The sequence below is a fragment of the Lipophrys pholis genome (assembly GCF_963383615.2).
Source record: "Lipophrys pholis genome assembly, chromosome: 19".
NCBI classification, from domain to species: domain Eukaryota; kingdom Metazoa; phylum Chordata; class Actinopteri; order Blenniiformes; family Blenniidae; genus Lipophrys; species Lipophrys pholis.
The window spans coordinates 26199402-26316901 of record NC_137647.1 but is presented as its reverse complement, the minus strand read 5'-3'; the positions used below and the strand labels follow the sequence as shown (position 1 = coordinate 26316901).

The following is a 117500-nucleotide window of genomic DNA, read 5'->3' as shown; positions in this document are numbered from 1 at the left end:
GGAGCAGGTCTGTGAAGAAGTTGGAGTTCATTGGTGGATTAGACCCCGACACAGTTCGACCTGCTGAGAGCAGCTCGGTAAAGTTCCAGCTTCAATGAGGCTTTGACGAAACATCATCAACACACAAATGATGCCTCTTTCCCGTCGGTGTGAGGGAGGCAATATTCTACAAGCTCATTGTTGTCAAAAGTAGTTATCTTTGGAGCAACAGAAACAACATTGTTCTCTATGAGCATCTGGCTGTGTGACCAGAGTGCAGGGACCGTCTACAAAGTACAAACCTCTGCAAGAGCAAAGACAAATACCACAAAAATACCTATTAACCTGACTGGTATTCACTGCAGTGTCACCAAAATCACTGCAGCCTTCACTTGATCAAACAACAACACTTGGTTTGATAGTGACATGTGGTTTGTAGTATCGGTCTTCACTGTTGTAGCGGTTTTGCAATTTGCAGACGGTCCTTGCTCAGTTGTGTGGGCTGATGGGAAATTATTCCTGTTAATGCTGTAAATCTAGGCCTTGCCTACTGTTGTCTAACGTTTATAATTCCATATGGAAATGTATCATACATTATGTGTATGTCATGTTGTGTCTGTGTGAGAGAAGGAGTTTATTTGTCAGCCCAATTATAAAGACAAGGCTCTCTGTAGTACCATCGTCCTTTTGGTGGCTCTCGGTCTCTGACTGCTTGGACACCGATGGTCTACTGTCACTCACTAGGATGAGAGCTGAGTCCAAACACCGAAATCCGCTTGTAGAGCCTCTATTTCTCATTTTCGTGTGTGTGTGTGTGTGTGTGTGTGTGTGTGTGTGTGTGTGTGTGTGTGTGTGTGTGTGTGTGTGTGTGTGTGTGTGTGTGTGTGTGTGTGTGTGTGTGTGTGTGTGTGTGTGTGTGTGTGTGTGTGTGAAGGGTCAACTGTTACACAAACCTGCTGCAGGTAAGTAGCACAAGCCTACATGTTCTTCATTTTACACTTACAGTGCCATACATGTCCAACCATTCATTCAACGTGGATTAAATTGATAATCATGAAAAGAGTCTGCTTATGAAGTTGGCTTGTTGTTTTCAGAAAAGATGGATGATGTGACGATCTAAGCGACTTTTACAGGGAGAAAAGTCTGAGTGCTGGGTCACAGAGGGTCTGGTGACTGTGGTGAATGAATCTGTTCTTATCCGAACAGGTCCTCAAAAGAACCACCTGTGATCTGGTGAGCAGGTAAAAGAAGAAGAATCCTGATCTTATGAGGAGCGACAGAAGCAAAAAGCTGGAGGACAGAGCGAAGGCAGAAAGATCCAGGATGCACAAAGCAGCTTGTGTTTGTGGGACTTCAGAGCTGCTGACTGGTCAGATCCTGAGCTGACCTCAGCTGCAACTGAGGGCATGTGAAAGTTACAGCAGGAGAAGAAAGGTGCCTGCTCTACTGAATTATTATTCAGTTTCAGACAATGTTAACCTCATTTAAATTCAGTGTGTTTATAAACCACATACAACACTCTTGTCTTTTTTAGATTGAGAGAGGCCCTCAGTGATGATAATGTTTTTACTTGAAACAGCCAGTGAACAGAGACACTGATTAACTCTTTTATTAACACACTTGTAAACCAATACAAGCAGAAGCTTCATTAATCCTTTTTGCAAAGTTCATGTGTTTTTAGATCTGATTTACTTGAAATGACAGTTAGTCTGAGTTTAGGGAAAACAAAAGGAATATCAGGTATATTTTCAAACAACACATCAATCCATCTTTCAAAGCATTTTAGAATATTTTGAAAGAAACCTCAAAAAAAGAATTGCAAAATAAATTATGTGCTTTGTTAAGGTCTTGAATTTTCAGTCATTAATAAATATGATCATATCTAAACATTTATAAACTTTAACAAACCTAGTCACATTTGATCACTTCTGAACACGTGTCTGTTTGAATTTAAAAGGAACTATAATAGAGAAAGTTGAACCTGCAGCTTCAGGAAATTAGAAAAGATGTGACAGAGTGAAGAATCAGAGACTCGTCGCTTGTGGTCTTCATCTCACTAGGTTATCGTTAACCAGGTGTTATCTTGTTCAAAACTAGGTTATCATTAACCAGGTGTTCAATACATGTAACCGACCGGTAACTTAAACAGCACTGTTATCTTGTTGTTCCAAACTGGGTTAACTGTAACCAGGTGTTATCTTGTTGTTCCAAACTGGGTTAACTGTAACCAGGTGTTATCTTGTTGTTCCAAACTGGGTTAACTGTAACCAGGTGTTATCTTGTTGTTCCAAACTGGGTTAACTGTAACCAGGTGTTATCTTGTTGTTCCAAACTGGGTTAACTGTAACCAGGTGTTATCTTGTTGTTCCAAACTGGGTTAACTGTAACCAGGTGTTATCTTGTTGTTCCAAACTGGGTTAACTGTAACCAGGTGTTATCTTGTTGTTCCAAACTAGGTTAACTGTAACCAGGTGTTATCTTGTTGTTCCAAACTGGGTTAACTGTAACCAGGTGTTATCTTGTTGTTCCAAACTGGGTTAACTGTAACCAGGTGTTATCTTGTTGTTCCAAACTGGGTTAACTGTAACCAGGTGTTATCTTGTGTTTCCAAACTGGGTTAACTGTAACCAGGTGTTATCTTGTTGTTCCAAACTGGGTTAACTGTAACCAGGTGTTATCTTGTTGTTCCAAACTAGGTTAACTGTAACCAGGTGTTATCTTGTTGTTCCAAACTGGGTTAACTGTAACCAGGTGTTATCTTGTTGTTCCAAACTGGGTTAACTGTAACCAGGTGTTATCTTGTTGTTCCAAACTGGGTTAACTGTAACCAGGTGTTATCTTGTTGTTCCAAACTGGGTTAACTGTAACCAGGTGTTATCTTGTTGTTCCAAACTGGGTTAACTGTAACCAGGTGTTATCTTGTGTTTCCAAACTGGGTTAACTGTAACCAGGTGTTATCTTGTTGTTCCAAACTAGGTTAACTGTAACCAGGTGTTATCTTGTTGTTCCAAACTGGGTTAACTGTAACCAGGTGTTATCTTGTTGTTCCAAACTAGGTTAACTGTAACCAGGTGTTATCTTGTTGTTCCAAACTGGGTTAACTGTAACCAGGTGTTATCTTGACGTTAAAGTTAACCTCCACTAACTGTTTACCAGTGGTTAACTCTCACCATGGCGTTCACTGGCAGCGCTGCGTTCATGATACCAGTTGAACAAAGGAAGGACAGGGTGGAGCGAGGACTGAACTTTGATAGAGTCGATACTGGAATGAAGAGTTGCTCCTCTATGGAGCCCCGGAGTGGACATAGGAAAGAAATATATATATATATATATATATATATATATATATATATATATATATATATATATATATATAACGTGTGGAAATGAGATAATAAGTAGTAATCTCAAATGAATAACTGGAGACAGAGAGTTACTATCTCCTTCCCTCGTTTTATATTTTTCACCAATGTCGCCTCCATCCCCTCATATTTGCTGCTCTGGAGCTTTAAGAGCCTCGTTTCCACGGAGCTCATTAGATCTTGGTGTTTTCTAACTAAACATGTGAAGTCCAGACGAGTTAAACTCACCTTGGTCCAGAAAGAGAAGATCTCTCAGCCAGTTCTTAAATGAGCACCACCAAAGAACCGGTTCTTTTTCCACCGTTAGCGGAGCCAGTAGAGCTACGTCACTGCGTCACTCCAAAACGTGAAACGTCACTGATTTCAACAATGTGGCGCTGACAGCCTCATCCAGGAACCAGGAGACGGACTGTACCAGTGGTTTAGTCCGGGTCGCTTCATCTAGTCTGACCAGAACCTCTGATGAACCAAAGAGCCAGAAGACATTACGTCTCTTCGTCTCTCTATTGGTGTTTTTTCGCGTCCGTCTTGTTTTAGTCCAGAGCTCCAGAGTGGACATAGAGGGACAAATAAATAACGCATGTATGAGTTTGGCTCTTATTTTCCACCATTCCAACATTCCATAGTGACTTTCTGCTCCTTTCACTTTATTTCTGGACGTGTCTGAATCAAAAGCTTCAACATGGAGGAATGGAGGTGTAGAATGATAGAACTGCTCTACAGCCGTTTCCATGGTAACCTAGGTAACCACTCTGATTAAAGTTCTCTTTCACATGAAGACATTAAAAAGCTCTTTTTAGCTCTAAAAACTCCAAGTTTCATTTTCAGTAGTTTGTAGTTTGTTTAGTAGTTCCTGAGGAACCAGAAGTCTGGCTTCATTAGAAAGAAGTTCTGTAGAGCGTCTCATAGCGGAGCGCCCCCTGCTGCCTCATGAGGACCTCTCCCTTCGTCAATCCAGAGATTAAATGATCTGGTTCCCTCGCTTTATTCATTTGAGGTAACGACTTTTTATCTGGTTCCCTCGTGTTCTTATTATTATTTTCTCTCTGGCCACTCAGTCCACTCTCTAGATGGTTCTCTCTAGATGGATCTCTCTAGATGGTTCTCTCTAGATGGTTCTCTCTCTAGATGGTTCTCTCTCTAGATGGTTCTCTCTAGGTGGTTCTCTCTAGATGGTTCTCTCTAGATGGTTCTCTCTCTAGATGGTTCTCTCTAGGTGGTTCTCTCTAGATGGTTCTCTCTCTAGATGGTTCTCTCTAGATGGTTCTCTCTAGATGGTTCTCTCTCTAGATGGTTCTCTCTAGATGGTTCTCTCTAGATGTTCTCTCTCTAGATGGTTCTCTCTAGATGGTTCTCTCTCTAGATGGTTCTCTCTAGGTGGTTCTCTCTAGATGGTTCTCTCTCTAGATGGTTCTCTCTAGATGGTTCTCTCTCTAGATGGTTCTCTCTAGATGGTTCTCTCGCTAGATGGTTCTCTCTAGGTGGTTCTCTCTAGATGGTTCTCTCTAGATGTTCTCTCTCTAGATGGTTCTCTCTGGATGGTTCTCTCTCTAGGTGGTTCTCTCTAGATGGTTCTCTCTCTAGATGGTTCTCTCGAGGTGGTTCTCTCTAGATGGTTCTCTAGATGGTTCTCTCTAGGTGGTTCTCTCTGGATGGTTCTCTAGATGGTTCTCTCTAGATGGTTCTCTCTCTAGATGGTTCTCTCTAGATGGTTCTCTCTGGATGGTTCTCTCTCTAGGTGGTTCTCTCTAGATGGTTCTCTCTAGATGGTTCTCTCTAGGTGGTTCTCTCTAGATGGTTCTCTAGATGGTTCTCTCTAGATGGTTCTCTCTAGATGGTTCTCTCTGGATGGTTCTCTCTCTAGGTGGTTCTCTCTAGATGGTTCTCTCTCTAGATGGTTCTCTCTAGGTGGTTCTCTCTAGGTGGTTCTCTCTAGATGGTTCTCTCTAGATGGTTCTCTCTCTAGATGGTTCTCTCTAGGTGGTTCTCTCTAGGTGGTTCTCTCTGGATGGTTCCCTCCAAATGGTTCTCTCTCTAGATGGTTCTCTCTAGGTGGTTCTCTCTAGATGGTTCTCTCTGGATGGTTCTCTCTCTAGATGGTTCTCTCTAAATGGTTCTCTTTAGATGGTTCTCTCTGGATGGTTCTCTCTGGATGGTTCTCTCTAGATGGTTCTCTCTAGACGGTTCTCTCTAGGTGGTTCTCTCTAGATGGTTCTCTCTCTGGATGGTTCTCTCTAAATGGTTCTCTTTAGATGGTTCTCTCTGGATGGTTCCCTCCAAATGGTTCCCTCTCTAGATGGTTCTCTCTAGGTGGTTCTCTCTAGATGGTTCTCTCTGGATGGTTCTCTCTCTAGATGGTTCTCTCTAGATGGTTCTCTAGATGGTTCTCTCTCTAGATGGTTCTCTCTAGATGGTTCTCTCTAGGTGGTTCTCTCTAGATGGTTCTCTAGATGGTTCTCTCTGGATGGTTCTCTCTCTAGATGGTTCTCTCTCTAGATGGTTCTCTCTAGATGGATCTCTCTGGATGGTTCTCTCTGGATGGTTCTCTCTCTAGATGGTTCTCTCTAGGTGGTTCTCTCTAGATGGTTCTCTCTAGATGGTTCTCTCTAGGTGGTTCTCTCTAGATGGTTCTCTCTAGATGGTTCTCTCTGGTCAAATTAAAAAAGAAGAGGCACCATGAAGCCTCTGATCATCCAGCTCAGTTCTCATCTTCTACTTTAACATCCTGGTAGCAGCGTAGTTTGTCATGTTTTATGGTAGTTTAATAGAGCAGATAAAAACACTGAGTACCTCCACCACTACGTTTAAGACTAAACACAGAAGCATGGAGGCTTGAAAGTGGGCGGAGCCTTGGGTGGAGCCTTGGGTGGAGCCTTGGGTGGAGCCTTGGGCGGAGCCTTGGGCGGAGCGGCGTCAGGGACGCTAACCACTGTTGTTAACCTCACAGTTAACTTTGACAGCACCGTTAACTAACGGGATGACTAACCATGTTTTAAACAACACATATTTAACGGTCGGTTAGCTAACGGCGGGTTAAGGATTTAACCGGCGGTTAGGGCTTAACCAGTGGTTAAAGTAACCCAGTTTAGATCAACGGGTAGAAACACCAGAACAAATCAGGACTGACTTTAAGCCAATCACTGAGCCTGGGGCGATTTAAAAGTGGCTCCAAGTCTCACATGAAATGACACTGATTGGTTTAATTCTATGTCAGTCTCTCTGGTGTTAATCAGTAATTGGTCAGATCATTACTAAACCCCGCCTCCTCTGGGCGGTTCTCACATCGCCCCAAGCTGCTCACACAGACTACTAGAGAGAGAGAACTCAAGAAGTATATGTGGTCCGTGTCAATGAAAATATTTTTGTAAACATAGAGGGGGAAATATCCGTTTTTGTAAAAATGTGGCCCAAGAGGGAGCAGCCTGGTGGAACCTGTTAATGATCAGGAACAGCTCATGTCCATCTCTGACGGAGGACTCATCTTCATTAACTTACCAAAACTAAAACAGTTTAAGAACTTTTCAAAGAAAAAGTCTCCATGATATGAAAGCAAAAGGTTCAGATCAAGCCGACAAGCCACCATTTTCTCCATGACTTATCATGAGCTGGTCAAAGTCTATGTCAAAACATTTGCTATTAATATGGGCAATGGGCAACAGTACATCAAAGTGTCAAAAAAGTGGAAATTCCTGAAACCACAAGGTGGCGATGACTGAGATTAGTGATCAAGGCGGGACTGGGATGACGGTTCAGGCAGATTGCAGCATATAGATCTGAGTTACACATCACTTCATGTTTCATGAGGAACCATCAGATATTCAGCAAGCCACCATGACAAGCGCCTTTTGACTTTTGAAAAACATTTTAATAATTTGTCATCAGTAATAGCTGTTGTGTATATTGGCCACATTTGAGGTCTGTCGAAGCTCCCCCTGTGAGTAAATAACTCCTTGCAAATGGACAGTTCATGTCAAATGGTGGACTTCCTGTTGGGGTTAGAGTATAGGAATCAGTGACATTTTTGTGCAACCTGCCATGCTGCGTATGCCAATCAAATTGTATAGATGTAGATGAAAAGTGCTGCCCATAGTTGATGTTTAAAATGTGTAAAATTGTAGGGGGTGCTACAGAGCCATTTTGCCAGACACATACAAATCTATACTTGTTCACCACTCCTAACGTGTGCACAGCTCATGCTGTAAGGGTCTGTGGCTGTCTGTCTTTGTGTTCGTCAAGTCCGCGTCTCACACTCTGTCTTCACTTCCTGTTTTATTGTGTAATCCTCAGTCTGTCTGCTTCTCTGTCACTTGTTCTTCCTGTGTTCGTCTCCTCTGTGTGTGCTTGTGTAACCAGTCTGATTTGTCTCACCTGTGACGTCCCTCTCCTCATGTATTTAAACCTGCTCCTTCATGTCTCATGTCTTGCTTCATGACCCCAGCGCTTGCCTTGTGTTCTTCTTCTTCTTCGTGTTTTGGCTTTTTCTGTGTACCGACCTCTGCCTGAACAGGTTTACCATCGGCGTTCACAAAGGGACTCCATCCCTTTGTGAACGCCGATGGTAAACCTGTGTGCCTTGATTATTCAATAAAACCTGCAAACGCCAGTCTTCTGTTCGAGTCTGCTTCTGGGTTCTCCTTGGACCCTGACACACGCATGGTGGAACATGTTTAGGCCGTCAAAAATGCAGCAGTTCCATTGGAGAAAAAAATAAATCGAATAGTTCCTTGCATTCCAACAGGGTTCTCACACCACTTGGTGCTCAGACCCTATTGTTTACACATTTTTAAATGGCTTAAAAGCACTCAAATTATGATTTAGATATCAAGAGCTAATAAATTGGATGGTTTTGACACTGAATTTAAAAGTAACAGCTCATGACTTGTTTCCATGTTCTGTGGTCGTCTGTCTCCTCGATCTTCCAGCAGGTGTCCTCAGATCCTCACTTTCATTCTGCTCACCTGCTCTATAACCTGCACATCCCCACTGGGACCACAACCTGTGTCCTCTCCTCCAACATGATAACCTGTATTCTGCTCTAATGATCTTATTAAGATGAATCAGAGGGAAGAGTTCTGCAGTTCTTGTGGCCACACTGGATCCACAGCGGTCTTACTCTGTGAGGAATCAGACTTTGGTTTGATATTTTACCTCCAGTAGAAAATGTCTGTTTTGTAAATCATGAATCAACTTGTTTCAAACTTAATAAGCTGACTGTCTTTGTGCTGAGTCAGAGGACATTGCAGGAGTCAAGTTAATGTAAGTTTAAGTCAATAAATAAGCACAGCCTGTATTTTGAAAGTTCAAGTTTATAAAATAACGAAGTTGTTCAAATGTGAGCTCATTTGTATTTTTTGATTTATATTTTATTTATTCCATTCATTTAAAAAAAGAAAGAAAAAATCTATTTAATATTAACACAAAAGTTTACAAACTTCTGAATGAAAAGGAGCAGAAGGAAGAATAATCTTATATAATGTCCTTTTGTACCAATAATCAGCACACAACAGCATGAGAAAACAACAAACAACAAAATGCTCATGATGCTTGAGAAGCGAGCGCCGCCACTCATTCATGTCACATTTGTCTTTCATGAGAAACAAAATTAAACAAACCAGAAAACAACTCTAAAGAACAAGCAAAAGGGTCGACGTCAACAACAACAACTCATCTCATCTCTCGTCTCAAAAGTTTGTATAAAAACATTTCTGAACTGTCTCAGTCATTAAAGAGACAGGTTGTGTCAGAGTTGGTCTGGTTTTAACTGCAGGAGCTGACAGACCTGAGACACATTTATCCAATCAGGTGCAGCACGTACAGTAACTCCGAGCCATGCTACATGCTACATGCTACATGCTACATGCTACAGCGCTTTGGGGCTCACACAGTAGCGAGGCTACACGCTGAACGTGTCTTAAATATGAGCGATCCACTCATTACGGAGCTGGAGCGAGTGTTCCTGCCACGCCCCGCCCCGTCCTGTACTGTTGTGGACTGGCGGTTGGGCCACCCTGGGCCCGGTGGCCTGCAGGCGACTCGCCCAGCAGGAGGTTTCAGATGCAGTGTGTTTGTCTACAAGAAAGAAACCTGAAGTTTGAAGCAGAGGAGGAGGAAGATTTGGCATTGACACATGCTATAGGTGAGCCAATGAAGAAGAGGCGACGGAGGTGGCGCTTATTTTGGTTTGCGAGTCGGCGGAATGCGGAAGTAAACAAGACTAATCGGACCAATCACACAAGAGTTTGCAGAACAAACTCCACCCTGGACGAGGGGCACAGCTGGGTGGAGTTTCTTCTGGCAGACGGAGCTGAGTGAAGAAAGGACTTCATTTGTTTGCTCAGACTCCCGAGTCTCAGAAGATTCTTTGTCCTTCTTCTGAAGTATGAATTGGTCTTTACTGTACCAAAGCTCTTTGATCAGGAGAACCTAACTTTGAACCTCCTGTAACAAGAGTTCACAAACTCTGGATTAAATACTTTGTTTTCAATACTTTTTATATCAGAGTCCTGTGGAAGCTTCTTCCTTTTCAAGTTAACATGCAGGAGTAATCCAAGGCAATATGATCTTATTCTGGACATTAAATCGATGAGAAATGATGGAAACCTGATGGATTATTATTATTATTATTATTATGGATTATTCTTAATATTAGATTAAAGTTAGTTGGGAGGGCCCAGGCAGGAGTCACACTGGGGCCCCTAACTAACCATGAATCTAGAAAAGCCACTGATCAGGTGTATCTGCTTACTTAGTTTACAATGAGTTTTACGTTCCCATGACTGTAATTGCTGGTGCTGTGGCGCCCTCCTGTGGACAGCTTCATACCAACGAAAGAAACTTCACCCTTAATCTCTGCCAAAGGTGGAGATCTCACTATTATGGAGGACAATGAACAGACAGCACCAGGGGACTGGTTAGGAAAACAAGCTTACTCATGGAGTCATCATTAGAAATGACTGGTCAGTCAAGAAAAACCTTTCATGTGAACACAGCAACCTTGTTCTGAAGATACGGATGTACTGTCATGATGATCTGGGACGGAATCGTTAGTTTGTTTGTTTTCTTTATTGACCCAAGGACACTTTTCAAGAAGTTTTGATTGTGTGAAAATGTCCCGACGAGTGTCTACTGTTTGTCATACCACCCCAACAGGATGAGTCAATAAAATATCGCCAGTAATGAATATTATACAGGCAGAAATGATTCCCGCTCAATTAATTACCGGCTTCGAGGAGTTGTTTTGGTGACTCCTGGTGAAGGAGGACAGGGGATATTCAAGAAGGCAATATAACCATGGTGACAGTTACAAACTAGGAAAAGAGGCTAGAAAACACAGCCGTCATTACAAAATAGCAAAATCTATCAAGAAATCTGTCAAGATGTTTGAGGCACGCTTGATTTAGAACACCAGTGATCTTTTAGGAGATATTCTGGATAATCATCTATCTGATCCATATGAGATGAGAGCAGATTTAACGTGAGAATCTCAGCTGCAGACACTCTTCCTTCAGTGTGGAGTGATCAGGTGAAGACTGATTGTACAAGAGAAGTGATGTGTGTCTGTTGACACTTTACACAGACGGTGACCAGGCCTGACTCCGAGAGGCTTAACACTGCAGACACACACAGCAGCAGTTTCCTGTCAGGATGGCTTTGCTGGGGTTTGGAGAGCTTTGGCCTACACACACACACACACACACACACACACACACACACACACACACACACACACACACACACACACACACACACACACACACACACACACACACACACACTTCATGGGGTCTTTCCTGTTACTGAACTTGATTATAACATTTGTCCTGAAACCGGCTTAACTCTTCAATTTGTGCTCATGAGATCCGATTTACATGGGGAGCTAGTTGTTGCGTGTCTGTCGGTTGCAGGAGAATGACTCTCTTTGTAGGGCAGGGGTCTCCAATCCAGGTTTTTGGGGGCTCCTGTATAGATTCTAAATCTTTAATAAACTTGTTTCAGAAGCACACATCAGGTTTGAATCTTCATTTAAGCATACCTCTACAAATCCTACATTTTTGTCTTTTTTGTATTAAATGTTTTATTTGCAGGAATTCAGTGTTAGTTTTTGTCAAAAATGTGAACTTGAAGCCAACTTTAACCACCCAAAGTGGATTAATCATTTAAAGCTTTGTCACTTTCTCATCCAGTCACACCTTATTTGCCACTGACCCACAAAGCAGCAGCACGCCTGACCTCTGGGAGTGGCTACAAAGGTTTGTAGCCAGATGATCCATGGAAGTAGAGGACAGCCCAGCCTGCCGGCCTCATAACACAGCACTCATGTGTGGCACCACCCCTGCTAACAATGTCTTTAAAGCTCCGTGGCTGTCATACCTGTCATTCCAGCAGTGGCCCAGCCTCCTGTAAAGGAGCCACGGTGACAGCCCGGCACACCTCAGAGAGTCACACCTCACAGCGGAATGTGAACCATGAGCCAAACAATGCTGCGGATGCATTCTGTTGGCCATAACTGCACAAAACTATCTGTATAGTATCACTGCTGCACCATCACGTGTCCACATTTTCTGCACGTCACTCACTGGGCAAAATCTCCAGTTACTGCAGAGCAATCTGAACAGGCATTTCACACCTGCAACAAAGCTGCACACAGGTGAAACCAAGCCAACAGCATGACTCACTTCCAGAGGGACAGACAATGTGAGCGTTGTCCAGCACCTGGAATCGGTCCAGGCTTTAACCTCACAGAAAGCAAAAGAAGCCAGGGATTCTTATGTCCTGATACAGCAGGGACAACAGGTCAAATCCTGACAGTCCAGGGCCTCATCTCAGTGTGCTGTACTGGCACAATGATAGCACATAACATCTCAATGATAACAACTCCCAATTTCACTTTTACTGCAAAAAAAGGACATTTAAAGGAAAGGCAAGGCAAGGCAAATTTATTTATAGAGCACCATTCAAACACAAGGCAACTCACAGTGCTTTACAAAGAAATTAAAGAAATACAGAAAAACTTTACAAAGACATAAGAAATATATCAAGAAAAGAAATAAATTAAATCTTTAAAAGAAATTAAAGATAAAACTGCATAAAAGCTTTAAAAACAGCATAAAAAGTAGAATAAATAAGGTAAGCGATTTATTAAGATAAATTTGATAAAGAAAGTAAAATCTATTGTTTATTTGAAAGCCTGTGCAAATAAGAAGGTTTTAAGTCCTGATTTAAATGAAGTGAGTGTGTCAGCAGTCTTCAGGTGTTCAGGAAGTTTGTTCCACAGGTGAGGAGGTAGGAACTAAAAGCTGCTTCACCTTAAAAAGAATTTCACAAAAGTTCAATAAGTCGAATTATTGCCCCAAAATAGTGTTATGACTGCAATAGATCCAGGTGCCAAATACAGTAAAATATCCCCAAAGCCATCTGAGCTATGAATGCCTTTAGAAACGAACTACTGACACAAAACTGGACAGACGTGTAAGAAGACGACCACTTTGACGAAGCTCATGAGACATTTTTTTTAAATATTTGTATCATTTGATGAAAAAAACAAAACAACAACTGTCAAATAAAAATGTGTGTCTGTGTGTATGTCACATGAACAGACACACATTTCATAGTGGCAGAATAGTACATTCAGGCCAGCAGAGATTAATTAATCTCAACTGTTCCTGTTGATACTTTTTAATTTGAGCTATATTCATTCAAAATGTCAGTCCATGCATTCATTTTTTGGTTTTGTGGTTGAATCATGATGTTTTGTTTCACTTATGGGGAACTTCATAATAACTTAATCATTTCCTTTATAAAGGTCTATAAAAGTTTCTTTTTCTTTTCTCCATTCCACATCAGGTCAAACTCCAGTTCCACACACACACTGCTAAAGCTTAGGTAGGAGCATTCCACCCCAGGTCTCCAGGACACCCTCACTGAGTAGTCCTTGATCACATTCCGTTTGGTCCAGACCGGAGTTCTCTTCAGGGATAAACCGTTTCCTTTGGGCGACGTGAACACGCCCACAAACTCTGAACCGAAGCTGACAAGCTCTCTGGTTCCCTTCAAATGCTCGGTCTCGGTTCCTTTACAAACTATCTTTCTAGTGGGCGGGGTGAGAGGACTAGGGGAGAGGACTGGGGGAGAGGACTGGGGGAGAGGACTGGGGGAGAGGACTGGGGAAGAGGACTGAGGGAGAGGACTGGGGGAGAGGACTGGGGAAGAGGACTGGGGAGAGGACTGGGGAAGAGGACTGAGGGAGAGGACTGGGGGAGAAGACTGGGGGAGAGGACTGGGGGAGAAGACTGGGGAAGAGGACTGGGGAGAGGACTGGGGAGAGGACTGGGGAGAGGACTGGGGAGAGGACTGGGGGAGAAGACTGGGGAAGAGGACTGAGGGAGAGGACTGGGGAAGAGGACTGGGGGAGAGGACTAGGGGAGAGGACTGGGGAAGAGGACTGGGGAGAGGACTGGGGAAGAGGACTGGGGAGAGGACTGGGGAAGAGGACTGAGGGAGAGGACTAGGGGAGAGGACTGGGGAAGAGGACTGGGGAGAGGACTGGGGAAGAGGACTAGGGAGAGGACTGGGGGAGAGGACTAGGGGAGAGGACTGGGGAAGAGGACTGGGGAGAGGACTGGGGAGAGGACTGGGGGAGAAGACTGGGGAGAGGACTGGGGGAGAAGACTGGGGAAGAGGACTGGGGAGAGGACTGGGGAGAGGACTGGGGGAGAAGACTGGGGGAGAGGACTGGGGGAGAAGACTGGGGAAGAGGACTGAGGGAGAGGACTGGGGAAGAGGACTGGGGGAGAGGACTAGGGGAGAGGACTGGGGAAGAGGACTGGGGAGAGGACTGGGGAAGAGGACTGGGGAGAGGACTGGGGAAGAGGACTGAGGGAGAGGACTGGGGGAGAGGACTGAGGGAGAGGACTGGGGGAGAGGACTGGGGAAGAGGACTGGGGAAGAGGACTGGGGAGAGGACTGGGGAAGAGGACTGAGGGAGAGGACTGGGGGAGAGGACTGAGGGAGAGGACTGGGGAAGAGGACTGGGGAAGAGGACTGGGGAGAGGACTGGGGAAGAGGACTGAGGGAGAGGACTGGGGAGAAGACTGGGGGAGAGGACTGGGGGAGAAGACTGGGGAAGAGGACTGAGGGAGAGGACTGGGGAAGAGGACTGGGGAAGAGGACTGGGGAGAGGACTGGGGGAGAGGACTAGGGGAGAGGACTGGGGGAGAGGACTAGGGGAGAGGACTGGGGAAGAGGACTGGGGAGAGGACTGGGGAGAGGACTGGGGGAGAAGACTGGGGAAGAGGACTGGGGAGAGGACTGGGGGAGAAGACTGGGGGAGAAGACTGGGGAAGAGGACTGGGGAGAGGACTGGGGAAGAGGACTGGGGGAGAGGACGCGATGTAGTGCGCAATGCATTCTGCCTAAACCGATCACACTAGAGTCGATAAGCCATCAAACTGTCTTTATGTTTCCAAACTGACATCATCCTTGGAAAATCTGTGCGCATGGCTTTCTGGGATATCAAAGATGGTGCTGCAGCCGCATTTGACCAATTCAACTCCAAAAAAAAAAACTTGCTCAAAAAAAGAGCAAATTCAACCCACGATATTCTCGTGGGTTGAATTTGCTCTTTTCTGTGTATTTTCTTTCCAGTGTGAATCGAAATTGTTCCACGAAATTTAAATGCTGAAAATACGTGTTTGTAGAAGTGCAATGACAATTTTCCTACAGAAAAGTTTTTCGTGTGTACATTCTGGCAGAGGACCTTTAAGCCCTGAATGCCAAACCGGGCCTTAGAATCACCAATAACCCGGGACTAGTTTTTGATCCGTGGGAGGAAACCTTCCTTCCTCAGTTGACCCTTTTCAATCCAGAACAACCAGGTGCTACGCGTAGTTGTTTCCAATCTGGCACCTCCTAAGAAACAGTTGTTTTCCTTTGATGAGGAGCCACATGAGAGTCATGTCTTTGCACCAAAAGACATCAGAACGTCTGTGCATCCAGAGAAGTGGCAGGTCAGGGCTGGGGCGCAGTCATCCAGCCGGCCTGCAGTCACTCGGTAAATGTCCACAGACTGAATGCTCCGGCAGGTGATCAGCCTCCATCAGAATGCTGCTGCACCTGTTCAACAGTCTGCTCAGACATTCTGCTGAGTACAATACCTGGATCAGATTCACGGGCTACACCCTGCTCGAATTCTTTGCTTCTCATCACACATCAGCTGCTGGTAGCGTTTCCTCAACAACCGATGAGACAGATTCGTAGACAGGGACAGACTCAATGGAGCTTGTTTCAGGCATATGTACTAAGGTTGGCATGTTTCATTATGATTCTCATTCACCATCTCACATACAAAACAATATAGACATGGAATAAACTCCCGTAAAGAGCTGACACAGCGTAGGAACAACTTGTAGTTCAGTGTCCCTCCATCACATGGAGAGGCAGAGCTTGTGAATAAATCCTGAATCCCAGGATGAGAAAATAAATCAAGAATCTCATGTATCTCATAGGATTTTATAAAACTCCATCAACTCCATCAGCAGAAAGTAGTAGATGATTTCTAACTCAAATGAGTTATCTTGGTGTTGTGTGATGCTCGCACCTCATAACAATCCCCAGCTGGTGTCTTTCCTTGGTGGAGTTTGCATGTTCTTCCTGTACATGTGTTGGCCTCACCTTGGAGTGCAGGTTCTCACTCCGGTCCAAAAGTGTGTGTTTGAGGTAATTGAATGTCTTGTAGATGTAAACGTGTGTGACTGTGTGTGACTGTCTGAGTTGTCAGTTAGAGAAAGCATGAGAAGGGCTTTTCTTTTCCTGCTTTTGCTTCAGGCACCTGCAGGTGCAGCATCCCTCACTGGAATAAAAAGACCAGTCATCATTGGAGGTCATTTCAATGCAGAAAGAGATTGAGATATAATTCTCGTATTTCAGAGAACGAGAGAACTTGGTAGCAATCCTTGTGGGATAAGCTTGTTGCTGTTTGTGTGTTTGTGAGTGACCAACACAACCAGATTGGATGACTTGTGAGAATTGCTGGTTGAACAGTGGCGGGCCACCGGGACCTGCAAGGCCTTCTCTGCAGGACGAAGAAAAAGATCTCAATCACAGACTAATGTTGATTATATTTTGTCCATGAATACTTGTTAAATAATTCCAAACTGTCTGTCCGCTTCCTCTCATAGCTCCTCCCCGTCTGCTGCTTCCAGACTGAACTTCCATATTAAAGCTTTTAACCAATCACAGTTCAGACATCAGCTGTTGCCGGGTAAAGAATCTGCCTGAGGCCTTCAGGTTCAGTTCTGCAGGCGTCTGCAGTGTAAAATAAGAGTCAGCCGCTGCAGCTTCAACCAATCAGATTTAGATATTGACGTCTCAGGACCTTCTAGAAGGCCGAGGGTGACGTCAGTGTATTCCAGCCCTCTGATTGGATGGTCAGAGTTCACTCTCCAGCTGGCTGACTGCATCTGGAGCAGCTGCAGGAACACAATATATATTGGTTGATTTAATAGAGGTTTAGTCAAACTACAATGGCTGAAGGAGAAGATGAAGACATTTGGTTGCAGATTTATTGTCAAAACCATTTTCAAGAGGGACTTTTCCAAAGGTCAATAAGCGAGAGCACCCAGAGCACGGCAGTCTGGTGCCATTTACTTGCACCAGACAACTTCCTTGGCAGGATTCAAGATTATATTATTTGCCATTATATCATTTTTAAGACCACCACCCTTCTCGACCCTCAGAAGCTTCAGGAATAGCAGCTGCTTCTTTATGCAGCTGCAGCAGAAGGAGAGATGTGAACTCGGATTTTTTTCATAGTCATAAAGGTATTTACTCTGTTCTACACGAGTATCTATCTGGAATGCAAAGGCTTTTATCCTGCATTTCTGCACGTTAACATGGTTTTTGTAGCCATAAAAAAGTTATTGAGGGGTGGATTGATTCAAATTAGCACTAGTGAAGGTCTCGGTCTGAAATGGACGGCCGGTAAATGTGGTCAAAGAATGACAGCAGTGAGTGAGCAGGCTGGAGGAGACCACCATGAGGATTGTGTTTGATTAATCAATGCACTATTGAGACATGAATAAACTGTTAGATTGCCAATATGTCCTGTTTTTTCAGATGTTAATCATACCATTCACCCAACAAAAATCAACAGCTCAGAAAAGGTGAACTATCCTCCAAAACTGTCACACTGCTGGATCCACCAGTGCATTGTCTCTGTCCTCTCTAAGGCCTCCATCCGTCTGTCCATCCGTCCACCCGTCCATCTTCTATACTGCTTTATATCCTGTTCAGAGTCATGGGGCACTGGAGCCAATCCCAGCTAACTCTAGGCCTGGGCAGGTACATCTGGACTCTGGACTCCTGAACACCTGGCTCCAGAGGTCCGGGTGTTCAGGAGCTCAGGGGTCCAGGTGTTCAGGAGCCAGGGGGTCCAGGTGTTCAGGAGTTCAGTAGTCCAGGTGTTCAGGAGCTCAGGGGACCAGGTGTTCAGGAGCCCGGGGGTCCATGTGTTCAGGAGCCAGGGGGTCCAGGTGTTCAGGAGCTCAGGGGTCCAGGTGTTCAGGAGCCAGGGGGTCCAGGTGTTCAGGAGCTCAGCAGTCCAGGTGTTCAGGGCTCCAGAGTTCCAGGGTGTAGCCTGCTCTGTCTCAGTTATCTGGGATGGGCTCCAGCACCCTTTGACCCTGAATTACACTGGGCTGGAATTTGAAATGTGTATTTTTATGTTTTCAATAACCGCCCTCACATTTCAGATCTATGTTATTGTTTCTCATCTTGTTCTTTTTAAAAGTATAGATTTTAAATCTTAATGATGCTTTACTTATGTACAACTTTTTGTGCTTGATATATCTTGTAAAACTTTGTTTTTGAGATTCTTTATGAGCTCCAGTAATTCCAGATTGTATGTGTTTTTCAGGCTGAAGCTTGTGTCAGGGTTCAAAGGTGAGACGTCTTTATTGTCCAAGAACAGACATATTGACATGAGATTATCCATCATGATACCTTCTGAAACTCAGTTAGTTCACCTCAATCTAGACATAGAACATCTAACGTTTGACTTTTGGAGGGGAAAAGTGCTGTAAAAGATTTGGTTCCACTATGAAAACAAGTGCCTCCCGACTCTCTTTGGATTTGTTCCAGCAGTATGTCACCATATAAATATGGTGACATATCCAGATCGAGTGATTTAACAAGTCCTGTCAACATTCAGAGCTTTTACACACCAACAAAAACAGTTTGAGTCTTTTTCTGACTGTGTTTGCAAGGAGGGTTTGGCACGTTGTTAATGTTTAAGCAAAGAATAACTCTGAGGCCTATTGATCCGTCATGGGCACCAACTCTCAGTCCTATCAGTGGAGGAATTCAGTGTTGATGGGATCAGCAGGTCAGCCGCTGTCATATATCACCACCAGTTTCTGGTGACGCAACAGGAGATCGGACTGACACACACACACACACACACACACACACACACACACACACACACACACACACACACACACACACACACACACACACACACACACACACACACTTGTATGCATTGGCCTTGCAGGAATCAAACGTTACCTTGATGTTGAATGACTGGGCCGCTCTCTCGCGCCCTTGTGATTAACATGAGAAGTGAGTTAAACATCCGTCTGAGCTGAGTCCTTCTAATTCGTTCCTCATGAGTTTATTTTCAGTTGTAGTGACTCCGTCTCTCGGTGCTCACCGCACACTGACCCTGCTTCAGCTGGTTCAATGACCATTTGTAACAGTCTTCACATGCTTTTAAACCAAAAGTAGTGAAATGAGTCTCTCAGATCTTTAAAGAGACAGTAACCGTGTAATCAGTGATGAGGAAACTGGCCTCTGCTGTGATCTTTAGATTCCAAGAAGGAGCAGAGGGTGGTTGAAGTCAGATGAGGAAAAAGAGTGGGAAGAAGCAGGAAAGTCCAGATTCAAACAAGGTTTTCGTGAGAGTGTGTGAGAGAGAATGGGACAGCTATTTCACAATCATAATCGTAAGCGATTAAGATTCCTAATCACTTTGCTTTAATGTTTTTCTTTTATTTCATTATGAAGCACCATGAACTGCCTTGTGTCTGAATGGTGCTCTATAAATAAATTTGCCTTGTCTTGCCTTCTGTCATTAATTTGTTACTGTAGCGTCCCACTGGTGTTACAAAGGATTTACACAGTTATAAAGTTAATTAACAGTCCAGAGTGAGGCCAGTTGGTGTTGGTCCAAGCTGGATTACTGAGACAGGATAAAGTCTTGTTCATAAGTCTGAACACCACGACACACTGACTCTCCGTGTGTCCACCAGTGTTTGTCTTCACCAAATGTGAAATTCTACCAGTTGCTCACAACCTATTTCAAAGGAAATTGTTAAAACTCATTGGAAATGACAGCTAGAGGTAACTTATATAATTGTGAGGTGACAGGATGACTATGTTGACCAACTTTCATTTCAAATGTTTTTCATTAAAAAATAAAAAAGAAGTTCAAAAATCTCAAATATTTAATCAATTAAAAAACAGTTAATTGTCTAACTTGAGAATTATGAGCAGAAAGCAAGGCCCTCATGCATAGCCTAATATCTAAACTTAGGAACATGGTCTCCTGGAATGATTTGGAGCTTCTCATTCATGCCTCTGTGTCTTCGCGTTTAGACTATAGTCACAGTTTGTTTTCATGTCTGAACAAGAAGGAGCTCTCTCCACTGCAATTGCAAGTGAGAATTCTGAGCCGTACTAACAGGAGGACTCACATGTCCCCGGTTCTAAAAGAACTTCATTGGCTGCCAGTGTCCTATAGGATCCAGTTTAAAGTTCTGGTCCTGGTCTTCAGAGCCTTGCATGGTCAGGCTCCTTCTTATCTCAGTGATCTGGTCCAGCCTTACACCCTGAACGGCTCTGAGGTCTGTGGATCAGAACCTGCTGAAGGTTCCACGCTCTCATTTCCTCACTAGAGGTGACCGATCCTTCCAGGCTGTTGCTCCGAGGCTTTGGAAGGATCTTCTTCCCTCTTTGGACTCAACTGACTCTGTTGACAACTTCAAGATCAAACTTAAGACTCGTCTATTAGTTCAGGCTTTTAATTAACGACCTTTGTGCTGCTAGGATTTCGTCTTGTCTTGGCCGTTTATAGTCTGTGTACTTTCTGATGTTTTTAAACTGTGTTGTGAAGTATTTTGTTTCTTTTTGTCTGTGAAAGCTGCTATATAAATAAATATTACTTACTTACTTACTCACGAGTCTTGTTTTGGCACAATAATGAAATCAGATCATCTTAAAACTGCTGAACCCCAAAAATAACAAAACTAAATCAAATGAAATCCTAAACTCGGAATTCATTTCTGCCTATCTGTGGTTTTTTTGTGTGTAATTGTTTTGCTCTACTGGCTTTTGACAGATTACTGTGTATTTCTTTTTTTCATTTTAGCTCACAACCAGTAATGCCAGTAAAACGTTACTTAATAACACGTTACTCTAATATGACCACTTTTTTCAGTAACGAGTAATCTAACACGTTACTATCTCCAAACCAAGGTAACTGTGGTAAACACAGTTCACAACCAAATCAATTATTTTAGCAATTAAACCATCACCTTTACAATATAATTTATCTGTGTTGACTTTAGTCTTTTGGTCCTGCAGTGTATTAGAGACATTAGATCAGATCAAACAGATCAAACTCCACATGATAGTGTTTGTTTCCTCCAGAGGAGGAGACGTAGGAACACCTCGTCCCACCTCATCTGATCTCACATACTTTGTTAGGGCAGAGGGGGCCTAGAGGTTGGAGACTTGGGACTTGGGATCAGAAGTTTGCAGGTAGATTCCCCCTGCAGTCCTTGAGCATGACCCTTGACCCTCATCAGCTCCCTGGTGCGCCGTCATGTGGCTGCATCTCCACTCAGGATTGGTCAATGTGGAAAAGGAGTTTCCCAAGGGCATTAATAAAGTATAATTAGTTAGCTTGTTGGAATAATTCATGGCTTGTGGACTCAGTTCCTGTGGTGGAAAGAATGTCTCTGCTTGGGGATCTCGCTTCTCAGCATTTCCAATCAGGAAATAACCAACAGAACAAAACAACACTTGTACATGTTTGTACTGTTAATAACCTTCCAGTGATATAACATTAGGAGCAGCAGAAGCGTGGGCATGTTGCTACTCGTATGAGAGGATTAAAAATGAAACTTGAAGTCAAAGAGAAAACCTGCATCTGCACTCTTTTTAAACAGGCATCAAATATTCCCTGCAGAAATAGTTACTAAGGATAATGTTGTTTCCCAAACATATCGGTGATATGCAGGTTCACTCCGGGCTTCATTGTGAACTCACAGTTATACAGTCTCTCCCCGAATCACAGTTCACGAGTCCCTTTACAGGCTCATGTATGGATATTTAATGCACACATCCCCATATATGGTTTCCATTGGCAGTAAGACCCCAATTCTACAAATAAGGAGCAGCTGTACTCTTGACCCCCAGATGTTTGGGTCTCACCACAATGGTCTTCCTCTACTATTTCAGAAGTAACAGAACACTCCCGAACCCTCCAAAGAGCAACTGTTATTTCTCATCAGATACTACAATAAAGTTGTTGGGGGGGTTTGTATGTTCAGGGGCTCACAAGTGGTCCTGTCAAGAAATGATGTGGGTCTCCACAGGAAGCTTTTCATTGAATTTAACTTTAAACCGGCCAGGTCCACTACTGACTCTGATCCAACAATTAGAAAAGTTCTCAACAGGTTTCAGTTATCAGTTAAGGGTTGAGAATTTTCCTCGACATAAAGTTATGAATAAGAATATGAAAACAGCTCACAGGACACACCCACTCTCCCCATAGCAATGGGCATTTTTCTGACTGTGCTTTAGATTCTACAAAGTGTTGTTATCTGGTTTTCTCTGTCACATAGACCTTGGTCTTTGACCGACAAAGCCTTGGGGTTGTTTGTTACCCCTGGAGATTCAGGTGGGGTTCTTCAACCCCAGTCTGGGGTCCACTGCCATGCGTCAAACACTACATCATGTAGTAGAACATCATTATGGGCCATGGTGAAAGAGGACAGCACCACTGAGAGAAAGGCAAGGGAGAGGTGGTCTGCATCTCTATCTTGCCATCATCTGCACTTACATTAAAAATAAGTTCCAGATTGAATAGCGACAGGCTATCAAATGGGTAATCTATGCCAATCCTGTCACTTCACTACCTTACCGGTAGTTGACGTACCCCAGCTTCAGATATCAATGGACTTCTGTTGAAGCAATCTGAGGCGACGCACAGACACGACTGTGTCAAAAAAGTAACCTGAAGTTATCCTTCTTTTGCTAATGATAAATAGTTTGCACTTCTTTCATTACAAAGGGCTTTTAAAATCTAATTAGCCTGTCTTTCAAACTTTCCACGCTCAGCGACATTCACAGAGTGTGAGAGGTCTGACTGGTTGAGCCAGTGTCGCTGTGGTTGCCACACCCCCCAGGGACAAAGCAACTCACACACCCACATACATACACATAAACATACATGCATCCCTGGAGGTGTATTCATGTTGTAATGTTCATTCAAGAATAAAAATCACAATGTCAACTTTTATCAAACGGGAATGTCCTCACATGGCAGCAAATAACAGAGAGCACAGGTTCACTACCAAATGAAAAGCAATGTTTTATACAAACTACTTTCTTCCTAACATACAAATATGTTGCCACACCTTGTTTTACACTGGTTTGCATTTGTTTGTATGGTGTGTCTTTTCTTGTTTTACGAACCTCTTGAGGTCCAACCCCAAGGACACAACACCAGTCTGACCTTTTCTTCAGAAACTTGAAATATTTTACATCAAAGGATTAAGATGTGGTTTCGGGGTTTAGGTTATAAACAGGCTAAGGGAAGGGTAACCAACAAACCAAACAACCAACCAACTAAGGATAAGGATAGGCTAAAGGTTACTCGCGGAAATAAGGTGAAGGTTATGGGTCAGGGTAGGCATTATCTCAGTGACAGGACCCACAAGTAGTGATGTTACGTTCATACTAATCAATTGATCGGTCAAACTGTCAGTCAACCAACCAACCAACCAACCAACCCACCAACCAAACAGAGAGACAGTTACTCAACTTACCAGGCCGCTATTAATCAACTAACCGAATAACCAACTCACCAACCAACCAACTAAACAGGCAGCCAGTTATTCAACCAACCTAAAAACCATATTTTGTATCTTTGATCAATTTCAAATATAAATAATCCACAGCACCATTGTGCAGTGGTTCGCGCTCTCGCCTCACAGTGAGAAGGTCATGGGTTCAAATACAGGTTGGACCTTTCTCCCTGTGTGTGCATGGGTTTCCTCTGGGTACTTCAGGTTCCTCCCATGGTCCAACAACATGCATGTGAGGTTAACTGGTGACCCTAAATTGACCTATTAATGTGAGTGTGTGTGGTTGTCTGATGGGCTAACGACCAGTCCTCACCTGTCCAGGTGTATCACCCATAGTTAGCTGGGATTTGCTCCAGCATCCTGCAACCCTGAACAGGATAAAAGATGGATGGATGGATGGATGGATGGATGGAGAGGTATGAACTCTCTAGGTGTTTTCTTCTTGATATACAGGTGCAGATAAACCTCTAATGGAGGGACGCCCTAAAATCCAACAGCAAGTGTCCCCTGAAGACAGGTGTCTACTCTTCAGAGGGACAGGTCAAACTGTAGGACCAGCTGATATCTAATGCACCATTTGGCAAATTACACAGCATTGATCATACACAGAAAAACATTGTGTACAAGAGATTGTTTCTCATTGTGATCTTGAATGTAGTAAAACACCCTGTCACCACATTTGCAAAGCATTTGCACATAATCAAACAAAGTTATCATGGTATCAAGTCATATCAGCCCCAGTATAGGGGATTTAATGTGGGCTGATAGTGAGTTAGCTCGGGAGAATCGCAGAGGGATAATCTACAGTAGTTTCCTCAATATTGTATTTTGCTGGTAAAAGAAAATTGTGAAGAACAATGTACTGTAATCAGATTCTGCGCGTTCCGTACGCATTTGGTAATCTTCATTTTTGCATGCAAAAAATAAATAAAAAAATCATTGCGCCCTGCATCCAGCCAGGTAGAGAAATTCAAGATGGCGTACATTGGGAAGACGGACGCTGAAACTTGTAGTATTTGGGGTGTTTTAGTGTCTGCTCTGCTTGAAATTTGCCGGGAAACCCTTTCCGTTGTCTGTCCACATTTGGCTTGCCATTCGCTCGTTTTGGTGTATTACCAGTTAAAACCTGTCTGTGCACTCCAATTCATTCACTCAGTACAGGATGTTCGATCTTATGGGTTATCTTATGTTCCCTCGCGAGATATGTTATTATACTGTTTTTATACACTGATATTTTTTGGGGGAGAAAAATGTTTATTTCCTGTTGAAGATGGTATGGGGTTAATAATACATGTTTATATTACATGATGACTTGAATATAAAGATGGCTCCTATGTATGTATACAGTATACAGTTCCAGGTGTGTGCTTGTGGGCGGAGCCACGTGGCCCTGGCCCCGCCCCCTGGTCCCCGGGCTGACAGGTACACCGGCGGCTCGTGAAAAGCTGCGTGTTGCAGGTGATTCGTGCAGTGCCGCGGGTACACGCAGTGTGGGAGGGCAGTCTGACTTTAACAAGGGTGTGTGGACCTTTTCGGACACACGACGCATTCACAGCCACCGGAGAGCCTGGGAATAGTTTTTACCGTCGGAAGCCGCTCGCAGGTGACCCGTCACCATGTTCAAATCCAAGAAGAAATCCACGGTGATCACGCCGCCCAAACCTGCGTAAGTACCGCTTCTTATTCCATGTGATGAGGGAGAGGCGGCTCCGCGCCCCACACTTCACTCACATGTACTCAGCCTGAAAGCAACTGCCTGTTGAAGCCCAATAACTTCACATTATACGTTATTTTATAGGTTTTTCCAGTATTCTGTCATTAATACGGGTCAGTTTAATTCCCAAAAAACACCTAAAAAATAAGCAAAATGTGCTAAAAAGTAGGATTTACAGTGGATTTATTGAATCTACGTGAATTACATGCACGCCGATTAAAACACCGCGTTCCACTTTCACATATTACACAATAACTTTCAAACAGTTTATAACATATTGGAAATGCACTTTAAATATTTCTTAAAATTATTCACTCTGGAAAGGCAGCCTGGTGAGCTGGGCGTGCCTGGTCTAACTAGTTGAGCACAGGTGGACTATTTGTCTTATGAAATGCTCTTTCCAGATCAATGGTCAGTAAAGCAGCTGAGACATGACTCGGATTAACTGGATTGAGTCTGAAATACAGAAAATAACCAAAGTCTGTACATTAGGTTGCATTTGTGCGCTTTAACCCCAGTGTGGGTGTGGCTGATAAGTGAGTAGTAAAGTTGTAGTGACTGGTTTGATCAGTGTGTGTGTGTGTGTGTGTGTGTGTGTGTGTGTGTGTGTGTGTGTGTGTGTGTGTGTGTGTGTGTGTGTGTGTGTGTGTGTGTGTGTGTGTGTGTGTGTGTGTGTGTGTGTGTGTGTGTGTGTGTGTGTGTGTGTGTGTGTGAGCCTCTCCCACATACTGTTGGCCCTATCAACTTGTAGGCGTTCCTCAGGGTTTGTCCAGGCTGGAAATGATTAAGTTGTTGAACATTCGACTCAGCTGTCAGGACATTTAGAAGACAGTGGAAAGACACCTCTCTGTCACTCAGCAGCTGTGAGGAGCATCAAGGGACCCCTCAATAACCCCCCCCCCCCCAGTAGAAAATGGTTTATGTCCTTCCTGTGACTCTGAACCTTCCAGTTGATTTTACTGGTGGTGTGGGTGCCACGGGGCAGATCATCCCACCAGAGCAGGTTTGTTACCTTTACCTGCGTAAAAACCAGCCAACAGACAACGAAGGAATCCAAACAATGCGACTCCACCCTCTGTGTCCTCTGAATGCAGCTCCACTTCTCAGGTGGTGCTCCTGCATGCACAGAAAGACAGAGAGCAGAAGTCGGATGGATTGAGAGTAACGTGTCAGAAGATTTTCCAACCAGGAGCCACTACCTGCTTCACACCACAGTTCTCCTTTCATACTCAAAACTGAAGAACGTGGTGGACTTATTGTAGTTTTGGTCAAGATGAGCTCAAAACATTCACTGCCTGGTTTGAAAATCATGAATCTGATTTGTTTAAATCTCTACTTTGTGAGAAATTGAGAAATCAGCAAAGAGGAGTGAATATCCATACAAACAGTTAGAAATTATTGGAGTTCATAAAGACATCAAGTGCTTATTTTTGTCAGTTTTTCTCATTATTTTCTAATGCATTCCTCCTATTGGTGTGAAACTGTAAACCTAATTTGAAAAAAGTATAGTAAAAATAGTTTGTAAATATTTATGCCAGTAAAACCATTCGTATTTGATATAAATATGTATTTAATTTGGTTGATGAGTATTACTATTAGCAAATGTATAGTCAGATGGCGCAGCTTAAAAATAAAGTAGAATTCAAATGCTTTTATAATTATATTTCCATAAACTATATGAAGAATACTTCATGATCATGAATTTATGCTGACATATCTTGTGTTATTCATGAGATATTGAAACAACTTTAAACTGAAATAAGAATCAAAACATGTAAACTCATCTAATGGTGTAACCATAAATCTATTAAAATGTTTGATAAGTTTAATTTAATGTATATTTATGAACCTGAACTCTGTTATAAATACATGTTCATGTTACAGCTTCATAAATAGTTTGCAGAAAATACATTTATATATTTTCAGTAAAGTTCAGGTTTCTGTGCTAACTTATCTAACTTAACTTAACTTATCTACGTATGAAATGTTTTTGTTTTGACATAATTTGATATTTAACCTGATAGTAAAAAAAACACATTTATTACATATATATCACAAACGCCTTTAATGTTTTGAGTTTAATGGTTGAAAGATCAATTATTTTACCACGATTAACTCATTGGTCCAAGAAAAGACAAATAATTCACAATTGAAGGTATGTTTTTAACCCAGAGTATGCAGTCCTTACATATAACACTTTCCCATGTAAATATCAGTAAATTTACTCATAAAATCTGTTTTTTCATATAATTTGGTTTTGAGTCTGCTGTTAAAGAGCTGCATTTATTTAGTTATTTTCTCCCTCCTGGAAGCAACATGATTTCTGAGGGAGACGCTGCGGGGCAGGGACCGTGACGACCCTGGACCTCTGTGAGCTGGGCTCAGTGACGAGGTCCACGCCCTCCGTGACTCGCTGCTCTCAGAGAGTTCTGCTTCCAGTTTGATTTCCCTCTGGGGAAACACGTGAGCTGCTTGCAGACCAACGCTTGGTGCCCGTTTCTTTCCTCGACCGGATCCGGCCCGGAGCACAGATCCAACTGCCGCTGAGTTTACTTTCTACTTGTGATCACAACATAAAGCCAAACTTCTGTACATCTGTTTTGGATTTCACAACTCAAGTATCCCTGGATTTTCTCACGCAGGATTTAAACTGCTGCAAACAATTTGAAGTGGTGCAGGCAGCATGTGCTCAGCGGCAGAATGCAGTCCAGGTTCGGTCTGTCCTGAACTACTGGACCACGTGTCCATGAGACTGGGTGTTGAGCTTGCTCAGGTTGTGCAGAAAGAAGAGATCCGTACATGTTTGTGACGGTTAACTTGTGTTCCAACGTGACAGAAATCCCGCTTTGGGTGTTTCCCATCTGGATCGGCCTCAGCAGAGCTCAGCGCTGCTCACCAGTCCTGACCTGCCCTGCCTTTCTCATCAAAACACCTCAGTGGAACCACCGCATTAATGTCCAGATACAGCAGGGGTTAACTCACACTCACACTCACACTCACACTCACACTCACACTCACACTCACACTCACGCACGCACGCACGCACGCACGCACGCACGCACGCACACGCACACACACACACACACACCCTAAGCTCATCCTCCCTGTATCTATACTTCTCCTTCCTGAAAGTCCACTTTCCTCCAATCAGCAGCTTTCAGGAAGATTTTCTGGCTGTTCCCCTCAAAGTGCTGACAGGCACGTTATGTGGCAGCGAACCTCCTCACCCACTCAGTATCTGCATAGATTCATCCACACTTTTGGTTCACACAGTCGTACACACCTAAAAGAAACTGTTGGATCAAGCAGGAGGAGTCAAATGGGATCCTTTCTGTTTGTTTTGGAGTGGACCCGGCCAGCTTGATAATCTATTAACATCTGCAGATGTTTGCTTGAGTGCAAAGAACTACAAGTACCTCAAAATGTAATACTATATTGTTCAAGAAACCTGAAAAAGCTCAAATGTACAGAGGGAAAAAAGTATAATTTAAACTTGATCTCATTTTAACCCTTTGTGGGGCAACTTGCTACACATGGTCACTTTCAGCTTTTTCTTCTTTCTTCAAAATAAGTTAATTAAAACTAAAAACACCATGAAAGATGTTTTGAAGACAAGCAGTGAGGAATTTATAGATTTTTCTTTAAACCATACACTGTGAAATATGTTTCACACTTTCCAACACGTTTGTTTAATTAAAAATATGAAATATAGTTAAGAAGGTAGAACAAACAATAAAGTCATTCAAATTAGAAATTTGGCACAACACCACCTAAGGTTTAAAATTCTACATTTCCAAACACTTAAAAAGGGTCCTGGTGCAAAATACAGTGACATTAATATTGATCTGGTTTGTAGTCTGTGGTTTCATTGATGTAGTTTGTGGTTTCATTGATGTAGTTTGTGGTTTCGTTGATCTTGTTTGTGGTTTGGTTGATGTAGTTTGTGGTTTGGTTGATGTAGTTTGTGGGTTTCATTGATGTAGTTTGTGGTTTCGTTGATGTAGTTTGTAGTTTCGTTGATGTAGTTTGTGGTTTTGTTGATGTAGTTTGTGGGTTTCATTGATGTAGTTTGTGGTTTCGTTGATGTAGTTTGTAGTTTCGTTGATGTAGTTTGTGGTTTTGTTGATCTTGTTTGTGGTTTCATTTATGTAGTTTGTGGTTTCGTTGATGTAGTTTGTGGATTCATTGATGTAGTTTGTGGTTTCGTTGATCTTGTTTGTGGTTTCATTGATGTAGTTTGTGGTTTGGTTGATGTAGTTTGTGGTTTCGTTGATGTAGTTTGTGGTTTGGTTGATGTAGTTTGTGGTTTCGTTGATGTAGTTTGGTTGATGTAGTTTGTGGTTTGGTTGATGTAGTTTGTGGTTTCGTTGATGTAGTTTGGTTGATGTAGTTTGTGGTTTCGTTGATGTAGTTTGTGGTTTCATTGGTGTAGTTTGTGGTTTCGTTGATGTAGTTTGTGGTTTCATTTATGTCGTTTGTGGTTTCGTTGATGTAGTTTGTGGATTCATTGATGTAGTTTGTGGTTTCGTTGATGTAGTTTGTGGATTCGTTGATGTAGTTTGTGGTTTTGTTGATGTAGTTTGTGGATTCATTGATGTAGTTTGTGGTTCCGTTGATGTAGTTTGTGGTTTCGTTGATGTAGTTTGTGGTTTCGTTGATGTAGTTTGTGGTTTCGTTGAAATAGTTTGTGGTTTAGTTGATGTAGTTTGTGGATTCATTGATGTAGTTTGTGGTTTCGTTGAAATAGTTTGTGGTTTCGTTGATGTAGTTTGTGGTTTCGTTGATGTAGTTTGTGGTTTCGTTGATGTAGTTTGTGGTTTCGTTGATCTTGTTTGTGGTTTCATTTATGTAGTTTGTGGTTTCGTTGATGTAGTTTGTGGATTCATTGATGTAGTTTGTGGTTTCGTTGATCTCGTTTGTGGTTTCGTTGATGTAGTTTGTGGTTTCGTTGATGTAGTTTGTGGATTCATTGATGTAGTTTGTGGTTTCGTTGATGTAGTTTGTGGATTCATTGATGTAGTTTGTGGTTTCGTTGATGTAGTTTGTGGATTCATTGATGTAGTTTGTGGTTCCGTTGATGTAGTTTGTGGTTTCGTTGATGTAGTTTGTGGTTTCGTTGAAATAGTTTGTGGTTTAGTTGATGTAGTTTGTGGATTCATTGATGTAGTTTGTGGTTTCGTTGATGTAGTTTGTGGTTTCGTTGATGTAGTTTGTGGTTCCGTTGATGTAGTTTGTGGATTCATTGATGTAGTTTGTGGTTTCGTTGATGTAGTTTGTGGTTTAGTTGATGTAGTTTGTGGATTCATTGATGTAGTTTGTGGTTTCGTTGATCTTGTTTGTGGTTTCATTTATGTAGTTTGTGGTTTCGTTGATGTAGTTTGTGGATTCATTGATGTAGTTTGTGGTTTCGTTGATGTAGTTTGTGGTTTCGTTGATGTAGTTTGTGGATTCATTGATGTAGTTTGTGGTTTCGTTGATGTAGTTTGTGGATTCATTGATGTAGTTTGTGGTTCCGTTGATGTAGTTTGTGGTTTCGTTGATGTAGTTTGTGGTTTCGTTGAAATAGTTTGTGGTTTAGTTGATGTAGTTTGTGGATTCATTGATGTAGTTTGTGGTTTCGTTGATGTAGTTTGTGGTTTCGTTGATGTAGTTTGTGGTTTCGTTGATCTTGTTTGTGGTTTCATTTATGTAGTTTGTGGTTTCGTTGATGTAGTTTGTGGATTCATTGATGTAGTTTGTGGTTTCGTTGATGTAGTTTGTGGATTCATTGATGTAGTTTGTGGTTTCGTTGATCTCGTTTGTGGTTTCATTGATGTAGTTTGTGGTTTCGTTGATGTAGTTTGTGGATTCATTGATGTAGTTTGTGGTTTCGTTGATGTGGTTTGTGGATTCATTGATGTAGTTTGTGGTTCCGTTGATGTAGTTTGTGGATTCATTGAAATAGTTTGTGGTTTAGTTGATGTAGTTTGTGGATTCATTGATGTAGTTTGTGGTTTCGTTGATGTAGTTTGTGGTTTCGTTGATGTAGTTTGTGGATTCATTGATGTAGTGTGTGGTTTTGTTGATGTAGTTTGTGGATTCATTGATGTAGTTTGTGGTTCCGTTGATGTAGTTTGTGGTTTCTTTGATGTAGTTTGTGGATTCATTGATGTGGTTTCGTTGATGTAGTTTGTGGTTCCGTTGATGTAGTTTGTGGTTTTGTTTGTGGTTTCGTTGATGTAGTTTGTGGTTTCGTTGATGTAGTTTGTGGTTCCGTTGATGTAGTTTGTGGTTTCGTTGATGTAGTTTGTGGTTTCGTTGATGTAGTTTGTGGTTCCGTTGATGTAGTTTGTGGTTCCGTTGATGTAGTTTGTGGTTTCGTTGATGTAGTTTGTGGTTCCGTTGATGTAGTTTGTGGTTCCGTTGATGTGTAAATGTGCAGGTCAGATCCACTCTGCAGGTTAATGTTAAAATCTGACAAGCAATAAAAGAGCTACTCTTAAATAAACAACCTCCCACAGTAAATGATCCAGAAGCAAACTTACTGATCTTGAAAATATAAAGACAAACTTTTTTAAGTTGTTTCATAAAGACCAGATTTGATGTTCTGATGTTTTTGGCCGACAGCCAATATGTTGATGGCCCTCGTCATAAAGGAACCCTGCTGAGGTGATATCAGCCTGAAGAACCTAACGCCCAGGCCTTTCTTCTCCAGGGACTCACTTTTATCTCTTACCGCTTTCATTTGTCATGTTAAGGTGAAAATAAGGTATTTAACTCTTTATATAACAACAGATGTGGAAAAAATCGATTTAATTTGAGTTGTTTGGAAATATTATACATTAGAAATGAGATTAAATGTTAAACAGACAGATTGTGGCTGGATCAATGAGCCGAACATGAAATCACATGTGTGACTTTAAAACAGGCTTCATTACATTTGATGTAAGAATAAAAGAAGATAATCCACAGACTGAACAGACCTTCTGCTTCCAGCAGATAGGCTGTACACGTAGGAACAGACCTTCTGCTTCCAGCAGATAGGCTGTACACGTAGGAACAGACCTTCTGCTTCCAGCAGATAGGCTGTACACGTAGGAACAGACCTTCTGCTTCCAGCAGATAGGCTGTACACGTAGGAACAGACCTTCTGCTTCCAGCAGATAGGCTGTACACGTAGGAACAGACCACTTTCTTTACTAAAACATTACTTAAATCAGATTATACCATTGGGATGGACTCAGCGCCGCCCGACCAGTCAAGCCAAACTCAGCTGGACTCGCCCACTCTCTCAGTTTCAAGTCTAATTCTTAATAAAAAAGACCAAAGTAGTTTTAAAGAAAGATGAATACAAAATAATAATAATTATTATGATTATTAGTATTTGTAGAAATAAATCTGTTAAACAGAAATAACTCTGTTATCAAAGGATTTGTGACCGAAGCTCATAAAAGTGCATAAATACTTTTCGCTCCGTACAGTCCTCTCTTAGCACCAGTGAATTTTTCCAAGAGATCTGATTGGTCAGGAGGCGCAGCTTTAATACTTGTTGATCTCTTTATTACCATCTCACCATGGAGAAGTGAACCAGGTTCAGAGTACGGAAAACCCAGGGTTAATCCCTGAAGTTACCTTGAATCCCACTTTGTAGTGCAGGCCTCTGAATTGAGAGTTTTCTGAACAGCTCCCTCTGCTGGATGGCCTGTGTAACAGCGGTTCAAATATGACTCCTTTCCTTGTTATGTAACCACTGACATGGATGCAAATACTTTATGAAATCTGTAAATGTGTTGGTAAGCGTGTGTGTGACCAACACACACACACACACACACACACACACACACACACACACACACACACACACACACACACACACACACACACACACACACACACACACACACACACACACACACACACACACACACAATTGTGGTGCACTGTCATTGGTGAAGGTGTGTCTCCTGTGTGCAGGCAGGAAGCTGCCGGGCCTGTTTTATAGCCCTGAAGGAGAGACAGAGTCAGGTGAAAGTATGTGAAACAGACCGTGAGCTGCCTCAGTTTGCCATAAAATGTCATCTGGTCTGGATTGAAGTCACAAGTAAAGGCAAACAACAAATTCATGTTAACTCCACCCAGACTTCTTAGTGTGTTGTAGTTCATGTTGTCATTGACCGGGTGCAGCAGCACCCTGGACTCCTGAACTCCTCAAAGCTCCTTCAGCAGGTAAAACTTCAACACGCTCCACCAGAAGAAAGTCACCATAGTGTTTCCCTTCATGGTGAAGAGCGGTCCAAACCTGGAGACGTCATGATGGTGTCTTCATCAGACTTCACCATGGTGGTCTTTACTGGTCTTTCTTTCTCCAGACAATTCAACCCTGGTTTAATTTCTCCACAAAATATTCCCCCAGTAGAGTTGTAGTCAGAATGCTCCTCTGATGCTCTCCTGTCTGTCCAAAGCTTTCTGAAGAGTCCCCATGAACAGAGAAGTGTTTCTGTGGGACTGGTGGAAACCCACAGTCTCTGATGATGGTTTCACCCTTCACAATCTCATGCAATGCCAACGATACCCCAACTTTAGGAGTACCTGTGGTCACAAGGTGCTTGTGGGGAGTTTAGAGCTGTAAAGTCACACAGGAAGTTGACACGAAATGCATCGTGAATTAAAACAATTTCTAAAACTGATTGCTTCCACCTGAAGTCCCGGGGTCAGAGGTCAGGGGTCAGAGGTCAGAGGTCAGGGGTCAGTGGCATGAAAATATATAAAGAAATGACAAAAAAACAACAACCAAGTCAGTAAACTTCAGGCTTGTGTCTTCAGACACACGTGCAACGGAAAAAACTAAGAAACATTAACAGTACCCACTGAAGTGTTTTAACCTCATTTTATCAATGTATTTACCAGTAACTGCAGCCTTATCAATATTCAACATGTCATGTGACTTAGACCCGATTACACTGCTTCACCTTTCTACTGCAGGAAACTTTTCCTTCGTGTCACACGGACTGTTCACACTGAACTCGTGCAGATTTGACGGTTGCTTCTTGGCAGCTGTCTGCATACCAGTGAATTCCTGTGTTTCTGGATTGTGTAACATGCTGCAGTATAACAAGTTTCATGCAGCCGCAGTGGTTTGTGGCTCTTTATGTTCTTCAGAAGAAGACAGTGAGTCATCAGCGCAGCACGAGCATCCCCGAGGAAATAAAGAACTGAGCAGTCAGATTAAGGCTCATCGAGTCATTCATGACCATGCGCCATGCGCCATACGCCATACGCCATGCGCCATACGCCATGCGCCATACACCATACACCATACACCATACACCATACACCATACACCATACACATGGCTATGAAAGCAACCTGCAGCTCATTATGGTTCTACCTATTTGGAGTCATTTCGAACTACAGTAAACCAGCAGTATCACATAACGTCCAGGAGTCTCATTCACCTGGTGTTTCTAGGATTCTCACCTCCTCATGAGTATCACAGCAACAATCTGAACCATTTTCAGGAATCTAACAGTGAATTTATGATCAAGTTCAGCTGGACACATAAATCAGAATAAAGTTAGATTTAGATGAGATAAACATGATAACGGTCCTCACAGTATGAAGACTTTAATGGTCTGTCTCCTTTACCCCTGCATCTAAACATCACATCTCATTTAATATGTAATCCTCCCTGCAGATGAAGTGTTTTGCTGGGTTTTCTTGTATAATTCACTCTCTGGATGTGTTTGTACATGGGAGGTGTCCTTTTTGGTCCAACTGAACATGTCCCTGTGAGTCCCGGTAGGAGCGAGCTGTTTGGCGGAGGAGACGACCATAACGTTGCTTCTTTCATCTGCAGGACAATTTCATTTTGCATTTGGAGGGACGGTGACAGACTCCAGTGACTTTAACGCTTATGACCAATTCCTTTGTGTTCCCAGTCCAGACACACATACAATCACTGGAGGAGAAATGTGTCTCTGAAGTTTCTAGTAATGTAGAGACTCGATGTTTCCATGTATATTAAACAACATCTCTGTCTGTGTGCCGGTCCTGCAGGGATGCCACCTCAGAGCTGGCGGCGCTGATCGACAAGCTGCAGAAGCAGGCTGATAAGGTGGAGAGGAACATCTCCGATGTGGAGCAGAACCTCAACAAGGTATCGTGTCTCTGAGCAGCTCCAGCAATCCAACAAGCTTTAACTGCACTTTGTATTGTAAAGGCTCAACTTGGCTGATCCCTCTCTGATGTGGAGCAGCTACGTCTGTGGACAGTTCTGCTCATCCAAAGTTTTTCAATCTAAATTGATAAAAGCATCTTCAGAGACCTCTTGATATCTAAAAGCAGCCTTTTATACAAATGACAGTCGCTTCATGTTACTGAGAAATCGACAGAAATGACCAAGCCAACAGGGTTTTATGTGTTGTAATACTACTTTGTGCCACAAGATGGTACAGCGAGTACCACGCATTCCATTTAAGACCAGAAAACTCCAGTAAGAATTAAAAATTCAACAAACTCAGAAAGAAACTCCCTAAATGAGCATTGAGACGGGGTTAGTCTTGTACTTCATCAGACACGGTCTGTAATATACTTGATGAATGATTGAGTACTTTGTGTGAGTGTTTTGTTGCTGTAGATTTTGTTTTTAAAACCTAAAACAGGTTCTCTGACCCTGGAGCTGTCGGCTGCATATTATACTGTGTCTATAGACATCTTTCGTTTAGTAAACAACCCACGTGCCTGACTGAGTGTCTACATGTTCTGCTGCTGTCTGAGTTTTTCACTGAGTTTTTCTCACTGCAGGATGTGAGTAAGCTCAACGAGGGGAAGCCGACGCTGTACTGTGAGGACTGTGGGAAGAAAATCTCCCAGTGTCTGGATCTGCTCAATGGCCTGGACGAGGACGCCAACAATGCCAAGCGGCTTCAGCATCCCCAGGCGGAGATGATTGAGCAGGAGTGAGTGCCATTAACAACCCTATCACTCTTTTTTCAGGAAGGTAGTATGAAAAAGGGATGGTTGCAGGGACTCCTCGTGTAAACAAAGCCTGAGAGTCACTTCAGTCACTCCTACCGGGACGCAAACACTTTTAGAACTGAGGGAGTGTGTGTGTGTGTGTGTGTGTGTGTGTGTGTGTGTGTGTGTGTGTGTGTGTGTGTGTGTGTGTGTGTGTGTGTGTGTGTGTGTGTGTGTGTGTGTGTGTGTGTGTGTGTGTGTGTGTGTGTGTTCATCCAGCATGAAGCAGCTACGTGAGCGAGTGCTGAAGCTGCGAGAGGACAAGGAGCGGATCTACCACCTGGTGCGCACTGAGGGCGTTCCCACCATCAACTGGGGCAACATGATCGATGAGAAGCTGGTTGGTGACACACACACACTTACACAACCACCCACCCTCTTTTCCCTCCCCACCAATCACTGCGCAGCACAGTGAGGTCACATTGATTGACAGGTTGCATGTTGTGGCATTTCCAAACCTTCGTGTCTCAACCAGACTTTAATTTGAAAAGAGGTGTGAAGTTTTTATATTTAGCCTGCTCAACTTTTTAAAATATTGAACTTTTCCCAAATATATTTATTTATAAGGATTATAGTTCATTAATGAAGTATATGTTTTACCCAGCACTGGAATATTTCAAGTTATTTATTGTCATATATATATATATATATATATATATATATATATATATATATATATATATATATATATATATATATATATATATATATATATCCTGTAATTTCAGCTCAGATTTGTCTTTTTTTGTGTATTTTTATGCAGTAAAATAAGACAACATATGAGCATTATATTTGTATAAATCACTGTGACCAGCATCTTTAAAAACAACTTAATGTTGGAATGGTTTTAAAAATACTGTAGATCTGCAGTTCAGACCAACGTGCTTGATGCTTGTTATTTCAAACCAGATTTATCAGTGACACAGACCCATGCAGTTCTGCTGGACTGATGGTTCTGACTCTCTCTGCTTCCAGGACAACCTCAACAACAAGGGCTTCGGCCAGGACCTGCCGTCTGTGGAGAACGAGGTGGAGGAGCACAACATCTTCCACAGTGAGGTGGAGGCTCTGGCTCCGCACATCGCCACCAGCGGAGACAAGGTAGACAAACACAGTCACACCTAGAAGCACAATCAGAACCAAGGCCGGAACCGGAACCAGAGCTGTCTGGCCTGAAGAGAATCAGGAGTTAGAAAACCTGGAAACTGTTGAAAACATTTCGAACAGATCATCTGAAGTGATCAATAGTGAAATAATCCAGATCAAAACACAGCACCATGTAAAACCTCATCGTGAAACTAGTCCACTTGTGTCATCAAGTTAACCAGAATGAAGTCTGGATTAGTAACTTCACCCAGCTCGAGTTTGTGGAGTCATGTTTCCTGTTTCAAGCAAAATATTGACTCACAGCACTCAAGCTGTGTATGATCCCTCCTTCCTCCCGTTATAATGACTTATAATATAATGATAATAACTTACTGTCGGCACGCTCCACCACTGAGCTCCTTTCCTAGATAAGTAGTAAGAATTAGATTTCAATTGAAAACGAATTGTGCACTATGAATAATTCTTTGTTTTGTTTTGTGTGTTTGTCTCTATAGGAGTACAACAACCAAAACCAGATGAAGTACAACAAACTTCTGGTAAGAAAGTCAAAGTGAGCTGGTCGTCCACCTGGTAAACTGTTCAGTCTGTAAAAACTCTTCTGCCTCAGAAAATCATCAAAAAAACCCTCTGAGGAAATTCAACATGTTGAAAATTCACATTTAAACATGCTTTGTTTTGTAATAAAAACATTTTAGAAAGTGAAGTTTAACTAAAAACTGAAATTGAAATAGCATACAGTTTTAAGTGTAAACTTTTATGTTAAAGTACTATACTGTACGAGTCATCCAGACAGTGACTTTTTTATTTTATTTTATTTCATTTTATTTTATTTTATTAAGAGTAGTCTTGATTTGTGTTTTTTCTGTTATTTTAATCATCACTCAGTATCACTTTTGTTTTAATTTCTTGTATTAATGTTTTCTTGTCTTATTCAATTGGAAATAGTTTTCCTTATATAGTGCTTGAGCATCTTAGTCCCCTCTGCAGTGACTCTACATCATCAGTGAAGCACTTAAAGTAATGAAATGCCCAAATTCAAAATGAATGAATGTTTATTTAATTGTATTTCTGTTCTTTTCCAGGCCACCTCAGGTGCTCGTCAGCGTGACCTGGCCAGCCTGAGGGACTACATGCAGCGCTGCACCAATGAGCTGTACTGGATGGACCAGCAGGCCGATGAGAGGGTCAACTACGACTGGAGCGACGCCAACCTGGACTACCCGGCCCGTCAGAGGCAGTACGAGGTGGCCGAGGGGCAAATGGGCATCATGGGGGGGTGAACATCAGGGCACAAGCTCACATATGTCTTCCCCAACAGAACTTCATCAGTAAATGTCTGGAGTCCAAAGAGGCGACTGTCACCAAGGTGAACGAGGATGGAGAGAAGCTGATTGCTGCCAAACACCCGGGGAAGAACGTCATCGAGGTACAAGCTGTTTATTTGCCATTTAATCCCATTTATGGCTCAGACTTTATTCAAAAAATACTTCACCTACCAGAGATTTAAATACATGAAGACATGAAAACCATGCAAACACCTCACCCCACTACTGCATTTTTGGAGGTGTACTATACCCCTCTGATTCATGTTGGTACAGATCTGTCCCTTCCTGTAGAGTAAATCATACTTTTTCTCTAGCAGGACATGCAAAACAAGTAAAATAAATGTGTTTCAAATCATAAATAAAATGACTCGGGTTGATAAAAGTGTATTTCAGTTTGTCTCCTCATGGATTCTAAATAAAGCTCAACGAGAGTAAATTCACCTCTACCATATAGAAAAGACATGTCCTCATTGGGACTCTGTCTGGCTTTGTCTTATGTGTGTCTTTGTGTGTCATCAGGCTCACATGGAGGCCGTCCACGCTGACTGGAAGGAATACCTGAACCTGCTCATCTGTGAGGAAAACCACCTCAAAAACATGGACGAGTACCACAAGGTGGGACACACACACACACACACACACACACACACACACACACACACACACACACACACACACACACACACACACACACACACACTCAGCTCATCAGCCTGTGTGTGCATCTGCAGTACCACAAGGAGGCCCGGGACACTCAGGACCTGCTGAAGAGGCTGGACAAGGAGGTCAACCAGAAGTACAACCCAGAGTTCAAGGACGTGTATCAGATGGAGGGACTGATCAGAGAGCTGGACGTGAGCTTTCCTCAAAATACACTCAGCGACGACTGATGTTCAACACACCTGGCTTCTACAGCCCTGAAACCTGTGTGTGTGTGTGTGTGTGTGTGTGTGTATGTGTGTGTGTGTGTGTGTGTGTGTGTGTGTGTGTGTGTGTGTGTGTGTGTGTGTGTGTAGGAACAAGCTAAGGCCATGGAACACTTCGATGAGCGGGTCAACAACCTTCAGAAGCGCGGCCTGCAGGTTTCCCCCCTGAAGTACCGCAGGGAGACGCCCCAGAAGCAGCTGCCTGTAGAGGCTCTGTGTGAATACGACACAGACGAGGTCTGTACTGCCTTCAGAAACTCTCCCTGTGTTCAGCAGCTGCCAGCACGGCTTTTAAAATCCAAACAGTAAAGCTCCTTAAGTCCATGCTCCGATCACTCGGACGTAAAAAACGAAACATGTATGCAACAAAAAGTGATATGAACTGAGAGCACGGTCAAACGTTTAATATTTTTACATGTGGATCTTAGGGCCAGGCACACTTATTCACAGAGCACCCTTCAGACGCAAGGCAAGTCACAGTGCTTCACAATGGAAAAAAAGAAATGCATTAAAGCAGAGGTGTCCAACCTCGGTCCTCCAGGGTTCCTGTCCTGCAGCTTTAGCTCCTCCCAGTTCCAACACACCTGATTGTAATGAGCGGCTCCTTATTGGGCTTGTTCACAACCTTGGTGATGACATCATCATTAGATTCAGGGATGCTGAAGCAGGGAGGAACTGAAACATGCAGGACAGGGTCCTCCAGGACCGAGTTTGGACACCACTGCATTAAAGCATAATGAAAAAATAAAAGAAATACATTAAAGCAAGCAATTAAGAATCATAATCTTAAAGAGACTTAGAGTATGAAATACTTTAAAACCCCTCTCAGTCTCTCGCACACTCTCATCCTTTAATTGGATCAACTTTACTTTGCACTTTTCCCAGGCTGGTATTCGGCGTACCAAATCACCCACAAATATTACGTCTTCTCGTCAGTCCTCACGCGTCACGCTGTTCCTGTTGCAAACAATGGACTCGCTCTGTGCTTCAAACATAGAAATCATTCATTAGGAAGCACTTCACTGCATCACTTCAAAAGAATGTAATAACTGCTGCAGATTTTTTATCTTTAATGGATGAATATGACAACATTTATTATACCTATTTTTAAAGGAAAATTGAGAAAACCTGCTAAAATAAGCTTTCAAGAAATTGAGTTTTATTCATGAATTATTACATTACTGGCTGCAGATATTCAATTTCCAAAGCATTTTTATGCTCTTTTAAACCTCTAATAAGTCATTATTGAATTTCTTTTTATTATAATAATGATCAAATATTTTATTGCACATTTGGCTTCATTCCATTAAAAAGTCCAAAATGATGATCTTTTTTACTGTCTTATTAAAAAACTATTTGAATTGTTCTCATTGCTATACTAACACTGTTTACTTTCAGGAATTAGAAAAAAAAAAAAAAAAACCTAAAACGGCAGTTTGGCTGTAAAAAAGCTTTACAGATGTGGATCTGCTCAGAGCGCTTATGAAGCCGTCGATCGGCAGAGTGAGAATGTGAGAGTGCTACGTGTGGTTGTTTGAGCCCTGGAGTGATGACGGGCTGTGGCTGTGTGACCTGTGCAGGGCCAGATCACTCGTGGTGAACGCTACACTCTGCTCCGGAACAACGGGAACAAATGGGACGTAAAAGACGCAGCCGGACGGAAGCTGACGGCCCCGGCCGTCTGCTTCATGATCCCCCCCACCGACCCCGAGGCTGTGGCCGTCGCAGACAAGTGAGTGTACGAGGAGGCGACCCCCGAAGGCCTCCTGCATGTTTCCAGAAGCTGACGCCACTGTCTTGTTTGGCTGCAGCCTGGTGAGCCAGCAGAAAGCGATGAAGCAGAAGATGAAGGGCAGCAAAGACACTCTGCTGAAACGCTTCGACGAACTGCAGAGGGAGATGGGAGCCGGTACAGGTACTGCATCTATTCACAGCTTCAACAAACTTACAGATTCACCTCGTCACAGCTTCAATCATTCAGTGCTCATTTCAAACATTTAAGACACACAGAGATACCATCGTCATCAGTCTATAGTTAAGTCCCAACGTTAAGTAGTTTTATACCAAATTCTGATTTGTTCTGACCATAAAAACATGAGAAATACAGATTATGAACCTAATTATCAGCGTATATAAAGTTTTACACATTTAGCTGTGAAAGTAAATACTCGTGTTGCAGTAATTAATTGATATTTTGGTACTTCTATTTACAGTTTATACCACGTAACACTACTTCTAAAAGTCATTACTGAATACGCTCACCGCTTGAATTAAAATCCAAACCTTTATTCAAACCTTTCATTTTTCAACAATAGGTAACGGCTCGCATGCTGACGTTACAACAAGAATACTCCTGGTTCGAGTACAAGCCTGTCTGTGGATGTGTGATACTGTTTCCTGTTAAAAAAACTTTGTTTTTTACTCTATTGGGTATTTTCAGTGTTTTGTACAATTGTTCAGATAAGATGAGCACAAACAGAGGATTATTTCAAAAGTTTCTGTCTCTGCCTCGTCTGTGATATTTGACATTTTGGTAAATGGATTTCACTTAAATCGCACTTTTCAACTGTGTGTGTCCCAAATAGTTAATCACATTCACACACACACCAACAGAGGCTGCGGCCATGCAAGTTGCTGTCACTCCAATGGAGCAACTTGTAAAGCCACGCTGCTCCTCGCTGCATTCACTTCTACTTTCTCTATAAAAATGTAAATGTTGCATAAAATGAGAAGAACGTGATGAACAGGAACGTGCTGGAACTCCTCCTCTGACCTCCTCAGATAAGGACGAGCAGCAGTGTCGCCAGCTGATGGCCGGTTTGGACAAGGTGGTCAATGACCTGGACAAACAGGAGAAAGCCATTCATTCTCAAATGCGCCCGCCGCTGGAGCAGAGCAGAGCCCTGCAGGACAGCACGGACCGCCTGCAGGAACTGAGGGTACCCAGCTCCTCTGGGATTACACCATAAATCCACTCTGACCTGTTTCTGCCCCCGTCTAACCCGGCTCCCGTGTTTGTGTCCAGGACATTGGGACAGCGGTCAGCAGGATCGAACCGGAGAAGTCCTCTAAGGTGCAGGAAGCCAGGAGCTTCTTGATCTCAAACCCAAAGAGTGCCAGTGCACCGCAGCTCAACAGCAAGGCCGAGGAGGCCGACAAGAAGTACAGCAAGCTGGAGCAGCTTCTGCAGTCGTCCCAGGACAGGTGGGACCCCGCACAGCGTCCTCACTGTGTCTGCTCAGGACACACTCCATGGTTTCACATTGAGGTTATCCTTCTGGGCCACTGTACTTCAGGCTCTGGTCAAACCAGGAAGTATTGATGCAGGAAGTTTGTAAAAGTTCCTAATTTCCATTAAAAAGAAAAAAGGCGGACTATAATCAAATTGTGCTCATTATATATCCTTAATAAAGTTGCCATAAATTGTAAAAGACAGACAGTTACAACTTAGTTCTTTAGTCAGTCGTCAGTACCACAGGCGGTTTGCTTCATCCACACCTTTATTATGGGTATGTCTGTTTTTCGACAGCAGGGGGCGGTCATTGTCCTCATGATGCCTTTTTTCATCATGAATGAAAACGTTTGTGTCTGAACTTCTTTCAGTTATATAGAAACATATCCAGAGTGCCAGGAAACTCTGAAGAGATGAAGGCGTCTCAATTCGTCAGCAGTCATTTTTCATTTATTTTATATGATTAAACTAGTTTTACTAAGATAACTTCAAGATCTACCTAAAGTATAGTACACTCTATTTCAAATTTATGATGAGGCCATATGAAATTATATGTGTAGAATATAGGCAATCAGAAACAGACCAGTAGTAGTTGTAGTCACTCAGTGTCAGGAGGAGCCTTGTAGCAGGTTCCTGTTCACACACTTTGTTCTGAGCTGCAGGAAAAACGCACTAAACATGTTTTTAAAGGCGCTTAGTCATTGTTTGGTGTGCATCAGGGCTCAGAACTGAGCATTCAAATTTCCCCAGATGAACCAGACACTGTTTTTAAATCTGGTTTGAATGTTTTTGGAAGAAATAAGTATTTTATTTGTGTTGAACTTGTTGCAGACTAAAGAGTTCCAACCAGCTGGAGGCATCGCTTCAGAACGGGAAGAATGTTCTGTCCACCTACGAGAACAAGCTGGCCCGGGAGGAGGTCGCTCCACCTGACATGTCCTCACTGGAGAAGGCCCAGCGGGAACTCGCTGTAAGACACCTTATATCTGATAAACCTCCAGAAATACTAAAGTCCTGGCTCCTCCTTCTGGATGTCAAGATTATAGTCTAATGAAATTTTATGTTTTAATGCAGTGCAATTTGTTTGTATTTTTTTTAGATACATTTCTTTCCCCACAATTAAAATAACCACTAGTAGTGAAATCCATAAAAAAGTCAGTCAGAAACAATTGTGTATCCACTTTTAGAATTTCATGGAGATGAATGACATCTCAGTATAAATGCTGTAACGTGTGGTCAGTTCCAATGGGTGAATGAAAAGGGTTCAAATAGACATTTAGGAGCAGAGATCTACACATACTGATTGCACATCAGTATTATTTCACAATATTTGAAATAACAGAAGGCATAATGATGTGCATTGTTTGAGAGGGAAGTGGCCCCACCACTACTGGAGCCGTGTCACTCAGGTCGGGTTCATGTTTGATGACAGTAGGTCAACAGAAAGCAGAATTACACCAAAGGCTGGCTAATCAAAAACTTTGACGAATGTTTAGAATGAAACGATTCTAAGAAAACCAAGTGTGACGAGCAAAACATTTTGACCACTGATGTACGAGGCGGTGGATGGGTTAGGTGGTGCAGAGTCAGTCAGACAGATTCATCAGGTGAAACGGTCACATGATGAAGAATCTGATCTCCAAAGGTAAAGCAATGGGCTGTTCCTCCGGTTGGATCATGACTGCAGAAGTCTGTTCATGTTAAGCTAAGAAACCTCAGTGGTTATGTGTCCTTATGTTAGTGATATTCTGTATTATTGCTTGAAGTAGAATGCAGTACTTGATGTTTGTTTCAAATGTATGTAAAAGAGGCAGATAATGATAGTTTCTTCTTCTTTTTTCACGTCTTGATTCACACATTGACTCATTGGTCGTTTTGAAAATTGACCTAAAGGGAACTTCACAGTACTAAATGGTCTTCATGCAACAGCTGACCCGTGCACACTCACCGTTTCAACGTAAACTGTGTTTCCTGAAAGAGTTCTAAGGATTTGGTTGTGTTGACTTGTGCTCTGACAGGACATGGGAGGAGATCTGAGGGCCAAGAGGCCGCTGATCGCTGAGACGGAGCAGAACCTGCGTTCAGCCAAGAGCAGCAGTGACAACATGTACAACAAGTTCCAGGAGCATTCTCCTGACATCGAGAGGCAGGAAGCTGAGGTCCAGAAACTCAACAAGCGCTTCAACAACCTGCAGAGGCAGATCGACACCAGGTGAGGTGGCCAGGACACTGGAGGCCACAACCATCAGAGAAGAATCACTCCACATGACATCACAGCACGGACATTCTCCACCTCATTGTGTTTCCTCCACTGCTCGGTTTCAGGTCTCAGAGCCTGCAGAGAGCCAAGATGGCATTCAACAATTACAACAATGACTACAACAACCTGAACACCTGGCTGTCCCGCGTCCCGAACTACGAGCCCAAAGAAACCGACGACGCCAGACAACTGGACACCAAGCTGAAGAATCAGAGGGTGAGAGCCACCATCCAGTTGTTGTATTATTTGCTCTGAGTTTGTAAGAAGTCTAATCAGTGTTTCATTCCATTTGTACAGAATCTCCTCTCTGATATTGCCAAAAAGGAGTCCGACCTAAACAACGTCTCTAAAAATGCTCAGCTTTACCAACAAGCTATCAAGGTAAGAAACCTGAGGTCACAGGCTGAGATCCACAAAACACTGCCTGACATGAAGAATCAGTCATTTCAACAATTGTTCTTCAGGACTATGAGAACGAAACTGAGAAGTTCAAAGCCATCCTCGACATTGAGGACGGACTCGTCCCCCAGACGTACAAAAGGACCAGACTGGAATCACCTGCACTCCGAGTCAAAGGAGAGGTGAGTCCCAACAGACACTATCCAGTACTCACAAACACAAAAACTAACAGACACCTGTGATACACTCTGCCTCCTTCATACTCTACAGTTATTTTATTCATCTTTAGAACTTTATCATAACTTTTATGTTGCAATAGGATGATCCATCCACAGTTTCTTTATCACTTTTTTCATGTTATTTGCTTTGAAGACATGTGAAGAAGAATGATCTCATTACGTCAGCGTTGCATGAATGTTTTGTACCTTCAACACACCTCTACTCACTCTCTCCCGGGCAATGTCTCATTAGTGGTTGCCATCACTCATGAAGACACCTTTGAAAGTTTGACACCAATGTTTTTAGCTGATTGGAGGCAGATTTTAAAGAACCAGACTATGGGTATTGATGGTCATGTTTTGTTTTGTTTTTTGTTCCTTGGGTGAATAGTTCCTGTCTAGATATCATCAACTTGCAATTACGAATATTCCTACAATCCTAGTCGGTGCCATCACTTTGTTGTTTTCTTTCTGCCAGAAGAATTATTTACCTATTCATATTTATTTGATAACATTGAGATGATGCATGTAAAAACAAATGTGATAACTTGTTGTCCCTGATATATAACATACACATTGTTGTCTTAAGTTTGTATCACTCAAAATCACAAAAACTGCAAAATTGAAGGATGACTGCATATTAACATTGTGCCTCAACAACTAAAATGATGAAAAATACCCATCCATCCAATTTATATACAGCTTTATTCCACTTTGGGTTTTGAAAGACATCTCAAACTGCATAGAAGACCAAAAATTAGAAATCAAAAAAACTGTTTCAAAAAGCAGAATTCTTCATAACCTTTTCTGAAAACAAATGGACAAAATATGAACATTACCTCTATTATTGGAGGTGCTAATAGGTTCGTACTTAGTGTGATAGACAGGAAGAGTATACCTGTGCATTGAAGAGGTCATGCAACAAAAAACATTGTGGACCTTTGTAAACAAGTAAAAAATGACTAAATGTGATTTCAATAACATCTTATCTCGATGTTTGCAGGAAGCTGCTATTGAGGCCAAATTCACTGAGGTGAATGCTGTCAACAGGCAGAGGCTGCAGAATCTGGAGTTTGCCCAAAACCTTGTCAAACAGGTGAAACGTTACCATTCAACATTACAAAAACAGTAACATCAACATAAAAAGCAACAGCAATAACAATACTAATGATTTTGTGCTCACAGCAAGCTGACATCCCAATGATCCAGGCTACTAATGTCAAGTCAGTCAGTGCTGCTCCCGGGGAAGAGCCATGGAGAGTCCGGAAACAGCTGGAAGATGAAATCCACAGGAGAGAGCAGCTCGAAAAAGAAATTGAGACCATTCAAACTGAAATTTACGTACTTGAAGGTCAAAAGCCACAGGACACAATCGTCAAGAAAGAGCTGATTAAAAAGGTTCCAGACCCCCAGCTGGATGAGGAAATTCACAAAGTCCAGCAGAAACTGTCCGAAGAGCGCCGCAGTACTCACGTCCTGGAGAACGACCTTGAGATACTAAAGCTGAAGATTCGTGGCATCGAGACAGAGATCAAAGAAGGAGCACAAGAGTACATGGTTAAGGAAGTCCTGCGTATTGAAAGAGATCGCGGACAGGAGGAGGAAGTTCGCAAACTTCGTGATGAGCTGGAGGAGCTTCGAAGGCAGAAGTTGATAAAAGAAAATGAGCTGATTGAGCTTCAAAAGCAGGTGACGATCCTGGCTGAGGAGAAGAGCAGGGAGCAGGAGGTGATCACTGAAGAGGAGGTGATCAAAGTCCAGAATGACCCCCAACTTCAGACAGAGTACCGATTTCTCTTCGACAAGAAACAAAAAGAAATTGATGGCAGGAAGCAGCTTGAGGATGAACTGCACTTTCTTAAGGAGAAACTCCGAAGACTGGAAAAGGAAAAATCAATGGCAGAGGAGAAGATTTCCATCAAGGAGGTCCTGAAAGTGGAGAAAGATGTCGCCCTTGAAAGAGAGGTAGAAAATCTCAGGAGCCAGTATGAGGACGAGAAGAGCAAACGACGATCGTCACAGCGAGAGAAGGTCGATCTCCAGAGGAAAATCACAAGTCTCGAAGAGGAAAAGTCCAAGGTTATCACTCAGGAAAAAGTACGGGAGATTGTCCGCCCCGATCCTAAAGCTGAGAATGAAGCAGCCAGTCTCCGTCTTGAACATGTGGAACAGCAGAGGCGCTATAAAGATTCAGAACTCCAACTGAGATCTCTGCAGGATGAGCTGACCATGCTGAGGAACAGAGGGCCTCAAGTAGAAGTGAAAGAGATCATCAAAGAAGTAATCAAATACAAGATAGATCCACAAACCGAAAGGGAGCTGGAGGGACTTCGCAATGATATTGTAGATAAAACCCACCAGATTGAGAAATTTGAGATGGAAAGCCGCCAACTTCGTGATGAAATTGAAAGATGGAAGGATACCAAGCCCCAAGTGCAGACTAAAGAGGTGGTCAATGAAGTCCTGCAGTACAGAGAAGATCCCAAGACAAAGGAGGAGATTGAGACTCTGAAGAGAAAGCTGGCTGATGAACAGAAGAAACGCCTTGACCTGGAGAGAGAACGGTCAACTCAGGAAGAGAAGATCCGACTGAGGAAGACCGAGCTGTCTCAGGTCCGGGAGAAGTTTGTCCAGCAAGAAGTGGTCAAGATGGAAGAGGATCCTCTCCTGAAGTCAGAGTGTGAAACCTTCCTACACAACATCAACAACGAGCAAAGGCAGAGGGACAGCCTGAAGACAGAACTCTATCAGCTGCAGAGGCAGAAGGCAGATCTGGAAATGCAGCTGGAGGAGCTGGAGCGTGAGCGCAAAGTAAGACGTGAGGCGGAATTGGAGATCCAAAGGCTTCGGATTAGACTTCATGAGCTGGAGCTCCGTGACAAAGAAAATCGTGAGAAGGTGACTGTCAAACAGATGGTAGTACTGCAGCAAGATCCCCAACAGGAGAAGGAGCACTCCATGATCAGACTACAGCTGGATGAAGAAAAGCACAAACGCACCCTGCTGGAGAAGGAGCTGAACGCCCTCCTCCAGCAGCAGATCACTCTGGAGAAGGTAGACGTGAAGGAAAGAGTCGTCCGCACTGAGAAAGTCCAAGTTGAGAAGGACCCAGAGGCTGAGATTGAGATTGAAAACCTGAAGAGAACTCTGGAAGACGAGAAAAGAAGAAGACGAGACCTTGACGCAGAGCTGACCACCTTGACATCCAGGTTCAGTGAAATGGAGTTCACCAACACCAAGTCTACCAAAGAACTGTCATATATCCGAGACGAAAGCAACCGTCTGCAGCAAGAAAACCAGAGGCTGCAGAATGAGATCCGCAAGCTTCGCTCTGAGATTGAGATCACCAGCAAAGAGACACAGCTCATCACAGAGTCTGCGCCGAGAGGGGATGGAAAGAATATGGAGCTGAGGCTTGAATCCCTTCAAAAGGAACTGGCAGAGCTGAGATCTGTGACCAACCAGAAGAATGTGGAAATCGAAAAGCTGCAGAAGAGCCTGACAGTGGCAAAAACGAAGAGAGAGCAGAGGGAGAACCATCTCAAGAGATCCATTGTGGTCATTGACCCCGACACCGGCAAAGAGATGAAACCAGAGGAGGCCTACAAACTTGGGCTGATCGACTGGAACATGTTTGTCAACCTGCAGAGCCAAGAGTGTGACTGGGAGGAGGTCTCAGTCAAAGGCCCCAAGGGAGAGTCTTCTATGCTCCACGACAGAAAGTCAGGGAGGAAGTTCTCCATTGAGGATGCCTTGCGTATGGGGCACGTCACCAATAGTCAGCTTCAGCAGTACTTGAACAAAGAAATCTCCATCCAGGAATTCGGTGCGCTGGTGTCAGGCAAGAAAAAGTGAACAGTCTGACTCTCTCACAGTTCTGTTCTGATTTTACAAGGTTTCATTGGTATCACCTCGGTTGTCTAAATATCCTGTTGTCTTTGACTGTCTTTTCTTACTTAAATATTCTGGTGACTTGGCAACATTTTGTACTCCATGATCTTAAATGCACTTTGTATTTACGAGCTTATGCTCATTCAGTTCAAGGTACTGGTGTGAATATAAGGATTGGTATTACTATCGTTACAGCCAACTACATACCACTTTTAAGCTTGCATATGTTTGACTTGGTACGAGGGTTGAAAAAACATGTTTGACTTTATATTATCATTGAAATTCACAAGGGTAAAAAATGTTTCATTTATTTATGGGTTTTCCAAGGGTGCTCTGTTGTGTGCTCTGCAAGCTTCAATAAAAGCCCAATCAACGTGAGACAACTGTATGTTTGGTCATTTAACAACCTTGTTTCTATCTGAAAGCAATGATGTCTAAATAGTTGAAATGATTCAAATGCATTTGGACAGCAGCAGGATAACCACTGTGCAACATCAGATCTTTCATCCACATTTTGCAAACAAAAAAGTGATGTGAGGGGACCAACTGTGGTGTTGAAAGGGAGGGTTCTCCTCATTCTCCATGGTCACATTGCACCGTTACACCAGGGGTTGACAAGGTGGAGAATTGCCATGGGCTGAAAAGACATCCTCAGAGGAGGCTGACATTGGTCACTATCAATAATGACATGCTGGAATCCATTTTCTTACACACTGTCTGCAACAACGTCAACACACTGGAAGGACTTTGCCTAATAGGATCACGTTCTGACGCTGTGTATTGGCTGAACAGGGGGCCTCCTTCAGGCTGCTGACATGTGATATAACAAACAACTTCAGCATAAATACATTTACTCAAGGAGAAAATGTCCTTGTAAATTCAGGAAAAGAAACATCTCATGACCTGTGAAAACTTTTCCCAGAATAAACCAGTTTTACTGTTGGTCATTACACAAATAATTCACCATTACAAAAACTCAAAACATATATAGATAAAGTATGTCACTAAGTTGTAATATTGAATCATAATTGTAAGAAGTAAGTAAAATGAGACAGAAGCAGTGAGTCAACTTCTGATCTTATATGATGAAAATGAAATGATACAGATGCTAAACTACATAGAGAATTATATCAATATGAATCCCAAAAGGAATAGTCCAGGCATTCAAGCCTGTTGTAATCCTGTGAATACCTTAAATATTAGAATCAACAGACATACATTTTGTTGGAAGTTAATGTTTATATTTCCTGCCATAGTTGTAATTTATGAGAAAAGTATTAGTGGCAAATAACAGTGTATGTTGGCCTACGGATGTGATGAGGGCCGACTGCGACCATTTCAGGTTCAGGCTGAGGGGAGCGCGTACAGGCTAGTTATTCAGCATTTCCTGTCCATCCACCAGGTGGCGCTCTTATTGTGACTATCTCGGTCTGGAATTCAACAGGGCAGGACAGTGATGACACATGTAAAGTTTCAGGCATATTGCAGCATGTAGAGCAGAGTTACGTATCACATCCTGTTTCATGGTGAACCATCAGATTTTGGGGGGCTGTCAATGCCATGACCTTTGACTGTTGCGGTAGTTTTTTCATACGGCTTTTATCATGAAGGCCTGTTGTATATACAGGCCAAATGTTCAGTCTCTTGGATTTATCATGTAGGAGGAGTTCAACACTTAATTTCACAGTTAACGCCAAAAGACAGACTTCCTGTTGGGTTTAGAGCAGGTGTGGCTTCTTTAACCAACCTTTCAGCCTCTGAGAGTATGAGGTCGGGTCCTCGGGTTTGTAGATTTGTGACGGAGGCTGTGGTAACAGATATACTGGATCCAAAGGTGGTTCTGGTGCATTTATAAATACCAAACCGAACAGACTTATCGCAGTGTACACATGGATGAATGGAGGAATGAAAACCAGCGGATTAAAGGGGAAAAAAGATGCTGAATGATGAATGAATGTGTAGCATAGCGATATCGTAGCTTAGCGTAGCGTAATGTAGCGATCAACAAAAATTACGGCTATCACCCAACCGTGACTCTTTCTCATCTGAGACAGGTGAGTGCGCACCTTTACACACACACACACACACACACACTTCCTCATGTGAACACAATGGAGGTCCGTCCAAATTGTCCCTCTTAACTCCTGAACTATCGACTTCTCCTGAACCCCGGAAGGGTTCTGTGTGGCGGCCATGATGAGGACTGTCTGAATTCTCAATAAGCAAAGGAAAGGAGGCTCGTTGCTTCCTTTAGAACCTCCTTTAGCCTAGGAACCACTGATGCTTCCTTTAGAACCTCCTTTAGCCTAGGAACCACTGATGCTTCCTTTAGAACCTCCTTTAGCCTCGGAACCACTGATTCTTCCTTTAGAACCTCCTTTAGCCTAGGAACCACTGATGCTTCCTTTAGAACCTCCTTTAGCCTAGAACCACTGATTCTTCCTTTAGAACCTCCTTTAGCCTAGGAACCACTGATACTTCCCTTAGAACCTCCTTTAGCCTAGGAACCACTGATTCTTCCTTTAGAACCTCCTTTAGCATAGGAACCACTAATGCTTCCTTCAGAACCTCCTTTAGCCTAGGAACCACTGATGCTTCCTTTAGAACCTCCTTTAGCCTAGGAACCACTGATGCTTCCCTTAGAACCTCCTTTAGCCTAGGAACCACTGATGCTTCCTTTAGAACCTCCTTCAGCCTAGGAACCACTGATGGTTCCTTTAGAACCTCCTTTAGCCTAGGAACCACTGATGGTTCCTTTACCAAAGGAGACCAGCTCATGTTCCCCCACAATTCCTTGCGGCGACAACATTTAAAGGAACCCGCTCATCGGAGCGTTCAGGGAAACTCAGGATGACTGAAAAAGGAGCAGATCATGTAAGTTACCAAAGTAATAATCTGCCTAGAACAACTTGAAATCATCTAGAACCCAGATGAACTTGTTGTAGTTCATTTTCAGAAACTTGTAGTTCTTCCCCACCATGGCAGACGTCACTAACTAGAGCCGCCGTCGCTTTATTATGACGTCACTAAGTGAAAGTCTGACTGCCTCACCACCGTGATCTCCTTTACTAACTCCTTTAGGAAGCCTCCTAACACCTTTACTTAACTCCTTTAGGAAGCTTCCTAACACCTTTACTAACTCCTTTAGGAAGCCTCCTAACACCTTTCCTTAACTCCTTTAGGAAGCCTCCTAACACCTTTCACTAACTCCTTTAGGAAGCCTCCTAACACCTTTCACTAACTCCTTTAGGAAGCCTCCTAACACCTTTCCTTAACTCCTTTAGGAAGCCTCCTAACACCTTTACTAACTCCTTTAGGAAGCCTCCTAACACCTTTCACTAACTCCTTTAGGAAGCCTCCTAACACCTTTACTAACTCCTTTAGGAAGCATCCTAACACCTTTCCTTAACTCCTTTAGGAAGCCTCTTAACACCTTTCACTAACTCCTTTAGGAAGCATCCTAACACCTTTCCTTAACTCCTTTAGGAAGCCTCCTAACACCTTTACTAACTCCTTTAGGAAGCCTCCTAACACCTTTCACTAACTCCTTTAGGAAGCCTCCTAACACCTATACTAACTCCTTTAGGAAGCCTCCTAACACCTTTCAGTAACTCCTTTAGGAAGCCTCCTAACACCTATACTAACTCCTTTAGGAAGCCTCCTAACACCTTTCACTAACTCCTTTAGGAAGCCTCCTAACACCTTTCACTAACTCCTTTAGGAAGCCTCCTAACACCTATACTAACTCCTTTAGGAAGCCTCCTAACACCTTTCACTAACTCCTTTAGGAAGCCTCCTAACACCTTTCACTAACTCCTTTAGGAAGCCTCCTAACACCTATACTAACTCCTTTAGGAAGCCTCCTAACACCTTTCACTAACTCCTTTAGGAAGCCTCCTAACACCTATACTAACTCCTTTAGGAAGCCTCCTAACACATTTGTTAACACAGTGTGTTTAGTAGGGTCTAAGCCCACTGAGTAAGCAACGTCCATAGACGTCCAAAACACGTCCGTCCGTCCAGGCCATAATCTGGACGTCTATTCAACAGCCAGAACTAGTCGAAAATGACACATAAAAATAAAATGATGGACATCTAAGACACCCAGAATCAGTTAAAAGGGACAAGTCTCAAGCTGTCTGTCAAGTCCAACTGCCTGTATAATTTTGATTTGTCATTCAAATATTGAGGAAGAATATCATGACAGGCAAGAGGAGACAGTATGTGAATTTAATACACAATGTCTGAGTTATGACCATTTATTGTTTTGATCACAAGGTATTGAACTTTTCAAGTCTCTATTTGAAAACCCTTCACATGTCGTCGCTCTTATTTATTCTCCCCTCACCTGAATAGTCTCCTTGCAGTCTTTGCTGACCCTGACCCTGACCCTGACCCTAACTCTGACCCTGACCCTGACCCTGACCCTGACCCTGACCCTGACCCTAACCCTGACCCTGACCCTGACCCTGACCCTGACCCTAACCCTAACTCTGACCCTGACCCTGACCCTGACCCTGACCCTGACCCTAACCCTAAGGAGAAACTGGCCACTTTGAGAACCTTTCGTCTTGTGAATACGACTATGTATGTACATGAGTAAATGTTTTATCAGCATTGTGAAGTCTCTAGGTCAGTTGTCTCATCGGTGCACTGGTTAGTGCTCTTGCTTTGCAGCTTGAAGATCAATGGTTTGTATCCAGCTGGAGGTGTTTGTGGAATTTACTTTTGTGTGCATGTGTTTCCTCAAGATTCTCTGGTTTCCTCCCACATTCCTAAAACATGCAAGTGATTGTAATTGGTAATGCTAAATTACTCCTGTATGTGTCCTGTGTAAGACTGATGACCTGTGCTTTTTGTTTTGAAACTTATTTTTATTGACGTCCACACAAGACAACAGCCCGGGAGTAACGGAATTGCCGTCTGCAACAATAGTCTTCATCACTTCAGAAAAAAAATAAAATGTACTAGTGTCTATCATTCATTAATCTCCAACCGAAGTTACCGAAGCGGGTGTTATCGATTCTTTTGTTAGTGAGATATGGCAGGGCAACAAGACAGTACAGTCATATGTACATACTAAGTCAGCCTTAATAGACCTTAATACACGTGAATTGACAGCCAGAAACATAACAGTTCATGACGTCACCGCGCTCAACCAATCAGAGCATTTGCTGGACAACTATACACTGCAAAAACGATTTATTTTACGATCATATGATGTAAAATTACTGTGAACAGACATTTTTTCACAAAAATAAACACCTTTTTTTCTGGTGCACAGACTTGGCAGCATGAAGATTATGTGGGATGTTTTTTGTGTTATTTCTACGTTTCGAGTGTATGTGCATGTGTATATGTGTGTGTATGTGTGTGTGGGACGTTGCATACCGGAAGGGGATCGTCTTCACATGTGATGGGCGTGTGTGTGTGTGTGTGTGTGTGTGTGTGTGTGTGTGTGTGTGTGTGTGTGTGTGTGTGTGTGTGTGTGTGTGTGTGTGTGTGTGTGTGTGTGTGTGTGTGTGTGTGTGTGTGTGTGTCGTCTCTTCCTCTCATTCAGTGCGACGTTTTATTAAACTTGCAAGATGGCGACGGTTCATCTGCGGATCGGGGACCTGGTGTGGTGAGTGGACAGTTAAACTCTCTCAGGCAGGGTGGTTCCTCCCCGGGCCCAGGGCGGCCGCCCGGCGGTCCGGCCCGGTGCGGTCCGCTGCTGTGTTGACGGTTCGGGTGGAGTCCGGCCCGGGGTTCGCTCTCCGACCAAAACACAATGCTAAGCTAGCTGCTAGCGGCTAGCAGCCGTCGTTAGCGTCCAGCAAACGGACAGAAACGTTCAGACCGAACACCTCGGCTCGTTCCGGACACATCTGGCCGAAGAGTCGTGTTTTAATGTTTGGAAATGAAGAGCCTGTTAGCAAAGTTCCTTTTCAAGGTTTTAAAATGCTTTGTTGGGGTCATGTTCTGCTCAGCTGCCGTAAGCGGATATGAAAGCTTCCGTGTGCGTAAACATGGAGCCGCTCACCTCCTCAACGTCTCTGCTGCTTCTCCAAAACCCACACGGTCTCCTGCTGCTCCTCCAGAGCCCCTCACGGTCTCCTGGTGCTCCTCCAGAGCCCCACACGGTCTCCCCTGCTCCTCCAGAGCCCCTCACGGTCTCCCCTGCTCCCCCAGAGCCCCATACGGTCTCCAGGTGCTCCTCTAGAGCCCCACACGGTCTCCTGGTGCTCCTCCAGAGCCCCACACGGTCTCCTGATGCTCCTCTAGAGCCCCTCACGGTCTCCCCTGCTCCTCCAGAGCCCCACACGGTCTCCTGATGCTCCTCTAGAGCCCCTCACGGTCTCCCCTGCTCCTCCAGAGCCCCATACGGTCTCCTGGTGCTCCTCCAGAGCCCCACCAGAGCCCCTCACGGTCTCCCCTGCTCCTCCAGAGCCCCACACGGTCTCCCCTGCTACTCCAGAGCCCCATACGGTCTCCTGGTGCTCCTCCAGAGCCCCACCAGAGCCCCTCACGGTCTCCCCTGCTCCTCCAGAGCCCCACACGGTCTCCCCTGCTACTCCAGAGCCCCATACGGTCTCCTGGAGGCTTTTTCCACCAGAAAGAACCAGGTGTGCAGGGTCAGGGCCCTTTAGGACCAGTTCTTTGTCTTTCCACCGCCAAAGCCCCGGCATATCGGGCTAAACGGGTGCTAACCTGGCCCCACATCCAGGGCTTTTCCACCAAAAAGAACCAGGTGCTAGTTCAGGGCCAGTTCTTAAATGAGCACCGCCAAAGGACCAGTTGTTTATCCATTGTCAACGGAGCCAAGTGAGAGCCGCGTCACTCCAAAATGTCGTACATCACTGATTTCGCCAATTTAGCGCTCATGAGCCCCGTTTCCACCGCACAAAAAGTGCAGGAATGGAGTGGTATGGTCCAGTTAGGTTTCCGCCACAAGAATTTGGGGATTTTCCGGAAATAACCGCTCCAAAGGTGGAGGCTTTTCCACCACCCTTCCGTTGGGGTACTCAGGACGACAGAACGGGTCTGATTTTGAGGAGCCGTCTGCTGATTGGTCAGTGATTTACTACAAGCCCTCAATATTTTAATATGTCGGCTGTATAAGTCCTCTGTTGTTAACATACTCAGCTTTGCACTGGTTGCTTTTTTTTGTTGTTGCACAACTTTTGTGCTGGTCCCTAAAGAGCAGGGACGGAGACCGGGACTCTGGAGCAGACGCTACAGCCGTAACCCATGCACTACCGAGTCTACTCATCGCGTCGCTGGCCGTTGCTCCATTGCGTTGGCCGCTCCGGTTTCCCGACGCTTGAGTTCCGGAACCTGCCGGTGTGCGGCATGATGCAATGCGACGATCGGACCACGTCCACACATGGTGCACCGGGACACCAGAGCTGCTCAGTGTCTGTCCTGGCATCGCGTCCGCGATGTCTGCCCCAACGCGGAGGTTGCAGTCTTCACTTCACCGGGGCGACGTTCGCTCTCTTCGCACCGCATCTCGCGCCGCGGCATCATAGCCGACTGGCTTTGTGCCAATGATTTCATGGTCATATTAAAAAAGATTTTTATCGGAATGTTAACGTCAGTGCATAAAACATTTGTTACTTGAAAAGTGATACCAGTCCAGTGAATTGTTTTCCTGTGATCAAAGCTTTCGGATCTCTATAGCTGGATGTTTGTGGGGACGGGAGCCACCGTAGTGGACAGTTTGTCTGAATGAAGACTGGTGAGCATCTGAGGTCTTGTAGATCCTGTAATCTGTAACATCTTCACATCAGCAGGTGCTGTTCGTGAAGAACAAACTCCAGAAGATGGTGTGTCTCTCCATCAGAGTAGTTCATCTGACTTCTACCTCCTGAGTTTCATTGATTTTCCTTCAGCTTTTCAGACTCCTCGTTGACAGTTTACTGTATCCAACAGCACTGTGATGATTATGTTCAATAACAGGAAATATTTGAATAGTTTATGCAACATTAGTTAGTTTAATCAGATCATGTTGGATGCCGATCTGATCACATGTTCTCAATGTTTTGAGTCGACAGTAAGATTTTAGTAAGGAAGAAAACATCCAGGAAGCAGACTGCTGTGTGGTCTGGGATCTCACAGGGTGGCTTCAGTCTTTTCTTAGATCAGCACAAGACAATCTGTTGCAGATTTGAGAAACTGTCTTTTTCATTTAAAAAAAAAAGAATTGGGTGCGGGGGGGTCCACAGCCTCTTCTAAGAATCTGTGAGGAATATATAATGAATTAAGGTGTGATTTGGAGTTATCTTCATGCCTGTGTGCTGTTTGATCTGCTCTGTGCTTCACACTCATACAGCTCACTCGGTGAACTTTCTCAGTCTGTTCAAACAGTTGAGATGCTTCAGTGTTTGAATTGAAATCCAGCCATTAGATGTGAAAGAGCCATCGAACAGTGAGGTGAGCACTCTGGTCGGTGCTTTACGCTAGTTTGACTGGTAATGGTGGACGAAGGTCATACTAAGCATATTTCAACCAGGTATTGTTCCTGATCATGGTGAGAATCAGAATTTGGTCCTCTGGTATTGATGATTTGATATTTCCAGTCCTGACAATAGTCCGACTCATTGGTCTGTGGCTTCAACACGTTTTTTCTTTCAGGGGGAAGCTGGGCCGTTATCCACCATGGCCAGGAAAGGTGAGCACGACTGACTTGTGATAGAAACAAATTCCAGTAATATAACATTCTTGTGATGTGCACATGATGTCCATACTGCTTTAATGTAGTTCAAAGGCTGAGTGTGTTAAGAATATAGATTTGACTGGCAGACTGAAAGCCTGTAGAATGCCGTTTCTCGTCAACGCATCGTTTTTGGCTCATCATCCACGCGGTGGTTTAGGTGGTTTAGGAGCCCAAAAGCTTTTTTTGCAGGAGCATAGATCTATATAACTCAGAAATATAGAAGTTGACTCCTACTCATAGACTTCTATATAACTCTATAAGTTGTCTGTGTCGTCTTCTGTGCTTTTAATGCGTTTGGTGAGTCACAGCACCCCTAAAGTCTGGCATATGTACTACATGCCGTTAGGCGTCTTTTGGGGGGGGAACACTGGGGAGAAAAAAAGTGGTTTTTAGCTCGTGTGGACAAGACCTGAGATAGAGGAGTCGTGCAAAGATTTTATGTTCAGATAACTCAATTCTTTCAGATTCAAAGGAAGTGCATGATTATGTAATACTACTTGATTCAAATACTGTGGAACTCCAAAATATCAATGATATTGACCACACATTATTTTGAGGTGTTTAATGTAGCACATGCTCCTAAAGTCTGACTCTATATAGTGTACAAACGTTTTCTGCTAAATTGGCATGAATTCTGATCGCGGTATATCTAGCAGTATGTGACGTTTCTGGTTCCTGTCCATGAACAGAAGCTTCTCACATGAGCACCTCACTCGTTTCATGTACTTGTCCATCAGAAGCGCTTCTGCTTCAGTGAGTTCTACTTTAACTCGTGGATGAAGAGATGACATGAGTCCACAGTAGTTTCGAGAAGTCTTTCCAGAAGGCGACTCTGTGATCTCTGCTGTTAGTGCGACTCAGTCTGAGAGACTGGGCTAGTGTACTTTTGAAATAAGATTTTTTTTCCTCTTTCCTCACTGTTTTGAAACATTCAGAGTAATGTTCTTTGAAAAAGGAACAAGAGGAATACAAATATATTCAAACGGGGAACACTGGGTATTCCCTTTTCCCCTCCTCTGACCTGAATGTTTCTGCTCATTTCAGATAGTCAGTCCTCCAAAAGACCTGAAGAAGCCCAGAGGCAAGAAATGTCACTTTGTCAAGTTCTTTGGAACCGAGGACCAGTAAGTTCTGTCGGTCTCTGTCTCTTTCTGTTGCTCGCTCGAGGTGAAGAGATGTTTCCCAGTCAATCTGCAGGAGAAGTAAGGAAGTGTGTGTGTGTGTCTGGTGTGTGTGTCTGGTGTGTGTGCCTGGTGTGTGTGCGCAGTGCCTGGATCAAAGTGGAGCAGCTGAAGCCGTACCACGCCCATAAAGAGGAAATGATCAAGATAAATAAAGGGAAGCGCTTCCAGCAGGCGGTGGATGCAGTGGAGGATTTCCTGAAGAAAGCAAAGGGGAAAGAACAGGTGATCTCCACCACCACAATGCAACAGTCTCATTTTAACCTCATGATTTCATGTGGACCCGGTGTCACCACAGTAATCAGTAGAGGGCAGCCACAGCTGAAGGACTGCATGAAGGACTCTTACAAGTGAGATCATTTGAATGAAATGAATTAAAGTCTTCCAGGAGCTACACTGAGTGACACTGCAGGATGTGATCAGACGCAACAATTTTAACATGAAAAATGAATTTAAAGGTAAGAGTTACAATTGAAAAAAATCTTTTTAAAATCTATTCTACTGAATCCTAAACTTTATTTATTGGCTCTATATCCAGAAGAACATAGTTCTAGTAAAGGGGAACAAATATTTGTTGATCTCAGCTTGCTTTAAACAAAATAACTATCGCATTGGTTTGGAAAGATCTTCACAGACCAACTATAAAGTCTATATTAGTCTATATTATACTATACAATGACATTGTGTTTTAGAATAATCATTCAATATGTCAAAACTTTGATCTACTGGAGCAGCCGGGTCAAATCTAGACCCCAAATAGGAACATTCTTTGAAAGTTTTTATATTTGCATAAGTTTCAGTTGTTATTCAAATAACACTTCTGCTTAGGGATGCACCGATACCAGTTCACTACCAGGCATGAGTACTCATACTCATAAAACTGCCACCGATGCCACGACACTGATACTGCTTCACAGCAGCGTGTGGTTTACGGCACTTCACTGCAAAGCGCGGTGGCCAGTGAGGAGCACAGCTGCTCAAAGCTGCTCCGCCCAGCGCACCCCCACCCCGGGCAGCCCGCCACTCCTAAATGAATGGAGAGGAAACCCTGCGCTTTATGACGAAGTTTCATTGAAAGCACTTTTATTAACTGTTAGTTCTCAGTTTATGACAAAGTGTTAACCCTTCCTGCTCCGGTCTCCAGACCCTGGTCGGAAGACGCAGGGGAGACCAACTTTTACTACGGGGTGAAGCTGTCCTCAGCTTCGGGGTTAACTCCCTCGTCTCACAGCCGGAGGAAACCAGGACACGGGACTCCGTTTCTGAGAGGAACTCTTGTTGTATTTATTGGCCTCTTACTTTTATGTACAGCTTCTTGCTATATCGGCTCAGCATATGCACGCTCGCTCGCTCATGCACACTGGTCAAGCGAGCGGTGCGCCTGTTAAAGGGGGACAAGTTTTATTGAAATGTTTTCTTACAGTAAATGTGGCAGTACAATAAAATAAATTTGAATGTCAGTACATCACAATGTAGGAATGTTGTTCAAATAACATCTGTGGGAAAAAATTAAAGGTATATTGGCCTAAGCACTTGGTATCGGTGAATACTCGGATACAAGTACTTGTACACTAATCATTTTGGAAAAAAGTGGTATTGGTGCATCCTTACGTCTGCTACACATACATTACAAACATTTAACTGTAATTTGTGCAGATTATCTTTAGGGAAGATGGGAGGAGCAGTTTTGTTCTCATTTCTTTTAGGTGTGTGGGGGGTTTTTTCTTTTTGTTGTGCATACATTGAACAATGTACCATATTTTCCGGACTATAAATCGCTCCTGAATATATGTCACACCAGTCAAAAAATGCATCATGAAGAGGAAAAAACCCTATAGAAGTCACACTGAACTATAAGTCGCATTTATTTGGAAATTTATTTCCCAAAATCCTAGAGCAAGAAGAAACATTTAATGTGGAAAGACAAGTTATTCAGTCCTTTGGCAGAGTCTTCTGTGTGAACATGAGCATCGTGGTAACTTTGGTCCATCTCCACAACATGCCAGCACCACGGTGAAGTGTGATTTCTCCTGATTGTCACTATATTCACACTCTTCTGGACTTTCTCTGCAACACTTTGGCCCTTGAGGATATCAAACGTGAGGGTGCTAAGCTAACCAGCTGATCGCTATCTACGCCAGGCTTGAGCGGTGGGCGCCGCGGCGGGCACTGCTGAAGCCCGGTCTCGACCCGCCAGGCTGAGCCGGCTGGACTGTTGCGGCGCCCGAGCCCAGTTCTGTCTTGTGTGAGCAAGTAGGGTGTCTTGTCCCCGTATCGTGTCCTCGCTCTGCGGCCGGCCCACACCGGGTCGGGTGTGGGCTCTCCAGGCCAAGGTGGTGGTGCAGGGAGCGCATCTCGCTGCTAACATTGATTGACTAACGCTGATTGACGTCTAAGCTAACGGCTGACTGATGAAGTTGGTTTCATACTCCATCATCTCATGGAAAAGACATTAAAGCACTGTGCGACAGAACAGGACAGGTGCTCACCATCATATCAGCTGTGTTACACCTGTTATAAGTCTCTCCTGACTATAAGTCACAGGACCAGCTAAACTACGAAAAAAGTGTGACTTATAGTCTGGAAAATACGATAATACAACACAAAACCCATAGGTGCATGTATCAAGTTATTAGATTTTTTTATGTTTGAATATGACTGATTAACGATGTGTATCTAAGAAGCTGCGTGTATGTGAAAAGTTAAATAAAAATATTGTGCCAAAAAAAGCGTAAAACACTAAAAGTAAAGGTGGACAGCAGCCACGATTGAAATGGATAAAATGATCAAATTCTGTTTAAAAATGTTTAATAAATATCTATAGATACATAGACTTAATTGTCTGCCCCAAGTGGTGACGGAAATATTTCTTTAGAAAATTTCTTTATGAGTGAACCGTACCAGGATGAGATACTGAATGTAATGATGGATCCAATGAGTGAGGTGTAAACCAGGGTTAATATGCCTCCGCTGACATTAAAAGTCCTCAGTTTCCCCATCAGGTGACGGCGCTGGTGTGTTTTTCTATAAACAAAATCAGCGTGGTTTGCAAACGACAGGCTGGTGTCGACCTCTGTTCCTAAATACTTAAAAACCTGAACCTGCTGGACAGATTCACCCTGGATAGTGAGAGGGGTAAAAACGGGTGTAAGAGAGTGACCTCTGCCCCCACAGCACAACTCCTTTGTTTTTGAAAGGGAGTTTATATCCCAGGCTTGGACCAGGGTGTTGACCGTCTGCTGGTAGCGGGTCAGTGCTGTGCTGTCCAGCAGGTGAGCCACCAGAGCCAGGTCGTCTGCATATTTAAAAACTGTCATTCCTTCACTGTTACAAGAGAAGTTATTAGTGAACACAGAGAAGAGAGTGGAAGATAAAACACAACCTTGTTTAAAATCACCTCGCTGGATTTAAAACCGTTTCAAAGCACCTGCTGTGGCCTGTCGTGTGAAACATTCTGAATCCATATAATCAGGGTGGAGTGAACCTGAAGGTGTGAGAGGTGGTGCAGTAAAGTGTCCATGTGCACAGTATTAAAAGCAGAAGAGAATTCCATAAATAAAATCCTGTTGCGGGGGCGTGCAGAGTCCAGTTGTTTTGTGACGGTGTCCTCTACTCCACATTTTGCCTTGTAGGCAAACTGAAAAGAGTCCAGTTTGTGTGAGAGCATGTCTGACAGCCAGTCTCCATCCACTCGCTCCATGCATTTCCACTGCACAGAGGTCAAGGCCACTGCCCTGTAGTCCTTCAGCTCTTTAGGTTGAGGTTTTTTGGGAATAGGGATGATGGAGGATTCCTTCCACAGATTAGGGGCACACCCGTAGTCCAAAAGAAGCAAGAAGAATCTGGTGAGGACTCCACCTAGCTGGGTGGAGCAATCTCTGAGCACCCTGCCTTTGAGCCAGGCAGGACTAGAGGTCTTGGGTGACATAGGTTGAGACGGAGGGGGGTCGGACCTGGTACATAAACTAAAATGACAGTTATTTGGAAAGATTCACGGGGGAGGTAGTGTGGTCTGAAGGACACAGTCATCAGTTCCTAGTCTTTGCAGCACTCGGTCCTTCTCACAGTGACGTTTGTTGCCCACTTGCTTTTGACAACCATCCAGGCTCCGCCTCCAATTGACTTCCATGTTTTTGCCGCATCCATGTCAAAGCGAATGATGCTGAAACCCTCCAAATCAAAGTTTGAATCAACAACCATGTGTCTGTGAAACAAAATAGACTAGTGTGGCGATGGTCCAGATCGTACCGGATCAGAGTGGAAAGTTCCTGGCTTATATTCCTTAGCGACCGCACGTTTGACAGGTAAAGGGAGCCGGCTTCCTCTAATCCTCAGTCTGTTTCTTAGTTCTCCTCTCCACCCTCTTTTCCTTCTTACTCGCTTCCTCCTGTGTCCACGAAGTAGCTCTGGAGGCACGTTGTCAGTGTTTAGGGAAGTCCCCGCCAGCTCTGACAGAGCGGCTCAGCTCCAACAGGTAGTCCCGTGAATAGGTGAGTCTACCTGGGTCAGTTGTCAGTAGAGTCCATTTGCTGGCCATAACCAGGCGATCAGAAGCAGTGCAGAGGCCCAGTGTTACACTGTTTAGTTGAACATTCCTTATTGCAGAAAAAACACTGACAAATGCTGAAACTACACACACACACACACACACACACACACACACACACACACACACACACACACACACACACACACACACACACACAGACAGCCTTGTCAGGAGTCGCTCCCACAGAGTAGCGCCCCCTCCATGCCACATGTTCTAAACTATAGATATGAACCATCGTAAATACAACCGGACAGATAAAAGCTTTTAAACATTTGAACTGTGTACATTTTTACACCAAATGAATTTTGATGATTTAAAAAGATAACTGTTGGTAAAGTTGTATCTTTAGATTTGTGATCATTATCAAAGCTTGTTGAATTTGTGAAGTTTTCATATGATTCAGATATATTTATTAGCCAGTTGACCCTATTTGGATTTTTTTGGGGGGTTCAGGTTTGTTTGTTTTAGCAGTTCCAGGACTTTCTTTCTGACAGCTTTAGTTTCTCTCAGTAAAAATGAAAGGTATAGGATTTTCGAATGTCGTTTTGTCTCCTCAAGCAGACTTTTGAAAGATTGTCTGCTGTGCTGTACATACAATTAAAATAAAATAAATTTGCTTACTTCCTGCAGATATAAAGACGTTTTCATACATTGACTGGGTGAAGCGTCTCTTTCTCTGAAGCCAAACAGTCGTCAGGCTGCTGAGAACTCCTGAAACCTGAGCACTAAAAACAAACTCTTTGTCACAGAACTCAGAAGGTAAAGGAGACTCCAAAGGAAAGAAGGCGGTTCAGAAGCCCCTGAAGATCCTGGAGGAGGACGACGAGGACCTCAGCGCTCTGAAGGATCCTTCAGAGAAGGTCAGTACACACATGAACTGTGGAGAGCAGACCACCGCAGAACGGCACAATTATAAACCGTCATAGACTCACTTCGTTCCAGTTTCTCTCTTTGTGTACATTCTAACTACGAACACTCCAACAGAGCTTCAAACCAGGAATGTCTCTTTTTTCCAGGTTTTCATTTTTTTAGCGAATCAACACCCAAATTGTTCCAATTAAAGTCACAGCGTCTTTAACTGGAAGTGTCATTAAAATGTTTGACTAATTTTATGTTTTGTGGTGAAACTTTGGCTTGAAACGTGCAGATTCTATAAACTGGATGTGTTTTAGTATCACCTGCACCTGACTGGTACACATTTAGATCAGAGCATTTTGTGATCTTCTACCAAACCACACGTGGCTCTGAAGCCCCTCTACTGGCTCCATGAAGCTTTCACTAAAGTACATGGAATTGAACCATTTTTTTTCACCTACCGGTATTCTTTTTTTTATTTTATTTGCACACGAGACATTACAAAATGACTTCTGACTGAAAAGTCTTCAAAGAAAATAAATTCTGTTTTACAACTAGAACAGGTTAAAATTCATTCTAAAATGGTTAGAAATGTAATAAAATGCCTTAAAACTTTTATGAAAGCAACATAAGCTTCTGTGTGTATTTTAAACGTTCTATTTTAAACTGCTCTCCTCATTTTAAAAGTGAAATACATTTTGCAGCTTCAGGCAAATATTGTTTACCAGGAAGTGGCTGAAATGACTCCTCAGGTCAGAGCTGAGTCATGCAGAGAGACGGAGTTTGTATTTTCTTGTTGAGCTACTGGATAAGGCACATTTTCAAATGGCTAAATAGAATTTTTACAGTTAAAAACATTTGGACAATGTGTCAAAGGAAATAAAAAGCTGAGAATCTCATGAACTCGGATTATTTCTGATAAAATGGAGAATGTAAGACATTTGACCATACAGCAACATCGTTCAGAAAAGTTTGAACATGGGAACGAAAGGGTCAAAAAGAGATTCGGTAATAGAAATGAGAGAAATCCACATGTTCGCCAACAGGCTTTGTTCCTTAATGCATTTCTATTGACAAAATATTCCCCTCCGTCTCTACAGTGGATTTTGATGGAGTGTTTTATTCAGCACCAGAGGTGTAGTCCGCAGTACACAACTTAATTTTCAGTCATCATAGTGTGCACCCACTTCCAAATCCCCCATGATGCACCACTTGGCAGTATCTTCGAGACAGATTTCATTTCTCATTTCTCTTCCAGGAACGATGAAGACATGACCCGCCCTCCTCTGCCTCGATTGGCTGGATTCACTGATCTGATTGGTTAATGTTTGTTTATTGTACAGCATGAGGACAGACAAGCCAATCAGAGGCAGAGTAGGCGGGGCATGACAAAGCAAATATTACTCACTGATAAATTCTACTGAAGTTATGTGACAATAAGCAAATACTATGGAGGGATTTCCACTGAAGAGGCGTCTTACACACTAAAAACATGGCGTTTCTGGGCTACTTTGTAAAGAGGCAAAAGTGGAGAGGAGAGCCAGCTCTCCAGGGAACTCTGCACCATCTCGTCTACATTCAACGGAGAAACACTACCCCCCCCCCCCATTTAAAGGTGAATATGTCTCTCTCCTCTTAAGGACTTAACTGACTCTGACCCCGAACCATCCACTCTTGAGAGGCTTGAGAGGCTGGGGGCCGGACCCGGCTCAGGATTCAAATGGGAGACCAGCGTAGGTGAACGCCACCCGCTTCCCTGCCTCCCCCTCCTCCTCTTCTCCCACCGAGCCTGCCTCTGCCTTGCCATTCTTCTACCTGACCTTTAACCTTTTGGCTTGATCAACAGCTGCTGACCTTTCCCCTCTGACCTGTGTGGTGCTCAGTCCGACTGTTCGCTGTGTGCTCTTCACACTGAGCCCGGTTCAACCCACAAATCCAGCTCGCCTGCCGCTGTCGGGACATGTGGAGGCTGAGGATGTGACGCCTAAAAAACCCAATCACACAACTCTTTTATTGTTCATAATTATCAGTTTATACACATTTTATTAAAGGATGTAGTGAAAGGTTACGCATAACTTTACATCACATGATAGTTTGGATCTGAACTGAATTATTATGTATTGACCATTTTACATCAAAATAATGTTGCGTTCAATGTTCAAATAAATTTCAGATTATCTGTTTTGCCTTTGCATTAATGTACATCACAACTGATGTCAGCAGTTTTATAATTAGACAAAGTAGGCAAAACTCAAATGGGTTAGTTTTAGCTCAGCCTGTATTTTGAGTCTCCTGGCTGTACAGCGCCCCCAACATTCCTTTAACCTTCAGCCGACGCATCCTCCCTCCTCTCCGAAGTGGTGACTGGCTCTGTGGGTCGACCGGCTGGTTTTAGCAGCACTGCATGAACCTGAATCCTCCAGGAGGACGCTCTGTGAGGCCCTGCACAGGACCAAGTCTCACGTCCAGCTCTGCTGGTCTCACTGTGCTCTAAGAGAAGAAGAACTGTGCTTTCCCCTTTCCGACATGGGTTTAACCTCGTCAGCCAGCGTGGATGGTGTGTAGCCTGGATGGTTTGTGCAGCAGCTGAACACACTCAGGGTTCTCTTGTGTGGACTTTCAGCGCCAGTTGAAAGTTTAGATGAAGTACAGTAGGACTGTGAAATGAAGGTGGATTCTTGACTAGCCCGTCCAATGTCTGCTAAAACCAGGAGGTTTCCTCCCAACATTGGTTCACGTTACAGGAGTGTCAAACAAGCAGAGCGTCACACAGCTCAGCAGGATGAGCTCTGGAAATGTTTCTTCAAAGAAGAAACTATGATTTAACAAAATGATTTGCTGTTCATGAATTGTTCACCAAGAGTTGCTTGTTTTTGTTAAATTAGCAACACTGACACAACGTCTATCATTTTCATGTCTAAATTTATTCCTCTGTATTGTTCTTATTTTAGTTTCATATCATTTCCCTTTATACTTTGTTACCCAGATTTTAATGAGGGTTGCTATATCCATTCTTTAATTAATTCTAGGGATGTCCCGATCACACTTTTTTTGCCAATTCCCAATCACTCACAAATGACCAATATCGTCCCCGATCCGATATCTACCGATCGGCTCAGGACATCCCTAATTAATTCTTTCAAAAAGAATCACTTTTTATTTTTAGGAGAAACTACATTAATTGTTCAGCATTTCACCACATACACTTTGTGTTCTTGTCTGGTCTCCACGCACACCGATGACCTGCTCTTGTGTTGCAGCCTGTGAAGGACGACCCACATTTCCATCACTTTCTACTCAGCCAGTCTGAGAAGGTAAGAAGATGAATGCAGCTCCACATGATCACAAATTTCAGCCAGAAACAACCAGATTCAGGAAGTGAAAGGTGTTGAATTCCACTTGATTGAACTGTCCAAACTCACTACAAACTAAACATGTGATTCACTAACATACAGGTCAGTCATTCTGATGTGTTCACAGTTAAAAACCACCGTTATCAACTGTCTGCAGCATCCATCCACTGGTGAACTTAGGTCTGATAAACAGGGTGGATTGTTTTCTACGTCGTCTCTCACATTCTCCACTGTTCTTCATGGAGCTCCAGCCTGTGGCTCTTCACCACAATTCAGATCCTGCTGATGTGATCCTGGAAAACTCAAACTAAATCCATACTGGGATTGGCTGCATCAGCCCAATATCATCTAATATTCAGATATCTAAGAATATCTGATGTAGTTCACTGACCTCATCAGTCAATGTGCCTGACGTCAGTTTATTGAGGGCAGTTGAGCCGAAATGAAGCACAGTTCTGGTCTGAGGTCTGAGATCCATGAGGGATCATTTCATGGCAGCAAAATCCTCCAAAAGCTGAGGAGACGTTTCCACATCGCAGACAGGTTGGAGGAAACTAGAGTCTGACTGGCTTCGCGGTCAGGGGGCAGTGGCAATGTTCTGCTGGATTAAGTCACTCCCACCTCAAGCTTTTAATATTGTCAAATACCATATGATGCATTATGTAATCTGACTTTTATTTTGGGGTCCTGAGCTTGAAAATTATCTTTCACCTCAGCATAGATTTGTCTGCTTCTTTGTTCTCTTTATATTGTTAATTGTGAATAATCCTGCATATTGTAGCTTCCACCCAAAGCATGTGAGATTAGCCAGTGGACAAAGAAACCGTCGACCACTAACCGTGTGGTATCTACTGTCTTTATTTACCCAACGATAATTCAAAGGTACCTTTTTTCCAAATGTACCACCATGTTATTAATGATACCAACAAGTGAAATGAAAACCAAATAAAGTTGAAACATGGATCCAAGCGTTATTGAAAGTTGTTTCTGCTTCCATTTAGTATTGGCACACAAGCTGAGAGTGTTTGAAGTTGACGTTGAGTCTGGTTCTGTGTCCACAGCCGGCCTCGTCGATGGAGCCCATCAGCAAGCGCCTGAAGATCATTGAAGACGTTAGTGAACCCGTTGTGTGACTAATGAAAAACACTGAAGTTAGTGTTTGTTTAAACTGTTGGCTTTTTAAAATTTACTTGTGCAGGACACAGGCTCGACATCTATCCAAGCAGCCGACAGCACAGCCATCAACGGCAGCGTCACACCCACAGACAAAAGGTACCAACACTCAGCTCACATCTCACCATAACTGCTCAACGTGCCTGTTATGTTGGATTGCATTCTTTGTACCTGCTACAAACATGCATGTAGTTTCTCTGCGGAAAGAATAAACTATGTGGCTGCAACAGTAGTGCAGAGAGAGCTGTGGGTGGTGTGGAGGGGGGCATGTTCAACAACAATAGTTTTGCTTTTGTTGATCATGATGAAATTTGAGGGTCAGACTAATAATCATTCACATGTCCCAACTGAATTCATTTGTGTAGAAACCAAGAAATTCATAAAATATTTCAACCAATATCCTAACATTTTCAACTAATCTACTACTTTGATTACAATATTTGCTGGTTATTTAATTTTTGAAGTAGTTATTAAAGAAAATCCTTCAGAAATGTAGCTGCAGCAAATATTGTAATAGTGCATAAATAGGACTGTGTTGCTTGTCGTCTGATAATCACAAATAAGTGTAATAGAAGTCCCCGTCATCATATTTATTCATTTAGGATCCAAACTGTTAAATTTTGCTCTTTGTAATATCCATATTTAGAATTTGTTCATAAGAGATTGTATTTTTAATACTTTGCGTTTGCAGGAAATTTAAGTTATTTTATACTTTTAAATGTATTCAGTCGTTCTCATTTCAAGTAATCTGTGCTTATCAGCTCTTTAATAAATCTTAACCACAAGTACTTAATTTGTATTTTCAGACAGTGTAGTTTTACAGTTCTTTACAGTCTTTTAAAGTGGCAATAAATAGGTCCATGGGTGTCATACTATCAATATAACTGCCACATCTAGTGGCCAAACATTTTTTGCGAGGTGGAATTGTTATCGTTCATTTATCATTATTGAGGTGAACTGCTCAGTATATCGTGATAATGATTTGAGGTCTTATCGCCCAGCGATCACGGTCACGCATCAACTCACTTTGCTCCACTTCACACTGTATCCTGAAAATGAGCTGAATAAATCTATTGTCTTCAAAAAAGCTGGCATTGAGGTTTGTGGTTCCATCATGTATATCAAAATATCATCCGCGTACATCGATATTTTATTTTCGGTGTCATCTGTGTCATAGCCCTGAATTTCCTTATGTGCACAAATTGCCTCGGCCAAAGGCTCTAATGCAGGTAGAAGGTTGAGTAAAGCCCCGTTTCCACCACACAAAAAGTGCAGGAATGGAGTGGAATGGTACGGTTCGGGTTTCCATCGCAAGAATTTGGGATTTTCTGGAAATAACCGCTCTAAAGATTGACGCTTTTCCACCACCCTTCCGTTGGGGTACTCAGGATGACAGAACGGGTCTGATTTTGAGGAGCCGTCTGCTGATTGGTCAGTGATTTACTACACGCCCTCAATATTTTAATATGTCGACTGTATAAATCCTCTGTTGTTAACATACAACAGAGGGGTGACGTTCGCTCTCTCGGAACCAACTTTTGTTTTACACTACAAATAGTTAGGAGAATTTTACACTATCAAAGGCCTTTTCGGCATCCTTAAGATATTAAGGAGGCGTCTGATATTGTGAAACAAGCGTCTGTTTGGGATGAAGCCTGTGTGGTCAGGGTGTATGAGTTTAGTTATAAGGGAGCTGAGTCTTGAAGCTTGAGTTTTGGATAACCTGTATGAGCCGACCAGCTCTACGTCCTTCTCTTTTTTTGGTAAGGACTTCTTGTACATCTTGAGAAGGAATGGAGTTATTAGATTACCAAATTTCTTATTGAACTCGTTCCATATACCAACAGTTTATTGTTCTTCTTAAATCCGTCTCAGTAATTTCCACTCCTAAGGAATTCTGATCATTCTCTGATGGTGTTGGTCATTTACATGTACTCAGGAACTGTTTCATAGCCTCAGGTGCTTGTGTCTGACAGCTGGACAGGCATTCATAATATTGGTGGAATTTGTGATTATATCTTGTTGTGAGGTAATGGGAGTTCCAGTGTCAGACTTTATCTTATGGATAGCCCTATTACTTTCCCATTTCAGGAGTTGCCTTGCCAACAATTTCTGAGATTTATCGCGATATGACAAAACAGGATTTTCTAATCGCAAGGGCTGCGATTTGAATGCTCACGTGATCTGGTCACATGACGACTTGATCATAATGACTTGATGTGATAAACTTATGAATCTCCAAGTATTCACAGAATTGTTTTCTTCTTAGCAGTTTGGGATCAAGTCTCCAGGATCTAAAATTCTTCTTCATCTCAAACAGTTTCAGTGAAATAGACACTGGGCAATGGTCTGAAATGATTATATTATCATATTTAATGCTTTCAACTCCAGGTAGATGTTTGCTGTCACCCAGCTTGGAAGGGTTTTCTCTATTGGGAAGAGTTTTTGGGATGAGGAGGTGTTTCCTGTATTGGGAGGTGTTTTCTGAAGTTTGTAGTGTGTCGCACTTCCAGGCCACCGTAGTTCTCCCTGTGGTAACTTTTCTGACACTTCCTGCTTAAAACCCAAAAAGTCAGAAGGACTTTTTTATTTGTGTGTATGATTTAGTAAAATTATACAATATTAAATTATCAGACAATCTAAACTGACGTTGTGTACTGTGATCAATCAATATCACTTCATATCGACACAAACGTTAGAACGTCAGAGCTTCATCACTGCTCTTTTAGTTATATTTCATATTTATATTTGATGTGAGTGCGTTTTGTGTTGGAATATTGATTCCTCATTGTGACGGCACAAGTAGTTACGCCATGTGTGATTGTGACCATTATTATTAACTGTCGTGGAGCAAAACAGACTTGGAACAAGACAAGAACAAAAAATTCCTTTAAAGAGATCTGATTGGTCAGGAGCCGGAGCTTTTATACTGGTTCATCTCTTATCCAGAATGTAACCTGGTCCGGAGCAGGTTAGAGGTTCAGCGTAAGTTACCAGGGCGATTTATCCCGGTAAGAAGTGAACCAGCGTGGAAAACCTAGGGTTAGCCCTGAAGTTACCTTGATAAGAGGAAATCCTGGGTTGTAGTAAAGGCCTCTGGACAGGTGAGCAGGACAGGCAGTCACACGCAGGTTTGTAGGCTGTGGAAGTAAATGATTAAAAAAAAAAGCCCTGCACACACAGGGAGAACATGCAAACTCCACATAAAACTGTAACTTATGTTAAAGATGACACTTGATGTCTTTGAATGCGTCTGCTCCTCCTGCAGAATAGGCTTCCTGGGTCTGGGCCTGATGGGCAGCGGCATCGTGTCCAACCTGCTGAAGATGGGTCACATCGTCACGGTGTGGAACCGCACGGCAGAGAAGGTGCAGACCTGCAGCAGTATTCACCTCACCATGTCAGGCAACTCCTGATGTGCTGCAGCCATGTGACCCAGAACACAACCACTCACACACATATGGAGCCCTAATTTAACGCCCGCTTACAGTTACAGTGTGTGTGTGTGTGTGTGTGGGGGGGGGGGGGGGGGGGGTCGTCGTCAAATTTGAGCTCAAGAAAAAAGAAAATGACACAATTTCTGTTAAATGACCATTTCAAATGTTTCCTTTTGTTCAATGCAAAGAGGTATGAGTACAGTGGGTACGGAAAGTATTCAGCCTCCTTAAAATTTTTCACTCTTTGTTTCATTGCAGCCATTTGCTAAAATCAAAGAAGTTCATTTTATTTCTCATTAATGTACACCCAGCACCCCATCTTGACAGAAAAAAACTGAAATTTATTAAAAAAGAAAAACTGAAATATCAAATGCTCATAAGTATTCAGACCCTTTGCTCAGGATTGAGTAGAAGCACCCTTTTGAGCGAGTACAGCCATGAGTCTTCTTGGGAATGATGCAACAAGCTTTTCACACCTGGATTTGGGGATCCTCTACCAGTCCTCCCCCCAGATCCTCTCCAGTTCTGTCACGTTGGATGATGAACGTTGGTGGACAGCCATTTTCTGGTCTCTCCAGAGATGCTCGACTGGGTTTAGGTCAGGGTTCTGGCTGGGCCAGTCAAGAATGGTCACAGAGCCACTCCATTGGTATTTAGCTGTGTGCTGAGGGCCATTGTCTTGTTGGAAGGTCAACCTTCAGCCCAGTCTGAGGTTCTGAGCACTCTGGTAGAGTTTTTCTTCCAGGATATCTCTGTACTTGGCCACATTCATCTTTCCTTCAATTGCAACCAGTGGTCCTGTCCCTGCAGCTGAAAAACACCCCCATAGCATGATGCTGCCACCACCATGTTTCACTGTTGGGATTGTATTGGGCAGGTGATGAGCAGTGCCGGGTTTTCTCCACACATACCGTTGAGAATTAACGCCAAAAAGTTCTATCTTGGCCTCCTCAGTCCAGAGAATCTTATTTCTCATAGTCTGGAAGTCCTTCATGTGTTCTTTGGTAAACTCTATGCAGGCAACAATATGTCTTGCACAGAGGAGAGGCTCTGCCATAAAGCCCCGACTGGTGTTGGGCTGCAGTGATAGTTGACTTTGTGGAACTTTCTCCCATCTCCCTACTGCATCTCTGGAGCTCAGCCACAGTGATCTTTTGGGTTCTTCTTCACCTCTCTCACCAAGGCTCTTCTCCCACCATTGCTCAGTTCGGCTGGATGGCTAGGTCTAGGAAGAGTTCTGGTCGTCCCAAACTTCTTCCATTTAAGGATTATGGAGGCCACTGTGCTCTGAGGAACCTTGAGTGCTGCAGAATCTTTTTTGTAACCTTGTTCAGATCTGTGCCTTGCCACAATTCTGTCTGTGAGCTCCTTGGGCAGTTCCTTCAACCTCGACATGTACTGTGAGCTGTAAGGTCTTATATAGACAAGTGTGTGTTTTTCCTAATCAAGTCCAATCAGTTTAATCTAACACAGCTGGACTCCAATGAAGGCATAGAACCATCTCAAGGAGAATCAGAAGAAATGGACAGCATTTGAGTTGAACATGAGTGTCACAGCATAGGCTCTGAATACTTATGACCATGTGATATTTCAGTTTTTCTTTGTTTATAAATTTGCCATATTTTCTACATTTGTTTTTTTCTGTCAAGATGGGGTGCTGGGTGTACATTAATGAGAAATATAATGAACTTTTTTGATTTTAGTAAATGGCTGCAATGGAACAAAGTGAAAAATTTAAAGGTGTCTGAATACTTTCCGTACTCACTGTATGCTATAAAAAGTCAGCATTTTATGCAATATTTTTGTGTAAAACTTGAATATAAATAATATTCTGAATTGAATTGGAATCTAAAACAAACATAGGCCCTGCAGTTCAAAACTGGCCCACCACAAGGTTCGATTCCCTGGACGACCGTGAAAAGTCCAAATTATAAAGAAAAGCTAAGAAGTAAATGTGGCTCTTTTTTTGTTATTGAGGTATTCCTTATCACAACATGCTGCAGAAATCTGACTCTTTCCAACATTAAGATGAGAGGACTGCTGTTCAGAGGATATTTCGAGTCTCTGCAGGTTTAAACAGACAAACAGAACTAATTGGACATTGGTTGGTGTGTTTTTAGTTTCAGCAAAACGTAAAGAGAAAATGGCTTTCTAAATTTAAATTCAACGTTTCTCCAGCTAATCAACATTAAAAAAAATTACACAATGTTCAAATTTTATACATTTTTGTTAAAAAAAATTTAAACGACGGCTCATTGAGACGATGTTTAAAAAATCATTTTTGAAAACTTGAGATTGAATATCTAGACTATTTAGTGTGTGTGTGTGTGTGTGTGTGTGTGTGTGTGTGTGTGTGTGTGTGTGTGTGTGTGTGTGTGTGTGTGTGTGTGTGTGTGTGTGTGTGTGTGTGTGTGTGTGTGTGTGTGTGTGTGTGTGTGTGTGTGTGTGTGTGTGTGTGTGTGTGTGTGTGTGTGTGTGTGTGTGTGTGTGTGTCAGTGTGACCTGTTCATCCAGGAGGGGGCTCGGTTAGGCCGGACCCCTGCAGAAGTGGCCTCCATGTGTGACATCACGTTTTCCTGCGTCTCAGACCCCAAAGCTGCTCGAGATGTGAGTCCACACACACACACACACTTCTGTTCACAAGAGACAACGCATTTTAAAGTTGACAGTTGTGTGACCAACAAAAATCTGCTGATTGGACTGATGTAGATCAGAGAGGAATAAATGTTCGGCCTCCTTCGCAGCACTGAAACAGTCTAAACTACACCACCCTGTGCTGCTGCTCTTATTTTGCTTCATGACATCATTTGCTGCATATTTTGTGGTGTCAGATTATAATTCAATGTTTCCTCCTGAGAATGACTTGTCGTAATCACTTGTAGGCAGAATGTTCTTGTTATTTGATTTGATACTTACAGGTAATCTAGATAAACATCAGTGGTTGTTGCAGTTCCATTAAACCAGGAGATATAATATCAAAAGAAACGGGTCTGTGAGCACACTCAATTCTGAGACTCTGCGGCAGGTTCTAAATATGATGTAATGATATAATGTGAAACCGGGAGGATTTTTAACAATGCTGCTCCCACACTGGATGTTATTCTGTCCACCGTCTGTCTGTCTGTCTGTCTGTCTGTCTGTCTGTCTGTCTGTCTGTCTGTCTGTCTGTCTGTCTGTCTGTCTGTCTGTCTGTCTGTCTGTCTGTCTGTCTGTCTGTCTGTCTGTCTGTCTGTCTGTCTGTCTGTCTGTCTGTCTGTCTGTCTGTCTGTCTGTCTGTCTGTCTGTCTGCCTGCCTGCCTGCCTGCCTGCCTGCAAGATTACGTCAAAACTACTGCAAGAATTGTGTTGAAATTGTCCCCACAGATAGATATTAGGACCTGGAAGATTCATTAAAGTTTGGAGACGATCCGGAAACTTTTTTTTTCCTCCCCTGAGTCCAGGTCAGCCTTTGGTGGACGTCAGAAATGTCTGATTGCTCTTGTTTAATATTGTGATCACAAGAGCTGAAACCACTAACAACTAAAGTGTGAACTCTGATATGTAGAAGTGACATGGTAAGCTGCTGTTGAAACTTCACTTAAAAAGATTGAGTGTTGGCTCTGTTATTAATTAAATGTTATATTTATGTCGTTCACAGGTTTTTATGATGAAAACAATCTGACTTCAGTCTGGAAACACCCGATTGTATTTCAAGTGAGTTTAAAGTGTTGAATTTTGCGTGTGTGTGCAGCTGGTGTTGGGACCCAGCGGAGTCCTGCAGGGCATCAGGCCGGGGAAATGCTACGTGGAGATGTCCACAGTGGACCCAGAAACCATCACAGAACTGTCACAGGTACACACACACACACACACACACACACCCGTACTGACTGAGGCGGTGGAGTGTGACCGCCTCCTCCTTGGACCATCAGGTGATCACGTCGCGGGGCGGCCGCTTCCTGGAGGCTCCGGTTGCAGGAAGCCAGCAGCTCTCCAACGACGGGATGCTGGTCATCCTGGCGGCGGGAGACAGGACGGTGTACGAGGACTGCAGCAGCTGCTTCCAGGCCATGGGAAAGACCTCCTTCTTCCTCGGTATGCAGATCTGTCACTTTGGGAAACACAAAAATAAAAGAAGGGTTAAATCAAAAGTAACCGTTACAGTAAGTCTGCTAGTAAGTCATGAGGAACCAGCTGAAGAAATGTCTCCATAACATCAGCATCTCTGCTGATTTACACTCTAAGAACAAGTTAAACATCAATTCAATCTGGTTCAGGCGGATTCTTTCATCAGACCTTCAGTACTTCCGTTTAGTAGATGAGCTTCCACGCGAGTCATTCATTCATTCATTTTCTTCCGCTTATCCGTTTCCGGGTCGCGGGGGTGACAGACTGAGCACTGTCACCCAAATCGCATCGCACCATTTAAGAACCTTCCTGCAGGTGGTGAGCTTCCACGCGAGTGTACAAGTAAAATCACGTTTTTAATGCGCACAAAACTTCAGTAAATCAGGCCTGAAATTAGAAGAAGCACTTTTGTTGTTAGGAAGATATCTTTTGAATTGCTTCTATTTTCCAATTCTGTGTGTGTGTGTGTGTGTGTGTGTGTGTGTGTGTGTGTGTGTGTGTGTGTGTGTGGGTGTGGGTGTGGGTGTGGGTGTGGGTGTGGGTGTGGGTGTGGGTGTGGGTGTCGGTGTGTGTGTGTCGGTGTGTGTAGGAGAAGCAGGAAATGCAGCGAGGATGATGCTGATCCTCAACATGGTTCAGGGCAGCTTCATGGCCACCATCGCAGAGGGACTAACACTGGCACAGGCCACCGGCCAATCACAGCAGACCTTCCTGGACATCCTGTGCCAGGGCCAGATGGCGAGCACCTTCGTGGACCAGAAATGCCAAAGTAAGGTGACGTGGTGGCGGTTTACTTGAACCTGCTCCCTGCACGCTTTCTAGACCAGATGAAGCACCAAGTGTCAGTGTCCAGTTAGATAACATGGTGGAGGTATCATCATGCTCTAGGGCTGCAAAAAAGATGAAATCTGAGAATTACCAGAATTTTATAAAACAACATACGACAGGCTTCCTGATCCGACTTACATTTCACTGCTATTTTTAGGTGAAAAATCATCCATCCATCCATTTTCTTCCGCTTATCCATTTCCGGGTGGTGGGGGTGTCAGTCTGAGCACCGTCATCCAGATCACAATGCACACGATTAAGAACCTTCCTGCAGGTGGAGAGCCCACAGGAAGGTGGAGAGCCCACAGGAAGGTGGAGAGCCCACAGGAAGGTGGAGAGCCCACAGGAAGGTGGAGAGTCCACAGGAAGGTGGAGAGTCCACAGGAAGGTGGAGAGCCCACAGGAAGGTGGAGAGCCCACAGGAAGGTGGAGAGCCCACAGGAAGGTGGCTCCCGGCGTGGGACACGAACCCTCTACCCTGAGATTATGAGTCTCATGCTCTACCAGCTGAGCGAGCTGGGTCTGGAGAAAAAACAACTTTGCTTAAAATGAATCTGAAAACAGAAATAATGAAAAAATTCATCAGGATTCTGAATCTGATGTCAAAATGCTGAATCTCTAATCATGTACGAGATACAGGCATTTGACTGCGATAACTTCAGATGGACGACAAATCTGTGTGCACATTTTTACAAATGCTCGCTTAGTTGTACACTTACAGTTTCACTAAGACGACACTTAGATTACGTCTCGGAGGAATATCTTACAGAATGATTTGTGTTTCAAAGAGGATAAATCAAACACGTGTAACCTCAGCAATGGTCCCAGAGAGTGATCGGCCAAAACGGAGTGGAATCGGTGGGTTCTGTTCATTCTCCATCATCCCATCATTCCATGTTTGACTGGCCACAAGTTGATTCCAATGAAATGTCACCACGTCCACATTTCTGTCCTGGGGCAAGACATGCTGGCGTCAGTCTCGCTGTAGAAAATAAAACTGGCACAGAAATATGGCTTGATCAAGGTTATTTTGCTGAACCAACAATAATTATATCAAAGTCATATTTTCATTGCTTTTTGCTGAAAATTGTAGAAATACCCGTTTCTTTAAAAAATCACACTTACTTTCTTTCACACTAAGAATTTCCTGCCCTACTTAACATATGCCTTAACGTTGCCTACACAGTTTTAATGTTCCAATTGATGGATTGTGTTTGATTCACAATACAATTCTGATTAAAGGATGCATGCATAAAAGCCAGATTTCCAGGTAACATAATAAAATGTTCTCTAAGACATAGGCTCTACTATAGCGACACCCATTATGCCAAAATAAAGTGATTCTCAGTTCAATTTTATGGCACAACGGCCAAACATGGAAATATGTTGTCACCCTATAAGAGGTAGTTGCATGTTTTCAGTGACCATTTTGTTTGTGATGCAAATACTATTTGAGGAACCTCAAACCTCATTAGGTGTGCAGAAAGTACACGTTCTGGGCTTTTCACTGAGGTGCAGCAACAGTGGAAGTCACCATTATTCAACTTGCAGGTTTGTTTCCACACGATTGGCAAAGAGATGCAGTCCTGTTGGAGGAACTGGTGAAGTTCTTCACAACTTAGTGACCTGCCATGAGTTCTGATCTGAAACGGAAGATGAAGCTTCTGGAGCCCCTCTCTTCAGTCTCAGTGTAATAACAGATAAATAACAACAAGTTGTTAATGTTTACAGTCAGAGCGACGCCAGACACTCTGAGCTGCTGCATGTTCAGGGATAAATGATCCTACTGAGATTTGAATAAATCCAGACTGTCTCTCTTCTTCCTCAGATATTTTACAGGGCAACTTTAAACCAGACTACTACCTGAAACATATTCAGAAGGACCTGAGGTTAGCCATTTCCATGGGCGACTCGGCCAACCACCCCACTCCCATGGCGGCAGCCGCCAACGAGGTATGGCAGTGTTTACTCTCATCACTTTACCTGTGGAGGAAAACTAGTTCAAGAAATAAACTGCTGAAGGAGGTGAGATGGGAAAAGTTTAAAAAACATGAAGCCAGCTGGACTAGTCAAAACGACTGAAACTGCAAAAAATGAAACATTGAAACTTAATAGAATGTTTATAACTTTACATTTAGTCAATTTTATGAGCGGTGTCCTTAAAATGCCCCCCCCCCCCCCCCCCCCCCCCGTGTGTGTGTGTGTGTGTGTGTGTGTGTGTGTGTGTGTGTGTGTGTGTGTGTGTGTGTGTGTGTGTGTGTGTGTGTGTGTGTGTGTGTGTGTGTGTGTGTGTGTGTGTGTGTGTGTGTGTGTGTGTGTGTGTGTGTGTGTGTGTGTGCAGGTGTATAAGCGGGCCAAGGCTCTGGACCAGTCGGATAACGACATGTCTGCCGTGTACCGAGCTTACATCCACTAGAGTCGCTGTGAGCTTTTCTCCTCCTCTTATAATCACTTCAACCCTTTTCTTTTTTAATTCTACTGCTTTTTATTTGCTTTGTTTTGCCCCACATGCCCCAGGCTTGTACCCCAGGAGCCCTGGAGTGTTGCACTGACTGTGGGGGTGCGGGGGCAGTGGGGTGGGACCGGGGCAGTTGGAAGGATCACGGCGTGTCTGAGCTGTGGAACCAGAACACGCTGGAAAGTTTTGTGGATGCAGAAACCTTGAAGAAGTTTTTTTTAATATGCATATGAGGAGTTTATTTAATTGAGTGTGATCTTTGCTTTTCTTTTAAAATGTCCAGGAATCCACGAGAGAAAGCAGCGAGAACATGCCAGTGCATTGCCTTAATATAGTAACCCCCCCTTCGGGTCGTTCAGTGAGAGATATATTTATTTATGTTTGTTCTTCCTGGGTGTTCCTGGTCTCTCCGCAGGTCAAGGCATCACACTGCAGTAATAATCCACATTTCTCAATGTTTCAGAACCTTGATTCTGTTGTTTGGAAGAGTTCTCATTTCTCATTTTGTTTCCTTTAAAAAAAAAGAAAGAAAATGTAACCTCTGAAGTTTAGTTGAATCCACTTTCAGTTGTATTTTAACTAAAGATCATAACTAAGCCCAGACGTCAGTCTTTTTTCTTTGTTTTCTCACTGACTGAAGCAAAAGATGACAAATTGCATAACCTTCATTAAAAGACGTTCACCCTTTAGTGGCCCACTGTAGATGCTTCATAAGCTCCGCCCCCATCTCAGCAACAAACAGGAAGTCCCACATATGGTTTGGCAGGAATGTGAAGATTTTTTAAAAATGTTCATTCAAGCAAATCACCACTTGAGATGAATTCAAGAAAAACTCAAGTATCGGCTTCCAGGACGACAGAGGAGGATTATTAATCCCACCAACATTAAATTATACTCATGTCTTAATAAACTTCGTCTCAACTTTTCTCAGAATTCAGAAGAACAAATGACTTTGTAAAGTAAATTTTCTATGAAAAGTCAAACATTTGAAGAAAAAGAATATTGCAGTTGTGAGGGAAATAACTTGGGTTGAGTCAAAACTCTTGACTTTAATCTCACAACTTTGAGAAAATAATTCAATTTCTGATTTAAATCTTGTGCCTCTGAGGGGAAAATCAAAATGTGTTTTAAGATGTTTGTCCTACTCCTGACTTGTTCCTCAGGAAACTCTGAGTTTATTCTTTGTAAGACTGGTCCGACTGCAGGGAGAACGGAGCAGAAGCCTTTTGCTTCTTCTTTCTGGACAGTTCAGGAACTCTGCTGTTTGTGTGTCACTGCTTTAGTCTGACCTCTGAGACTGAAGCGCCACTGTCCCTGGACACTGTTTGACTCACCTCATTCACACATCTGTCAACTGGACGAGACCTGGAAAACACAATCAACCCCAAACTGAGCTTTGGCAGGAGTTTTGCTCGCTTCATAAAAACATACTAGTTTTTCCACTGAGACTGAAGTCTTAAAGAAGAGCCCGCTAAAGCTTCAGTCGCTCTACTTCACCTGCTGGCTGCTCTTCATTTCAGGGGTGACTCTGCATGTCCGCTCACATCTGGAAGCCAATACTTTCCACTCGATCGTTCCTTCTTCAGCTCCAGTTTAACAGGAAACGTCCGGGAACACAAATGACCAAACTGAACCCAAATTCAAGACTCCAGCAGATTTTACAGAAACTCTTCAATCCCAAGAAAAACATCCGTCAAATGAACATTTAGTCACTTCAGTCTTTTTGAATTATTGTTCACGTCCCCTAAAATGTGATGTTTTGAGTTTTTTGCTCTCATGAACTCGACGTCGGCTCATTATCTTTTGTTTTGTTGTAGATTTTTACCAGTAAGATGAACAATTTCTATCCTAAAACAAAATGGATCAAGTTAAAACTCGTCCACAACCTGTTTGAGATCGATTGAATATAAGTCATGAAAATTCAAAATATTAATCAATTCCTTCTGAGATCAGATGCAGCAGACGGACGAGCCGTTTGTTTCTCACTTTAAAAAAATAAATTTCTCCAAATTTTTAGTTACGAATAGAAAGAAAAACTTGTCGATTTACTGTTATGTACATGTATTATTGTCTTAAAAGTTCTTAAAAAGGCATTTCTGATGTGGTTTCATTTGAAATGTCCATTGACCTGAGACAAATATTAACATCCCTGTTGTATTTTAGTTTGCTCGTCTTTTTGAAGATGATTCAAACATGGTTCATAGAAGCTGCCATTTAGTGCAGCGGTTCCTACCCTGAGGTCAGGAACCCCTTGTAGGGCCACCAGCCATCGCAGGGCGCAGCTTTGGCAGAGCGGTCTTGTCGTGTTTCCACCGCACAAAAAGTGCAGGAATGGACTGGTATGGTCCGGTACGGTTCGGGTTCCCACTGCAAGAATCAAGGATTTTCCTCAAAATACCCCTCCAAAGGTGGAGGCTTTTCCCCTCCGTCAGGGTACTCGGGACCAAAGAACGGGTTTGGTTTTGAGGAGCTGATTGGTCAGAGAGTTTACTACACGCCCTCAATATTTTAATATGTGGCTGTCTGACTCCTCTGTTACCAGATTCAGCTTCGCACTGGTTGGTTTTTTGTTTAGTTTTTTGCTGCTCAACTTTCATGTTGGTCCCTAAAGAGCAGACGTGAGGCAGGACGAAGACCGGGACTCTGGAGCAGACGGTATGGCCGCAATCGATGCTCTACCGGGTCCACTCGTCACGTCGGGTCACTGGCCGGTGCTCCATTGCGTGAACCGCCTCGTGCCGCTCCGGGGTGACCTTCGCTCTCTAGGAACCAACACAGAAGTTCATCTGCAGCTCCGTGGCTGCAACAAATAAAAATAAAATAACTAAACAACTGGTGCAAAGTGGAGGATGTAAACAACAGAGGATTCATAAGGTCCAGGTCTGTCGCCCAGCTGAGGTCACTGTTGCAGCGTCACATATCTGCGAAGCTCTACACCCCGCCTACATTTTAACCCTCCCCTCTGCGGTGGAAACACCACCCAAATTTCCGTCGGGGTCTGCTTTGCCGAACCGCTCCGTTCCTTCCCTACACTTTCTGTGCGGTGGAAACGTGGCTTAATGACACTTTTATTACCGGAAAGAACCAGGTTCTAGTTCTGGGCCAGGGCCAGATTTAGCACCGGTTCTTTGTCTTTCCACCGGCACTACTACCTGAAACATATTCAGAAGGACCTGAGGTTAGCCATTTCCATGGGCGACTCGGCCAACCACCCCACTCCCATGGCGGCAGCCATAGGATCATGCCATCAGGCATAACGTACTGCCATTAACATACACCCCAATTTGCATACGTGCTATCATTAGCATACACCCCTACATTAGTGTACACACTAAATAGCATACGCGTTAATTAGCATATGGGCTAATGTTAGCATACGGGCTAATGTTAGTATAAGTGCTAATTAGCATAACATTAGGACCCGTGCTAATTGACATACGCACAGCCCGAGGGTCCACATCTGGGGCCTCATTTATAAAACATTGCGTAGAATTCCTACTAAAAATGGAGTGCGCCTCAAAAAATTGGATCGGTAAAACCAGCATACGCACATCTGCACACTCTTTCCTTTTCTAGATCCAGTCCACCTGGAAGGTTGACCGTTCAGGCCCCGCCCTCAACACGCCCACTTTCTACCACAAATGCTCAATGCAAAGGGCCTCGTCAATATTTTTACATCTCAATCAGCCTCAGAAAAGACCAAGTAAAGGAATTTTACTGAGAGAGAACTAGTGATGGAGGAGGTGGAGGTCAGGAGAAGATATTATCTGGTGTCACACTAGTGGAATCACTAATAAAAGAAACAAGTGATCAGCAGCTCATCGTCACTGGAAATAGTGTGAGAGTCTGAGAGAGATCAGTGACTGTAGAGGTGGAGGAGAGGAGTCTGATATGAAGGTGGAGGACAGAGGAGAGTGACATCATGGGGGAGAGTGACTGGAGGAGAGTGACATCATGGAGGAGAGTGACATCATGAAGGAGAGTGACATGGAGGAGAGTGACATCATGAAGGAGAGTGACATCATGGAGGAGAGTGACATCATGGGGGAGAGTGACATCATGGAGGAGAGTGACATCGTGGGGTCAGAGGAGAGTGACATCATGGAGGAGAGTGACATCATGGAGGGCAGAGGAGAGTGACATCATGGGGGGCAGAGGAGAGTGACATCATGGAGGAGAGTGACATCATGGGGGCCAGAGGAAAGTGACATCATGGAGGAGAGTGACATCATAGAGGAGGGTGGCATCATGGCGGGCTGAAGAGAGTGACATCATAGAGGAGAGTGACATCATGGAGGAGAGTGACATCATGGGGGCCAGAGGAAAGTGACATCATGGAGGAGAGTGACATCATGGAGGAGAGTGACATCATAGAGGAGGGTGGCATCATGGCGGGCTGAAGAGAGTGACATCATAGAGGAGAGTGACATCATGGAGGAGAGTGACATCATGGTCGTCAGAAGAGAGTGACATCATGGAGGAGAGTGACATCATGACGGTCAGAAGAGAGTGACATCATAGAGGAAAGTGACATCATGGGGGTCAGAAAAGAGTGACATCATAGAGGAGAGTGACATCATGGAGGAGAGTGACATCATAGAGGAGAGTGACATCATGGAGGAGAGTGACATCATAGAGGAGAGTGACATCATGGGGGTCAGAAGAGAGTGACATCATAGAGGAGAGTGACATCATAGAGGAGAGTGACATCATGGGGGTCAGAAGAGAGTGACATCATAGAGGAGAGTGACATCATGGAGGAGAGTGACATCATAGAGGAGAGTGACATCATGGAGCAGAGTGACATCATGGAGCAGAGTGACATCATGGGGGTCAGAAGAGAGTGACATCATAGAGGAGAGTGACATCATGGGGGTCAGAAGAGAGTGACATCATGGCGGTCAGAGGAGAGTGACATCATGGGGGTCAGAAGAGAGTGACATCATAGAGGAGAGTGACATCATGGGGGTCAGAAGAGAGTGACTTCATAGAGGAGAGTGACATCATGGGAGCAGCACCCCAGCTCACCACTGAACACTAAAACAGCCTCATGGTCGTGACGCCACCGTGTGTCAGAGTGTCGGAGAGGAAGGAGACATTTTGTTGGAGACACAGCAGAACGATAAAGTTCAGTTTTATCTGCTTATTAAATGTATAAATTACATATTGGAACAGGGACTGTAAAATGACTTTATGTTTTATCTTCAGTCACTAGAGGTGGAGGAGGAGGGTGGAGGAGGTCGTCTGTCTCCAGCTCCAGAGCGTCCAGAGCGCATGACTGTGTAGAGCAGCCACACTGCAGCTTTACTCACTGTGGCTGTCACCTCACTATTTATGTGTTTACTCTGGAATTAGACTGATTGTTACTCACTTTGTCACAATTAATAATCAATCAGTTCTATCCACCGCTCTGTATCATTAATAATCAATCAGTTCTATCCACCGCTCTGTATTATTAATAATCAATCAGTTCTATCCACCGCTCTGTATCATTAATAATCAATCAGTTCTATCCACCGCTCTGTATCATTAATAATCAATCAGTTCTATCCACCGCTCTGTATCATTAATAATCAATCGGTTCTATCCACCGCTCTGTATTATTAATAATCAATCAGTTCTATCCTCTGTATAGTTTGAAGATGAAAGTTTAACATATGAACATGGTTCTACTGATTCAGTAGGAACGTTCCACTAAAGAAACATCTAGAACTCTGCAGCTCGGTTGTTTATGATCACGTGGATCAATAAGTCTGATATCTGGTTCAATCTGGTTCAATCTGGTTCAGTTCTCCACCTCACCATCAGCACCACCAGGTTCTCCGTCTCCACAATGTGCTGCTCAAGGTTCTAAGTTGACGTACCGGGACCAACATTCTCCATCAAAGTTTATTTGTTTACATCAAAACTGGCGTACGCATCTTTCAGGACCTGCTGTGTGGCTAAGGAACCTTTATAGATGAGGACCCTGGTCCAGGACCTGCTGTGTGCCTAAGGAACCTTTATAGATGAGGACCCTGGTCCAGGACCTGCTGTGTGCCTAAGGAACCTTTATAGATGAGGACCCTGGTCCAGGACCTGCTGTGTGCCTAAGGAACCTTTATAGATGAGGACCCTGGTCCAGGACCTGCTGTGTGCCTAAGGAACCTTTATAGATATTTGTGTTCCTCAAGAGCTTGGGAATCACTGATTTAAGGTAAGTATCACAATATTCAGTCCCCAGCTTTGTGCGTTGAGGTGAAAGTACGTTGAACTGAGGTTTCAGGAACAGTAAAAGTCCGTGTCGCCGCAGAACGTTTGTCACGAAAGCTTTGCCTGGAGTCCCTGCAACCGTCACTTTTTCACACGCGTTCCTCAGGTGAAGCTTTTCTGTCACACTCACGATTCCCACCACAGAGACCTGTTCTTACTGCGCATGCACACCACCGCCATAGTAAAGAGATCTTCTGCTCATGCACGAGTAACAGGAAGCGTGGCAGCCGAAGTGACCTGCCTCTCAGTCCGATCCACTTCTAGTTTTATTGTCCATATTAGTAGTTTTATAGTTGAGATTCATCATCTGTCCATACCAACGTTAGTGTATTGTCGTCTACACACACGTACAAGATCAAGAGACATGAACTACGGTAGAACGAGGCCATGGGCCATATACTATGATTAAATTATTGTTTACACACTTTAGTTGTATTATGAAGGAAAATGATCTGGCTTATTACTAGTGACTTGTTGTGAACACCAGCCAAGTTATTGTGTGAGGAAATCACCAATGTGAACACCAACGACATGACAAGTACAGTTTATGATTCACACATGAGAGTTGATAGTTCCAGTCATAACACCTGTAGTCAAGAGAAGCTTTTATTGTGACACACCAGGTAAACAGGAACACCATGGCAGGACGAGATGACACCAAAACCTTCTGCACTCCAGGTTGCCAACTTCCAAATATTAAACTAAACTAAAGTAGATCAACTAACTACATGAACTAAGCAACAAAAACACAACATAACACAACCATTACCAACACTAACAAGCCTAGTAAAACCCCAAATAAAGACATTTGAAGCGCCGCCAACCCAACTCCCATAATGCATTGCAGCAATCAGCTCCATGAAGCTACAATATGTTTCTGCTAGTAAAGTGTTAATCTAAGAAAATCAAGATGGTAAAACAGCTTTAAAGAAACTTAACCAATGATTCTAGATCTCCAGACTCTCCCAACAAGATCAGTCTCATGACCTGGCAGAGCGTCTGTTGTTCATGTTGGAAACACGGAAACAGAGAAAATGAAAACAACTCTGATGGCAGAGCGGCTGTAGTGATGGAACCAGTCCTGCAGAGCGTCTGTAGTGATGAAACCACTCCTGCAGAGCGTCTCTAGTGATGAAACCAGTCCTGCAGAGCGTCTGTAGTGATGAAACCACTCCTGCAGAGCGTCTGTAGTGATGGAACCACTCCTGCAGAGCGTCTGTAGTGATGGAACCACTCCTGCAGAGCGTCTGTGGTGATGGAACCAGTCCTGCAGAGCGTCTGCAGTGATGAAACCACTCCTGCAGAGCGTCTGTAGTGATGAAACCAGTCCTGCAGAGCGTCTGTAGTGATGAAACCACTCCTGCAGAGCGTCTGTAGTGATGGAACCACTCCTGCAGAGCGTCTGTAGTGATGGAACCACTCCTGCAGAGCGTCTGTAGTGATGGAACCAGTCCTGCAGAGCGTCTGTAGTGATGAAACCAGTCCTGCAGAGCGTCTATAGTGATGGAACCAGTCCTGCAGAGCATCTGTAGTGATGGAACCACTCCTGCAGAGCGTCTATAGTGATGGAACCAGTCCTGCAGAGCGTCTGTAGTGATGAAACCAGTCCTGCAGAGCGTCTATAGTGATGGAACCACTCCTGCAGAGCGTCTGTAGTGATGGAACATATATGTGCTGTTTTTCAATGTTTTTTCACATTGAGCTTATGTGTGTGTGTGTGTGTGTGTGTGTGTGTGTGTGTGTGTGTGTGTGTGTGTGTGTGTGTGTGTGTGTGTGTGTGTGTGTGTGTGTGTGTGTGTGTGTGTGTGTGTGTGTGTGTGTGTGTGTGTGTGTGTGTGTGTGTGTGTGTGTGTGTTGTAATGAATTTGATGAGACTCCAGGGACACTGACTGAGATTTCAGAAGCTAATGTGGATCTTGATCAAATGAAATGTGAGGTTTGATTACAAAAACAATCAACAGCGCCACCTCATGGCCTGATATTCTAACTACATCATTTTCAGTGTCTGCCTTTGCAGTGTGAACACAAAACGTTTCTAAAATGTCCCTTGGATTATTGTCACGTAAACGGGGCCTAAATCTTGTCAGTGTTAACATTTGTTCAGCCGTCCACTGAAGTAATCAGGCTTTGGGAGATAAAGGCTGAATCACTTTGTTCTCCTGCCTTGTTCTCCTGCCATGTTCTCCTGCCTTGTTCTCCTGCCATGTTCTCCTGCCTTGTTCTCCTGCCATGTTCTCCTGCCTTGTTCTCCTGCCATGTTCTCCTGCCTTGTTCTCCTGCCATGTTCTCCTGCCTTGTTCTCCTGCCATGTTCTCCTGCCATGTTCTCCTGCCATGTTCTCCTCAAACGTTCTTCTGGTGATAAAATTCAGATTTGATTTTAATCATCTCACAGTTCAAAATCCTTCAACAAAAGGAAGTTTTCCTCCTGCTCCTTTCTTGTTTTGCTCACTTTTCTTTCATCAAATGACCTGATTCTTCTAGCCCCGCTCTGGCCCCGCTCTGGCCCCGCTCTGGCTCCCCTCTGGATCCTCTCTGGCCCCCCTCTGGCTCCTCTCTGGCTCCTCTCTGGCCCCGCTCTGGCCCCCCTCTGGATCCTCTCTGGCCCCGCTCTGGCCCCGCTCTGGCTCCTCTCTGGCCCCCCTCTGGCTCCCCTCTGGATCCTCTCTGGCCCCCCTCTGGCTCCTCTCTGGCTCCTCTCTGGCCCCGCTCTGGCCCCGCTCTGCCCCCCTCTGGCCCCGCTCTGGCTCCTCTCTGGCCCCCCTCTGGCTCCTCTCTGGCCCCCCTCTGGCTCCTCTCTGGCCCCCCTCTGGATCCTCTCTGGCCCCCCTCTGGCTCCTCTCTGGCTCCTCTCTGGCCCCCCTCTGGATCCTCTCTGGCCCCCCTCTGGCTCCTCTCTGGCTCCTCTCTGGCCCCCCTCTGGATCCTCTCTGGGCCCCCCTCTGGCTCCTCTCTGGCTCCTCTCTGGGCCCCCCTCTGGCCCCCCTCTGGCTCCTCTCTGGCTCCTCTCTGGCCCCCCTCTGGCTCCTCTCTGGATCCTCTCTGGCCCCCCTCTGGCCCCGCTCTGGCTCAGCAACGAAGTGGGGCCAGCGTAGCAGCAGTTTAGCCCCTGGTAGGTCGGGGCTTTGGTGGTGGAAAGACAAAGAACTGGTGCTGAGTCTGGCCGTGGACCAGAACTAGAACCTGGTTCTTACTGGTGGAGAAGCTGCCTCACACACTCCGTCCACCCTCCCTTCGCCACACACACACACACACACACACACACACACACACACACACACACACACACACACACACACACACACACACACACACACACTCAATGCGCGGTGCACATTTAACACTTGTGGTACATGTTAGGCTGGGTGCGCATCACGTCTGGTTTGCATTATACGTAGCTTTCACTATGAAAGGTTTTTATGTTTTAGTATGTCAAGTTATACACATTACATGAAAATACATTTACAATAAATACCTTTTTTGCATAATAGATGAATGCTCAATTTAAGTATTTTTAATTTGAACCCGTTTCTTAATATTATACTAGTAATATTTTTGGATTCCAAAAAAAGATAATTAAAAAACGTGAATTGGCCCGCTTATACACACACACACACACACACACACACACACACACACACACACACACACACACACACACACACACACACACACACACACACACACACACACACACACACACACACAGCTACGGCTACGGCCGTGGTAAATAATATGCTTTCATGATGACATGGACGAATGTGAACGTCTGCGTCGGGGCTCGCCAACTCTGATCGGATCAACCGAGACGCATGTTGAACGCCAGGTCTGAACGCGCACTGAGAGGGCATGGACCGGAAGTTGAATTGCCATATAAGGAGTGGTGGGCGGGTCTACCTTAATAGCGAACGTGTGACTGATTCAAAGCTGCATTAAGACGCCTCGTAAATTTGAAAACACTTTTGTGTATTGTTTGGAATATGTTTCTAAATGCAGCATTGTAAAATATCAAAGCTCAGTAATATATTGAAAGTTTACATCGACATTTTTAAGACTGCTCAGAGCTGCTGTGTATACCCAAAAAAGAATACCGTTATTTATAATGCAGAAAGGTCAGCATTGAAGTCTGAAACAAAAACATTCGCCGTTAAAACCGATTTCTTCCCTCTCAATGTATTTAGTGTCATTTTCCTAGTACAGTGTGTTATAATTTTGTTTAAATCTATTTTTATTTGCAGTTACATCGTATTTTTTGACGTCCCTGTGTAAGAGCCCATTTTTCCGATGGTCTTGAACGCACCATCTCCAACGCTAAGCTAGTCGGTACCGGTGCAGCGGATCACCGAGGCCGGAGTGTCGAAGCAGCTTCCCCCGGATCCTGGACCCGTCAAGCGGCCAACATGCTGAACCCACAGCGGTCTCTGTCCGAGCTGCCCAAGATGTCCGCAGCCAGCCAGGTGGAGCGAGCGGTGCTGGTGAGTGTGTGTGTGTGTGTGTGTGTGTGTGTGTGTGTGTGTGTGTGTGTGTGTGTGTGTGTGTGTGTGTGTGTGTGTGTGTGTGTGTGTCCCCGTCCGGCCGGCCCGCAGAGCCGCATCAGGACATGGGCTGGACCTGGTGGTGCTGGATCGGGAACTGCACCCGGTACTGGACCCGGGTCTTCACCGGTCCTTGTGTGGTCCTTGTACCAGGGCTGGACTGGTCCCGGTCCCGGTCCTGGTCCCGGTCCCGGTCCCGGTCCTGGTCCTGCAGGACATTGATGATCATAATTCGAGTTTTTACAGTAAAACTGGAGATTTTAGTTCCAGAAGTTGAAAGTCCAGTGGAGCAAAGCTGCAAACCTGACAGTCCTTCATTGGGAAAAAACAAAACAATTCATTTCTGATTTTCCTTTTTTTTATGAGGAAAATCGTGGATTTAAATTGAAAGAATAAATATATTATTTAAATATGATGTCTGAATTTGAATAAAAGTATAAACATAAAAGATGATGGTGCTGATTCTTTCACACAGATTCATGTTTTAGATGAACTTTAGGCCCCGTTTCCACGACACCAGTGTTCTGATCCACTGTATCCACAAAGTTTTTAATCCGGCTCCCAAGGTGGAAAGATTCTTTCATGGTGCAAATCCCTCCTACAGAGACTGATGGAGGCTACAGAGCCTGTTACTGCTCATCCCCCCCCCCTCCTGCTCATCCAGTTGTAAACAAACATGGCCGACCCATAGTGGTACGACCCGTGGTGGTACGACCCGTAGTGGTACGACCCGTGGTGGTACGACACGTAGTGGTACGACCCGTGGTGGTACGACCCGTGGTGGTACGACCCGTAGTGGTACGACCCGTAGTGGTACGACCCGCGGTCCATATTCTAGTTTTCTCCTCCAGATCAGTAGTTTAATAGTTGAGACTCTCCCTGATAGAATCCGGTTCCTCATCAGTCCACTAGGATGTCAGGTTCTCTACATTTTCTTCACCTTTATAGTGTTTTGTTCTCTGCACACGTCTGTGTTGTTTCATTACAAAATCAAGCAACAGCGCCCTCCAGTGGCCCGGCAGACTAACTACATCGTTGTCTCTGTGTCCACTGCTGCAGTGGAAACTCTCTCCTTTTATTTAGCGGATTAGGTGTTGTCAGGTGAAACGTTGTCGTGTAACCAGGGCCTCAGTTTGGCTTGGTTGTTTAACGATATGTAGTTTACTACACCTACTGCCTTAAAATGTGTAAATACTGTAAATAAAAGTTTTGTTTGGGTAGATTTGATAGATCTTAAAGTTTTTTGTTTGAAAACCTTCAGGCCTGTCCACACCAACCAAAACCATCCTTTTTCTCCCCGTCGTGTTTAAAAAGTTTCTCGTCCACACGACATCGTGAAAACGACTCAAAACGATGTAGTACACCTGCCACGCCTATAGGTGGAGCTGCAACGGTCACAAAAATACACAGAAAGCAGAGAAGACGACACGGAGAATGAAAATAAGAAGAAATCAAATCTGACGAGCATCAGCAGCTCCAGGTGCTCCAGCTGCTCCACCTGCTCCACCTGCTCCACCTGCAGCAGGTCGGCCGCCATGTTGTTGTTGCTGAGGGTCGCAGGGTCATGACGTCATCACTTTCGGGAGAGTCGGAGTGGTGTTAGCTTTAAATTCTGGGCGCCGCCTGCCGGTGCTTCTGCCCGGCCTGGTCGAGGAGGAGACTCTGGTGCTCTGGGGCCTCGTTTATAAAACCTTACGTAGGATTCCTAATATAAATGTACGTGCACCCAAAAGCTGAAAATGGCGTGCTGCAAAAATAATTTGAATCAATAAAACAGTGTGTACGCACATCTGCACACTCTTTCCTTTTCTAGATCCAGTCCACCTGGAAGGTTGACCGTTCAGGCCCCGCCCTCAACACGCCCACTTTCTACCACAAATGCTCAATGCAAAGGGCCTCGTCAATATTTTTACATCTCAATCAGCCTCAGAAAAGACCAAGTAAAGGAATTTTACTGAGAGAGAAATAGTGATGGAGGAGGTGGAGGTCAGGAGATGATATTATCTGGTGTCACACTAGTGGAATCACTAATAAAAGAAACAAGTGATCAGCAGCTCATCGTCACTGGAAATAGTGTGAGAGTCTGAGAGAGATCAGTGACTGTAGAGGTGGAGGAGAGGAGTCTGATATGAAGGTGGAGGACAGAGGAGAGTGACATCATGGGGAGAGTGACATCATGGGGGAGAGTGACATCATGGGGAGAGTGACTGGAGGAGAGTGACATCATGGAGGAGAGTGACATCATGAAGGAGAGTGACATCATAGAGGAGAGTGACATCATGGCGGTCAGAGGAGAGTGACATCATGGGGGTCAGAAGAGAGTGACATCATAGAGGAGAGTGACATCATGGGGGTCAGAAGAGAGTGACATCATAGAGGAGAGTGACATCATGGGAGCAGCACCCCAGCTCACCACTGAACACTAAAACAGCCTCATGGTCGTGACGCCACCGTGTGTCAGAGTGTCGGAGAGGAAGGAGACATTTTGTTGGAGACACAGCAGAACGATAAAGTTCAGTTTTATCTGCTTATTAAATGTATAAATTACATATTGGAACAGGGACTGTAAAATGACTTTATGTTTTATCTTCAGTCACTAGAGGTGGAGGAGGAGGGTGGAGGAGGTCGTCTGTCTCCAGCTCCAGAGCGTCCAGAGCGCATGACCGTACCGCGAGCAGCTTTTACCAGGATTTACAGCCATAACGTAAAAATATACTAAACTGTAGCACTCATCCATCCATCCATCCATCCATCCATCCATCCATCCATCCATCCATCCATTGTCCTGCTCTTATCCGGGGCCGGGTCGTGGGGACAGCAGTCTCAGCAGGGATGTCCAGACGTCCCTCACCCCAGACACGTCCTCCAGCTCTTCCGGTGGGACCCCAAGGCCTTCCCAGGCCGGCCGAGAGACATAGTCCCTCCAGCGTGTCCTAGGTCTGCCCCGAGGCCTCCAACCAGAGGGACATGCCTGGAACACCTCCCTAGGGAGGGGGCCGGGGGACATCCCAAACAGATGCCCGAGCCTCAGCTGGCTCCTCTGGATGTGGAGGAGCAGCGGCTCTACTCTGAGCTCCTCCCTGGTGACGGAGCTCCTCACCCTATCTCTAAGAGGGCGCCCAGCCACTCTACGGAGGAAACTCATTTCAGCCGCTTGGATCCAGGATCTCCTTCTTTCAGTCATGACCCAAAGCTCATAACCATAGGTGAGGGGAGGAAGGAAGATCAACTGGCTCATGACCATAGGTGAGGGTAGGAAGGAAGATCAACTGGCTCATGACCATAGGTGAGGGTAGGAAGGAAGATCAACTGGCTCATGACCATAGGTGAGGGTAGGAAGGAAGATCAACTGGCTCATGACCATAGGTGAGGGGAGGAACGAAGATCGACTGGTAAATCCAGAGCCTCGCCTTTTGGCTCAGCTCCTTCTTCACCACGACGGACCGATACAGCGACCGCATAACTGCAGACGCTGCACCGATCCGCCTGTCGATCTCACGCTCCATCTTCCCCCCACTCCTGAACAAGACCCCGAGATACTGCAACTCCTCCACCTGGGACAAGGGCTCTCCACCCACCTGAAGGGGGCAAGCCACCTTTTTCCGGTGGAGAACCATGGCCTCGGATTTAGAGGTGCTGATCCTCATCCCAGTTGCGTCACACTCGGCTGCGAACCTCACCAGAGTTCTCTAGCAAGTGAACTCTGGTGAGAAAGCTCCCCGGACTCCCTGACGTAGCGAGGCTGTGACTCGGTTTTGTGTTTGTTTTCTTTTTCTTCACATTCACACCCGCAGTATTTATAGTGTATTTATATTTATAGTGTTTCAGACCTGTTTGTGGATTTAATAGTTTTTAGTCCATTTTGCCAAATAGTTTTGTTTCTTCTGAACTCTGCTCTGTCGCCGCCACGTGTGACGCTAATAATCAGGACTTTCAACACAAGTTGTCTCACTAAGCTGCACACACTTTATACACACTTTATACACACTTTATACACACTTTATACACACTTTATACACACTTTATACACCATTTTCTCATTGCTGCAAAATCCAGTGAAATGTTGCCCTTTAGCTGCATTCTCCTGCGTTCTGCTGCATTCTTCAGTGTTCTCCTGCATTCTCCTGCATTCTGCAGTGTTCTGCTGCATTCTGCAGTGTTCTGCTGCATTCTTCAGTGTTCTGCTGCGTTCTGCTGCGTTCTGCAGTGTTCTGCTGCATTCTGCAGTGTTCTGCTGCATTCTTCAGTGTTCTCCTGCATTCTCCTGCATTCTGCAGTGTTCTCCTGCATTCTTCAGTGTTCTGCTGCGTTCTGCAGTATTCTGCAGTGTTCTGCTGTATTCTCCTGCATTCTGCAGTGTTCTCCTGCATTCTGCTGTGTTCTGCAGTGTTCTGCTGCGTTCTGCTGTATTCTGCAGTGTTCTCCTGCGTTCTGCTGCGTTCTGCTGTATTCTGCAGTGTTCTCCTGCGTTCTGCTGCATTCTGCTGCGTTCTGCAGTATTCTCCAGTGTTCTGCTGCGTTCTCCTGCGTTCTGCAGTGTTCTGCCATTTTCTGCTGCATTCTCCTGTGTTCTGCAGTGTTCTGCAGTGTTCTGCTGCGTTCTGCAGTGTACCCCTGTGTTCTCCTGTGTTCTGCTGCATTCTCCTGTGTTCTGCTGTGTTCTCCTGCGTTCTGCAGTGTTCTGCTGCGTTCTGCAGTGTACCCCTGTGTTCTCCTGTGTTCTGCTGCATTCTCCTGTGTTCTGCTGTGTTCTCCTGCATTCTGCAGTGTTCTCCTGCATTCTACAGTGTTCTGCTGCGTTCTGCAGTGTTCTGCTGCGTTCTGCTGCTTTCTGCTGCATTCTCCTGCATTCTGCAGTGTTCTGCTGCATTCTGCAGTGTTCTGCTGCATTCTCCTGCGTTCTGCAGTGTTCTCCTGCATTCTTCAGTGTTCTGCTGCGTTCTGCAGTATTCTGCAGTGTTCTGCTGTATTCTCCTGCATTCTGCTGTGTTCTGCAGTGTTCTGCTGCGTTCTACTGTATTCTGCAGTGTTCTCCTGCGTTCTGCTGCGTTCTGCAGTGTTCTGCTGCATTCTGCAGTGTTCTCCTGCATTCTGCTGTGTTCTGCAGTGTTCTGCTGCGTTCTACTGTATTCTTCAGTGTTCTGCTGCGTTCTGCTGCGTTCTGCAGTATTCTGCAGTGTTCTGCTGTATTCTCCTGCATTCTGCAGTGTTCTCCTGCATTCTACAGTGTTCTGCTGCGTTCTGCAGTATTCTCTTGCGTTCTGCAGTGTTCTGCTGCGTTCTCCTGCGTTCTACAGTGTTCTGCCGTTTTCTGCTGCATTCTCCTGTGTTCTGCAGTGTTCTGCAGTGTTCTGCTGCGTTCTGCAGTGTACCCCTGTGTTCTCCTGTGTTCTGCTGCATTCTCCTGTGTTCTGCTGTGTTCTCCTGCGTTCTGCAGTGTTCTGCTGTGTTCTCCTGCGTTCTGCAGTGTTCTGCAGTATTATGCAGTGTTCTCCTGCGTTCTGCTGTGTTCTCCTGCGTTCTGCTGTGTTCTACTGTGTTCTGCAGTGTTCTGCTGCGTTCTCCTTTGTTCTTCTGCGTTCTGCTGTGTTTTGCAGTGTTCTACTGTGTTCTGCAATGTTCTGCTGCATTCTCCTGTGTTCTCCTGCGTTCTGCAGTGTTCTGCAGTATTATGCAGTGTTCTGCTGTGTTCTCCTGCGTTCTGCTGTGTTTTGCAGTGTTCTACTGTGTTCTGCAGTGTTCTGCTGCGTTCTCCTGTGTTCTTCTGCGTTCTGCTGTGTTTTGCAGTGTTCTACTGTGTTCTGCAATGTTCTGCTGCATTCTCCTGTGTTCTCCTGCGTTCTGCAGTGTTCTCCTGCGTTCTGCAGTGTTCTGCTGTGTTCTCTTGCATTCTCCTGCGTTCTGCAGTGTTCTGCAGTATTATGCAGTGTTCTGCAGTGTTCTGCTGCATTCTCCTGCGTTCTGCTGTGTTCTGCTGTGTTCTCCTGCATTCTCCTGCGTTCTGCAGTGTTCTGCAGTATTATGCAGTGTTCTGCAGTGTTCTCCTGCGTTCTGCAGTGTTCTGCAGTGTTCTGCTGCATTCTCCTGTTTTCTGCTGTGTTCTCCTGCATTCTCCTGCGTTCTGCAGTGTTCTGCAGTATTATGCAGTGTTCTCCTGTGTTCTGCTGTGTTCTCCTGCGTTCTGCTGTGTTTTGCAGTGTTCTACTGTGTTCTGCAGTGTTCTGCTGCGTTCTCCTGTGTTCTTCTGCGTTCTGCTGTGTTTTGCAGTGTTCTACTGTGTTCTGCAATGTTCTGCTGCATTCTCCTGTGTTCTCCTGCGTTCTGCAGTGTTCTGCTGTGTTCTCTTGCATTCTCCTGCGTTCTGCAGTGTTCTGCAGTATTATGCAGTGTTCTGCAGTGTTCTGCTGCATTCTCCTGCGTTCTGCTGTGTTCTGCTGTGTTCTCCTGCATTCTCCTGCGTTCTGCAGTGTTCTGCAGTATTATGCAGTGTTCTGCAGTGTTCTCCTGCGTTCTGCAGTGTTCTGCAGTGTTCTGCTGCATTCTCCTGCGTTCTGCAGTGTTCTGCAGTATTATGCAGTGTTCTGCAGTGTTCTCCTGCGTTCTCCTGCGTTCTGCAGTGTTCTGCAGTGTTCTGCTGCATTCTCCTGCGTTCTGCAGTGTTCTCCTGTGTTCTCCTGCGTTCTCCTGCGTTCTGCAGTGTTCTCCTGCATTCTCCTGCGTTGTCCTGCATTCTGCAGTGTTCTCCTGTGTTCTGCAGTGTTCTGCAGTGTTCTGCTGCATTCTCCTGCGTTCTGCAGTGTTCTCCTGCATTCTCCTGCGTTGTCCTGCGTTCTGCAGTGTTCTCCTGTGTTCTCCTGCGTTCTCCTGCGTTCTGCAGTGTTCTCCTGCGTTCTCCTGCGTTCTGCAGTGTTCTCCTGCATTCTCCTGCGTTGTCCTGCGTTCTGCAGTGTTCTCCTGTGTTCTCCTGCGTTCTCCTGCGTTCTGCAGTGTTCTCCTGCGTTCTCCTGCGTTCTGCAGTGTTCTCCTGCATTCTCCTGCGTTGTCCTGCATTCTGCAGTGTTCTCCTGTGTTCTGCATGTTCTTACAGATTCTCCCTCACACCCAGAATTGCTCCCCACAGATTGACAGCAGCCTGCATTGGTGCATGAATGTGTGTGAACGGGTGAATGTGATTCAGGATGATCAGCACTTTGCACTGCCATGAACCATTCATAGTGTAAATATATACTGATGAGCTCTTACAATAATGTTGTTCAATCTCTGGACTGTATTACTGATACTGGAACTAAAACTCTGAAGTCTCAGATACATAAATTGGGAACAAGATGTCATTTTTCTTGAAGAGTTCCAGCCAGTATTTTCTTTGTCCTGGTTCCACATGAGGAACTGTTCCTGCAGGCTGGATCCGACCCTCTGGTGTGTTTGGATACCATCTCTGAAGTTTGGCTGGATTAATGGGAACAATGGCTGATTTTGATAAATAAGAAGTCAGTAACTCTGAAGAAGCAGGTAGCTGTGACCTGTTAGCGGTTAGCTTTGAGCTGGTCGCTGTTAGCTGTGACCTGTTAGCGGTTAGCTTTGAGCAAGTAGCTGTTAGCTGTGACCTGTTAGCGGTTAGCTTTGAGCAGGTCACTGTTAGCTGTGACCTGTTAGCGGTTAGCTTTGAGCAGGTCTCTGTTAGCTGTGACCTGTTAGCGGTTAGCTTTGAGCAGGTCGCTGTTAGCTGTGACCTGTTAGCGGTTATCTTTGAGCAGGTCGCTGTTAGCTGTGACCTGTTAGCGGTTAGCTTTGAGCAGGTCGCTGTTAGCTGTGACCTGTTAGCGGTTATCTTTGAGCTGGTCGCTGTTAGCTGTGACCTGTTAGCGGTTAGCTTTGAGCAGGTCGCTGTTAGCTGTGACCTGTTAGCGGTTAGCTTTGAGCAAGTAGCTGTTAGCTGTGACCTGTTAGCGGTTAGCTTTGAGCAGGTCGCTGTTAGCTGTGACCTGTTAGCGGTTAGCTTTGAGCAGGTCGCTGTTAGCTGTGACCTGTTAGCGGTTATCTTTGAGCAGGTCGCTGTTAGCTGTGACCTGTTAGCAGTTAGCTTTTAGCTGTTGGCAGTCCTGCATGTGTGCATAATAACATGCATGTCCTAATAAGAGGGAGTCGTGACGGATGACAGGGACAAAATGTTTGTTGATTCTGTTTGAATGTGTTTTCCTTCCTTCTGCAGGAGGAAGAGTTCAACTGGCTGCTGAAAGAAGAGGTGCATGCAGTGTTAAAGCAGCTCCAGGATGTACTCAAGGTAACGTCATTTCTAGAATGTGGCTGAAATTAGTACTTGTAGTGTCGTCGATATAACACCGAGTTAAACCATCGGAGAAGAACCGGGACCACGGGGGACGCTCTGTTGCTTTTATTTCCCCCTCCTGATGGTGAAAGCTGCACATTACAATAAGATGCTCTCAGAACACAGAGCTGAATGCAAACACAAAAATGCTTTCCTTTTTATGAAACTTGACATTTCAACTAAATAATACAAAAATATAGATCTAGACATTTATCAACATATTCACAACGTACAGCATTGCCTTGTTTGTGCCTGGAGGTGGATGAGGACAGATTGATGCTGGCACCGTGCCAGAGCTCACCTGTGTCGTGTTTTAAATGAACACTGGAAACTGGAAGTAGTGCAGTAAAACCAGAAGTAGTATTATTCAACAATAACTTTTAACTAAAATCAAAAAGAATCATGACAAACCTATGCAAAACACTACTAAACTATTATCTAACCGTTTTTAGTTTTTTTTATTCATTTTTAACACATGAACTTATTTATTACAGAAAACAACTACCTTAAGAGCAACACAGTACTAATATACTACTCTTCCACCAGGTTTTCATATATCCTCAAAAAGTATCAGTCTTTCTCTGTGATAATGTGATTTACTGTCATTGTGACACCTTGACCACATTGATATATTTGGACATATTATTTAATATTTAATAGCAATTTTAACAATACTAAAAATGTCAATTCAATAAACAGTTAAAACTGGAGAATACACTTTTTATAACTTTCTGTGAAAATGTAATAAAAAAAAAAAGAAACTTCGGGACCCAGCCCAAGACAGCAGCATAAACCAATAACTCCTCGTCAATACTTGATCAAATTCCCCAAATTCAATGCGAAAATGCAATTATTGGTTCCAAAATAGAGATGCAGAGGGGAGGGGGAACAAGAAGGACAAAAACTAGTACAAACCTGGCAGAGCAACTGAAAGACAAAGAAAGACGGAGGAGACATGTCAGACACAGACGGAGGAGACATGTCAGACACAGACGGAGGAGACATGTCAGACACAGACGGAGGAGACATGTCAGACACAGACGGAGGAGACATGTCAGACACAGACGGAGGAGAGCAGGAACACGTGGAAGCTGAAGCTACGGACATGAGACGAGCAGGAGTGAGCTGGAAACGGTGTTAACTCAAGGACTGTATGAAACGTGTTGACCAAAAGCTCACAACAAGCTAACAAGGCGGCAGTACAAGCCAGCAGACTGGATGGAGACAGGATGGGGACTGGATGGAGACAGGATGGGGACTGGATGGGGACTGGATGGGGACTGGATGGAGACTGGATGGGGACTGGATGGGGACTGGATGGAGACAGGATGGGGACTGGATGGAGACTGGATGGGGACTGGATGGGGACTGGATGGAGACTGGATGGGGACTGGATGGGGACTGGATGGGGACTGGATGGAGACTGGATGGGGACAGGATGGAGACAGGATGGGGACTGGATGGAGACAGGATGGGGACTGGATGGGGACTGGATGGGGACTGGATGGAGACTGGATGGGGACTGGATGGGGACTGGATGGAGACTGGATGGGGACAGGATGGAGACTGGATGGGGACTGGATGGGGACTGGATGGAGACTGGATGGGGACTGGATGGGGACTGGATGGGGACTGGATGGAGACTGGATGGGGACAGGATGGAGACAGGATGGAGACTGGATGGAGACTGGATGGAGACAGGATGGAGACAGGATGGAGACAGGCGGAGACCGGCCGAGGTGGAACACTGGAGAAACCGACGGAACCATCCCTGCATATTTGGCCTAAAAGAAAAGGTGGAGGAAAAGTCAGCCGCACAATTCATTGAACAACTTCTGAAAACTGAGCTCAGCTTACCAACAGAACCAGACCTGCAAGTACCCCGAGCTTTATGACAAACACTGGACTCTGATAATCACCCGAGGTCACTGGAGGTGGACCTTCTCCAGTACCAGGACCAGGTACTGAAGGACGCATGGAACAAGAAAATCCAAGAGCAAAACTGTGTTCTGACCACGATTATGCCACAAAGATAATTCAGAAAAGAAAGAATATATCTGAATTAAAAAAGCTCTTAAAGAGAGGAATGCGCCTGCAGACACCCCTGGTGAAGATCAGAATCACTGGGAACGCAGAACGACGGCACAGCAGGCTGCAGAGGAGCTGCCCAAACGAGGAACACAGGTGGTGCTACCGGGGAGCGGAGCAGCTCGGACCGGGATGGAGGAGCGCGTCCACTGAGCGTCGCCGTGGCAGCGGGGCCGATGCTCCGAGGACTCCGAGGACACCGAGGACTCCGAGGACACCGAGGACACCGCAGAGCGAGTCAGACTGAAGATAGAGGAGTTTCAAAAGAGATGAAGGACATGCTCAGTATGTGAGTGAACTGAGATGAAAAGAATAATACTCTGAAAATGAACAATCTGGACTAAGACTGATTTTATCTTCAGAAGTGCTCCCAAATAAGCATTATTAAATTAAGGAAAATTAAATTAAGCTCTTACGAATGATTGGCAATTATACATGTAAGTTCTATTAGGATGTTGATGAGTAAGCGTTACAGGCGAAGTCCAAACCTTACTGAGGCAGCTTCTCCACCAGTAAGAACCAGGTTCTAGTTCTGGTCCAGGGCCGGACTCAGCACCAGTTCTTTGTCTTTCCACCGCCAAAGCCCCGACCTACCAGGGGCTAAACTGCTGCTACGCTGGTCCCACTTCGTTGCTGAGCCAGAGCGGCGCTCGACACGTCATCAGCTGGGGGCGGAGTTATCACCGGGGGTATCGCTACCTACAAGGTGGAAGAGAGGTTGGACCGGCTGTCAGCTGGTGGATCTAGAACCGAGAATCAGTTCTTTTCAGGCTTTTCATGGTGACATCATTGTGACTAACTTCACCTCCAGGTCTTGTTTGGCGTTCTGACCGCAGGCTGAGGTCCTCATGAGGCAGCAGGGGGCGCTCTGCTCCGCTATGAGACGCTCCACAGAACTTCTTTCTTAATCCAATTAAAAAGGGCAAAGGACATTTCACTTCACTGCACCTGTGTCATTTTATATCCACATTGTTGGTGAGCCATTAACAGAAGTTTATTCTGTTTTACACCTGCTGCCTACATGATTGACTAAGTTGTGTAACTCAGCTGCAGCTGGAACCACAGTGAAGCTCAGGGTCAGAGGTCAGAGGTCAGCTGGAACCACAGTGAAGCTCAGGGTCAGAGGTCAGCTGGAACCACAGTGAAGCTCAGGGTCAGAGGTCAGAGGTCAGCTGTAACCACAGTGAAGCTCAGGGTCAGAGGTCAGCTGGAACCACAGTGAAGCTCAGGGTCAGAGGTCAGCTGGAACCACAGTGAAGCTCAGGGTCAGAGGTCAGAGGTCAGCTGTAACCACAGTGAAGCTCAGGGTCAGAGGTCAGCTGGAACCACAGTGAAGCTCAGGGTCAGAGGTCAGAGGTCAGCTGGAACCACAGTGAAGCTCAGGGTCAGAGGTCAGCTGTAACCACAGTGAAGCTCAGGGTCAGAGGTCAGAGGTCAGCTGGAACCACAGTGAAGCTCAGGGTCAGAGGTCAGAGGTCAGCTGGAACCACAGTGAAGCTCAGGGTCAGAGGTCAGCTACTAAACTGATCTGCCTTCACTTATCCAGTGACAATGTGTGCTGCATGAAGAATGGAGAATTACTGTAGTTACTTTAGCAGGAAGGAGGAAATGTCCATGACAAACCTTCAACAAACACCTATGACAACTTTAAAAGAATAAAACCATCATTAATCATGTCAGTGTACTTTATTTTATGTAAAGCCAAATTCTGTGCAGCAGCCAGGATGTATGGTGGGTTGGCCTGTGGCAGCGTGTGAGAACGTTCTCCCTCTGGTCATGATGACCTCTGACCCCTGCTGCTTGATCCTTCAGCCATCAGGATGTCGATGATCTAAAAAACAGTGACATGATGCATATTGATAGGTTAACCAACCCGTCAACAAATCCAGCTTTTGTTCTGTAAAGACTGTCACACTGACTGATGAGGTGTTTTCTTACCTGCTGCTCACTGAAAGCAGCCTCCTCACTTTGAGCTGCTGCTTGAGGGAAAGTGATGCTGACGACATCTTCCAGAGGTTCATTCTGTCTGAACAGACCCTCCACTCCATCAGATCATCATGTGAGCTCTGAAGACAAAGAGCAAAGAGAGAACATATGTTCTCCACTAGAGAATAGAACCACTAACAGCACAGTTTGTTTCACTCACCTTGATCTGCTCTCTGGAGAATCCAGTCAGGTGTTCCTGTTACCTGTTACCAGCTAGTACCACTGACCAGGTGTTCCTGTTACCTGTTACCAGCTAGTACCACTGACCAGGTGTTCCTGTTACCTGTTACCAGCTAGTCTCACTGACCAGGTGTTCCTGTTACCTGTTACCAGCTAGTCTCACTGACCAGGTGTTCCTGTTACCTGTTACCAGCTAGTCTCACTAACCAGGTGTGGGTGGACGTGTCTCCCACTACTACCCGTCCTGCTCTCTGCTCAGCCATGTGGGACCAGGTGTCTCTGGAAGACGTTCTGGAAAGTTCTGTTTGCTCTGATGATCCAATAGAAACCGTCTCTGAAAGAACCAAGTCAATCATCATCATTTATATTTGTTAGAACTTTCTGTTACTTTACTGTTGATTTCACTGCCGTGTTTATCTTATTTAACTTTTTATACTTCTCTTAATGTATGATATTCTTAGCCTGTATATATGTACCTCAATTATTTATTGTATATTGTATATTTTGTGAAAATGCCAACACAAAGAATGAGTTCATGTCTATAAGTCTATTTGTTGATCTGCTAATCTAGAAATCCTTCTCTCAGTTTCTGCCGTCATTTCGAAGCAGTGCTGATGTTGGGTTTGATTTGGACTTTCTATTCCAGCTTCCACTGAATCTCAGTGTTGTAACTGCATCAGCCTCTCATCCAGTCACCTTGTCATCTGCAGGAGGCGTCGAGGCGTTTCTCCATGCCGTCACCAGGGATGGAGAGTCAACTCAAACAAGAAAACTTCATCCTGGGCAGCTCCACGTGAGCACACACACACACACACACACACACACACGCACACGCACGCACACGCACACGCACATGCACACATGCACACATGCACCAGCACCAAGAGTGCCAGAGTTAACTACTACTACTAAAATACTACACATGTACAAGTACAGACATCAAGGAAATGTTAACAGGAAACACTACCCAATAAAAATAGAAATAACAAACATATATGTGCAGTCCCAAGAGTTTTGTTTAACATTTCACATAGCTCTGCACAGAATGAAGTAATAGTTTAAGTAAAGTTAAATATAAAATATAAATTTACTGTGTGTGTGTGTGTGTGTGTGTGTGTGTGTGTGTGTGTGTGTGTGTGTGTGTGTGTGTGTGTGTGTGTGTGTGTGTGTGTGTGTGTGTGTGTGTGTGTGTGTGTGTGTGTGTGTGTGTGTGTGTGTGTGTGTGTGTGTGTGTGTGTGTGTGTGTGTGTGTGTGTGTGTTCACACCAGCACTGTTTGATCGGGACCACAGTTGGTTTCAGGGAAAGGTCCTTGGTTTGGGTAGGTGTGAACGCTCCCTGGACTCTGAGCTGGACCTGGATCACAGGAGTGAACTCTGGTCCATTTCAAAACGTGGGTCTCGGTTCACTTGTAACTAAACTGAGGACCGATCTGTGGACAGAGTGACGCGTCAGGGACTATCAGCAGACGCAGCGAGAAGACATGATGTAGAGCACAGTGCATTCTGAGTAGTAAACCAACAAAGCTAACAGCGAGACGCAGAAAGAAAACATTGGAAAATATCTTGTGGGCAGACATGAAGTAGTGAGGAAGAGGTAGTGAGGAAGAGGTAGTGAGGAAGAAGTAGTGAGGAAGAAGTAGTGAGGAAGAGGTAGTGAGGAAGAGGTAGTGAGGAAGAGGTAGTGAGGAAGAAGTAGTGAGGAAGAGGTAGTGAGGAAGAGGTAGTGAGGAAGAAGTAGTGAGGAAGATGCTCATTGATATCTGGTCTGAAGAGCATGTATCGTGGTTGCTTGAGGCTCTCATGTGCTGGTGGCGTGATGTGGAGCTTCTCTCTCTTGAACCTCTGGTGTGTTGCTCTGCAGGATGGACCAGGTGAAGGGCGTGCTGACTCTGCAGGGGGAGGCTCTGACTCAGGCCGTGAGCGTGCACCGCTCTCATCACAATAAACACTGATCCAAGCTGAGCCGCCTTCTTCTAACAATGGATTTCTGCTCAGCAGGACATAAACCTGAAGGTGTCAAAGAGCAGTCAGGTTCTGCACTTTCAGTTCCGTGAAGACAAGCAGTGGAAACTACAACAGGTACCATAAAACCCAAAGTTCCTCAATGTTTCCCAAGTACTTTTTAGTGCTAATAAGTGTAGAGCCTGGGTCTTGTACCGGGATGCAGAAAGGTCCTGCAGTGGTTCGTGGTACTCTGGGGATAGTTCCTTCATTCTTTAGTTAGTGCAAACAAGGTTTAAGTAAAAACACTCACAGCTGAATTTTAACCTAGAACAGCATATCATGGTGCTTCTTAGAAGGTAATGTTGGTAGATACCGTAAGTTCCAGACTATAAGCCACTACTTTTTTCATGCGCTATGATCCTGCAGCTTATACAATGACGCAGCTAATATTTAGATTTTGGAGGGTTAACAGGCTTAATGCTGCGGATACATCTCCGGGGCTTTATTCACTTTTCACAGAGCTCCATCTGACCCTCCACCCCCACCCCCCGTCTCTCTCTCCCTTTCTGTCCGCCGACCCGACCTACCACAGAAACTGTGTTTAAAAGTACATTTTTCTTAAAGAAACAAAACACAATCCCGCAGTGAAATCCCTGCCCTGTTACAACCTGGACTCCTGCAACTTATATATGTACAAAACATGTTTTATTTTTAAATTAAGTGGGTGTGGCTTATATTCAGATGCGCTCAGTAGTCCGGAAATTACGGTAAAGTGTTGTGCACTGGGCGGCAGTATGAAGTCACTGTTCATGTGATATTGTTGAAGTGAAATGATTGTACCCTAAACAAGGCTGACTCCTAATAACCTGGGCTGCATGATGTTACTTAAACATGCAATCCATGATAATACCATTGACTTATACTGAACAAATACTTTGGTCAATGTGTTTTGTGCTTTGGAAATTGTACTTTTGTTATAGTGCTGTTTCTCTTTTTGGACCCAGTTGGGGAGCAGTTTGTTGACTTTGTTGTTTTTAGTATTTTACTGTAGTTTATCAAATGGAATATGTTGACATGCAGAGTGAATGCACATTGCACAGAGATGGAAACTATCACAGTTTTTATGATTTGCATATTGCAATGCAGATAACTTTGTGATACAGAGTATAACGGAGCTGCAACATTCTGGAGATTTTAAGGTTGGCGTTCACAAATAAATACATTTCAATAGTCTAAGTGAAATCACATTAATGCTGAATATACAGCCAAGTTCTGAATTCTGACATTTTCAATGTAAAAGTCAGTTTTCTCTTTAATTCCCTGAGAAGATCAAATATATGTGTTGATTTATTTTCGGGCCATGTTAAAAAAGAGTGTCTGCAGTGATCTGTCACCTCCATCGTAGAGCGAAGCCTCGTAGAGCTTTAACAGGCAGTGTTACTGATGCATGTTTTGCCAAAAGGACTCGTATGAAAGGGATTTCCAGTTGCAGAGCTCCTCCCTCCGTATGGAGGAAATAAATGTGGAAATATAAAGAGAATCAATAAAACAAAAAATATACAAAGGTTCTTTCTTTTTCCATTTTGTCAATGCTTGTCCTGTTTTGTCTTTGTCTTTTCCATTTGCTTTTTGTCTTGTATTTACTGGACGAGTCAAACCGTCTGGAAAAGACAAAAGCAATACAAAGCAAATCAGTAAGAGCTGTGGGGGGTCTTTCTGTTCAGGGGGACTAGTCCATACCTGATCACACCTTTCCTGCTTGAAGGACGTCATGTTGAGCAATGTCTGTTCATGCCAGTAGATGGCACTGTTGTATTAAGAATAAGTTTAAAGTGTTTAATTTATTTTTCCTTTTACACATTTCTTATTTCTTGTACATTATTGTAAATGTCATTTCTTTGTTTTGTAACAAAAGTATTTTGTTTGATTAAGAATCTGCTGGTTATGTTGGTTTTTGGTTAAATGTGGGCGTGTCCACTCGTCATATTTATATTTCCAGGTTTACCGATGAATGAGAGACTATGAGGTATTTGGGACTTGAGAGGAAACATATATTCACTGTGTGACTAAGGCTCCTTCATCCTCCCTTTCTGAACTCATAAGAACCAGAAGAAAGTTCAGCAGTGACGTCAGCCAGCTGCTGAAAGAAAAGCTTTTTCTGCAGGACGGTTCATACTCCGATAAGAAGCTGCTGAACTCACAGGCCACGCCCCCCACAACAGGCCACGCCCCCACAGCAGGACACACCCCCTCACAGCAGGCCACGCCCCCACAGCAGACACACGTCTGTGAAGCAGCGTTTAAACTTTTCAACGGCACAGTTCATTTCTGTCCTCCAGTACTTTCAGAAACACATTTCTCTGAACTGTTCCAGTAATAAAAGAGAGTTTTTTTCCGACCACCATGTTGGTCTGGTTCTAACTCCAGGAGCTGACAGCTGTTCATGATGCGTTCAGGTGCATCACGTAAGTCTGCACTCCAACATTTTAACGAGCTGCGGCGCTCATACAGTAGTGATGTTACAAGTTAAATATGATTAAAATATGACTGACAGTCATTAGAGAGCTGGAACACGTATGAGCAGCACACGGCAGAGCAGAAGTTTTGGCAGTGAACCTGTATATGCGTCTACTTCCTGCTACTACAGAGACACTGCAAGCAGGAAAGGTGTGATCAGGTATGGACTAGTCCCCCTGAACAGAAAGACCCCCCACAGCTCTTACTGATTTGCTTTGTATTGCTTTTGTCTTTTCCAGACGGTTTGACTCGTCCAGTAAATACAAGACAAAAAGCAAATGGAAAAGACAAAGACAAAACAGGACAAGCATTGACAAAATGGAATAAGCAAAGATGAGATGGAAAAAGAAAGAACCTTTGTATATTTTTTGTTTTATTGATTCTCTTTATATTTTGACATTTATTTCCTTTTAATTGTGGCACTCCTGTGATTCCATACCTCCCTGGTGATATACAAGCTGTTTAAACAAACATAATATTCAATTTCAAGACTGAATATTTGAGACCCGGCCATACCCCGGCCATACCCCGGCCATACCCCGGCCATACCCCGGCCATACCCCGGCCATACCCCGGCCATACCCCCTGACTGTTGTTTCTGGATCAGATCCAGGATGCCAGGAACCACGTGAACCAGGCTCTGCAGCTCCTGAGCAGCCATGACGACAGCTACCACTTCAAGACAGGCGCTGAGGTCAACAAGGTGTGTGTAAGCAAGAGACCCCCCCCCCCGGGAGTTTCTGTGTCTGTCCTCTTAAGTTCTGTCCCTTCTGCTTCTGTAGCTGATGGACGCTGTGATGCTGCAGCTGACGCGAGCACGAAACCGCCTCACCACGCCGGCCTCCATGACACTGCCCGAGCTCGCCACCAGCGGACTGATGGTAACGCAGGAAGGATGAAGGATGGGGGAGCATTTTATTGAGGCAGGGTGGTCCTGGTCCTGGTCCTGGTCCTGGTCCTGGTCCTGGTCCTGGTCCTGGAGGTTTTACATGTCTCCTGCTTCGGCACACTTCAATCTAATGTCGGTGTCTCGTCATGTTTGTAAAAACCCCAATAAAGAGACTCACACTGCCACCAACTGGAGAGACCTGAACCACGCAGGAAGCTCTAGGATGGTGTACCTCTATGGAGAACCTCCAGGACCCAGAACCTTCAGGAACCGGTGCTGTGGTGGCATACTGAAGAAACTCACTCCAGCTTTGGCGGAAGACTGATATTAAAGGCTTCAAATGGCTGGACTCTAAATGTCTTCTAGTTTTACATTGGGCTGTTTTAATCAGTCACATGGTTTGATTGTGTCCCTCAGAAAATGTTCACGCCCCCCATGCCCGGAGACGTCATGGTCAACTTCTACATCAACCTGAGCAAACTGTGTCTGACGGTGTACCAGCTGCACACACTGCCTCCAAACACCACCAAGGTCAGATCAGAAAACAACATGACGCCCCGGGCCGTCTGGGGGGGGGTTACTGTCTCCTGTCTCCTGTCTCCTGCCTCCTGTCTCCTGTCTCCTGTCTCCTGTCTCCTGCCTCCTGCCTCCTGCCTCCTGCCTCCTGCCTCCTGCCTCCTGCCTCCTGTCTCCTGCCTCCTGCCTCCTGCCTCCTGTCTCCTGTCTCCTGTCTCCTGTCTCCTGTCTCCTGTCTCCTGTCTCCTGTCTCCTGCCTCCTGCCTCCTGTCTCCTGTCTCCTGTCTCCTGTCTCCTGCCTCCTATCTCCTGCCTCCTGCCTCCTGTCTCCTGTCTCCTGCCTCCTGTCTCCTGCCTCCTATCTCCTGCCTCCTGCCTCCTGTCTCCTGCCTCCTGCCTCCTATCTCCTGCCTCCTGCCTCCTGTCTCCTGTCTCCTGTCTCCTGTCTCCTGTCTCCTGCCTCCTGCCTCCTGTGACTAAACTCTTCTTCTGACTGATCTTTGCAGAACTTCAAACCAGCTGGGAGCTCAGTGTTGCACAACCCTGGAGCCATGTTGTAAGTCCTGAATCCCATATTTACACCAGGAGGGTCAGAGGTCACAGACAGGAGGAGAACCTAGAACTATTGAAACCTCTGGAGCTGTCCTACAGTTTAAGCTCACAAAAGTATTGAATTAAAAATAAATGCAATCTTGAACTTCAGTCCAGACGAATATGGTGAGAAACCTTCCTGATTTTACTCATTCTTTCATGCTGATCAGGATCCTCTGCTCCCCATGAGTTCCTGATGAGCTTTAGCACATGTCCTTCCAGTTTGTTCTGTACTCAGTGTTCTTATTTTTACTTCTAGAAACCGTTCTAATGTAGGGTCTTCCCTCTGCTGGGCCGGGTTTTAACCCGCAGGCCGTAGCTTTGACACCCTGATTGAAACTTGGTCTCTTCGCTCTGCAGCGAGCTGAACAACAACCGCTTCGAGGTGAGCCACGTTCACAAGGTGGAGTGTGTGGTTCCCTGGCTCAACGACACGCTGGTGTTCTTCACCATCTCCCTGCAGCTGTGCCAGCAGCTCAAAGACAAGGTGACTCGTTCTCTATACTCACACGTGTTCTCCACCAACACGTGTTCTCCACCAACACTTGTTCTCCACCAACACGTGTTCTCCACCAACACTTGTTCTCCATCATTACACTTGTTCTCTACCAACACGTGTTCTCCATCATTACACTTGTTCTCCACCAACACTTGTTCTCCATCATTACGCTTGTTCTCCACCAACACGTGTTCTCCCCCAACACTTGTTCTCCATCATTACACTTGTTCTCCACCAACACTTGTTCTCCATCATTACGCTTGTTCTCCACCAACACGTGTTCTCCCCCAACACTTGTTCTCCATCATTACACTTGTTCTCCACCAACACTTGTTCTCCATCATTACACTTGTTCTCCACCAACACTTGTTCTCCATCATTACACTTGTTCTCCATCATTACACTTGTTCTCCACCAACACTTGTTCTCCACCAACACTTGTTCTCCATCATTACACTTGTTCTCCACCAACACTTGTTCTCCATCATTACACTTGTTCTCCATCATTACACTTGTTCTCCACCAACACTTGTTCTCCACCAACACTTGTTCTCCATCATTACACTTGTTCTCCATCATTACACTTGTTCTCCACCAACACTTGTTCTCCATCATTACACTTGTTCTCCATCATTACACTTGTTCTCTACCAATACTTGTTCTCCACCAACACTTGTTCTCCATCATTACACTTGTTCTCCACCAACACTTGTTCTCCACCAACACTTGTTCTCCATCATTACACTTGTTCTCCACCAACACTTGTTCTCCATCATTACACTTGTTCTCCATCATTACACTTGTTCTCCACCAACACTTGTTCTCCACCAACACTTGTTCTCCATCATTACACTTGTTCTCCACCAACACTTGTTCTCCATCATTACACTTGTTCTCCACCAACACTTGTTCTCCATCATTACACTTGTTCTCCATCATTACACTTGTTCTCCATCATTACACTTGTTCTCTACCAACACGTGTTCTCCATCATTACACTTGTTCTCCACCAACACTTGTTCTCCACCAACACGTGTTCTCCCCCAACACGTGTTCTCCATCATTACGCTTGTTCTCCACCAACATGTGTTCTCCCCCAACACGTGTTCTCCCCCAACACGTGTTCTCCACCAACACGTGTTCTCCACCAACACGTGTTCTCCACCACTACACTTGTTCTCCCCCAACACGTGTTCTCCACCAACACTTGTTCTCCACCACTACACTTGTTCTCCACCACTACACTTGTTCTCCACCACTACACTTGTTCTCCACCAACACTTGTTCTCCATCATTACGCTTGTTCTCCCCCAACACGTGTTCTCCCCCAACACGTGTTCTCCACCAACACTTGTTCTCCACCACTACACTTGTTCTCCCCCAACACGTGTTCTCCACCAACACTTGTTCTCCACCACTACACTTGTTCTCCACCACTACACTTGTTCTCCACCACTACACTTGTTCTCCACCAACACTTGTTCTCCATCATTACACTTGTTCTCCATCATTACACTTGTTCTCTACCAACACGTGTTCTCCATCATTACACTTGTTCTCCACCAACACTTGTTCTCCATCATTACACTTGTTCTCCATCATTACACTTGTTCTCCATCATTACACTTGTTCTCTACCAACACGTGTTCTCCATCATTACACTTGTTCTCCACCAACACTTGTTCTCCACCAACACGTGTTCTCCCCCAACACGTGTTCTCCATCATTACGCTTGTTCTCCACCAACACTTGTTCTCCATCATTACGCTTGTTCTCCACCAACATGTGTTCTCCCCCAACACGTGTTCTCCACCAACACTTGTTCTCCACCACTACACTTGTTCTCCCCCAACACGTGTTCTCCCCCAACACGTGTTCTCCACCACTACACTTGTTCTCCACCAACACTTGTTCTCCACCAACACATGTTCTCCACCACTACACTTGTTCTCCACCACTACACTTGTTCTCCACCAACACTTGTTCTCCACCAACACATGTTCTCCACCACTACACTTGTTCTCCACCACTACACTTGTTCTCCACCACTACACTTGTTCTCCACCAACACTTGTTCTCCACCAACACTGAACTATTTGCTTTTAAATGCGTTCCCATCATTTCTTTGAAAACTAACCGAGCTGCGGTTCCTTCCTTCAGATCTCTGTCTTCTCCAGTTTCTGGAACTACAGGCCTTTCTGATCGTCCCCGTCCAGCCGCTCCAGAGGACGTTCTTACATATTGATCAGTCCCCAGTGTTGCATGTTGAAGATATCGATGTGTCCCGCTCCGACCGCTCCGTCACGTCTCAGAACCGACTGGAACCGGGCTGATTTGTGGATGAGTGGGAAAGCTTTGTGAAGCTCTGCCTCCTCTCGTTCTGTCTCCATGTTTTCATCCGTCGTCTTCAGGTCTGGATCAGACAGACCACCGGAGCATGAACACCTCTCACACAGCAAACACAATGAAACACAGGTCAGAATAATACAACTAATGGGAAACGTGTTGACAAAGTTTAGTTTGGGCGACTGTGATGTTTGTTCATTAGACACTAGAAACCGAACTGGAAATGATGTGAGCAAGTGTGAGGAGGTCCAGGAGTCCACTCACACACATTCTGAGAAACTCCTCACACTGAACCTGACGGAGGTGGAGAAGAAGCTTCATTCTTTAGTTTCCATTGTGGCAGTTTGAAAACAGTCATTTCATTTATTCCAGAAGATGAGGGAGAATGAGTGGCTCTCTGAGGTTGAATCTTACTGCACACATCAGGTTGTTGGAGGGAAATCAGATCCAGGTGACTTATTAGATATGATGGTGTGTTCAAGTTGGGCTGGTTGATCAAAGCTGCTTCATGGGAAACAAACTCAGTGGCTTGTTAAACTCGTACAGTGTGTGGCTCAGCTCCACCCTCCCCGATGTGTGTGTGGCTCAGCTCCACCCTCCCCGATGTGTGTGTGGCTCAGCTCCACCCTCCCCGATGTGTGTGTGGCTCAGCTCCACCCTCCCCGATGTGTGTGTGGCTCAGCTCCACCCTCCCCGATGTGTATGTGGCTCAGCTCCACCCTCCCCGATGTGTGTGTGGCTCAGCTCCACCCTCCCCGATGTGTGTGCGGCTCAGCTCCACCCTCCCCGATGTGTGTGTGGCTCAGCTCCACCCTCCCCGATGTGTGTGTGGCTCAGCTCCACCCTCCCTAATGTGTATGTGGCTCAGCTCCACCCTCCCCGATGTGTGTGTGGCTCAGCTCCACCCTCCCCGATGTGTGTGTGGCTCAGCTCCACCCTCCCCGATGTGTGTGTGGCTCAGCTCCACCCTCCCCGATGTGTTTGTGGCTCAGCTCCACCCTCCCCGATGTGTTTGTGGCTCAGCTCCACCCTCCCCGATGTGTGTGTGGCTCAGCTCCACCCTCCCCGATGTGTTTGTGGCTCAGCTCCACCCTCCCCGATGTGTTTGTGGCTCAGCTCCACCCTCCCCGATGTGTGTGTGGCTCAGCTCCACCCTCCCCGATGTGTGTGTGGCTCAGCTCCACCCTCCCCGATGTGTTTGTGGCTCAGCTCCACCCTCCCCAATGTGTGTGTGTGTGTGTGTGTGGCTCAGCTCCACCCTCCCCGATGTGTGTGTGTGTGGCTCAGCTCCACCCTCCCCGATGTGTGTGTGTGTGTGTGGCTCAGCTCCACCCTCCCCGATGTGTGTGTGTGTGTGTGGCTCAGCTCCACCCTCCCCGATGTGTGTGTGTGTGTGTGTGTGTGGCTCAGCTCCACCCTCCCCGATGTGTGTGTGTGTGTGTGTGTGTGGCTCAGCTCCACCCTCCCCGATGTGTGTGTGTGTGTGTGGCTCAGCTCCACCCTCCCCGATGTGTGTGTGTGTGTGTGGCTCAGCTCCACCCTCCCCGATGTGTGTGTGTGTGTGTGGCTCAGCTCCACCGCTCAGTTTGCAGCCTCTTGTTTTCAGTTATGTTTGACCTTTATTGACATTAAACTGCACAAACACTATTACAGAGGATTCCACGTCTTCCTGCAGATTCAGATGATAACAAAGACGAGTTCTGGGCCTTTATTGGAGGATTTTAAGTTGCATCAAACTTTCAATAAAACCACATGCTTTACCTTGTTTTTCAACATTTCATTGTCATTTGCACTGAAAATAACTACATATTGAAATTGTGTAATTTTCAATTCAAAAGTTAATATCAGATTTTGTGAAGTGATATTAAACACTCCTTATGTGTTACTTCTTGTTTGCTCTAAAACCAGGAAACGTTTGTAGTTGTAATTTGTGTTTGCTTCAGTTTGAACCAGTGGAATCCTCTTTGGTCACCTGGATGAAATAATGCTGACAGATCGGCATTAAATGAACACAGTGAGGAGTTTAAAGGTGCCGTACGTACATTAGCTCTAATAGCACTCTTCCCATTAGGGGGCAGCAGTGAGTCACTGCGGGAACCAGTTTGTCTTCAGTCCACATTTTGCACTATAACTCCACTTTTTTAAATTCCAACTGAGGTAGAATCATTTGATGGATTATCTTGCACCAACTGGGTAGCATGCTAACCGATTAGCATGCTAATGTCACAACTGATACTGGTTAGCATGCTAACTGGTTAGCACGTTAACGTCACAGCAGATACAGCATGCTAACGTCACAACTGATACAGCATGCTAACCGGTTAGCACCTTAACGTCATAACTGATACAGCATGCTAACCGGTTAGCACCTTAACGTCATAACTGATACAGCATGCTAACCGGTTAGCACCTTAACGTCATAACTGATACAGCATGCTAACCGGTTAGCACGTTAACGTCATAACTGATACAGCATGCTAACTGGTTAGCACCTTAACGTCATAACTGATACAGCATGCTAACCGGTTAGCACCTTAACGTCATAACTGATACAGCATGCTAACCGGTTAGCACGTTAACGTCATAACTGATACAGCATGCTAACCGGTTAGCACCTTAACGTCATAACTGATACAGCATGCTAACCGGTTAGCACCTTAACGTCATAACTGATACAGCATGCTAACCGGTTAGCACGTTAACGTCATAACTGATACAGCACAACATGTAAACGTGGCTGTTTTCTTTTTGACTTTTTTATTTTTTTCCAGCTTTCATATATTTTGAACACTGCCCAGCATTAATTTGAACACTGCCCAGCATTAATTTGAACAACTGTAGATTTTGTCACAGACAGAAATCCTCCCGACACTCCGATGACGATGATGACGATGATGATGATGTGTTTCTGTATGACGATGGTGTCAGGATGTATTAAGACGTTGGAGCTGGGCCCATCTCCTCTTTTGATTTTTCTTTCAGTTTTGTCCTCGTTGGGTAAATCTGTCTCACATTCCTCCTGATCGATAAGCTACGTGTCTCATGTCTTTGTGTTTATTTATTTGATTGGTGTCTGACGTGTCTCTGATTCCCTGTGAAGAGCAGTAGAGTCCCACCATGAACAAACTCCTCCATTCCAGTAAGTGTTAACGTGTTTGAAAGAGCTGCCTGTCGTATGAAATGTGATTCAACTGTGCAATAAAACCCTGAAGTCCGCTCTGCCTCCGAGGAAGACCCAATTATTCCTGATGGAAAACACTGCATGATATTGTGTTTTACATTGAAAATTAAAATGTGTCCATCCGTCCATCCAGCACCGTCACCCAGATCACATTGCACCATTAAGAACCTTCCTGCAGGTGGAGAGCCCACAGGAAGGTGGAGAGCCCACAGGAAGGTGGAGAGCCCACAGGAAGGTGGAGAGCCCACAGGAAGGTGGAGAGCCCACAGGAAGGTGGCGCCCGGCGGGGGACATGAACCCTCTACCTAGAGAGTCTCCTGCTCTACCAGCTGAGCAGGCCGGGGGGTTAAAATGGTGTTAATGCTCAGTGAAATTCAATTCAATTTAATTTTATTTGTAAAGCGCTAAATCACATCAACAAACATCTCAGAGCCTCTTACAATGATAGAGAACAACAGAACCCAACTAAACCTTCCAGAACCTCTTACAATGATAGAGAACAACAGAACCCAACTAAACCTTCCAGAGCCTCTTACAATGATAGAGAACAACAGAACCCAACTAAACCTTCCAGAACCTCTTACAATGATAGAGAACAACAGAACCCAACTAAACCTTCCAGAACCTCTTACAATGATAGAGAACAACAGAACCCAACTAAACCTTCCAGAACCTCTTACAATGATAGAGAACAACAGAACCCAACTAAACCTTCCAGAACCTCTTACAATGATAGAGAACAACAGAACCCAACTAAACCTTCCAGAACCTCTTACAATGATAGAGAACAACAGAACCCAACTAAACCTTCCAGAACCTCTTACAATGATAGAGAACAACAGAACCCAACTAAACCTTCCAGAACCTCTTACAATGATAGAGAACAACAGAACCCAACTAAACCTTCCAGAGCAGCAGAAGGAACAAGCAACAGTGGAAACCAGGAAGAACTCCCTCTCAGGAAGAACAGATCATAAGAAGTCCCTCTTCAGGAAGAAAGGGGGCGGAGCCTAGACTCTGGAAGGGAGGGGGGGGGGGGGCATCCGCCTTGACCGGTTGGGGGGAGAAGTACATGGGATAGGACAGGGAGAGAGAGGAATAGAAGAGGGAGAGAGAGGAATAGAAGAGAGAGAGAGAGAGGAATAGTAGAGGGAGAGAGAGAGGAATAGAAGAGAGAGAGAGAGGAATAGAAGAGAGAGAGAGAGGAATAGAAGAGAGAGAGAGAGAGGAATAGAAGAGGGAGAGAGAGAGGAATAGAAGAGAGAGAGAGAGAGGAATAGAAGAGGGAGAGAGAGACGAATAGAAGAGGGAGAGAGAGAGGAATAGAAGAGAGAGAGAGGAATAGAAGAGGGAGAGAGAGGAATAGAAGAGAGAGAGAGAGAGGAATAGAAGAGAGAGAGAGAGAGAGGAATAGAAGAGGGAGAGAGAGGAATAGAAGAGGGAGAGAGAGAGG

At 44.5% G+C, this 117500-nt stretch overlaps 3 protein-coding genes across 6 annotated transcripts; all 3 read left to right on the top strand.

The window, feature by feature from the left end:
- Positions 1-24938: 24938 nt before the first annotated feature.
- ppl (periplakin) lies at positions 24939-49937 on the top strand. The gene is made up of 22 exons (XM_080488034.1): positions 24939-25157; positions 35241-35340; positions 35988-36142; positions 36420-36540; positions 37176-37301; positions 37802-37843; positions 38390-38551; positions 38626-38733; positions 39152-39247; positions 39364-39486; positions 39649-39795; positions 41139-41290; positions 41370-41473; positions 42340-42497; positions 42584-42762; positions 43622-43760; positions 44809-45002; positions 45116-45266; positions 45348-45431; positions 45515-45631; positions 46671-46763; positions 46853-49937. The coding sequence occupies exons 1-22, from the start codon at positions 25108-25110 to the stop codon at positions 49520-49522; spliced, it is 5271 nt and encodes a 1756-aa protein (XP_080344160.1). The 5' UTR covers positions 24939-25107; the 3' UTR covers positions 49523-49937.
- A 4980-nt stretch (positions 49938-54917) lies between these two features.
- glyr1 (glyoxylate reductase 1 homolog (Arabidopsis)) lies at positions 54918-80798 on the top strand. 4 transcript variants are annotated; one of them, XM_080487462.1, is made up of 17 exons: positions 54968-55181; positions 58175-58211; positions 59301-59380; positions 59524-59662; positions 64736-64846; positions 66482-66574; positions 68102-68155; positions 69256-69306; positions 69393-69466; positions 72636-72735; positions 75301-75411; positions 76535-76636; positions 76716-76878; positions 77501-77680; positions 79568-79692; positions 80081-80162; positions 80257-80798. In XM_080487462.1, the coding sequence occupies exons 1-16, from the start codon at positions 55144-55146 to the stop codon at positions 80153-80155; spliced, it is 1533 nt and encodes a 510-aa protein (XP_080343588.1). In that variant the 5' UTR covers positions 54968-55143; the 3' UTR covers positions 80156-80162; positions 80257-80798. The 4 variants fall into 4 exon arrangements, with proteins under 4 accessions (XP_080343587.1, XP_080343588.1, XP_080343590.1 ...); XM_080487461.1 differs by having other exon boundaries at positions 54918-55181; positions 80081-80798; XM_080487464.1 differs by lacking the exon at positions 66482-66574.
- Positions 80799-90746: 9948 nt separating this feature from the next.
- rogdi (rogdi atypical leucine zipper) lies at positions 90747-116081 on the top strand. The gene is made up of 11 exons (XM_080487712.1): positions 90747-90923; positions 99193-99264; positions 104274-104356; positions 105426-105480; positions 105563-105643; positions 108633-108728; positions 108808-108906; positions 109332-109445; positions 109937-109986; positions 110382-110508; positions 112681-116081. The coding sequence occupies exons 1-11, from the start codon at positions 90849-90851 to the stop codon at positions 112720-112722; spliced, it is 894 nt and encodes a 297-aa protein (XP_080343838.1). The 5' UTR covers positions 90747-90848; the 3' UTR covers positions 112723-116081.
- Positions 116082-117500: the final 1419 nt, after the last annotated feature.

Bases quoted from the DNA above. Each gene is read 5' to 3' on its own strand.
- rogdi (XM_080487712.1), top strand. From the start codon at position 90,849: ATGCTGAACCCACAGCGGTCTCTGTCCGAGCTGCCCAAGATGTCCGCA. The intron at 104,357-105,425 runs GTGAGCACACAC...GTTGCTCTGCAG, and splicing joins TTCATCCTGGGCAGCTCCAC to GATGGACCAGGTGAAGGGCG. The intron at 108,729-108,807 runs GTGTGTGTAAGC...CTGCTTCTGTAG, and splicing joins CAGGCGCTGAGGTCAACAAG to CTGATGGACGCTGTGATGCT.
- glyr1 (XM_080487461.1), top strand. From the start codon at position 55,144: ATGGCGACGGTTCATCTGCGGATCGGGGACCTGGTGTG. The intron at 66,575-68,101 runs GTAGGTGAACGC...CTTGTGTTGCAG, and splicing joins GATTCAAATGGGAGACCAGC to CCTGTGAAGGACGACCCACA. The intron at 75,412-76,534 runs GTGAGTCCACAC...GTGTGTGTGCAG, and splicing joins ACCCCAAAGCTGCTCGAGAT to CTGGTGTTGGGACCCAGCGG.
- ppl (XM_080488034.1), top strand. From the start codon at position 25,108: ATGTTCAAATCCAAGAAGAAATCCACGGTGATCACGCCGCCCAAACCT. The intron at 41,474-42,339 runs GTACTGCATCTA...TGACCTCCTCAG, and splicing joins GGAGATGGGAGCCGGTACAG to ATAAGGACGAGCAGCAGTGT. The intron at 45,267-45,347 runs GTGAGAGCCACC...CCATTTGTACAG, and splicing joins CCAAGCTGAAGAATCAGAGG to AATCTCCTCTCTGATATTGC.